The following is a 144,179-nucleotide window of genomic DNA, read 5'->3' as shown; positions in this document are numbered from 1 at the left end:
TGATTAAGATGCCTTTGGGATATGAGGCCCTAACTCTTCACCATACCAATCCGTCCTGTTGGAAATTAAGTTTGGGGCTGTTTTCGCTGTAAAACTGAGAATACCAGCGGCGGTGTTTCTGGATGGCAGAGTCTTCCTTCACCAGAAGAGGCTTGGAGATGTATTTCTTGTTGTTCCAGATCATCACGTCCCGCTCAAACTGAAACAGACACGACAGGAGTTAGTCACAAGGGTAGTCCTAGAATAGAAGCCGCTGGGGGAAATCTCTACCTATCCAGTCCAGTATAAGGAGTCTGTAGGATGCCAGTACCACTCTGCATGGGACGTCACACGTCACCTACCTGGATGCACTCTGCCTTCAGAATAAACTTGGGGACAATGGCAGGAAAGTTCCTCTGATAGTAGATACTGTGGGATACTTTCTGCAGCAGAGGCTCGATGGGCGTAACGCAGTGAAGAATCATCCCTTTGCCCAGGAAGGCGTGCGAGAAGTGCAGGAACACGACACCGGGGCCGACCTGTGGAGACAAAGCACAGGCTGTCAGTGAGGTGAAACGAGTCCACTAGGGGGCACTGTGGAGACAAAGCACAGGCTGTCAGAGAGGTAGAAACAAGACCACCAGGGGGCACTGTGGAGACAAACTGTTCATTTGTACCTGATATGGAAAATGTATGGAGTACAAGCTGTGTCATAGAAGAGAAGTGCATAACGTAACCACCATCACCCCAGCACATTCTAAGAATGGTAAGTGACACGGTAGGTCTCCAAGATTGTGGTAGGTCTCAAGAAGCAGTTTGGAGGAAGCTTTTCTGTAGAGAGTTTGCACAAAGCCTGTGACATGCATGCTGCTGCACAAGGCGCAGTCTGCCACCTCTCCTGTTCCAGAGACAACCATCCATAGCTCTCCAGTATGATGTATACAACTACAGATACAACCACCTTTGTGATGCCCAGGCATCATGGCACATGTAGCTTCCAGAGCCAGGTTTTGGGTAAAGTCCGGTAACGTGCACTTGGCTACTGTTTAAAAAGTGCAATCAGTTCTCCAGATTTTGCTGTAACCCTGCGACAAGGAAAAGGATGTGGTTGGGAGCAGAACCGCGCAGAGAGGTTGGGTAATGTGGAGGAATGTGCAGATACCAACAGGATGGGGCTCATGTCTTTAGGACCCCCGTCCCATGCTGGGTTTTTGATATTTGGCGCCACTGGCTGATCTGGAAACTCTTCCTCTTAAAAGCCTGTGGAAAGGGTCACGTTCTCTGAATGTTCCTGGAAGGTCCATTTGGCACCAGTTTCTTGGGGCACCTTCCGCATTTACAGGATAGCTTTCGCCATCAGTATTCTTTAAGGTTGGAGCAGTCGCTCGGGAAGATGAGAGAAGAGGAATTCTGCCGCATGGGGTTGTCCTTCCTTCTTCTGTGTCAACAATGCAGGATTACAGGCTGAGCTTGATGGCCTCGGCATGGACTGGAGTAGGGCTGGAACATGTAGTAATTAGGGTAGGAAAACTGGCAAGTGGCCATACAAATTAGGGAAGTGTGGCAGCACGACTACCCCAACATCTGCTGTGCCAAACCAAGGATCTGCCGATCCAAGTCCATATTCTGACCTTAGCTGTAGGTATTATCTGGCAGCAGCTTATCTCCTGGCAGTAAACGCACATGATCAGCAGATCCAAAAGTACACGGAGTACAGCCAAGCTACTGACGCCCAGAGCAACAAGCAGAATTTTACATGCAGCTTTGGATGTGAACGCAGTAAGTAATATCTGCACCGTTCCTCCTGCTTCCCATCTGGTCCTTTGCTGCTCATCTTTAAAAAACAGCCTCATCCAACCAACCACGAGAGCCAGTCTGAAACACTGCTGATCTCCAGTTACATCAAGTCTATGGTCTTACCTGACGAGCGACGACGTCCACATCAAGCAGGGAGAACTGCTTCCCGAAGAGCAGGGAGGAATGCTGCACAAACATCTGAGAGCAGTGCTTGTTGGGGGCTGGTTCTGGCTCCCACCGGACCTGAAATCAAACACATGGAGTTACTATTGGTGACTGGGCAAACACGTTCTGGACATCAGTCTGTACACTCCGGCTCCCATCTAGCATCTGCCGTTCTGTGGATCATAACCATCATCATCCATGTCAGCAGCGGGAGACTGGAGCACATGGTGGGTGGTGTCACCATTACAATTCTAGCAGAGCCCGGAAGTGATCTCTCAGCCCAGTGCTCCCAACAACCCAGAAGATTCTTACCTTCCAAATGTGCCTGAAAAAGTCCCAAATCCTTGACTTTGTGTATCGGAGGTCAACCCCACTCAGTAGGCCGGGTTCATGTAGGCAAGCAAGGTGAGCGATGTCTGCGGCGTTCTCCGGGATCTCCTGAAATCAGAATACGAGGGATGTAATCTGGAGGGCAGATCATACAAGCGCCTACATGGGGGCCACTGCCACCTCAAAAGAATCAAATGGAGAGCAAGGGGCCTGCATACAGTTTTTGCCCAACCCCTTACTGAAGATGCACAATATAAAGTAGTGATCTTTATTATTAATTATTAAAGCACCATTCATTCCATAGCACTGTACATATGAGAAGAGGTATACATAACATAATACAGACAATTGCACTAATCATAAACAAGACGAGTTACAGACTGGTACAGAAGGAGAGAGGGCCCTGCCCGCGAGGGCTTACAATCTACATGGTATGGGAGAAGGACACAGTAGGTGCGGGTGAAGCTGGTCGTGGCGGTATAGAGGCAGCAGGGTCACTGGTTGGAGGCTTGTCTGAAGAGATGGGTTTTCAGGTTTCTTTTGAAGGATTCCACTGTAGGTGAGAGTCTGATATGTTGGGGCAGCGAGTTCCAGAGTATGGGGGATGCACGGGAGAAATCTTGGAGGCGATTGTGGGAAGAGGCGATAAGAGGAGAGGAGAGAAGAACGTCTTGTGAGGATCGGAGAGTGCGTGTGGGGATGTATCGGGAAAGTAGCTCAGAGATGTAGGGAGGGGACAGGTTGTGGACGGCCTTGTATGTGTTTGTTAGTACTTTGAACTGAATTTGTTGGGCAATGGGGAGCCAGTGAAGGGATTGGCAGAGGGGAGAGGCAGAGGAGTAACAGGGGAGAGGTGGAGTAGTCGGGCAGCAGACTAGAGGATAGATTGGAGGGGTGCAGACTTAGTTGACCGGGGAGAGAATGCAGCCATTGATAGTGATAGATAGGTCTGTTGGGGGGGTTGAGCAAGATGGGGGAAAGATGATGAATTCTGTCTTATCCATGTTAAGTTTTAGAAAGCGAGAGGAGAAGGATGATCTAGAAGATAGACATTGTGGGATTCTGGATAGTAAGGTGGTGATGTCTGGACCAGAGAGGTAGATTTGTGTGTCGTCAGCATCGCCTCCAAGATTTCTCCAGTGCATCCCCCACACTCTGGAACTCGCTGCCCCAACATATCAGACTCTCACCGACAGTGGAATCCTTCAAAAGAAACCTGAAAACCCATCTCTTCAGACAAGCCTACAACCAGTGACCCTGCTGCCTCTATACCGCCACGACCAGCTTCACCCGCACCTACTGTGTCCTTCTCCCATACATGTAGATTGTAAGACCTCGCGGGCAGAGCCCTCTCCTTCTGTACCAGTCTGTAACTAGTCTTGTTTATGATTAGTGCAATTGTCTGTATTATGTATGTGCACCGCTTATCATATTTACAGCGCCATGGGACTCTGAGATGTCCCAGGCCGAAAGTGTAGATAGAGAAGAGCAGGGGTCCTAGGACAGAGCCTTGTGGGACATCAACAGAGGGAATGAGATGAGGAGGTGGTGCGAGAGTGTGAGACGCTAAACGTCCGGTCTGTGAGACATTATGTGATCCAGGAGAGGGCCAGGTCAGTGATGCCAAGAGATGAGAGAGTTTGTAACAGAAGGAAGTGGTCAACAGTGTCGAAGGCAGAGGACAGGTCAAGGAGAAGGAGGACAGAGTATTGTTTCTTGGTTTTGGCCAGTGGCGTAACAACCGGGGAAGCAGGCGGGGCCCAGCGTCCCCGCAGCGTGTATGACAGTTTATTTTAAAGTTCGTTAAATATCGATGTCTTACTGTTCAGGGCCCCTTCACAGCAGCTGACTAGGCCCCCCTCGCTAATGTGATCTAATCTTACTGTCTCCTAAAGTCTTCTGATGTGTCTGGGATTCGAACCCACAACCTCCAATGTCTGAGTGTATCAGAGGCAAAGCATTTACCCTCACAACCATAAAGGCTGCATTACAACTGATTGAAAAAAAAATGAGACTTCTACTGTTATAGCTGGCTAAGTGTACATCTATACACATGACAGCTGCCCCAACACACCCAACACTGCTATATCTCTATATGACAGCTGTCCCAGCACACTCAGCTCTGCTATATCTCTATATATGAGCAGCTGTCATGTGTATAGAGGTACACTTAGCCAGCTATAACAGTAGAAGTCTCATGTTTTTTCAGTCAACAGCAAGGCATCTCTTATGGTCTTGTGGTTAGATGCTTTGCCTCTGATACAGAAGGTTGTGGGTTCGAATCCCAGCAGAAACTTTTTCTGAAATACAAGCACCGACTCCATATATGGACATACAGGGCGGGACACAATACAGGGCGGGACACAGGAAGAGGCTGCATCGCATCGCTGACATGGAGATAAGTAGAAGTGTTTATTATTATTTTTTTAATACCCGACTGTTACTGCCATGGGGGGAGCGGGGGGCACTTGATACTGGCACATGGGGGGGAGGCACCTGATACTGGCACCTGGGGGGGGGGGGAGGGGGGGTAGGCACCTGATACTGCCACCTGGGGGGGGGGGGGGGGAGGGGGGGTTGGCACCTGATACTGGCACCTGGGGGGGGGGGGGGAGGGGTTGGCACCCGATACTGGCACCTGGGGGGGGGAGGGGGGGTTGGCACCCGATACTGGCACCGGGGGGGGGGGGGGAGGGGGGAGGGGCACCCGATACTGGCACCTGGGGGGGGAGGGGTTGGCACCTGATACTGGCACCTGGGGGGGGAGGGGGGGTTGGCACCTGATACTGGCACCGGGGGGGGGGGGGGGGGGGAGGGGGGGGTTGGCACCTGATACTGGCACCTGGGGGGGGGGGGGAGGGGCACCCGATACTGGCACCTGGGAGGGAGGGGGGGGAGAAGAGGCACCCGATACTGGCACATGGGGGGGGGAGAAGAGGCACCCGATACTGGCACATGGGGGGGGGGGGGAGAGAAGAGGCACCCGATACTGGCACATGGGGGGGGGGGGAGGCACTTGATACTGGCACATGATGGGGGGGCATTATGGGGGACACTAGGCCGGCAGCCTATCAGAGGCCGGACACTGAGGGGCATCTACTGGGGCACTATATATGGGGCATTTTATACTGGTACATTATGGGGGGCACTAGCAGGAAGGGGGGAGAGGAGCACTATGGAGGCATTTACTGGGGGCACTATATAGGGGTATTTTATACTGGGACATTATGGGGGCACTATGGGGACATTAGCTCAACTGGGGGCATTACAAAGGGGAATTTTTGCACTGTCACATTATAAGGAGAATTATTACTACTGGGGGGGGGCATTATGGTGGGCTTTATTACTCCCCCATGGTATGACCCCCTAGTAGCAGCACCAGCCTCTCCCTGCTCTGCTATCCCTCTGCCCCTTCTCCAAATCCTTATTATGAAATCTTTCTCATTAGGATAAAGCACAACATCAGCTCCGCCGAGCCCCCGGCCAAGTGTTGAAGTGGTGTCCGAGATCCCCAAGGGTCAAGTAACTAAGTTTTCATGTGAAATATGTTTATGTTATACACATATAGCCTACACTGTGCCCCACAATATACCAGTATACCGCTACACTGTGCCAAAGGAGTGGGGTTTACACAGGAGGAGGGAGGTGCGAAGCGCCCTGGGGGGGGCCCTTACAAATATTTGCTGTGGGGCCCAGTCACTTCTAGTTACGCCCCTGGTTTTGGCTGTTAGTAGGTCATTGGTGACTTTGGTAAGGGCAGTCTCAGTCGAGTGGTGGGGTCGGAAGCCAGATTGTAGACGGTCAAAGAGGGAGCAGGAGGAGAGATGAGAGGACAGTTCAGAATGGACATGTTGTTCAAGTAGTTTTGAGGCAAATGGAAGAAGTGATATGGGGCGATAACTGGACAAAGATTGGTCAAGTGAAGGCTTTTTGAGGATGGTGTAATGGAGGCATGTTTAAAACCAGAGGGGAAGACACCAGAGGTTAGTGATAGGTTGGAGTGATGAGTTAGGGCTCGGATAAACACTGTGGTGAGGTTAGGGATGAGGTGGGATGGGATTGGGTCAAGTGCACAGGTGGTCAGATGTGATCTGGGGAGTAGAGTGGAGAGTTCTTCTGTAATGGTGGAGAAGTGGGAAGAGGTCCGAGCAGTTGTGTGGAGGGTCTGTGGGGACTGTGCACTGAAGTTTTCTCTGATGTTGACGATTATTTGTTTGAAGTATGTGGCAAAGTCCTCAGCTGGGAAGATAGGAGAGGGGGGGGGGGGCGCTGGGGGACGGAGAAGTTGTTTAGGGCTGTGGGACAGGGAAGATATGAGAGATAAGTCGCCTGTTTTGCGTCAGCGAGTGAGGACTTGAATATGAGGGGGGATTGCTTGTATGCGGTGAAGAGATCCTTAGAATGGGATTTCGTCCATCGCCGCTCAGCAGCCCTGGAAGCTTGTCTGAGTTTTTTGGTCAGGTTGGTGTGCCCGGGTTGTTTGTTGTGTGTGAGGGGGGCAACAGTGTCCAGAGCTGTACTTATTGTGGTGTTATACAGGGTGGTGGCAGTATCTGGGTCTTGGAGGGAACAGATGGTAGAGAGTGGCAGAAGAGAATCAGAAATCAAGCGAAAGTCGAGATGTTTAAGGTACCTGCGGGGGTGTGCTGGTGTGTGGACCGGGAGAGCAGCAGAAGAGACCAGTGAGGAGAAGGTGAGTAGGTTGTGGTCAGATAGGGGGAGAGGCGAATTAGAAAGGTTAGATAGGGAGCAGAGGCGGGTAAAGATAAGATCCAGAGTGTGACCATCTCTGTGGGTGGGAGCTGAAGACCACTGTGAGAGGCCGAAGGAGGAAGAGAGCGATAGGAGTTTAGAGGCGGCCGGGTGGCAGGTGTCAATAGGGATGTTGAAGTCACCCATGATGATCGTGGGGATGTCGGCAGAAAGAAAGTGTAGTAGCCAGGTGTTAGTGGTCAAGAAAGATGGTGGCTGGGCCTGGGGGGCGGTAAATGACGGCTACTTGAAGGTTTGAGGGAGAGTAGATGCGAACAGAGTGTACTTCAAATGAAATGAGTGTAACGGAGGGTGGCAGTGGAGTTGGGCTGTAGGAGCAGGTGTCTGATAGGAGAAGACCAACTCCTCCACCATGTTTGCAGCCGGGGCGGGGGATGTGAGTGAAATGAAATCCGCTATAGGAGAGTGCAGCAGGGGAAGAGGTGTCAGCCATGTTTCTGTGAGAGTTTGAGAGCTGAAAAGATCATGAATGTAGGACAGTTTGTTACAGACAGAGCGTGCATTCCATAATGCTTCTGCAAGAGGAACCAAGGGAGCAGGGGTCAAAGGTATGGTTATTAGGTTTAAGGGGTTGCAAAAATTTGTAGAAGGAGATTTGTACTGGGACATGGAGGTGATAGTGGGGATTTGCTGAGGGGGGGGGGGCTGGATTTGGAGAGATATCACCAGCAGAGGGCAGGAGGTATCTGTGTGTGTTTGGGAAGGAAGTGTTTTACGTTGCCAAACAGGTTTGTGCAAGCGTCAGATGAGAAGGTAAGATGGAGGGAGAGATTAATAGTTCCTTGCTGGGTGAATGAATGTTGGGGTATTTCAGGAGGTTGTGGAAAAGTGAGAAGAGTAAGATGAAAAAGTGAAACATTGTTTCTAGTAACTGTCTGTAATTATCTGTGGTCCAATTCTGGTATAATTCAGTATGTACACTTGAAAGACGTTGCATTTGAAAAGACCAAGGTCTGGAGGACCTAGGAACTTAGATTTAAACCACTCAGTTCAATCAGGTGTGACCAAAAGGGGAGGGGGCTACATATGGCCAAATCAAGGGGGGACCAGATACAGGGGTGATATAGTCAATGTAAACAAATACTCAAATCTTTAAAGGGCATCTGTCAGCAGTTTTGTCCCTATGACACTGGCTGACCTGTTACAGGTGCATTTGGCAGCTGAAGGCATCTGTGTTGGTCCCATATTCATACGTGCCCTCAGTGCTGAGAAAAATTATGTTTTAATATATGCAAATGAGCCTCTAGGTGCAACTGGGGTGTTGCTATTACACCTAGAGGCTCTGCTCTCTCTGCAGCTGCATGCCCTCTGCACTTTGACAGGACCAGGTGAGACGACGTTTTCAATACCTGGTCCTGTCAAAGTGCAGAGGGAGCAGCAGTTTCAGAGAGAGCAGAGCCTAGAAGACTGCTCCCTCCCCTCTCCATATACTGCTGGGTGCCTCCTCACCTCTATATGAGAATTGACGTAATGCTCGGTGCGCCCCCTGTAGATCCACTTCTTGCTGGTGATCTCTTCCTGCTCGGGGATGTTCCACGTCGGCTCGATCTGGTCGCAGTGATACCAGATGAACACCATCCCATTGATTTCGCAGCACGGCCACGTCTTAAGCTTGGCGAACTCTGGAACTGCATGTAAGAGAGGAGATCTCGTCAGCGCTTCACCTTATCCAGAAACAGCGCCACCCCTGTCCTTTGTCTGGTATTGCAGGGCTGGACACGCGTCGCACCGATTCTGAAACAGAAAGCCATGCTTTCCTAATCTTAGACAATCCCTTTAAGACACAGCGCCTCCGCAGGAGGCATAACCTACACTCTGCACCGCTGCAGAGTGTGGATTAGGTCCCGTCTTGTTGCTCCCCCATGTATTCTGCAGGCCGTCTCTAGTTCAGGTTGGTCAGCAGCCTCTCAGCTTCCTGTCTGGGTGACCACCTCTTGGGCTCATGTGCTGAAGTGGTCACAAGACGGTTGGGTGCAGGGAATTCCCTACCTTTTTCAGCATAGGGTATCCTGGTACATTTGCCATCCTCGCCGCGAAACTGCCATCCGTGGAAAGGACATTCGATGCAGTCGCCGACCACTCTACCGCCCACGGCAAGATTTGCACCGAGGTGAGGGCAGTAGGCATCTACAGCGTACACTTTACCATCCATGGTACGGTACACGGCGAACTGTTCACCTGCGAGACAAAGAAAACGCCATGAAATCCACCACCTGCGGGGACTACTCAGAACACGTGTGGCCCCCGGGGGCTGCTTGACCACCACGTGAGGGTATATGATGGCCACTGCCGCCAGCGCCATGCGAGGGAAAGTCTTTAAGGCTCCCATTAATGCAGCCAAATTTTCTATCACACGAATCCTAATTATTCCCAGAAACCATCAGCTTATGCTGATTACTGATCCCGGAGCCAAGTATAGTCAAGGTGCAGAGCGGAGGAGTTACATAACCGAGGAGATAAGATCTGTGGCGCACTCCACAAGCCCCGACATCTTCACATCCATCTCCTCATCTGCCTGGTAAGTAGATCACGGGGAGCGCTGCTCATACAGGAACCGCCACTGCCTGGAAACCGTCAGCAAGCAGGATGGATCCCGTTTACAGATCTGTCTTACGGTTTTTAGCATATGGTCCAAGATACTGCAGGTAGAGTGAAATCTGCAGGGTACCCCCCCCCCCCCACCCAAAAAAAAAAAAAAAAAAAAAAGTGGAATCCCCGTCAAGAACGGACAGGACACCGTTTCTACAGTGCAGTGAAATCAATGCACGCGCCCAAAATGCTGCAGGTGAACCTAGCCTTAAAGCCACAACAGTCAGGTCTGAACTCTTCACACTGGTCACCAGTAAACACTATAAACCAGTATGAACGACACAAGCACAAATGGCGAACTCAAAGAAAGGCGCGGAATGTGAAGCCCTCAGGATGGCGGCCAGATTCGGCAGGGCGTGCGTTCTCAGCGAGGAGTGGACTGTTGTCAGACAAAGGAGATAAGTCTCTGCCAGGCTGGAGAGGTCAAAGGATTGGGCATATTGAAAATCCAACATGCCTGATCCTTCAATGCACATGCCAGGTGTGACAGACTCAGGTACATGCGGGGGTCCACAGACTACAGGCAGTGTAACACAGGTAATGGGGGACCACAATAAACTACTGGGGTATGTGAACATGGAGGGAGTCATGCCCCCCACAAGCCCACTCACCAGCTGAGGGGTGTATGGCCAGTGCAGACAGTGCCCACTAAATGCAGAGACACTGGGCAAGACTGGTGCACTCCAGTCTACTGCCGGCCGGGTACATAACCCACCAGGGGGCGCAGCCAAGGCATCTGTTGATCGTGTCCAGTACAGGAGGTGCCAGCTCACACATTGCACGTGTAGCACAGCCGATGGCCAGGTGCACGGGCATGAGATATTACAGCAGACATTGGGAAGGGGGGGGGGTGCTAAAGTTCACTTTGCATCACTGTGGATTTTATCGTGTGAGACGGCAAACTGGCAGAGCGCCCGCCGCGTGAAGGAGTCAGTCATGAACACTTCAAGGTTTACAGTTTTCTCCCATGATGCATCATTTCTGCCGGGCAGAGTCTAGTGCGCCGGCCGATGGCGGGAACAAAGAGCCCCAAAATCTCCTGGAGCTAGCAAACCCCACTCTGCTGCACTGCGCCCACCTCCCCACACCCTGCAAACCCCACTCTGCTGCACTGCACCCACCCAATCCCCACTCTGCTGCACTGCACCCACCTCCCCACACCCTGCAAACCCCACTCTGCTGCACTGCACCCACCCAATCCCCACTCTGCTGCACTGCGCCCACCTCCCCACACCCTGCAAACCCCACTCTGCTGCACTGCACCCACCCAATCCCCTCAAACCCCACTCTGCTGCACTGGGCCCACCTCCCCACACCCTGCAAACCCCACTCTGCTGCACTGCGCCCACCTCCCCACACCCTGCAAAGCCCACTCTGCTGCACTGCGCCCACCTCCCCACACCCTGCAAAGCCCACTCTGCTGCACTGCGCCCACCTCCCCACACCCTGCAAAGCCCACTCTGCTGCACTGCGCCCACCTCCCCACACCCTGCAAAGCCCACTCTGCTGCACTGCGCCCACCTCCCCACACCCTGCAAAGCCCACTCTGCTGCACTGCGCCCACCTCCCCACACCCTGCAAAGCCCACTCTGCTGCACTGCGCCCACCTCCCCACACCCTGCAAAGCCCACTCTGCTGCACTGCGCCCACCTCCCCACACCCTGCAAACCCCACTCTGCTGCACTGCGCCCACCTCCCCACACCCTGCAAACCCCACTCTGCTGCACTGCGCCCACCTCCCCACACCCTGCAAACCCCACTCTGCTGCACTGCGCCCACCTCCCCACACCCTGCAAACCCCACTCTGCTGCACTGCGCCCACCTCCCCACACCCTGCAAACCCCACTCTGCTGCACTGCGCCCACCTCCCCACACCCTGCAAACCCCACTCTGCTGCACTGCGCCCACCTCCCCACACCCTGCAAACCCCACTCTGCTGCACTGCACCCACCTCCCCACACCCTGCAAACCACACTCTGCTGCACTGCACCCACCCAATCCCTGCAAACCCCACTCTGCTGCACTGCTCCCACCTCCCCACACCCTGCAAACCCCACTCTGCTGCACTGCGCCCACCTCCCCACACCCTGCAAACCCCACTCTGCTGCACTGCGCCCACCTCCCCACACCCTGCAAAGCCCACTCTGCTGCACTGCGCCCACCTCCCCACACCCTGCAAAGCCCACTCTGCTGCACTGCGCCCACCTCCCCACACCCTGCAAACCCCACTCTGCTGCACTGCGCCCACCTCCCCACACCCTGCAAACCCCACTCTGCTGCACTGTGCCCACCTCCCCACACCCTGCAAACCCCACTCTGCTGCACTGTGCCCACCTCCCCACACCCTGCAAACCCCACTCTGCTGCACTGCGCCCACCTCCAAGACAGGAACAAGGCCTCGGTGCCCACTTTGCTGGAGGTAAATCTTAATAAAGATGGCTCTACACTCGTTGTATTCCTCCTAGCCCTCCATACACATGCACACTGGGCTCAGCTGAGGATGCATGTGTTCTTAATGAGGACCGAGGCTCATCTCCCTGAGGATGGGTCATAATGAAATTCACCCCCCCCCCCCTCCCCAACAATTGCTGCAGCAGGAGAGTTCGGTCCCCCCCATGCATATTAGACCTGACCACCCTCACACCTCCATGGTTAGGACTGCCCCCTACTGTAGGGTCCACGGGCCAAGGCAGCTGCGATTTTTCTTTAGTCTTAAAGGGGTCGTCTATTTCAGGAGGAAACCTGACAAGGGGAACCCGCCTGCAATAAAGTGATCATTACTTCCCTGGCAGTTCCTGGCTGCAGAGGTGACAACATGTGATGACTGCAGCCAATCGCCGGCCTCAGCGCTGCACCGGACAGGCCAGTGATGTCACTGCTGCAGCCAGGTTGGAAAACTGGGATCTGTCAGGCAAGTACTGATGGATGCCCTGCGCTGTTGGCTCTGCTGCATGCAGAGGGGAAATGAGAGGCAAGTACTTCCAGTGCCCACTCTCCAAAAGGTACAAACTGGTTCCTCTAGAGCGGCGATGTGATTGCGGCACCGATCCCACATTCCCGGCCACGGGGAACTGGTTCTACAAGAAGAACCAAGAACAAAGGTTACTATAGTGTGGCATTACACAGGAACTATCACCACCATCATCTCCCAGCATGGGCCAGGAAGATGGGAGAGGGCACCTGTCCCAGATACGGCACCGCACCTACATTACATAACATTCCACGTCCCGACCTAATCAATGACAGCCAGGCACTGCAAGCCGAGCGCAGAACTCTGTCACTGCTCCACCGCGCTGCGCAGAGAGGTCCAGGCGCGATCCAGAAGTAGTTCTGGACATTTATCCAAGGAGTGTGCAAGTTAGAGGGGCACTCCGGACAAGTCTGGAGTTCCCCTTTAAATGAATATTTCCTGGAGCTCACAGCGCTCAGGTGCCTGACACCCAGGACGCTTGTCACCCTGCTACACCCCAGGTTACAAATCCATCCTCACTGGTTTCACAGATGTAGCAGTAATGTCAGTACTGGGCCCAGTTACTTAAAGAATAACTCTGCAAACAGCTGCACAATGATCGCTGGAGTTAGCAAACTCCACTCAGCTGCACCATGCCCACTATGGAGTTTGGTAAGGTGGGCACAGTGCAGCAGAGTGACATTTACTGGGTTTGGCACTCAACTGCACCATGCCCACCTCCCTAAGCTTCACCCAGCTACATGTTGCCCACCTTCTCAAACCCTGCAAGTTCCACCTCCACAAACCCTACACAGCTGCATCATACCCAGCTTCAGAAACTCCACTCTGCTGCACCGTGCCCGCCACTCAAACTCCACTCTGCTGCACCGTGCCCGCCACTCAAACTCCACTCTGCTGCACCGTGCCCGCCACTCAAACTCCACTCTGCTGCACCGTGCCCGCCACTCAAACTCCACTCTGCTGCACCGTGCCCGCCACTCAAACTCCACTCTGCTGCACCGTGCCCGCCACTCAAACTCCACTCTGCTGCACCGTGCCCGCCACTCAAACTCCACTCTGCTGCACCGTGCCCGCCACTCAAACTCCACTCTGCTGCACCGTGCCCGCCACTCAAACTCCACTCTGCTGCACCGTGCCCGCCACTCAAACTCCACTCTGCTGCACCGTGCCCGCCACTCAAACTCCACTCTGCTGCACCGTGCCCGCCACTCAAACTCCACTCTGCTGCACCGTGCCCGCCACTCAAACTCCACTCTGCTGCACCGTGCCCGCCACTCAAACTCCACTCTGCTGCACCGTGCCCGCCACTCAAACTCCACTCTGCTGCACCGTGCCCGCCACTCAAACTCCACTCTGCTGCACCGTGCCCGCCACTCAAACTCCACTCTGCTGCACCGTGCCCGCCACTCAAACGCCACTCTGCTGCACCGTGCCCGCCACTCAAACGCCACTCTGCTGCACCGTGCCCGCCACTCAAACTCCACTCTGCTGCACCGTGCCCGCCACTCAAACTCCACTCTGCTGCACCGCAGTGCTATTCCAGACATGCCCAGGACCCTCACCAATGTGCCCATGTCACTGATGGATGCCAGTGTGCCGACCCCTCAGCTGTGAGCACTTACCGCAGACGGTGAGGTTGTGCACGGCCCCGGGCTCCAGCAGGTGCGAGTCCAGCACCTGGAACCAGCCATTGGGATAGACCGGGGGCAGGTCTCCCTTCTTCCGCCTCCTCCGGACCAGGTTGGCGGTCTGGGCCCGGCTCCGGCCCCGCTCCGGGATGTAGCCCACATCGTCCGGGCCCCGCAGCAGCTCCAGCGGGCGGCTCAGCACCCTCCAGCCCCACAAGCCGAGCGGCAGAAGGAGCAGCAGGGAGCCGGCCAGCAGTGGGCTCCGGGCGGGGACGCTGGCGGCGGAGGAGCGGGGCAGGTCCGGCAGCAGGTGGGCGCTGAGGAGCAGGCTCCCGGCACTGGCCAGCAGCACAGCGCCCAGGACACACAGGACGGAGAGCCACAGCAGCGACCGCGGGACCGACTCCATCACACCTGTGTGACAGCCCCGCCCCCGCTCCGCCCTCTTATACCTGCCGTCTCCATGCAACCAGCGCGACGCCGTCTCCATGGCCGCGGCCCGGTCACATGACCCACGCACCTGAGCTACGTGACTGTTGGGGCGCACAGATCACGTGATCACAGAGGCAACTTCACAACTAGCGATTTCCAGAAAACAGGACAAGCCCTCCATTTCAGGATCGGACATAGGGTTCATGCTGCGGTTTTGGAAAATCGCAGCAAAAACTGTAATGTGTGAATAAACCTTTAGAGGGATCTAGCGGATGTGGGCTTTATTTTTAATTGGGGCGCAATTTACTTCCCAGTGTTTCCATTCAGTGGTTTCATGGTCCCCCTGTAGTACAGATAATGGAGATAAGCGGCAGATCTACAGCTGCAGTAATAGTCTAACATGGGACATAGAGATAAGCGGCAGATCTACAGCTGCAGTAATGGTCTAACATGGAGATAAGCGGCAGATCTACAGCTGCAGTAATGGTCTAACATGGTGCATGGAGATAAGCGGCAGATCTACAGCTGCATTAATGGTCTAACATGAGGAATGGAGATAAGCGGCAGATCTACAGCTGCAGTAATGGTCTAACATGGGGCATGGAGATAAGCGGCAGATCTACAGCTGCAGTAATGTTCTAACATGGGGCATAGAGATAAGCGGCAAATTTACACCTGCAGTAATGGTCTAACATGGGGCATAGAGATAAGCGGCAGATCTACAGCTGCAGTAATGGTCTAACATGGGGCATAGAGATAAGCGGCAGATCTACAGCTGCAGTAATGCTCTAACATGGAACATGGAGATAAGCGGCAGATCTACACCTGCAGTAATGGTCTAACATGGGGCATGGAGATAAGCGGCAGATCTACAGCTGCAGTAATGGTCTAACATGGGGCATGGAGATAAGCGGCAGATCTACAGCTGCAGTAATGGTCTAACATGGAACATGGAGATAAGCGGCAGATCTACAGCTGCAGTAATGGTCTAACATGGAACATGGAGATAAGCGGCAGATCTACAGCTGTGCTAATGCTCTAACGTCTATGAGGTATGGAGATAAGCGGCACTACAAACTCTGGAATCTAACTTTCCCAGGATCCCCCATGGCTAATCTTTCTCCCTGAGAAGTGACGTGCTCCAGGAAAGCTGGGTGGGTCACCGCCCCTGTGGGATCAGCGGCACCAGATATGATTTTATATCACCTCATTTCCTGCCGCTTTGTAAAGTAGTCGGCGACTAGGTGAGAGGTGCCGCCCCTCCCTGTACACGAGGCCTTCACCTGTGAGATACAAGTAATAGGTCAAGAGTGAAGACGTGAACTGTCGGTGTAGCAGAGCTGAGTTTGTCCTTGAACTGGTTCTTCTTTGCTCCATGATAGTCCTCTCTGATAAGTCTGCAGATAATCAGGTTTACCATCCGTCCTAAGGAAAACAAGATCACCCTTAGTGTTTTTGGGAGTCGTGCCGAGTGACAAACTCAGCTCTGCTACATCGCTGTATACCGGCAGAGCTTCCCTTGGGTTTGTTGATTGCTGTTTTGCAGGGGAGATTGCCGCTACTTCCCTACGTTATGACTAGTGGAGGTCTGACCCCCATTGATCCTACACATCGGCTTTCGCCACATAGCGCCACCCGCAGGGGAACTGCAGCAAGCTCTATTCAAGTGAACGGCACGGACGCCGCTGAGCAGGGGGAAAAGGGAAGAGGCCACGGCTGTGAATCAATGGGACGCCCCCTTCATTCTCCGGATCAGTGGCGGTCCCAGAGGTCGGACCCCCACCTTTCAATAGCCCTTTCACATGCACTTTATTTCCCCCACATCGAGAGATGTAGCAGAGCTGTGTATGTCATTGAACCATCTAGCACACAGGGATCAGCACCCTCCTGCACTCCAGTTCTTCTGAAACTACAACTCCCAGAAATCCTCTTTTCTATGGGAGTTAAAGCCGAGCCAGTGTGCATGCTGGGAGTTGTAGTTTCACAGCAACCTGCATGCTGGAGGTTGCTGATCCGCAGAGAGCGATCACAATGCATACATCAGCTGGTCTAATTGCAAATTCAGCTCTACTACATCTGCACGCTATACTTGTGACCATGTTCCCCAAATCATCTGCTATGCATAAAATATCTAGAACTGGGTCAGAACGGCTCAATTTAGGAGAAATTCATCTTTTCGTAGCTAATGGGTACCAGTCCATCAAATGATGCGGTTGCTACGGAGATGGGGCTGGTTGCTAGGAAACAAGATGGAGCAGATACAAAGCCTCGGTGGAAACAATCATGATTTTTGATGAGAAAAGATAATAATGCAGGACGCGGGCGGCCATATTGTGAGAGGGTGATGCCCTGTCCTAGGAGGCACACGAGACCTCGTGCCTCGGTGATGTGATCGGGCACGCCCTCTGCTTCAGGTGATATTACCGCTCTGTGCCGGACTATCAGGCTTACTGAGAGATATAGCAGAGCTGAGTTTGTCATGGCACAGATAACAGTATATATGTAGACGCTTCCCCTTTAGTATCGCAAGGACGCGGCGCAGCGCCTGACATCGCGTGCCACTGTGTACACAAGGCTCGGAGCGGCCGGCACCCCGCGCTCGACAACCACCGCCCAGCGGGAGTCTTTACGAGAGCAGAGAAGAGCTCAGCGGCTGCATTCATTGTGCAGGGAGGGGGAGCGGCGCTCGGCGCTTCTGTAGACGAGCTCTTCACAATGAGGAGAAATCTCGTGCGGTCGGCTATTGTGTCACTGCAGCCAAACTGGGGGCCCCCCACCTGGGCAGATCAGCACCATGGGGGCCCCTGACAAGATGTGACTGCGCGGGGGAGGAGAGCCGGTTGCAAGGGGGGAAAGAAGGCAGAATCTAGTGAACTCAGTAATCCGCCTGGCTGATAGAGGGGGTGTGCAACTATTTGTAAAGGGGTCCTCTAGCCCTACAACCCTTGCACGAAACAATCATATCTGTAGAAAGTGAAAACCTGACGGGCGACGGCCGCCCCTAGGGCATGAAAATACAGGTGTAGAGTAAAGTAAAGCCTCTGTCAGATGTGGTGGTGACATCATCAGGGTCACGCCCTACAATCTTGACTTTAGACCTGTAAATAGAGAAGCTGCTTCAACTTCTGCAAGCACTGGCTGACACTGTCAGGAGCTGCCGCTAGTCAGGTTACTCGAGTTCAGCGACACGGACTACTCTTCACAGCATCCACAAGTCGCTTAGGTAACACGTTGTAGAGTAAGTGCCGCTAGTAAAACCTGCCATAGAGACCGAGTCATCAGGACACACAGCACCCCATATCCTTGTCATCAGGACACACAGCACCCCATATCCTTGTCATCAGGACACACAGCACCCCATATCCTTGTCATCAGGACACGTGGCCGGATTAACACAAGGATTCCAAAATGACAGAATTGCAGATGCAAGTGTGATGCACAGGAGAGGCGAAAGAGCGTACTCCGTGCAGCAGCACGCAGCATGTCATGGGCAGAGGGGAAAAACTTCAGGGAGGAGAGGCAAAAATGATCGGCTGGCCTTATATCATCTCCGGCTGTGCCGGTGGTGCAACACTTGTTTAAATCTCATCCACTTCGCTTAAAGGGGTTATCCAACCCCTATAATGCCCCCCAAAATGCCTGGGCCCCTTACATAGGTTATACTTACCTTGCTCCCCGGCACCAGCGTCGCTCCTGATGCACACACGGCCGCCGCTACATCTCCCCCTCGAGTGGATTAAAGCATCTGGCAACAGGGGGGGTCAGCTGGTCAGCCAATAGCAGGCCGTGACGGTAACGGGGACTCCCAGGTGACGCTAGGGAGGCTCGTTCCTGCCCCCACGCCATATGTTTTATATAACCTGTGTGAAGGGCCCGGGCATTTTAGGGGGCATGATCGGGGTTAGATAACCCCTTTAAAGGCTATGGACACCTTTGGGGCAATTTATTTTTAGGACTGCATTTTACTCATTTTGGGCAAAAAAAATATATTTTTTTATTGATCTCTTTTAACAATTTTCAGCCGTTTCTGAGGTACAGGGGTTAAAAATCACTCTGTCTGCAAGCTGTCACTTTCTGTTTTCTTTGAATCTCGTCATCTGACGGCTCATGTGTAGCTCTGATCTCCTGACCTCACTATAATCCTATTTTTATCAAACTGATAAGAATATAGCTTAAATAAGTGTTTATGGGGTCAGGAGATCAGAGATAAGAGAAAGTGACAGCCTCCAAATAGACTGATTTTTAACCCCTATAATTCAGAAAGGGCTGAACATTTTTACAAAAGACCAAATGACAAAAAAAATTAATTAAGCCAAAAATGAGTAAAATGCAATTATTAAAAAAAAACTGCCCCGAAGGTGTCATACCCTTTAAGTGTGATAGGACATGCCAGCATTAGCGGTACATTAAAGGGCTGGATACATTATAAATAATGCCCATCACCCAATATAATCTATAATTTCCTTCTATGAGAAGACGGCGCGCTTGTATTGTTCTAAGCCAGTTTCCATGACAACTGACTTTGAGCTGAGAAAAAGTGCGCGTCTGTCTAGAGAGGGCGGCATTACATGTAGGCCCTGATAGCAGCGCCATTCTGATGTGGCGGCGTATGATCTCGGGGGCCCCTTGTGAACCCGGGAGGAAGGGGAAGCACTTAGCCTAAGGCACATCTACCTCATACTGAAGAGCGCAGCCGCCTCCAAGCTGATCAGAAACCTCAGAATATAGAAGACCGTGAGGAAGGGAGAGGCAGCTGCAGTAGCTTTCCTCATGCTGAGACATCTGATTGGTCAGAGCACATAGCACTGCCCATGAGGAGCCCGCCCACTCAGCGCTGCACTGCGCATCATTACAAGGGGATGCAGTGTACCCAATGCGACTCCTGGACTCCACGTAGCCAGTGTGAGATGTGCTACAGTCACCCGCTGGACATGACTATAGGGGGTCACTATGGAGGTTGCAGATGTACAATGTTCCGGTACCCATAGAGGTCAAAAAGCCCCTCTGCCCCGCAAGAGGACATACTGGATAGACACAAATCCATTTTACCTTCTAAAAATAAAGGTCCCTGTGTCCATCGGGCCGGTCTCCCTGTCCTCCCCCACATGGTTACCATCAAACCAACCCAGTACAACACCCGGGGAAGATATCAGCAAGTCTCCGATCTCTCAGCGTAAAGCTCCACCTGCAAAGTGACCTGCAGCTCCTGCTTCTGGCTCTAGAGGGGGCAGCGCCCTCCACATTGTGTGACTGGAATCTAGCTGGGGATCCACAGTGCCGCCATAACAGTGACATCCACAGTGTCCCCATAAGAGTGACATCCACAGTGCCGCCATAACAGTGACATCCACAGTGCCGCCATAACAGTGACATCCACAGTGCCGCCATAACAGTGACATCCACAGTGCCGCCATAACAGTGACATCCACAGTGCCGCCATAACAGTGACATCCACAGTGCCCCCATAACAGTGACATCCACAGTGCCGCCATAACAGTGACATCCACAGTGTCCCCATAACAGTGACATCCACAGTGCCGCCATAACAGTGACATCCACAACGTGCCCATAACAGTGACATCCACAATGCCTCCATGACAGTGACATCCACAGTGCCCCCATAACAGGGACATCCACAGTGCCCCCATAACAATGACATCCACAATGCCCCCATAACATTGACATCCACAGTGCCCCCATAACAGTGACATCCACAGTGCCCCCATAACAGTGACATCCACAGTGCCCCCATAACAGTGACATCCACAGTGCCCCCATAACAGTGACATCCACAGTGCCCCCATAACAGTGACATCCACAGTGCCCCCATAACAGTGACATCCACAGTGCCCCCATAACAGTGACATCCACAGTGCCCCCATAACAATGACATCCACAGTGCCCCCATAACAATGACATCCACAGTGCCCCCATAACATTGACATCCACAGTGCCCCCATAACAGTGACATCCACAGTGCCCCCATAACAGTGACATCCACAGTGCCTCTATAGCAGTGACATCCACAGTGCCCCCATAACAGTGACATCCACAGTGCCCCCATAACAGTGACATCCACAGTGCCCCCATAACAGTGATATCCACAGTGCCCCCATAACAGTGCCATCCACAGTGCCCCCATAACAGTGCCATCCACAGTGCCCCCATAACAGTGACATCCACAGTGCCCCCATAACAGTGACATCCACAGTGCCCCCATAACAGTGACATCCACAGTGCCCCCATAACAGTGACATCCACAGTGCCCCCATAACAATGACATCCACAGTGCCCCCATAACAATGACATCCACAGTGCCCCCATAACAATGACATCCACAGTGCCCCCATAACATTGACACCCACAGTGCCCCCATACCAGTGACAGCCACAGAGCCTCCATAACAGTGACATCCACAGTGCCCCCATAACAGTGACATCCACAGTGCCCCCATAACAGTGACATCCACAGTGCCCCCATAACAGTGACATCCACAGTGCCCCCATAACAGTGACATCCACAGTGCCCCCATAACAGTGACATCCACAGTGCCCCCATAACAGTGACATCCACAGTGCCCCCATAACAATGACATCCACAGTGCCCCCATAACAATGACATCCACAGTGCCCCCATAACATTGACATCCACAGTGCCCCCATAACAGTGACATCCACAGTGCCCCCATAACAGTGACATCCACAGTGCCTCTATAGCAGTGACATCCACAGTGCCCCCATAACAGTGACATCCACAGTGCCCCCATAACAGTGACATCCACAGTGCCCCCATAACAGTGATATCCACAGTGCCCCCATAACAGTGCCATCCACAGTGCCCCCATAACAGTGCCATCCACAGTGCCCCCATAACAGTGACATCCACAGTGCCCCCATAACAGTGACATCCACAGTGCCCCCATAACAGTGACATCCACAGTGCCCCCATAACAGTGACATCCACAGTGCCCCCATAACAGTGACATCCACAGTGCCCCCATAACAGTGATATCCACAGTGCCCCCATAACAGTGCCATCCACAGTGCCACCATAACAGTGACATTCACAGTGCCTCCATAACAGTGACATCCACAGTGCCCCCATAACAGTGACATCCACAGTGCCCCCATAACAGTGACATCCACAGCGCCCCCATAACAGTGACATCCACCGTGCCTCTATATCAGTGACATCCACAGTGCCCCCATAACAGTGACATCCACAGTGCCCCCATAACAGTGACATCCACAGTGCCCCCATAACAGTGACATCCACAGTGCCCCCATAACAGTGACATCCACAGTGCCCCCATAACAGTGATATCCACAGTGCCCCCATAACAGTGACATCCACAGTGCCTCCATAACAGTGACATCCACAGTGCCTCCATAACAGTGACATCCACAGTGCTCCCCATAACAGTGACATCCACCGTGCCTCTATATCAGTGACATCCACAGTGCCCCCATAACAGTGACATCCACAGTGCCTCCATAACAGTGACATCCACAGTGCCCCCATAACAGTGACATCCACAGTGCCCCCCATAACAGTGACATCTACAGTGCCCCCATAACAGTGACATCCACAGTGCCTCCATAACAGTGACATGCACAGTGCCCCCATAACAGTGACATCCACAGTGCCCCCATAATAGTGACATTTACAGCACCTCCATAACAGTGACATCCAGAGTGCCCCATAACAGTGATATCCACAGTGCCTCTATATCAGTGACATCCACAGTGCCTCTATATCAGTGACATCCACAGATCCCCCATAACAGTGACATCCACAGTGCCCCCCATAACAGTGACATCTACAGTGCCCCCATAACAGTGACATCCACAGTGCCTCCATAACAGTGACATCCACAGTGCCCCCATAACAGTGACATCCACAGTGCCCCCATAACAGTGACATCCACAGTGCCCCCATAACAGTGACATCCACAGTGCCCCCATAACAGTGACATCCACAGTGCCTCATAACAGTGACATCCACAGTGCCTCATAACAGTGACATCCACAGTGCCCCTATAACCATGACATCCACAGTGCCCCCATAACAGTGACATCCACAGTGCCCCCATAACAGTGACATCCACAGTGCCCCCATAACAATGACATCCACAGTGCCCCCATAGCAGTGACATCCACAGTGCCTCATAACAGTGACATCCACAGTGCCTCATAACAGTGACATCCACAGTGCCCCTATAACCATGACATCCACAGTGCCCCTATAACCATGACATCCACAGTGCCCCTATAACCATGACATCCACAGTGCCCCTATAACCATGACATCCACAGTGCCCCTATAACCGTGACATCCACAGTGCCCCTATAACCATGACATCCACAGTGCCCCTATAACCATGACATCCACAGTGCCCCTATAACCGTGACATCCACAGTGCCCCTATAACCGTGACATCCACAGTGCCCCTATAACCGTGACATCCACAGTGCCCCTATAACCATGACATCCACAGTGCCCCTATAACCGTGACATCCACAGTGCCCCTATAACCGTGACATCCACAGTGCCCCTATAACCGTGACATCCACAGTGCCCCTATAACCGTGACATCCACAGTGCCCCTATAACCGTGACATCCACAGTGCCCCCATAACAGTGTCACCCACAGGTCCCCCATAACAGTGTGTCCTCCACAGATCCCCCATAACACCCACAAAGGACACACCAGGCTCTGCCTACATCAGTAACAAGGACAGTCCTTTCTAAGGACTGTCAGGAAATCACTGGCTTGTGGTCTAAGCCCTGAGACCTCCACTGGTGGCTGTAAAAGAAGGACCCCCCTTTAGTACCAAATTCCCTTGTCTATAGGGATAATATACTCTGTGCTGCACACATGTTCTTCAGACCCACCACCAGTGATGCAGCCCAGGGCTTCCTCTACCACAGAAGTGGGTAGGTGGCTGTCCTCAGGACTGTACCCACCCGCAGCCCCCCATTAAAGACTCTTGTATCTGACAACGTCCATCTTTACCTCACGGTGTAGCCCCTACACCCATGTACTCCTCTGTACACACTGCGATCCAACACTGAGCATGGCAAGGGTTAACCAGGCGAGATTGGGCAGATAGGTCTGCGTCCCCTCCGGCCTGGATGCCGGGGGTCAATATGATGCAATATAACACGGTGCTCCATTGAATTAAAACCAGCCCTGCTTTGGAGGTGAAAGGAGAAGATGAGAATCACAAACACTTGTTCCAATTACCCATTGACCCGAATATTCTCCACCGTTTAAGACAATGGAGAGGAACGCAATGACAGCTGGCGCAGAAGGGGTTAATGTAGCAGCGGGTCTGTGGGTGGGTTTGTTATTTGGGAGAGAGACCCCCCTCCTCTCCATTGGTGGAGACTGTGTCATTGCAGAGGAGAGGGAATCAGCCGCAGCTCTCATTTCAGCACCAAGGACAGCAGCCGTCGGCAGCCCCCTCCATAGGATGAAGGCTCTGGAGGCAGAAGGACAGAGGTCTTCTCCACCAACCCTGGTGTGACCATCCCTCATAGCACCCCAGCATTTTGTCCCTGCCACCGTCACCCCTAATATCATCTCCACACCCCATCAAACTCCTCACAACGTCACCTGTCCATGCCAACCATCTGTAGACCTCACCACTGACATCTCACATCACCTCCTTGGAGACACCTGAGATCTGGATGAGGAGTAACCAAGACTAATCATCAGTAAGGAAGATCTCCACATAGCGAGAACATTTATGCATGGTCTCCTCTCCTGTGGATGATCAGGACCTCGGCTCATCATTTCCTACCATTCCTCCACCCACAGCCCACCCCTCCATCTTGCAGAAAACCAAGGTTTCTCCCAGACTGTGGCATCTCAGCTTCACCCTGTTTGGAGCTGGGGAGCCCCCCAAATTCAGGACGTTGGCTCAACCGGGGTGTGCAAAATCCATGGACAGAATGCGCCTCTTCCTTTTGGCCGTTCTATTCTTGTTCTCGTTTGCCAGAGCCGGATGTGACCCCAAAATTGTGAATATTGGGGCGGTTCTGAGCACCAAAAAACATGAACAGATATTTAGAGAGGCAGTGAACCAGGCCAACAAGAGACATGGCACTTGGAAGATCCAGCTCAACGCCACCTCAGTCACCCACAGACCCAACGCCATCCAGATGGCACTGTCTGTATGTGAGGATCTCATCTCCAGCCAGGTAAGGGTGGGCAGGGAATGGGCATTGGGTGGAAGTCCAGACAATAGTGGTTATGTAGGTAACCAAATCACTGGAGGCTAATGACTATGTATATATCAGGTCTATGGACTATCCTGAATATACACCACATTAGATATATGTGTATGAGGACTATAGCTATCCTCAGTATACACCACATTAGATATATGTGTATGAGGACTATGGACTATCCTCAGTATACACCACATTAGATATATGTGTATGAGGACTATAGACTATCCTCAGTATACACCACATTAGATATATGTGTATGAGGACTATGGACTATCCTCAGTATACACCACATTAGATATATGTGTATGAGGACTATGGACTATCCTCAGTATACACCACATTAGATATATGTGTATGAGGACTATGGACTATCCCCAGTATACACCACATTAGATATATGTGTATGAGGACTATGAACTATCCTCAGTATACACCACATTAGATATATGTTTATGAGGACTATGGACTATCCTCAGTATACACCACATTAGATATATGTGTATGAGGACTATGGACTATCCTCAGTATACACCACATTAGATATATGTGTATGAGGACTATGGACTATCCTCAGTATACACCACATTAGATATATGTGTATGAGGACTATGAACTATCCTCAGTATACACCACATTAGATATATGTGTATGAGGACTATGGACTATCCTCAGTATACACCACATTAGATATATGTGTATGAGGACTATGAACTATCCTCAGTATACACCACATTAGATATATGTTTATGAGGACTATGGACTATCCTGAATATACATCACATTAGATATATGTGTATGAGGACTTTGGACTATCCTCAGTATACACCACATTAGATATATGTGTATGAGGACTATGGACTATCCTCAGTATACACCACATTAGATATATGTGTATGAGGACTATAGACTATCCTCAGTATACACCACATTAGATATATGTGTATGAGGACTATGGACTATCCTCAGTATACACCACATTAGATATATGTGTATGAGGACTATGAACTATCCTCAGTATACACCACATTAGATATATGTGTATGAGGACTATGGACTATCCCCAGTATACACCACATTAGATATATGTGTATGAGGACTATGAACTATCCTCAGTATACACCACATTAGATATATGTTTATGAGGACTATGGACTATCCTCAGTATACACCACATTAGATATATGTGTATGAGGACTATGGACTATCCTCAGTATACACCACATTAGATATATGTGTATGAGGACTATGGACTATCCTCAGTATACACCACATTAGATATATGTGTATGAGGACTATGAACTATCCTCAGTATACACCACATTAGATATATGTGTATGAGGACTATGGACTATCCTCAGTATACACCACATTAGATATATGTGTATGAGGACTATGAACTATCCTCAGTATACACCACATTAGATATATGTTTATGAGGACTATGGACTATCCTGAATATACATCACATTAGATATATGTGTATGAGGACTTTGGACTATCCTCAGTATACACCACATTAGATATATGTGTATGAGGACTATGGACTATCCTCAGTATACACCACATTAGATATATGTGTATGAGGACTATGGACTATCCTCAGTATACACCACATTATTTATATGTGTATGAGGACTATGGACTATCCTCAGTATACACCACATTAGATATATGTGTATGAGGACTATGGACTATCCTCAGTATACACCACATTAGATAAATGTGTATGAGGACTATGGACTATCCTCAGTATACACCACATTAGATATATGTGTATGAGGACTATGGACTATCCTCAGTATACACCACATTAGATATATGTGTATGAGGACTATGGACTATCCTCAGTATACACCACATTAGATATATGTGTATGCGGACTATGAACTATCCTCAGTATACACCACATTAGATATATGTGTATGAGGACTATGGACTATCCTGAATATACATCACATTAGATATATGTGTATGAGGACTGTGGACTATCCTCAGTATACACCACATTAGATATATGTGTATGAGGACTATGGACTATCCTCAGTATACACCACATTATATATATGTGTATGAGGACTATGGACTATCCTCAGTATACACCACATTAGATATATGTGTATGAGGACTATGGACTATCCTGAATATACACCACATTAGATATATGTGTATAAGGACTATGGACTATCCTCAATATACACCACATTATATATATGTGTATGAGGACTATGGACTATCCTCAATATATACCACATTAGATATATGTGTATGAGGACTATGGACTATCCTCAGTATACACCACATTAGATATATGTGTATGAGGACTATGGACTATCCTCAGTATACACCACATTAGATATATGTGTATGAGGACTATGGACTATCCTCAGTATACACCACATTAGATATATGTGTATGAGGACTATGGACTATCCTCAGTATACACCACATTAGATATATGTGTATGAGGACTATGGACTATCCTCAGTATACACCACATTAGATATATGTGTATGAGGACTATGGACTATCCTCAGTATACACCACATTAGATATATGTGTATGAGGACTATGGACTATCCTCAGTATTTCAGATTAGGGCCGAGTCCACACTTCAGTCGGTGGAGCACAGAGATCAGTATAATGGAGAGATCTGCACCTCTTCTGTGTTTTTGACCTGCACCTGGTTTCGGCTCACAATAACTGATGGAAATAACTGACCAAATACCTGAAGTGTGAACTCAGCCTAACATGCAGCATGTCTATGTGTGTGTGACTGCCCCCTCCCCATTGTCTGGTGTTTCAGACCACCAGCCCCGCAGTGTCTGGAGGGTTAATTCCACCATATACATGGCTATACATCCCCTCCCTTCAATCCTGGAGGCGCCTGAAGCTTCTCATCCTGATTCTTGTTGGTTTTACTGTTGGTTTTACTTGGTGTATTACTGGATGGCAGCCTGTGGTGGAACTACAACCCTCAGCATACCCTGCCAGCCAAAGTCATGCTGGGGAATGTAGTCTACCTGTAGGATCTGGCCCCTGCACGGTGTAGCACCTGTATGGAAGGCTGTATCACACTCCTCCTCCGCTCTCCTCACTGAATCCCAATGACTCTCCTTCCTCCGCATTGCAGCCGGATCCCTGCACAGCAGAGCTGAGTGTGTCTCCTGTGCTAGGGGAGCGGCAACACCCGCGGAGAATGTCGCATCAGGTCCCTGCTCACCCCATAGGAAGCTCTGAATGCGATGTTCATATCACTGGATGGGGAAAGGGTGCGACTTCTCCAAAAATGAATGACTGGACCCCAGAGCCTGTACAGTGTATGGCAGGGGCCCTGCGACATCTGTGTGCGACAAGTGGATGGAGAGTGCGCCACACCACAGAAAGAGACACGGCTGTGTACATCTGTCTGTCTATCTATCTCCTATCAATTATCTATCTGAGCAGGGTCACTCAGCAGCACAGAGTATTACAGGAGAGGGGAGAGCTTCATTGGTGGAGTTCAGTGTCATTATATTAGGAGGAGAAAGAAGATGTGTGGGAACTGACATTCTGACAGCAGTATGAGCGGGGGTCCTCCCAGCAGCACAGAGTACTTCAGGATGCTCATGTGAGGGGCAGTGACCTGTCCTCCTGTGATGTCAGTATGAGCGAGGGTCCTCCCAGCAGCACAGAGTACTTCAGGATGCTCATGTGAGGGGCAGTGACCTGTCCTCCTGTGATGTCAGTATGAGCGGGGGTCCTCCCAGCAGCACAGAGTACTTCAGGATGCTAATGTGAGGGGCAGTGACCTGTCCTCCTGTGATGTCAGTATGAGCGGGGGTCCTCCCAGCAGCACAGAGTACTTCAGGATGCTCATGTGAGGGGCAGTGACCTGTCCTCCTGTGATGTCAGTATGAGCGGGGTCCTCCCTGCAGCACAGAGTACTTCAGGATGCTCATGTGAGGGGCAGTGACCTGTCCTCTTGTGATGTCAGTATGAGCGGGGTCCTCCCTGCAGCACAGAGTACTTCAGGATGCTCATGTGAGGGGCAGTGACCTGTCCTCTTGTGATGTCAGTATGAGCGGGGTCCTCCCTGCAGCACAGAGTACTTCAGGATGCTCATGTGAGGGGCAGTGACCTGTCGTCCTGTGACAACCCCAGCACATGGTGATGAGAGGAGTCAGACTGATTGGTAAAAATGTCCTTTGATCTTATCGTCAGTAAATTTCCTGACATCTGGTAATGCTTCCTAATGAAATCCACTCAATTGTCTTCCCGGCTCCCCAGGCGTCCATTACAGTCTCCTCAGAAGGGAATTCCTTCCATTGAGTGTGCGGTGAATGAAATGCTATAACGTGGTATCAATGTCTGACACTGCCGAGATGAATGCCACCCATGGGGCGCGCCAGGGTGCGCGGGGCAAAGGGCACATCCAGTAACGATCCGTGCCTCCTGTCTGTGGCTGGTTTAGGATTGGCCTACATGGATTTCTAGAAAGATCCGAATCAGACTTACATTAAAGGGGTTTTCCAAGATATTTATTCTGATGACCTCCCCTCAGGATAGGTCATCAGTATCTGATCAGTGGGGGGCCGACACCCGGGACCCCCGCCGCTGTTTGAGAAGGCATTGGCGCTCCCGTGAGTGCCACGGCCTTCTCCCTGCTTTTTCTAGGCCAGTGGCGTCACACTCATCGGTCACGTGGCCTAGGAGAAGCTCAGCCCCATAGAAGTGAATGAGACTGAGCTGCAATACCAAGCACGGCCACTATACAATGTACGGCGCTGTGCTTGGTGAGCAGAGAGAAGGCATGCTGGGGTCCCGGGTGTCGGACCACCACCGATCAGATATTGACGACTTATCCGGAGGGCAGGGGCAGTGATAGGAGGGCACACCCTTTCTTCTCTCAGGGCACACCCTGATGTTGGGCTCCTGCCTGATGGTAGTTGAGGTTGGACCTTGGTGTGGTGTACAAGTCAGGAGATGTTGGGTGCAGTGGCCGGCGAATGGTGCTGAAGTCAGAACCCAGGCCAGATGTAGGAAATAAACGTCTCTCTTTACTAGAGTGCAGAATAGGAGTTGTAGTACATCCAACAGTGTCAAAACACAGTTTCTAACAATTCCTAGTGCAAATCCTCCCAGATAGCGATCTATGGATATAAGCCAGGATGGGGGTTGTAGTACTCCTTCCTTCTATCTCTCCAAAGTCTTTTTCTGCAGAATCTATGCAGACAGTAAGGTTCTTGCAAACGTGACTATAATTCCCAGCTGAGGGCTACAGGACTGAGATATGGTGGACCAGACTGTGACTTGTCTTAGCAATGTCCCTCGCGCTGCAGTAAAGTCTCCGTCGGCCTTAAAGGGGTTTTCCAGGCTTTTAATATTGATGGCCTATCCTCAATCAGATCGGCGGGGGTCCTGGACAACTGTAGAGATGGTTTTCTGGATGCACGCCAAGCAGTGAGCTCCTCTCACTTCCTCAGGAAACACTGGAGTGAACTAGGAGTGGACCTAAGTCCATCATCTAGCTTCCTACAAGGGCAGAGTCGAGATTGTTAACCCCGACTGATCCATACAAAGCTATGCAGGTGCAATACGATACATCAGAACATCATATAACACAAAACAATTTATCAGTACCCTCTTCTGGGATTGCAGTGTTTCCAGCTGCAGGATCGGCTGATAGGTTATCAGTATCTGACACCCGGGACCCCCACTGATCAGCTGTTTGAGAAGGCACCGTATATTGTATAGTGGCCATGCTTTGTATTGCACCCAGCCCCATTCACTTCTATGGGGCCATGTGACAGATGAACGTGACGTCACTCGGCCTAGAAAAAGCTGCAGAAGGCTGCCGCACTCACAGGAGCGCTGCTACCTTCTCTAACAGCTGATCGGTGTGGGTCCCGGGTGTCGGACCCCCACTGATCAGATACTGGGGCCTATCCTTAGGATAGGTCATTAGCATTGAAGTCTCAGAAAACCGCTTAGTGTATTGGAACGACTCCGTTATTCGAGATCCTGCCCATATCCCGATAATTAACAGCTTTATGTGGCAGGACATAGTCCTAAAACATGAAACGATGAACATGAGAACTTTTTAAAAATTCATCTATTAATAAATTCATATCTGGGATGCAGAAATTTAGGAAAGTATTCCATCGGGAGGGTAATTAGTGGCCTCAGTTTATTCGGGCAATCATAACCTGAGGTTTGTTCCATGGGACCTGAAAATTGACTGGTAAAATCCAGGGGTGGCAGTGGTGGCCCCTGAGAGCGGGCTGGTGTCTTATTGTGACCAAGAACATCTGTGGGGTCCATGTCAGACAATAAAATTAGTCTGTGAGCAGTGGCGTACCTCCGCAGCTGCTTTGGGGCCCATGGTGGAAGGGGGCCCGGCCCTGCAGGAAAGCCCTGCCCCCAATTACACTTACATAGCTAGCTGTGCAGAAGGACCTGTGATGATGTCATCAGCATGGGATCAGGGCAGCCATATAGAGTTAGTAGTTTTACAGCTGAAGGACCTGTGATTGTGTCATCATGTGACCAGGGCAGTCGTACAGAGTGAATTGTTTTACAGCTGAAGGACCTGCAGTGATGTCATTAGCCTGCAGTCAGGGCAGCCGTACAGAGTCAGTAGTTTTACAGCTGAAGGACCTGTAATGATGTCATCATCATGTGATCAGGGCAAGGAGATGGAGCTCAGTGGTGGAGAGGAAAATGTAGTGAAACTAGGTGGGGAGGAACTATTGTGTGTGCCTGGAGGAGAGGTGAGCGGTGTCCTGGGATTGGCCATAACATCCTAATACTGGGAGTTGTAGTTTTGTCCTACTGTATCCCTCTCCACGTAATGTTTACTGATGCCCTACAATAACAGTCTGTGCATGCTGGAAGTTGTAGTTCTCTCCTCTTATGATATCCACTGATGCTGTGTAATAACAGTCTGTGCATGATGGGAGTTGTAGTTTTCTCCTCTTATACCCTCTACCTGTAATGTCAACTTGTGTTTCATAATAACATCCTGGACATGCTGGGAGTTGTAGTCCACTCCTCTTTTACCCCTCCATGTCTTGCCCACTAATTTTCACCTGTTTTACACTGACAGCAGTAGTTCCAGCAAACTGTTATGGGGGCTCTGTGGATGACACTGTTATTATGCCTCTCATTAGCCCTCATTATGCCTCTCATTAGCCCATATCAGCCCCCATGCCTCTCATTAGCCCCCATATCAGCCCTTATGCCTTATTAGCCCCATTGTAAGCCATTATGCCTCTTATTAGCCCCCATTATACCACTTATTAGCCCCATATAAGCCCATATGCCTCATTAGCCCCCATTATGCCTCTCATCACCCCCATATGCCTCATTAGCCCCCATTATGCCTCTCATCACCCCCATATGCCTCATTAGCCCCCATATAAGCCCATATGCCTCATTAGCCCCCATTATAAGCTCTTATGCCTCATTAGCCCCCATAATGCCTCTTATTAGCCCCCATTATGCCTCTTATTAGCCCCCATTATCAGCCCATATGCCTCATTAGCCCCCATTATGCCTCTAATAGTCTAATTAGCCCTCATTATGCCTCTCACTAGCCACCATTATGCCTCTCATCACCCCCATATGCCTCATTAGCCCCCATTATAAGCTCTTATGCCTCATTAGCCCCCATTATGCCTCTTATTAGCCCCCATTATACCACTTATTAGCCCCCATATAAGCCCATATGCCTCATTAGCCCCATATGCCTCATTAGCCCCCATTATGCCTCTCATCACCCCCATATGCCTCATTAGCCCCATTATAAGCTCTTATGCCTCTTATTAGCCCCCATTATGCCTCTTATTAGCCCCCATTATCAGCCCATATGCCTCATTAGCCCTCATTATGCCTCTCATTAGCCACCATTATGCCCCCAGCAGCCTCATTTTTATAAAATAAAAAAACACTTACCTCTCCTGCTCCTGGACGCCACCCGCAATTTTCTTCCTCCTCCGTCGGCTGTGCTCTGAACTGGAGCGCACAGCGTGAGGTCACAGAGCGCCCTCACAGCTGACAGCCGAGGACCAGGAAGCAGTAAGTACAGAGCGTCCACCGCTTCCTGGTCCTTCGGTACTAATGAGCGCTTCCATAATGGAAGCGCTCATTAGTATTCGCCGGCCATTGGGGCTCAAGAGGCAGCACAGCTGCCTTGGGGAATCAGCGGGGGGGGCACCCTGGGGGGGCAAGGAATAACCTAGGGGGGGCAATTGCCCACCCTTGCGCCCCTGTAGCGACGCCACTGCTGACAGAGAACAACCTGCTGGAGCCCTCTGGATCCAGCTTTACTAGAGGTTATCGGAGTGCTCGCTGGACCCATTGTACCCAGAGAGCTTGCTGGAACCAGGCTAGGACTGGCCCACCGGGGATGTGGGGGATTCCTCGGTAGGCCCCCAGTCTCCTGCACCTGGAAATAGGATGGAGGAGTAATTATTTCTCTTGTTTCCCAGGAGAAATAATTATTGTAACCACTAGGTGGCAGTATCGCACTGGTGTACAGGAGGCCCTGCAGTATCTTCTAAACTTCTGGGGCTGCTGGCTGTGAAGGAGGAGTGAACATGTCTGGCCATCCTCCTGCCCTCCCTGCTGTCAGGAAACTGTGGCTGCTGGAGAGAAGGACTCCTCTGCGGTGCTGGGCTGATGTCTCAGGTGTGTGACTGTAGTGAGCTGTAGGAGACTGTAAGGGGGAAACAGGGGATTTGTTTATAACAGACACAGATCTATGAATGTGTGCTGCTCTCTGCAGAGTTCAGAGTGGCATTGGGGGACTCTGTTCTAGGTCCCCCCAATGCTTCTGCTTTAGGTGCACCCCTATTAGTGCCACAGCTTCAGATGACCCCACTCTCCCCACTAAATGCACCCCTAATATTGCCTCTTCTCCAGTTGCCCCCCTAATACCCCTGCTCCAGGATCCCCACTATTACCCTGCCTCAGGCGACCCTAATGCCTCTGCTTTAGGTGCACCCTCATAAGTGCCCCAACTCCAGATGCCCCCAATGCCTCCCTCTAAATGCACCCCTAATATTGCATCTTTTCCAGTTGACCCCCTAATTGCCTCTGCTTTAGGTGCACCCTCATAAATGCCCCAGCTCCAGATGCCCCCACTCTAAATGCACCACTAATATTAACTCTTCTCCAGTTACCTCTGCTCTAGGATCCCCACTATTCCCCTGCCTCAGGTGACCCTGATGCCTCTGTTTCAGTTATGACCCTCGGTTTGTGCCCTTTGCTCACGTTGCTCCGCTAGCTCCTTTGCTTGGGCTTTGTTAAAGGTTGTGACCTGCAAAGGGGGTCGGACTTATGCCCAAAAAGTTCTTTACAGTGCGTCACATTCTCCAGTATTGATACATATGGTTTACATGGCGGCAGCGATAATATTCCGTATTTACATGCATCACTGCTGCCATGTAAAGAGATACTGGTGGTGGAGGATTTAAAGGGGTTGTGCAGGTTTTCAAGTTATCCTCTCCACACCATAGGGCATAACTATATGAATAGTGGGGTTCGATTCTGCGACCCCCACTGATCCCAGGAACGGGTCCTGTTCCCCCTTTTTGATGGTGTGGCAGGCCACACATACGCCCGCTGCTCCATTCATTCTCTTTGGGACCACTGCAAATAGCCAGCGCTGTACTCCGCCATCTCCAGTGACCCCATAGAGCAGGGGTACTCAACTAGTTTTATTAAAGGTCCAAATACCTGGGTCTGCAGTCAGGTGAAGGTCCGAGCTGAATGCCAACAGTAAAGATGAACCCCCCATTAGTGCCCCCAGTAATAATAATGCCCCCATTAGTGCCCCAAGTAAGAATAACACCCCCTTTAGTGCCCCCAGTAAGAATAATGCCCCCATTAGTGCCCCCAGCAAGAATAATGCCTCCATTAGTGCCCCAAGTAAGAATAACGCCCCCATTAGTGCCCCCAGTAAGAATAATGCCTCCATTAGTGCCCCCAGTAAGAATAATGCCCCCATTAGTTCCCCAAGTAAGAATAATGCCCCCATTAGTGCCCCCAGCAAGAATAATGACCCCATTAGTGCCCCCAATAAGAATAATGCCCCCATTAGTGCCCCCAGTAAGAATAATGCCTCCATTAGTGCCCCCAGTAAGAATAATGCCCCTATTAGTGCCCCCAGTAAGAATAATGCCCCCATTAGTGCCCCCAATAAGAATAACACCCTGATTAGTGCCCCCAATAAGAATAACACCCTGATTAGTGCCCCCAATAAGAATAACACCCTGATTAGTGCCCCCAGTAAGAATAATGCCCCCATTAGTGCCCCCAATAAGAATAATGCCCCCATTAGTGCCCCCAGTAAGAATATTGCCCCGATTAGTGCCCCTAATAAGAATAATGCCCCCATTAGTGCCCCCAGTAAGAATAATGCCTCCATTAGTGCCCCCAGTAAGAATAATGCCCCCATTAGTGCCCCCAGTAAGAATAATGCCCCCATTTGATGGCGCTGCAGTGAACACTCTCTGTTGACTGGAAGCTGAGGACGGGACCTGCGCTCCAGTGTGATGACGTCTCGGAGCTCCTGTCCTGAGCTTCCAGTTGGTGCGTTCCCTTCTACGTGAGCAAATGGAGGCGGTAAGTTCTTTTTTCTTTTTTTTTTATTAACACAAGTGGCAGTGGAGGTAAAGGCTGTACTAATGAGTGCTCTGCAATGGAAGCACTCATTAGTAACAGTCCATACAGAAAAATTGCGGGTATAAAGAAATTACCTGCACTGGCAGGGCCACTAAAATATCGGCCTTGCCGGTGAGATACTGGCCGGGTGGCAACCCTAGCCGCAGAACAGACATATGTATTTTTTTTCCACATCCAACTTCCATTATTGGTGGATTGGCTGCGGACCCCTTCATTTCAATGGGGCCACAAAAGATTCAGACAGTACACAGTGTGCTGTCTACATCTTTTGCGGCCCCACTGAAATAAAGGGGTCCGCAGTCAATCCACCAATAATGGGGATTGGATGTGGAACAAAAATACCATGGTGTGAATGGAGCCTTATCTTTATTTAACCATTACAGAGAGAGGCACAGGCAACATGGGAACAGGACACTGACACTGTGGAGTCCTTTCCTGCAGTCAGTGATGTGTTCCCGCTTGTCTGTACCCCTCAGTCCCCTCCCTCCCCCCCAAAATGTGGACTTTATTCCATTGGTGGCAGTGGTGATGTCCAGCATCTTCTCCAGCAGCACGTACGTGTCCTTTGAAGCTTGAAGCTAGGGGGGAAAAAAACGAATATATCCCTAACTAATGCCTCAACCCACAGGAACACCCTGATGGTGGGTGGCCTGTGGTCCCGTGCCTGCCCTATCTCACCCTCGCAATGCCCTAAATATTCCCAATGCGTTTCCCCAGTAGCTGGTTCATCAGGGGAAAAAATGGGGCAAAAAGTGAAAAGTACTAAACAAATTGGTCCACAAAAAACTACACAGTAACAAACTGATAATCAAACCATAAAAAGCTAACGATACAAACATCATCATCAGGGGGGTCATGTTTTAGGCTTTGGATAACCCCTTTAACATACGACGCTATAAGCGGGTTGGGCGTGAATGCTCAATAGGGGATGTGGTGACCCAGTGGAGGTGTGTGGAGTTAACACACCCCTATAATCCAATTAGAGCGCCACCCCAGTGGTCACGCCCGAAAAAGGAGTGGCTAACCCTATAAATAATACCGACGTGCTGGTGGCCGTTCACAGTCACACTAGCGCCAGAGAAACTTCTACCACATATAAAAATGTTTGGTGAGCAGGTCAGGCGGGGGCGTCAGCTAGCGGCATAGCAGTGATCATGCAGCCGGAAACATTGCATCCACATGTGCAGTAACCCAGAAGAGGGTACTTGCAAATTGCTTCGTCTTGTATGATGTTCTGATGTATGGTATTGCACCTGCATAGTTTTGTATGGGTCAGTCAGGGTTAACAATCTTGCAGGAAGCTGAGGAAGTGAGAGCAGCTACATGTGCTCATTCCTTGAAGAAAACCATCTCTATTTACAGTTCTCCAGGGAGAGAGGGAAAGAATTAAAAGGTCCAAAATCTGCATTGGAGTCAGTCAGTAAGGTGTTTGCTGTTTAAGGCAGAAGGTGACTTTACTGCAGCGCAGGGACATTGCTAATACACCCTTACACACTTTGATGCGGTCCTGGCCCGCCATATCTTAATCCTGTACCCCTCAGCTGTGAATTATAGACAATATTGCAAGAACCTTATAGCTTTAGATCCTGCAGAGAGATACTGAAAATATAGAGATGAGGAGTACTACCACCCCCAACCTTGCTTAAAGCCATACATCGCTATCTGGGAAGATTTACACTATGAATAGTTAGCAACTCCTGTTCTTCACTTTAGTAAAAAGAGACTTATTTATTTTGTACATCTGGCCTGGTTATTGACTCCAGCACCATTCGCCGGCCACTGCACCTACATTTCCTGACTTGCACCTGTACAACACTATAACTAGCATCAGACAGGAGCCCCAACATCAGGGTGTGTCCTGAGGGAAGAAGGGGTGTACTCTCCTATCACTTCCCTCCCACTAGGGAGCATATTGTGAGGATTGCCACTGGGAATAACTGTTGCAGCCAGAGCCACTACCACTCCTATCCTCCGCTCCTCTCCTCTGGGGCTGGCAGCACATGAAACATTTATGCAAAAATAAGGTGGAAAATCTTCAGACCCTTTTAATTTTTTCACATTTTGTTATGTTGCTCCTTGTGCTAAAAAAAATATATAAAAAAAATAATCGAATTTTCCCCATCAATCTGCACTCAAATTTATTACAAAATGAAAAACTAAAATTTGGTCTGGACGCAAGTCCAGACCCTTTGTTATAACACTTGACATTTTGCTGTGGGGCCTCCCATTTCTCTGGATCATCTCTAAGATGTTTCTCCACCTTGATTGGAGTCATCTGTGGTAAATTCAGCAGATAGGAAATGATTTGGAAACACACAGCCCTGTCCTATATAAGATCTCACATCTGACAATGCAGATCAGAGCAGAAACCGAGCCATGAGGAGGAGAGAAGTGCCTGTAGAGCTCAGAGACAGGATTTTGTGGAGGCACAGACCTGGAGAAGGGGGCAAAAAATGTCTGCGGCACTGAAGGTTCCCAGGAGCACAGGGACCTCCATAATTCTTACATGGAAGAAGTTGGGAACAACCAGGACTCTTCCTAGAGCTGGCCGCCCACCAAACTAATTAATCGGGAGAAGAACCATGGTAAGAAAGGTGACCAAGAACCCAATGGTCATTCTGGCTGAGCTCCAAAGATCCTGTGTGTAGATGGGAGAAACTTCCAGAAGGTCGACCATCACTGCAGCCCCCACCAATCTGGGCTTTATGGCAGAGCGGCCGGAAAGAAGCCTCTCCTCAGTAAAAGAGACAGGAAAGCCGCCTGGTGTTTACAAAAAAGCAGCTAAAGTACCCTCAGACAGTGAGTAACAAGACTCTCTGGTCTGATGAAAACAAGATTAAGCTTCCCTTTGCAGGTTTAGCAGAATTGGGGGGGGGGGGGGGTGGATCAAAACCACCACACACCCATTCTTGCACAACCCCTTTAACCCTAACAGGCTATTTAAGGTCTGAGACCTCGGTCAAAGTATTCTAAGTGCTGAAATCTCCTTGGGTTCCCATACTTTTGCAAGGTACTTCCTTTTTTCACCCTAAAATTGTAGAAAACCAAAATAATACCCTGACATTGCATAAAATGTTGAAAAGTGTGTTTCATCTTTAACTTTATGCCATTTCGAAATCAATTCATCTTCAACTTGCTTAACGGTAATTTTGACCAGGGGTCACTAAAAGAGGACCGGGAAGCGGTGAATGCAAGCGCATCCTGGGCTCACCGCTTCCTGGTCTTCCACGGCCACTCACTGTGCTGTGTCCTGTGCACAGCATAAGGACGTTGGCGCACTATGGGACCTCCCGCAGTGCAGCCTCGGGGCACAGCGCAGCAGGAACACCAGGAAGATAGCTGGATGTTAGCAGTGGCATCTGGAGCAGGAGAAGCAAGCTAGATTATTTTGTTTTTCTCTGATCTGAGGTCTGATTAATATGGGGGTCTTTTTAATATGGAGGTCTGATCTGAGGTCTGCTTCACATGGGGAATTATTGACATGGAGGTCAGATCTGAGGTCTACTTCACATGGGGGTCTTATAAATATGGAGGTCTGATCTGAGGTCTGCTTCACAATGGGGGCTTATTGACATGGAGGTCTGATCTGAGGTCTGATTGGGGGACTTATTTACATGGAGGCCTGATCTGAGGTCTGCTTCACATGGGGGTTTACTAACATGGAGGTCTGATATGAGGTCTGATTGGGGTTCTTATAAAAATTGGGAATCTGAGGTCTGATTGGGGGTCTTAATAGGGGCCTTATTAACACTGGGGGTCTAATCTGAGGTCTGATTGGGGGGGTCTTATTAAACATTGGGGGTCTGAGCTGAGCTGTGATGAAAAATATATTTTTCTTATTTTTTTCATCTAAAAACCTAGGTGAGTCTTATGGGCAGGTGCGTCTTATAGGGTGAAAAATACGGTATATACACACACACATGGTTTAAAAGGCATATAAAACCATATGGCCAGTGCAGTGGGTGCTCTAGTACAACATTTATTCCGGAGAATGTCACCTTTGTAAGTGAATCTCCAGGAACATCGCTCAGTCAATATAGATGAATGTCATCGGATACTGCACTCATGTTCAGGACAAGAGCGCCACTGCCCGCAGACATCACCCTCGACGCGTCTCGTCTACTATTTCAGTAGTTTCATCGTGAGGCGAAAAAGGCCCAATAAGTAATGAACATGATGTAGAGGAAGGAGATAATCTACATCTCTGTCCAACCAAATACCCAAATGCGGCATATCTGGGGGGGGGGGGGGGGGCTATATATCATGACATCACAGTCCTACGATCTCCACTATATTACTGCACATAATGAACAAGCAGCTGCACCATATTATGGCATCCGTCATTACAGCCGTGTCCCATTAGGACAGAGTATGCCAGGCCCACTGACACAGTACTAGTTCTACTCCCCATTGACACGCTGCACTATTCTTGCCGCAAATTTTGGCAGATTTTGTGGGGAGTCTCTAATGCAAATGTGAACATAGCCTTATAGATCTCCCCATAATCACACTGAAGCAACTGCATTGTATACTGCACTGTGCACTGTATTATATCATATACAGGACATGGGAGGAGACACTATAATGAAAATTTACTTACCGAAATTTTCATTTCCTGTAGTCCGTAGGCAGCTCAAGCACAAATGGGTTAAAGCCCCCTGGATACAACTAGACAGACACTTTAAAAACAGGAATGATTAGTCAATTAATCAATCACCATGAACCCAATAAAGCTGAGTAGGAGGAAGGAGCCAGTGTATTTTTATAAATTTATTGAAGGGAGGGTTGTGCAGCCTACGGACTACAGGAAATGACGATTTTGGTAAGTAAATTTTCATTTTCCTGAACATCCTACAGCAGCACAAGCATGAATGGGGCCTAACAAGCAGTGTTCAAGAGGGTGGGATAGAAGATGGCATTTTAAGGGCCCTCTGAAGTGGCAATGTCTAGCCTGTGATTCTTCATTAAGGGTGAAGATGTTGACCATGTGGCAGCATTGCCAATTTGTTCTAGTGGATTATGCCCCAGTTCAGTCCAGGAGGTAGCGGTGGAGCAGGTGGAGTGCGCTCTTACATGAAAAAGCTTGTAGGAACTTCATAGTAGTTCCCCTGATCCACCAAGCTAGTGGTATTACTTGCTCTCTGGCTCTTCTTGAGCCCTTGATGTTGAAGAAGCAGGGCCTCAGATTTTCTGAAGGTATCGGTCTTTTGGATATATGTTAAGACTTTTCCTCTGACAGTGCTATTCTTCCTGCTCCTGATCCTGTGGACCTGGAAACAAAAATAGGACAATCTACAGCGTAATGCACTTAGTTTATGGACTTTAGGGAAAAAACCAATGACAATCTTGTACCTCACTAATACGCCTTACAGAGGTATCCTGAAGAGTCTTCCCATAGATTAAACTGATGTTTCATCAGCACAGCTAACACTGTGGACAAGACACAAGAAGGTTCAGGACAATGGATGCTGGACTGAGATTTTTTTTAAGGCCGTGACAGCATAAAAACCTTGCTTTGGAACTTTGCGTTGATGGTGGTGAACTGCACCTTTCAATTATTATTGAATCGATTGCGTAAAAATGTTGTAGTCTTTCAGGCAACTAACATAGTGCTAAGAACCTCAGTGGAAATCCTAAGTTTAACAGGTTGTCCTTTCCAGCTTCAAAGAAGAAACCCTTTTTGGAAGAGAAAGTCCAGAATGCCTGGAAGTCCGATCCAGTCCCTGGAAATGCCCATCAAGAGTAACCCGAGGAGCAATAACCAGGCCATGTGAGGGACAGAATGGGAGAATGGCTATGACTTCTGCCCGCATCTCTAGAGTCTTCTTGGTCACTCTCAGCAGATGCTGGGTTTTCGGCACCTACTTCAGCTCTTGGCGAGTTGATGGATACACCCAACAAACCCTTGTCTAGGCTCTTGTGACTTGTCCCCTTCAGGATTGCATCTCTCCTCTCTGATGACATTTTTATAGCTAGCCGATGAGAGTTTATAATCGAAGTTGAGTTGCACCTAGCTGTGACTCCTTGAAATTGATCTGGAAGTCATGATCGTGTAACAGCTGCATGGTTGTGAGAAGATCCATTTGAATCTGTTGTTTGGAGGATGCCTTTACCCTCCAGTTGTCGAGGTATGGGATGACAGTAACACCTTGCATCATTAGGGACCTGTTAGAATTACTGTGATCTTGGTAAAAACTCTGGGAGCAGATGAAATCCCTAAACACAGGCAAGAGAATTACAGATCAAGAAATGCCCGAGTTTGTGTGTACTGTGATTCTGAGAAATTTCCTGTGGCTGTAAAATATGGGAATGGGCAGGTAGATATCTGTGAGATGTAGATGTTTTTCTCCAAAACACCATGAATGAGCGAATAGTCTTCATTTAGAATTTTTTCTTCATCAAGAACCTTTCTCTGAAGATGGTACTTCTAATATTACCTTTTTCAAAAACTCTTGGAGAAGATGAAGAACAATTGGATTCTTGCTTGTGTTGGGAGAAAAAGGCATCTATTGGGAACTTTCTGAACTTGAGTGTATACATTTTTCTTATTGTTGAGGAGACCCACGTTTTTGATGGAGCCCTGTGCAGAGAAGATAGGAGTGATAGCAGCAGGAATGGAGGTCGCCATACTCACTCACTCTGTCGCTCGCCTGGACTGGGCAGTGATGGGAAAGGTGAACCTTTCTTCCCTTCAAGACACACTCTAGTTCTGAGGTTCTCCTGCCTGATGACGGTTGAGGTGCCCTTGGCATTGACAAGTTTTGAGGCACAGTGCCGGGTGCCGGTTCATAACAGCACAAAATTTTGTAGTGTAACGGTGCAGGAAGCAGTGATGAGGCAGTTGTGCAGCACAACAGTTCTTTACTGGAGAATTAAAATTCAAACGAATCAGGACAGTTCTTAGCATGCAGTGGACTGGCAGTTGGTACATAAAATGCACTTTCCACAGATGTTACAGGTTTCACGGCTGCACAGGTAGTTGATAGACTGAAGTGTCTCTTTAAAGCAGTCTTCCTCCTTTGTCACGCTGCACTTCTCTAGCTTGTAGTTAAACATCCAGGCATGGGGTGTAATACTTTGTGCAAAGCGAAGCAACCTACAGAGTGGAAAGTAAATGTCAGAAAGTAATTCCCATCCATTTAACATATACAAAAAATGTATACGTTAAACAGATGCCCCAGACTGATGCCATACAGCAGGGATGGCCAACCTGCGGCCCTCCAGCTGTTGTAAAACTACAACTCCCTCCATGCCCTGCTGTAGGCTGATAGTTGTAGGCAGTGTGGGCATGCTGGGAGTTGTAGTTTTGCAACATCTGGAGAGCCTCAGGTTGGCCAGCCCTGCCATACAGTGTAGAGCTCCATTGTAAAAAAAAAAACATACTTTTTTTACAGGACTCTGTAGGATACAAAAGCGTGGTGTACTATGCTTTTGTATCCTTTTTTCCAAAGTATACATCGAACGGATGGGAAAAACGTGATGCAAAACTACCCTTAGTTCTGATCCTGCAAAATCACACTTTAAGTAAGCGATGTGGGCAGTGTACTCACACAGCTGGCCAAGGCACCAGAAGAATACTCCTCAACACAAAGCAATGGATATTTGGTGGTCCTCTTAGGACAGCAGTTCTCCAATGACTGACTCTATACTCCCTCTTTTCATCTGGCCTGCTTCTCCAGTAGATAAAGTCTATTTTTTGGCCTTGCCCTGGCTGGTACCTAGGTCCAGGACAGACTGAACGTCAGCTCTCACATTTTACATCTGTCCTCACTTGTGTCTCAGACTAGACTGACCAGGCTCTAGTATGTTCTTCCTTGCCCTGGATGGTACCGAGGTCCAGGACAGGCTTAACTATAAGCTCTCACGGGGGGCGGAGCCTAGCCACTGTTCAAGATGGAGGCTTGAGAAAGAGCTCTCTCCGTAGGTACCCGTGCTTCATCGCTTAGCACGTGATGGCTGATAGCTCCAAGATGGGAAAAATCGGTAGGGACAGATCCAGGGATGCTCCTGAAACTTCCAGGACCGAAGAAAAGTCAGGCAGACATGGATAGATTCTTGAATAAGAGAACGGTATCGTCCCCTGCCCGCGTGTCCAAGATGGCGCCCGCAGTTACATTGCGGGATTCAGAGGAGGAGGATGTAGGAGACGCTGAATACATAGAAACACTGAAGCACTCACAAAAGCCTTCTTCTAAGAAATGCTGTCACAAGCCCTGGCTCCGCTGATACAGGAGGTACGGTACGTAATTTAAGGCAACATATGCGTGCCCTGGGCAATCGGGTGGAGCAGCTAGAAGCCCGGCAGAGACAAGTGATCACACACAGCACAGCCATGATAAATGTAATGGGCGCACAGATAGACTCCCTGAATAATGCTTTCCTCATGATTGAGGATCAAGAAAATAGAAGTAGGCGGAAAAATGTCAGATTTAAAGGGCTTTGCTGAGTCAGTAGCTCCAGAAGAGCTAGAACAGGCCGCCAAGGCAATGTTTGCGGATCTACTGGGAGAGGAGAGGGCTGCAGGTATTGTCATTGAGAGAATACATCGCTCCCTGCGCCCCACTTCCAGAAATAAGGAACCCCCCAGAGATGTAATATGTGGCCTCCTAAGCTACAAAGACACAGCAGCCATTTTGCAAGCATCCCGCAAGAAAGCGGAAATCAAATATGGCGTCTCACAGGTCCTAATGTTCCAGGACTTAGCCTCCTCTACCCTGGCCAAACGCAGGATTTTAAGACCACTAACAGACTACCTGAGAAATCATAAGCTACTATATAAGTGGCTCTATCCTTTTGGGATCACTTTTGCCAACAACAGACGTCGCTGTACTGTCCGTTCACCGCGAGATCTGCCTGCAGCGTGGAAAGTCCTAGACATATCTCCAATCTTGTTGAACTCCTGGTTGCCAGTGGATATTACAGTCGCAAGATTACCACAACTTCCTGCTCCAGACGCTTGGGAGCAAGTTACCGAACGTAAACCCTTCACCAGTAGAAAAGCAACTGGGAGGAAAGACAGCTCCTGAACTCATTAGACTGCAACACACTCCGGGCCTCATGTTACTCAAGATTACTACATCTTGGAACCAGTTAAAGAAGTGACTCACCACTTTCCCTTATTAAGGTCTACTGGTTTCTGAGGCAGTAACTTACTACAGTGAGACAATTAGGAATAGGTGACTGTGCACATTTAAGTATCCATGCAGCGGGCTGTAGAGCTGGAGTGGTGAAAGTTGCGTTTTACTTTTGAAGACGTGCCATCTGTATGCTTCACACTAGCATATTTTGACTAGACAGGCATACAGATAACAGAAGCACGGGTGTGGAGAGCACGGGTTAGGATGTCTCTCTGAATCTATCATTACACAGGGGTATAGTACCAATGCCACCTGGGTACACTTTCTATGTTTTGTTGTTGCCCCAAAAAGGATCCCAAGTTGCCACACTTCTGAAAAAAATTGGAAGCGACATATGTTTCCTTCAGGAAGGGAAAAATCCCATTTATATCCAAAGCGCACTTCTCTGGTGGTTTCATAGCACATATAGCTCTGCCGCAAGAGGTGTTAGTATCGCAATCAGTAAAAAAAAGTACCATTTGTACCAGTGGTAGCTCAGCAAGACTCCGACGGCAGATTCATATTGGTGAAGGGCAAGATTGGCCGACTATTAGTAACGCTTGCCGGCCTATATGCCCCCAATACCAGACAGCATCGCTGACTCAAGTCGACTCTGGCCAAGTTTCAAGAGTTTGCTGAAGGGATAAAAATAATAGGAGGAGACATTAATGTGTTTCTAAATCCGAGCATTGACACGTCACTGGGAAGTTCCAGGAAGATTTCACAAAAAACGTTGGGAGGTATTCAGAGATTACTGGGAGAGGTGCCTTAATTGACACTTGGAGGACGTTGAATGCCGCGGTGAAAGATTACTCATGCTATTCAGCAATACAACGCTCGTATCAGCGGTTAGATTATAATTTCCTGTCTAGTCCTCATATAGAAATGCTAAAAAAGTCTTCCATAGGACCCATTACAATCTCTGACCACACCCCTGTAACAAATACAGCCCTTCTCAGAAGATGAGACCCTACACCCAACGCCCTCTTCACAGGTTTGGAGTTCCTGACTCGTTCATACGGGAGATCATGTCCTTGTATCAGGCCCCTAGCACTAGGGTGAGGGTCAATGGTGCCCTATCCAGACCGTTTAGCATCACTAACGGGACCCGGCAGGGGTTCCCCTTATCCCCGTCTCTGTTCATAATAGTGAGGGAGACATTGCGCCAGGCGTTCCGGGATAACCTACGGATCCAATGCCTATCAATAAACAAAATAGAACACAAATGCACGGCCTTTGTGGATGATTTAATGCTATTGATAACAAACCCCAAAAAAGCTTTCCCCGATGTCCTGGGCCTTTTTTCCAACTTTGGATCCCTATCCAACTTTAAAATCAATTACACTTAATCTGTGGCTATGGGCGTGGCGCTATCGTCCCACACGATGCACCTCCCTAAAACATCTTACCCCTTTAGATGGAGAATGGATTCCCTTACTTATCTGGGAATAGAACTTACAAACGATCCCGCCAACTTGTTCAATTCTAACTACTTACCCCTTCTGAAGAAGATCCAAGATCAGCTACAATTGCTGTCTCTCCCATGGGTGTCCTCGCTTGCATGGCGGATTTGGGTTACCAGATTTAAATCACTACTATAAAGCTATACAGTTGAAACGATGGTTACAATTATGCATCCCCGAATATTGGGCTCGGATATCGAGCTAGATATCTCACAAGAGAAACAATATGCTGGGCTTTGGGGCATTGGTACCCAAAACCTAACACCGACGGGATTATCCAAAGGGCTCTACTTGAACATCCACAACATTAAATCTGAAGTAAAGCTCTTCTCAGACCCACCAAATAACTTACCTGCAAAAGCAATCCCTTTCCAGAGTTGTCCCACATTTCACAATTTTGGAGCAAGGTGGACGGCGTCCTGCTATCCTCCATATTAGCGGAGTTGAAATCCACAGGTGATATCTCATCCCTCTGCTCCAGATTCATTAAAGACGGGAATTTCTTGGCAAAACAAAAATTACATAATGTAGGTCAGACAATAATCTCTAGATACGCCAATGCCTCTACCCCCACTTGGTTTGAACAACTTACATCTCATGATACAATTCCAAGACACAGTATCTCACTCCTTTTCAAATGGTTGCTTTCCAAGAAAGGTAAAAGTAACCCCAGCTTTTATAAGAGCTTGAGAAGAGGACCTGGATAGGTCCTTCACCCCACAAGAGGTAGATCAGATCTTTCTGAGATCCCATGGTTTTCCCAGATGTAATAAAACACAGGAACATTCTTTTAAAACCATGACTAGATGGTATGATGATTCCTTTTTAACTCTTCAAAATGGGAATTGCAAATAACGATCTGTGCTGGAGATGCAAATCGCAGAAAGGTACATTAGGTCATATCATGTGGTTTTGCCCACTGATCCGCCCCTTCTGGGACCAAGTAGAGCTCAAAATTCCACAATTGAGCTCTCTCCTCAATCTGTACTCTTGTGGCTTCCTTCAAAGAAATGGCAACCATCATTGGCTGATTTACCAACCCTGTTAGTACAGACGGCCAGGCTGCTAATTCCCCTTAACTGGTTAAAAACCACTCCTCCATCACTGGAGGATTGGTATGACAAAATTGATCAGATATATCTGATGGAAGAATTGGCAGGATGGGCAACTAGATCTCACGCCAAGTGTCTGAAAGTGTGGAGTCCATGGAGAACATTTAGAGACCCAAAGAAGAGGAATTAGATATTAACCTTCTTGAACTATCATACACCTAAGTTGTAACCTCTAGCATTTTACTCTAATTAGCATTCTAATCAGCAGTGACAGCTAGCTTTATTTATTTTCCTATACCTTTAACACCTTTGTAATGCAAGGTCTCACAGTACCATTGTTTTCAGTTTTGTAGGCTCATGCGGCCCAGTTTTAATGTATCATCTTGTATGATGTAGGACGGTGTTTCGTGTAAAAGTCGCATTTATGAAATGAAAACCAACTCATCGTGGGAACCAGTGACAGGTAAGTATAAACCAGCACGCGATGAGCTAAACAGCATTCAACAAAAACAAAACAATAACAAAAATTTCCTGAGTCTCATACAAAACTGGAAATGTCACAAATATGCTACAGAAGTCGCAAGTGTGGTCTGGCAGCGATGGCTGAAATGGCGCATTTTGGTTTAAAAAGTTGCATTTTAGTGCTTTTGGCATCAATATGTCGCAAATCAAGTGAAATAGGTTTATATTATAAAAAAGTCACATTTTAAAAGTGCCACACGCCTTGTGATATATGAGGTGAAACCAATGACTACTTTTGATTTGTAATGTTAGTATTTTTTGGGTTCAAATTACGCCATTATTGATGGGAGGAGACGCTGTATATTATATACAGGACATAGGTGAGCTTATATAGGACATATGTATGTATATAAGAAATGGGTAGACTTCAGAAGGTTACTGATCACTTAGTGACAGAGCAGGTTCATATATACCTATGTTATATAACTGCAAAAACAGGTGTGTTAGCAGCTCTCACCTGTGTTCCTTTGCAATGAGCACGGACGCAGCCCCTGGATAGTGGATCTATGTTATATAACTGTATATACTTCACTTATTCACACCGTATTTCTAATTCTTTTATGCCCAGGTCTATGCAATATTGGTCAGTCACCCTCCGGCACCAACTGATCACCTGACGCCAACACCAGTCTCATACACGGCCGGATTCTACCGGATCCCGGTGATCGGTCTGACAACCAGGATGTCTATCTATTCTGATAAGGTATGCTATATGTACCACACGTGTAATGTATCAACGTAAGAAGGGTTACCATTGTGGATGACCCGTGTTCTTCTCCGTCCTCCACTCCAGAGCATACATCTGTCTTTCCTGCGCACGGTTCCTCCATACTCCCATCAGGCGCTTGTATGGTTTGAGATGATGCGTATTTTCGGCTGGAACCACGTCATCCTCATAGTGAGCGATGACCACGAAGGTCGGGCCGCCCAAAAGAAGCTGGAGACCCTGCTGGAAGAAAGGGAATCCAAGGTTAGTATGGGGACCTCCCGTTGATTTTTGTGATAACCCCGTTAACGTTCCTCAGACCTGTATGTAGATTTCTTTCTATACGTTAAGACATGTTTCTCTTCTCATTGTAACATGACAGCATTGTGCTTATACATCTAGAGTGTGTCACTAGCACAAACCGTTGTACTAGAATTCATCTCACGTGCTTTGCCATAGGCCAAATCTCCTACGATAAAGTCAATCAATACAAGGGAATAACCTGGAGCTTTGCAAATCTAACCACAACACACCACCACCACTACCAGCATACTGCAACTTGGCGTAACATGGCAGGAACACCTTCTCCAACACCTGTGGCCGGCAGCTGTGGGAATTGGCTAGAGAAGACAAAAATTATGATGGAACTTTTTGAGTTTACTTCCGCACAGTGCAGATTCTCAGGCGAGCTCTTGTTGTTACGTCATCGACATTTGCTCCACCATCTCCATCCGACATGCTGTCTACATAGCTTTTGCTGACATTGCCCATGCGATAGATTGGAAACCCCAGGCTGGCTGCCCAGCTCCCTGAGGAAATGCACTGTGCTCAATTTGGCATAGAGGACGGGAACCCAAAAATTATATAGATGTGTTACAGGCTTAGATTGCTGCTGAGGCCATGTGCCATTACATGACCTAACATACATGACAACAATACATGGCACATGTTTAAGAGCATGTATGCCCTAGAGTGGGGACACTCAACTGTCGGACCAAGGTCCAAAACTGGACCAGGGATGCCAAATGTCTGGACCCCTGCTTGCCCTCAGGATGCAGATACAGTTGACTACAATGGCCCTAGAGCAGGGATCAGCAACCTTGTGAAACTACAACTCCCAGCATGCTCCTTCCACTTGTGTAGGAGTTTAGAGAAAAGCCAAGCAAGTGTGCATGATGAGAGATGTAGCTTCCCAACACCTGGAGTGCCGGAGGTTGCTGACCCCTACCCTAGAGGTTTGCCCTAGTTTTTTCCACATCACCCTTCCCCATGGCTATTGTGGACCTTTCCCTTAGGCCCCAATAGCCATGTTGCCCAGGGAAGAGGCCCAATTTATATATCTGTTTTGGGCATCTTGACACTAAATTTTATATGAGGACAATAAGGAGCGACTGGTAAGAGGTTTCGGTCAATAAGAACATCACAGTAATTTAAAGAGTGCAGAGTATTTAAGCTGGACCAGCAACTTCTAAAATTGATGAAGTCAAGTTTCCAGACTAACCCAAAGTGGGGATATCAGGCTTTCTTAAATCAGAATTTTTGTTAGTTTTTAACAGTGTATACAGAAAGAGAAAAAAGACATACAACAAAAACGGGAACAAATCCAACACAAGGTAAACGCCCCAAGACCCACCTTGGGTCTACCGTTCTCACAAGAAACGTGGGCATTACTTTCTATGTTTTATTGGCATAATAGCAACAAGAGGAGAAGTTCACAAAGCATGTGAGTGAATACATAACGAACATAGGCCTCCAATATTAGTGGAGAACGTCGAACATAGTTCGAAGAGGCATAAAGTCAAAGAATAGAACATATGTAGAACAATAGGAACATAACCTACACTAGGAGTTGCCAAAATAATGAAAAGGGCTCTCCCGGACAGAAAATAAAAGGGGCAGGTGTATGGGAACTTAAAGTGGCCCTGGTAAAATTACTAAAAGTGGCCCCGTTTTGTAGACAGGTCCAAATTGATGGAGGGCAGGGCCAACACAAGTAGTTGGGGCCAGCAATACCATATTGTGACACATTATACCACCCCAACAGAGCCAAATACCACAGTCCATCACAAAATACTGCCACCAGAAGCATAAATTACATCCCCAAAAACTTCCACTGGCCGGCCGTGAGGAGGGCTCAGGCGGCCCCCTGGGCATCAGCCCACCAGTAAATTTTCCTGTAAGGTCTTAAGCTAATCCGCCCCGAAAAGGGGTAAGGGGGAGGGGTCCACCAGACATGGAGGGTGTTGCCAATTTCTTGGCAACCCCTAAAACATAAAATGGAAACCACTGGATAAATAAGAAGGCACCATATAAACTCAGGGAAGAATCTTTAGAGAGGTCTCTATTAAAGGGATACCCTATGTACCTAATGTACAAAAATGAAGATCAGACATCATATAGTACATGAAAATCTCTTTCTAACAAAGCTAGAACCAGCCCTGTACCTCACATGGGTCCAGAGATCTCCCCATTCATTGCTCTACCAGATTTATATTCAGCTGACAGCTCAAGGGGCATGTCTTTTCTGCTGCAGCTAAGGGGCGTGTCTCAGCTCTCCCTATCACAGCTCAGGAGGCGTGTCTCATCTCTCCCTATCACAGCTCAGGAGGCGTGTCTCAGCTATCCCTATCACAGCTCAGGAGGCGTGTCTCAGCTCTCCCTATCACAGCTCAGGAGGCGTGTCTCATCTCTCCCTATCACAGCTCAGGAGGCGTGTCTCATCTCTCCCTATCACAGCTCAGGAGGCGTGTCTCAGCTATCCCTATCACAGCTCAGGAGGCGTGTCTCAGCTCTCCCTATCACAGCTCAGGAGGCGTGTCTCATCTCTCCCTATCACATCTCAGGAGGCGTGTCTCAGCTCTCCCTATCACAGCTATCCCTATCACAGCACAGGAGGCGTGTCTCAGCTCTCCCCATCACAGCTCAGGAGGCGTGTCTCATCTCTCCCTATCACATCTCAGGAGGCGTGTCTCAGCTCTCCCTATCACAGCTCAGGTGGCAGTTGAAGGATGAAACTGAGCATGTGCGGCCTTCTCAGTGAGCAGGATAAACAAATAAGGAACAATTAAAGCAGCCGGTGGCGCTATACAGATACATTTTATTCAATAACTCAATAGCTATACTAACCCCAATTGCAAAATAATTCAGATCCAGGTGCTGGTTTGAAAACTGTACAATATTTTTTGGTGGGACAACCCCTTTAAGGTTACCCGCCAGCCCCCATGCCATTGCTCCAGTGTGAGGGTCTCTCTAAAATTCACCTCCCAACCATGCATAAAGGCCAGCTTGGTATCAGAAAGTGGTGAGTTTAAAACCGAATAAAGAAGGGTGAGAGTGCCCCTCTATAAAGCTCAAACATTGTGTACCCTGCTGAGCCATTCGCTGGGATCAGGTAGGATAAGAAGTGGAAGACTTGGGTAATTCTAAAGAGTTCGGTTGTTGGGGGTGAAAAGGTAGAAAGAAAGTATGGTCTGGACATGAGTTTAGAATTAAGCAAGAAGTCATTTGGCATGTTTCCACCAAACAAACGTCATTAGTGATAATCCAGGGGGTTTCTGAATATCAGAAGCATAGGTGAGATTGGGCTTTGTAATTGGTATTTAAAGCGGACTTTCCTCCATAGTTGTAACATAAGACAGGGGATTTTTGCCAAGGAGTCAACTACCCTTAAAGGGGTTATCCGGGAATTAAGAAAATGAAAATACTTAAATATTACTTTATTATAAGTATATTCTCAAATACTGTACTTTTCATTATTTATAATGGCTAGTTTTTTTTCTGGGGAGCAGTCATCAGGGGAAACAAAATGGCCACTGTCCCATCAGTTCACACAAAACCTGTCCTGATCACACATGAGGGCAAGTTACTTCACAACATTGAGGTAAAGAGCTGCCTCATCCTCATCCTCCTCTCTGCTTGTCAGGGATTATGATCCGGAATACAGATAAGAACTTTAGCTGAATCTCTGGGGAATTGAGTTCATGAGGAGACATGAAGTACAGAGAGGACGGACAGGACAGACTGTGGTAATGGAGACTGTAAACAAGTGCTGCTGCTCATTAGACACACCTCACCCTCCTCTCATGTCCCCTCATCATTTCCATTCCCACAGAGATTCACCTGTATTCAGGATCATGATTCCTGACAAGTAGAGCAGAAAGGAGGATGAGGCAGCTCTGTGGCTCATTGTGGTGAAGTAACTTGTCCTCCTGTGTGATTAGGACAGGTTTTGTGTGTACTGATAAGACGGCGGCCATTTTATTTGTCCTAATCATTGCTCCCTAGACAAAACAAGCCATTATAACTAATGAAAGGTATTTGTGAATATATTTATTATAAAATAATATTTAAGTATTCTCATTTTTTTTAATTCCTGGAGAACCCCTTTAAGGAAATATCAGGCAACTATATTAAAGGTAATGGGGACACTGGCCTCAATAAATCAGATTAAGGAGCGCATAATACTTATATTGAACATTGCAACTTCTCACACGATGGAAACGATATTTGCGACCACTTCTAAGTAGACGTCCTCCTCTAACTGTTAATATGGTACCTCCTTTTCATATCCACTGGTAAAAGGCACGATGCGGCACTGTCTAAGACAGTCAAAACTCTTAATGTGGTCCCCTTCGATAATATGAGTATAACTGTGTATATTCCCGCTCACATCTATAAGGGGAATTCTCCTAGTTTGGCAATTTCAGAGAAGTTAGTGTTATACCATAGGGCGACCACCCTTAGTGTGACCACCCTTACCTTTCAGAACCTAAACCTTATCCCAGACCCTAATTATAAGGTCCAAAGTAGGAGTCAATTCTGGTGGTGTACTCTGGGCCCCAAGTTCCAAAAGCTAAAGAGGAGGCCGCCCACCATCCATATACTCAGTTATTTCTTCTGTGATAAGATGGCTCCCCTCTACCCCATCCCTTCAGATGCTGAAACTGAGCTGCAAGAAGTAAAGCGTAGCGGATTCCTAAACCACCGTTCTCCTTATTGTGCTGTAAAGTCTCCAATCGGATTCTAGCATATTACCCTTTCCAAATCAAAGCTCTAAAAAGCTTTAAAAAATGTATCATTGGAATCCATATAGGAGAGTTATGTAAAATATAAAGAAACAGGGGCATTAAGACCATCCTTACCAGTCACCGATAGGGGCAATTAGCACCATGTATAACTTTATGGCGGCTGCGTTCAATTAGAGGGAGCAGGTTTAAATCAATATATTATAAAGGTCGGGGAGAAATATTTATTCCCAGGTATTTGAGTGATGTAACAACGGGAATAGATGGGGCAATTATAGAGGCAGAGCTAGGAATTGATCCCAATGGCATCAGCGCCAATAAGTCCTAATTTATAGTGAGTCCTGAAAAACTCACCAAACTCCCTTATTAGGGACATAACAACCGGAAGTGACCGGTCCAAGTTAGTAAAAAAAAAAAAAAAAAAAAAAAAGCAGATCATCGGCGTACAATACATTCCTTTTATCTAAGGAACCATATGGAAAGCCCGATATATCATGTGAATTGCGGATCAGAACAGCCAAAGGCTCAACGGCCGATGCAAAGAGTAAAAGGATGGGGGGGGGGCACCCTGCCTAGTACCTCTTTGTAATGTAAAGGAAGGGGACAGCTCGCCATTCGTCCGTATACGTGCAATAGGTGAACTCTACATGGACCCACACTTTAAACTGAGGGACAAAACCCATTTTCTTAAGCACTAACCACAAGTACGCCCACCAGGGGTGCACCACCAATGAGGCCAGGTGAGGCCTCAGGCAGCACCAGGTAGGGGCAAGAAGGGGGCAACCGAAGGGCTATGAGCAATAAGCGCTTTTTATTGTGGCAAAGGGGTTAGATTAAGAAATTGGCGTGGGGGGGGGGGGGGGTGCCGCTGGAGACCAGCTAGTGAGTGCATTTTCTGATCAGAGGGCTGGAAGGTGCCACGCATGCCCTTCCTCTGACCCACTCAACGTCAAGAAGGGGGTGCCTGGTATTACACAACTCAGTTCAATTCAGGTGGTCTCAAAGCTCCAGGTTTTACACAACCCCTTTAAGAACAGAGTAGGAATCAAGGGTATGGAGCTTACTTCTTTAGGATTTAATGGCACCCCCTAGCACCACATTCACAGGACTACAACGGCGCTGGTTGCAGATCTTCTGTTATATATAGTTACGTAAGTGTCCTCTGCCCCTCAGGCTGGTGTTGTTCTCTATAATGTGTCGACTTTGCACAAGAACAATGCCTTGATTGACTAGTATGGCGACTTTGTCTTGTGCTTAACCTGGAGCAATCCAGTGTGATAAAGAAAAAGCTTGATCTGGAGAAAGACTGACTATAAGTGACATGTAATCAAATATATAGCCGAAATAATGCGGGAAAACTAATGTGCGGCTCTAAGTCATACCAAGGGGTGCACCACCAATGAGGCCAGGTGAGGCGATTGTCTCAGGCAGCACCAGGTAGGAGCAAGAGGGGGGCAGCGGAAGGGCCATGGGCTGAAGGGAAGGGGTTAGGTTAAGAAATTGGCATTGGGGAGGGTGGGGCGCCGTTTCAGTTTTCGCCTCAGGCAGCAGAAAGTCTAGGTGCACCACTGGTCATGCCTACATATGGGGAACTACAAGATCAACATCTCAGCCTAAAGATGCATCAATATGATACCCGTGATTTCAGTTTCTTACTCCTAGAAGGTCCAGAATCTGTGCTGATTAGTTTCTTAATTGCACAGACATGGTGCTAATATTTGGGCTGCCTGTAGCCACCACTAGGGGGAGCTTACTGAAGACAGATCTATACAGTTTATATTGAACTCAATAATAAGCTGTATTCTGTCATCCCCCAACCTAAAATTACACCTCTGATTAACTTTATTTATAGAAAGCCAGAAAACCTGATAACATTTTTAATGTGTATTCAAGTTTCTTTGGTTGGTACCCCCGGCAGTCCCATATATTGAGCCACATAAATAGGTAATAGAAGAAAGGATCTAGGCGGTAGTAATCCTGCTGGAGGGATAGGCGTATGTACCATACACATGAGGACCATTGTCTGACATCTCCTGGTAACAGTTCTTTGTTTGGGAGTCGTTACAACTATGAAAACAACAGGATCCCTCTGTATAAACCCTGTACAACAGGATAGACAAGTGACGCTAATTCATATGTCAAATGTCACATACACATACATGTATCATACACACAGCACACACTGCATCGTAATAAAGTTCATTACATTAAAAAAAACTGAATAAAAAAAAAATGTTCAATATAAATCGGGGACAAAAACTGAATATCTCAAGTGATCTTTGGAACCATATTATATTCTATAAATAAAAAAGTAGTCATTTTAATATTTTAGAAATTTTTTATTTTTTGCTATAGGAATTGTATTTTTTATTATACAAATGTTTTTCATATTTTTATTTTAGATTTTTTAAATTTATTAATTTAAGCTTGATTATAGATTTTCTTAATTTTTTTTTATAAATTTGTGTTTTATTATGGAAATGTTTTTTACATTTTTATCTTAGATTTGTATTAATTTATAAATTCATGCTTTATTGTAGATTTATTAAAAGATTTCATTAATTTATAAATTCGTGTGTTATGGAATTGTTTTTTACATTTTTATTTTAGATTTGTATTAATTTATAAATTTCTGCTTTACTATAGACTTTTTATTTTTTTAAAAACTTCTTTAATTTATAAATTCATCTTCTTCTATTACAGAATTTTAAAAACTTTTATGGTAGATTTTTTATTTATAAACTCATGCTCTATTATACAATGCATTGCATTTTTATTTCCAATTTTTTATTTATAAATTTATTTTACATTATTGTTTAAAAGATGTCTAATTTCTAAATTCATCTTCTATTACAGAATTTTAAATTTTTTTATTGTAGATTTTTTTTACTTATAAACTCCTGCTCTACAATACAATACAATGTATTGCATTTTTATTTCCATTTTTTTTATTTATAAAATAATATAAAATAATAATAATATTATATTATTTTAAAATAATATAATTATTTATTATTTATATATTATTTATTATTTATAAATAATATAATTATTTATAATTTATTTATGAATTCATGTTTTACTAAGGATTTTTAAAAAAAATTGAGATTTTTTTTATGCATTTTTTTTAGAAAGTTGTATACTTTTTATTCTAGACTTCTTTTCTACTTTGGAATTCATGGGTATAGAGAAGCAAATGAATCATATTCAACACAAATTTTGTAAAAAAATTTTGGTAATTCAATTCAGGTGAATTAAGAGATTGAGAGAGAACATATAAGTCCTAGGAGACCTGCCATACACAAATTTTCAGGCTGATTGGAGGAATTTCAATTTGAATTAAAATTCATTCAGAACTGAATTTTTTGACTGATTCAGCCAAATTGAACCCAAATTGAATCTCTGTTCATCGGTTTTAATTAGCAATTTTTTAAATAAAAAAATGCATTTTCTGTTTTTTAGATTTTTTTATCTTTGAAAATCAGATGGACATAAATGCAAAAATAAACAGTGCAATAAAAAAAATTGATGCAGTAAACATGTGTGAAGTACATTGAGTAGCTAATATGAGACGCACAGGAGTGAGTGAAACCACAGAGGGAGGTGCTCTCAGTAATAAAGGATTCGCCCTTCCTTTAACAAATGAACAATACAAAACAATATACTGGGCACTCGCACTAAACGTGGAAACATACGACAATATAGTAGTTTAAACAGTTTATTAATAAGCTTGATGTGAATAATATAAAATAAAATAAAATAATACACAATATACTACACTGGGCTTATTTAAAAGTCAAAAAATGAATACATTAGGTATAAAAACCGTGAAGTAACGTTAGACTAAAATTGATACAATAAATACAAGGAATTAATAGTACAGTTGAAATAAAAGATAGCAGCGATGATGTTTCATAAGTAATGTCTCATTCCAATTTGGGAATAGATAGTAGGTTGGGAAAAAGTCTCCGATTATTTCAAAGGACAAAGAAAGCAGTAATCTGTTGTAGTGAGTATTTGGTTGCGGCGTCCCGCTTTTACTCACTGTTCAGTAGTTACTGATGTTAAAGTCACTGCTGGGGTTCTGGTTCTCTGTGTCTCCGACTGCTCGCCTTCTGGTTATCTCTGCCTCCGGTCTATGTGGCTCTAGGCACCGCTCCGTGCGTTTTCAAGAGCCGATGTCCTCCAAGCCTTTATTTGCCTGCTTCCACACTGGTATGACTCTGCAGAAAAAAGAGCTTGTTCTCTGGATATGAGAACTACAGGCTCCTCGTGAGTCAGTGTGCCAGGTCCTCTTTGCTTGAGAAGCGTGCCGGATTTATAGCGCCAACCTAGTGATAAACTGAGGAAGGGGCAACGTGAAGCCCCGAAACGCGTTTGATGCAAGACCCCCAGCTTACCTACAAACGAACTCCTGTGTACCCATTGCCGCAGTCATTCTAGGTTGGCGCTATAAATCCGGCACGCTTCTCAAGCAAAGAGGACCTGGCACACTGACTCACGAGGAGCCTGTAGTTCTCATATCCAGAGAACAAGCTCTTTTTTCTGCAGAGTCATACCAGTGTGGAAGCAGGCAAATAAAGGCTTGGAGGACATCGGCTCTTGAAAACGCACGGAGCGGTGCCTAGAGCCACATAGACCGGAGGCAGAGATAACCAGAAGGCGAGCAGTCGGAGACACAGAGAACCAGAACCCCAGCAGTGACTTTAACATCAGTAACTACTGAACAGTGAGTAAAAGCGGGACGCCGCAACCAAATACTCACTACAACAGATTACTGCTTTCTTTGTCCTTTGAAATAATCGGAGACTTTTTCCCAACCTACTATCTATTCCCAAATTGGAATGAGACATTACTTATGAAACATCATCGCTGCTATCTTTTATTTCAACTGTACTATTAATTCCTTGTATTTATTGTATCAATTTTAGTCTAACGTTACTTCACGGTTTTTATACCTAATGTATTCATTTTTTGACTTTTAAATAAGCCCAGTGTAGTATATTGTGTATTATTTTATTTTATTTTATATTATTCACATCAAGCTTATTAATAAACTGTTTAAACTACTATATTGTCGTATGTTTCCACGTTTAGTGCGAGTGCCCAGTATATTGTTTTGTATGTGTGAAGTACAATCAGTGCAACGCGTCAGACAAATATTTACTCTTCATAATCTCCAGTCAATATCTATGATATTATTTTTCAGATAACAGATCATATAACACTTCAACCTTCAGTATGAGCTTATTAAAAAATAATTTTGCGTCCCTAGGGTGAAAAATGATCCAATTATATCTTTTAACCTGCCTGACGTATGTACATATGGGTTCGTATTAGCTTAATCATGCCTTTTAACTGTGTGCAAAAGTGAAGACACTAAAATATGTGCCAAAAAATTACCGTAAATAAAAAATAATTAACAAATACTTAAAAAAAAAAATATTAATATCACAATAAAAAAAAAACTCCTAGCCAGTCATTTAAATATTAAAAGTGCATTCCCACTGAATCCTGGATACAGGGTGGCCCAGGAAAAAGTAGCCCGCCTCCAGCGATAGTATGACAAGATGAACGAGCAAGTGGATTGTTTTTTTGTTTTTTTTTATCACCTACAAGTCATAGAAGATGCTGAAAGTGGTCCCCGTCCAGGTCTCTGCATCTCTGGAAAGGTCAGATTATGCTGGTAGATACTGCATACACTTCTTTGTGGGCCACCCTGTATAATTGTATGAATGAAGGACACTTTTTTCTTCTTCTCTGTTTCTTACATATAGGTCAAATCACAGTAACCAAAAAAACTGCGTAATATATTTTAAGATATCCATAAAAAAAAATGTCTTGCATTACTTCAACTGATATATTGATACATAGGGGAACTGGAGAAATTACTGGCAAATATATGCAAAAAATTGCATTTTTTTACAATTATTTTATTTCAATTATTTTTTTAATGGTCAATGCTATTCACGTCACCTGGTTTCAGTGTTATGGCTGATGGGCATATATGATATTTATCATGATATTTTACATTCACACAAGTATTAAAAATATGGGTAAAATTTCTTGTGATTTTTTTTTTATATTTGAAAAAATTAAATATTTTGGAAAATCATCTATATTCACAAAATGGACACTATTCTATGAATTTTTGCTCCATATCTATGGTGAGGATGTTGGCAGGATTATTATTGCATATCCATAGGGGATGAAGAGGCAAGCTATTATAATCTGGCTTCCATTTTCTTGACCCTCCCCCCATTACACACATTCTGCATTTTGACCATCAGTAAAGATAATTCATAGATTTTTTTTAAACATCCCAGATGTACAAAGGGGCCCTGGGCACAGCATAGCCTTCATCCGGGGCAAATGTTAAATTAAAGGCTAGGTACACCTTCTGAGGCAATTTTTTTTATGATTGTATGTTACTCATTTTTGGCTAAAAATCTTTTTTTCAATTGGCCTTTATTAAAAAATATTGAGCCGTTCTGTCACAAAGGTTTAACTATTTTTCGAGCTGTGTGACTGGTACTTTCACTTTTTCACTCTGTGCCAGTCATCTAATAAACCTTATCTCTAAAGTACTGAGAGGTCATAAACACTTACAGTTGCAAGAAAAAGTATGTGAACCCTTTGGAATGATATGGATTTCTGCACAAATTGGTCATAAAATGTGATCTGATCTTCATCTAAGTTACAACAATAGACAATCACAGTCGGCTTAAACTAATAACACACAGAGAATTAAATGTTACCATGTTTTTATTGAACACACCATGTAAACATTCACAGTGCAGGTGGAAAAAGTATGTGAACCTTTGGATTTAATAACTGGTTGAACCTCCTTTGGCAGCAATAACTTCCACCAAACGTTTCCTGTAGTTGCAGATCAGACGTGCACAACGGTCAGGAGTAATTCTTGACCATTCCTCTTTACAGAACTGTTTTAGTTCAGCAATATTCTTGGGATGTCTGGTGTGAATCGCTTTCTTGAGGTCATGCCACAGCATCTCCATCGGGTTGAGGTCAGGACTCTGACTGGGCCACTCCAGAAGGCGTATTTTCTTCTATTTAAGCAATTCTGTTGTTGATTTACTTCTATGCTTTGGCTCGTTGTCCTGTTGCAACACCCATCTTCTATTGAGCTTCAGATGGTCTTAAGTTCTCCTGCAAAATGTCTTGATAAACTTGGGAATTAATTTTTCCTTCAATGATAGCAATCCGTCCAGGCCCTGACGCAGCAAAGCAGCCATAAACCATGATGCCCCCACCACCATACTTTACAGTTGGGATGAGGTTTTGAGGTTGGTGTGCTGTGCCTCTTTTTCTCCACACATAGTGTTGTGTGTTTCTTCCAAACAACTCCACTTTGGTCTCATCTGTCCACAGAATATTTTGCCAGTACTGCTGTGGAACATCCGGGTGCTCTTGCGCAAACTGTAAACTTGCAGCAATGTGTTTTTTGGACAGCAGTGGCTTCCTCTGTGGTATCCTCTCATGAAATCCATTCTTGTTTAGTGTTTGACATATCGTAGATTCGCTAACAGGGATGTTAGCATATGCCAGAGACTTTTGTAAGTCTTTAGCTGACACTGTAGGATTCTTCTTCACCTCAGTGAGCAGTCTGCGCTGTGCTCTTGCAGTCATCTTTACAGGACGGCCACTCCTAGGGAGAGTAGCAGCAGTGCTGAACTTTCTCCATTTATAGACAATTTGTCTTACCGTGGACTGATGAACAGCAAGGCTTTTGGAGATACTTTTATAACTCTTTACAGCTTTATGCAAGTCAACAATTCTTAATCGTAGATCTTCTGAGAGCTCTTTTGTGCGAGGCATCATTCACATCAGGCAATGCTTCTTGTGAAAAGCAAACCCAGAACTGGTGTTTTTTTTTTTATAGGGTAGGGCAGCTGTAACCAACACCTCCAATCTCATCTCATTGATTGGACTCCAGTTGGCTGACACCTCACTCCAATTAGCTCTTGGAGATGTCATTAGTCTACGGGTTCACATACTTTTTCCACCTGCACTGTGAATGTTTACATGGTGTGTTCAATAAAAACATGGTAACATTTAACTCTTTGTGTGTTATTAGTTTAAGCAGACTGTGATTGTCTATTGTTGTGACTTAGATGAAGATCAGATCACATTTTTGACCAATTTGTGCAGAAATCCATATCATTCCAAAGGGTTCACATACTTTTTCTTGCAACTGTATATAATCCATATCAGTCAGATAAGAATTGAGCTACAATGAGTGTTTATAAGCTCAGAGAGCAGAGATAAGGAGCCTGTCAGCTTCTGGTCTGACCGAAAAGACAGAAAATCCAAAGGCTGCTACTAGAGCATCTCAGCTCTGTACAGAAAAAAATACATATTGTTTAATTATTTTAGTTCAAAATGAGTATAGTGCAATAATTTTAAAAAAATTGCTCCCAAAGGTGTCCATAGCCATTAAGGCTCCATTCACATATCAGCATTAAAATCCAACATGGCAGAAATCTAAGGCTGACCCTCAGATTTTGAATGTGGGTTTGCATTGGATTTGCTCTATGATTAGCACCACTGTTCTCCTTGGCATTTCTGCCTAAAATAAGTAGCATACTAGTTATTTCCACCAAACATTGGCCCGGAAACTTTCTGTTGTAGAAACCCCATTCACATGCGTGGGATTGTCTTCGGATTTGATGCGGATATTTGTGCGGAATACATCTGACATGTGTGAATGGTATCTTACGATCTTAGCCCTGTGTCCTAATACCTTCTCACAGTATCATCCAGTGGCCAATGCCCTCGTAGCTCCCCCCCCCCCCCCCCCCCCCCCCCCGGCTATGGTCTTGCAATATAGAAACAAAAAAATAAATTAATATTTCTATCTCTGACCTCTGAAGCTTAAAAGCTCAGAAATGAATGTAGAGCTGTTACATAATACCTCCATTTTGTTTTGTTTTTTTAAAGTTTTTCATTAAATGGAACTAGTCACGTTAAAAATGCACTCCAATCTGTGGGCGGCATGTTATAGAGTAGGAAGAGCTGAGAAGATTGATATATATATTTGTGGGAAAAGATTCAGTAGAACCTGTCATGAAGCTTCTAATCATTCTGGGCTTAAGAGTCCAGTGGGTGGTACCACTCCCTGCCCCCTGGACTCTTAAGAATGGGCAGAGGTTTAAATTAATATATTACAGGTTCTACTGAATCTTTTCCTACAAATATATATATCAATTTGTTCAGCTCATCCTGCTCTATAACATGCTGCCGCAGATCGGACTGCATTTTTAACGCAAACGGTTTCACTAGCCTCGGCCCTCTGTGTACAGTAGCAACACTGCCTATGCGGTCTACATTCACTGACATACATCACATGTTTTTTTTGCAAGCTCCAGTGTTATTGTGACCCTTTAGCAGAGGTGGAGAAATGAGGTGGATGTTGGTTTGCTTTTCTACACACCATATTCAACTGTTTATAATATTCTTCTGTGTCTACATATTTTCTCTGTGCACATTATTCATCAGAGTAAAAAAAGGAACTATGAAAACCTCGAACAACTTTCCTATGACAACAAGCGTGGACCCAAGGTATATATGCATGGAAAATGCACGTAGCCCACCGGTTCTAACTAAGTCACAGACACCCCAAAACCAAAAACGATACTATCTAAATTCCTCCTCCTGCCCCCCACCTAACTTAGGTGGTCCGTGACTGTCTGCTATTTTTGTGCAATCCGGTAATGGATTGGACAAGACAATGGGAAATGTAAGTGCTGAGCCTGCCCCCTACAGTGAACTCTGTTTATCCTTTGATGCTGGAGGGGCTAGCAAAAAAGAAAATAAAAAAATATAAAAAAAAAATTATGTGAAAAAATTAATTGTGGGCACCTCCAGCAGTTAAAGTTTGTTAGGAATGCATGTGAACCAATGAATTAACCTGCAAGTTTTTTTTTTATCATTATTTTTCAAAAAAAAATAAGGAAGATTTTATTCTACAGTATAAAATATTCACTTTTATTCTTCAAAGGTAAAAAAAACATTTTTTCTCTTTTTTTATTTGTGATATATTCTTTTTGGTTTTTTGATTTTGGGAAGAGGACACTTCATTGGATTTTCTTTTTCTTTTCTTTTTTATGCATTTCCAGCCCTTTTTTTAACCTAATATCTTATAAAATGCACGTCTTTTTTTTTTTCTTTTTGGGTCTTGGCGAACTTCAGTTTGCATGCAGAGTGCAAAATGAAAGCAAGGAAAAAATATAAAGAAAAAAAAGAAAAGGAAAAAATTATGAAAGAAAATATTGGACATAGATTTTAAAAAATGTTCTCTTGACTTGTGAGAAGAGTGTGTAACCTTCTTTCTCTAGATAGCATGGCTCTCTCTCAGAAAGGTATGTATTACCCGTGCTAATTCCATTTGCTCACACTAATCACAGGCAGAAAAAGTTCTTCACTTTGAACCTGGGACCAAAAATGTGACGGCTCTTCTGACAGAAGCGAAAGGACTGGAAGCCAGAGTGATCATCCTCTCTGCTAGGTAAGTTGGCGACCAGGACACCCTGGCCTCTGTACTGTCTGACATTTGTTTTCTATACACAGGAAATGCCCTGGGGTCAAGTCCAGCCAGGCATACATGCAGAGATCTCCCCCGATGAACTTTTTGAATATTTTTTTTTTATTTTCAGATTATTCCCTGATTGAAATATATTCTAATAATGGAATAACAGCATTAATCTACAGAGAGCGCCAAGTTTATTGTTGGCTAGAATGATATGCCTTATGGTGTTTATCCTCTTCTTTTTTTATCTAAGCACATCCTAAATATTGTAATAGGTTTCCCATTGGTTGTAAAATTTTTCTCATATTTATATTGTCTATCTATCTATCTATCTATCTATCTATCTACGATATTCAAAAAACAAATGATGAGGCAGCACTCCAAAGTAGGTGAAGGGTGTTAGACCCGTTTATTCCCCAGTAGCAACGTTTCAGCCCAGCTCAATGAGGCCTTTGTCAGGCACCCTTCACCTAATTTGGAGTGCTGCCTCATCATTCATTCTTTGAATATTGTATATGGATTCTTTGCCTGGAATCCGGGAGGAATTGCACCCTTACACCTGGACTGTGCTGCTGTTTCTTTTTGCATATTCTATCTATCAGGGGCGTAGCTAAAGGCTCATGGGCCCGGGTGCAAGAGTTCAGCTTGGGCCCCCCTTCCCGTCAGCCTTCATGCTGCCTAACGGCACCCACCACCCCGATGCCAAATTCTTTACCTAACCCCTTCCCTCCAGCCAGAGGTGTAAATTGACCAGCATGCACTTTCTATAATACCAGTGTCTTATGTGGCACAAGGGTCTTTGGGCCCCCTCAGGCTCCTGGGCCCGGTAGCGACTGCTACCTCTGCACCCCCTATAACTACGCCCCTGCTATCTATCTATCTAACTATCCATCAGTTATCTCATCTCTCTCTTCATCTATCTAGGCATGGGATTCTGCCAGTTCCCTCCAGTTCTACGGTTGTTAAAATTACAACTGGATCGGAGAACCATGTTACCGGCTGAGTCCCGATCCAGTGCTTTGGTGACATAAGGGCAGCTGGAGATGTTCACTTCCATTGCTTCACGCGCTGCTGATAGTTTAGCTCATTAGGCTACTTTCACACTAGCATTTTTGCTGGATCCGGCAGGGTTCAGCAAAAACGCTTCCGTTACTGATAATACAACCGTCTGCCTCCGTTATGAACGGATCCGGTTGTATTATCTTTAACATTGCCAAGACGGATCCGTCATGAACTCCACTGAAAGTCAATGGGGGACCGATCCGTTTTCTATTGTGTCTGAAAAGACGGACCCGTCCTTATTGACTTGCATTGGGGGTCATGCCGGATCCGTCTTGCTCCGCATCCCAGGACGGAAAGAAAACTACAACATGTTGCGGTTTGCTCTCCGGTATGGGAGCGCAACTAAATGGAACGGAATGCATTTTGGAGCGCTCCGTTCTGTTCAGTTCAGTTTTGTCCCCATTGACAATGAATGGGCACAAAACGGAAGCGTTTTTTTTCCGGTATTGCTAGTGTGAAAGTAGCCTATGTGTGTAGTGTATATATGGTGTATTTATGTATGTATACCATGTATATGGTGTATGTATATGTAAACATGTTGTGATGACGCGTGTCCGCTGTTGAGTAGGGAACCTGTTGTTAAAAAATTTAATCCCACCCCTGTATCTATCTATCTATCTTTCTATCTATCTATAATATAGTATGAAAGGCACCGCACGTCCAAAAAAGCAGAAGGGTGCCAGCGGATGTTGAAGTGATCCAATCTCCAAAAATGCAGAAATAAAAATATTTTACGGCACTCCACTATCTATCTCATATCTCTATCTCTCTAATCTCTTTATCGATCTATCTATTCTTTATCTATCCACCCTATAGCTATCTCATATCTCTCTATTGTAATTTCATATCTCTCACCATCTCTCTCTAATTCTGTCTATCTCTCCATTCTCTATCTGTTCTATATCTATCCATCTCTCTTTGTCTCTATCTATCATCTATTTGTCACGGTGGGGAGTCGGGGAAACCCCCCACCATATAATAAAAGGAATACAGGAAGTAACCAGGCCTGTAAGCAAGGATATGGAAGATGGAAACCTCCAATACAACCCTCATCCTAGCCCTGATCTCCTGACCGTATGAGCGCCCCCCTAATGGTGGGAGGACTCATACACTGGAACCTGGGCCCTACTGACCCTAACGATCCCTAGCATAGGGGTCAGGAAAAGGAGACTACCGGTTCCTCAAGGACTGGGCAGGTTCACCCAAGAAAGGAGCAGAGCTCCATCACCAAACGAGGCTGGAGTACAACTGACTCCAGCCTGGAAGCCACAGGTAAAATAAACCTCGTGGCCACACCCAGGACACAGCTAAATCCCCACCAGCTAGATAATTAACCCTCCGGCACCAGACAGGGAAGGCCTAAGGAGAAAGGAGGAGGCACCTACATGCTGTAACCACAACAGGTTGCCGCTGGCAACAGCATGCACGGCAACCGTGTCATGGCGCACACCAAAGGCCGTGACACTATTTGTCTATCTATCTCATATTTATCTATCTAATCTATCCGTCCTCTTTATGTGACAGCTTAATCTGTACTGGCTCAATATATTCCTGGGTGGCACCATACCCACTATTAACCAGTGAAATCCATGACTATTGCAACTGGTCTGGTTGGCAGCTCACAAACTGTCTGTCTATTCACACAGATCCAAATGACATCAATATTAAACCTTTTGGAGGTACTGCCGATACATGTTCCTGAGTAACATGGCAACTACTCCTGGCACATCTCCATGTTCACTCCTCTGATGTAAACCATATGGTAACTCTACCCTAACTGTGCCCTGTTTACCCACTTTGTTATCTCTTGCACTCATTTGTATAGAATGTAAATATTCCTTTGGTTCATGTCGAGACTTGTAGCACAACAACTCCCACTCAACGAACGAGTCCAGTGCCATGGCAGAAGTGATAAGGGAGCTGGCGGTCAATGCCACCTAGGGCGGCGGGCCTCTGATGGCTTGATATTGTGATATTATCTTTGTGTCACTTTCCTTTCAGCGAGGATGATGCCAGCACGGTATACAAAACAGCGGCGGTTCTGGAAATGACCGGCCCCGGCTATGTCTGGTTGGTGGGAGAACGGGAGATCTCAGGAAGTGCCTTGCGATATGCTCCAGACGGTAATGTAATGCAGCGAACAAGATTTTGTTAGTTTTTAAATGCATTTTAGGCAATGGCTGTAATGGGAAGGTCGGAAACGACAGTATCATTGGGTGCCTCCTAATCATGATTTCACTCTTCTTCCCCCAGGAGTCATAGGTCTCCAGCTAATTAACGGGAAAAACGAGTCTGCGCATATCAGTGACGCAGTCGCGGTCGCGGCTCAGGCGATTCATGAACTTTTTGAGAAGGAAAATATTACTGACCCTCCAAGAGGTTGTGTTGGGAATACCAACATATGGAAAACAGGGCCGCTCTTTAAGAGGTGCTTATATGTCTACCGTGGTTGAAGGATCTGCTCCCTACACGACAGTCCCTTCTGTAACTTACTAGACCTGAGCGGTGTCAGGCAGGGGTGCACCTAGCCTTTCTGCTGCCTGAGGCAATAACTGAAATGGCGCCCCAAACCACCAATGCCAATTTCTTAACCTAACCCCTTCCCTCCAGCCTTACTGTTAAATACATACTTGGAAAACATTACATACAGAGCCACAAAACATACAGGGTAATACACCGCCACATACTGTGCTTCCCAATACTATACTACATAAACAGATAATACCCCATCTTGCCTGAGGCAAACGCCTCACCTCGCCTCATTGATGGTGCACCCCTGGTGTCAGGTTATTCATGCTTCCTGTGATAACACTTCCGCTCTGTGGATCCAAAAACCATGCATCTCAAGGGTCACATATTTCAAAAACCACCTTATTAGGACACAAGGACCTCATAGAAGGAGTCCTATGAACCAGAGCTGGTTACAATCAGCTCCTATGCCGTATTTTGAATGGCCCCATGTAATGTTACATTTCCTCTGCAAGTTCCCGATGCACAATGGGTGGTCTACATGAGACAACCTTTATAACTACCACAATTTAGGCAAGTTGCTATGGGGACATTCATGTGGATGTTGACATATCCATATCAGATCCTTATGGCAAAGCCTAGGAAGGAAGTGTTGTCATGAGGACATAAGAGTAAGGATGGCTTACATACACTCCTCAACACTGAAACTGTAACACTAAGAAGGAAAAGTCATGTAATTCTGGATATCACAGGATGGATAGACATGTTAATGATATGCAAATGATAAATCTAAATGAAATGAAAACAAAATACTCAAAACATCTTGATTTATCCACTATGGAGTATGAGCACCACGTGCAGAAATCCACGTGCTTCTATCAGTGACATTACTTATGGTTTCTGAGAAATGTTCTGCCGCGCTGAATGCAATTGGGCACGGAAATCATCAAGATCCGCTGCTTACAATTGCCAATCAATGATGTCCTAGATGTGCTTGTGGGAGACAAGTCTGGAGATGCTGTAGGCCATGGTAGCACGTTTAGACAATGCAGGCTGCTCACAGTAGTACGAGCAACATGAAGCCTTGCATTATCCTGTTTATAAACAGATCCTGGGACACTTTGGAGAAATGGCCGTACCACTGGTTCCACGACCAAATCAATGTAACGCCGAGCTGTTAGTACCTGAAAGGTGTACATTATGTCACCCCACACCATAGGGAGTAGGACCGGTGTGGCATTCCCTTGTGACGGCCACCTTATGCCATTGCTCAAATGGTCTCCAGACCAATTTCATTGCGTCGAGACAAAAGCGAGACTCATCACTGAAGATGACAGATCTCCATTCCAGCCTCCATTGCCATCTTGCTTTGCACCATCATAGCCTTGGGAGTAGTGGCGTGAGGTCAGTGGATCACCTGTAGCTGGACCTCTGGCTCGTAGCCCAATGTTGTGCAGACGCCTTCTGATGGTTTGTGTACATGCTGTTTGCTGCCCTAGGCTTGGGATATGATGTCCAATTTAATTTGCAGAACAGAATGGATCACTAGGCCTCATTCTTCTAATCAGATGATCCGTCCGAGTAGAGGTTCTACTCTCTGCACCTCTTGCTGTCATTCTAGTCCGTTGTTGTTCTCCCAACCACTGGGACACGCAGCGCTGACATATCAGCCTAGGCACATAGCGATCTGCTGGAGTGATAAACCAAGGGCTCTCAGCTCAAGGATTCAGTCCCTCTCAGTTTGTGATAGGTGGTGATCACTGTCATGTCGATGAACAGGAGTCATCACACAATCATCTCACATGATTTGATCTGACTTATGTGGCCAAAAAACTTTGCTTTCAATCTGCTTTTTATGCCCCTCCCACATGTCACAGATTGGAGCTAGGTGCTTGAAAATGTTGTCATCTGCAGATATTAGGACACCTGCTATTTTCTCGATTTGCATAACCTTGTCTTTCTTGGTGTTGCAATTTCCATATTGCGGAGTGCATAAAGTTCAAGTATAAAAATTGTCCTGGGGAAATATCTGGTTACTACAAAAATGACCATGTTGAACTTTTTGTGAATTGACCAGGCCTAACACACAGCAAACCGGGAAAACCTTCCATGATTTCCAATCTATACTTTGTCGCTATAGGGTGCTCATGTCTTCCAAGTATCCTGAGGGAGTAACAGGACGAGTGGAGTTTAATGAGGACGGAGACAGGAAATTTGCTAATTATAGCATCATGAATCTGCAAAATCGGAAACTCGTTCAAGTCGGCATCTTCAACGGGAGTCACGTGAGTCGGAAATCTGGCATGGGGTTATGCAACTACAATATAGAAGAATACTGAAATCAAAGGGGATCTGGGGATCTATAACCTCCCCTGCACATTTGGGTTTAAAGCTAGATTTTTTAATACTATATTTTTGCATTTTTCTTCTTTTTCTATTTATTTATTACATATATTTTTTGTATTTTTTTTTATAATTCATCATCTCTTGTGAAGTGTCTTTGTCTTAGATATATTCTTTTTTTTTTTTTGTTTTTTTACTCTTAACTCTTATTTTTCCTGCTCTGCCCTTCCATCTTCCCTAGGCCGATGGAGGTCGATGATGTGATTTATTATTTTTTCCCCCAGATTTTACAAAATGAAAGAAAAATCATTTGGCCGGGTGGTGAAACGGAGAAACCGCAAGGTTACAAAATGTCAACCAATTTAAAGGTAAAGGTTGAAGTTTTCCGTCAGCAATAACACGTTATGCTGTAGTTTCCCTGAGAATTCCGCTTTTTACATTAACACTAATATATTATGATAAAAAAATTCACTTCAGTTAATAATCTCCACTGAGTTTTCCAAATGCATCGCTGCAGGAAACATTTTCTGACTTGTGCAAGATTATCCAAATAGAAAAAAAAAGTTTCAAATTATTTTATTCAAAAACATAAAAAAATAGCATGATGAACACTTCAGATAAAATTGATTCACTGTCCAGGGCATAAAGGGGTGGAGCATGACACAGGGAATCCAAGAAACACTTAGTGTCATGCTCCACCCCCTTTGACCCGCACTAGGCATAACAGAGAATCAGCTTTGCCAGGACTGTCCTTTTCAATTGTTCCTCACTGTTTCACCCACAGATAGTCACCATTCATCAGGAACCCTTTGTGTATGTGAAATCAGCTCTGCCGGACGGCTCCTGCAGGGAGGAATATGCCATAACCGGGGACCTCATAAAAAAGGTCCCATGTTCAGGACCCAATGATACCATTCCAGGTAGAGGCTTCCCTCGGTGACTCAGATCTGTAATTGATAGTATTATCCTTATGCCACATTCTGACCTCCATCGCTCTGTTATCAGGTCGCCCCACCGTACCCCAGTGCTGTTACGGTTTCTGCATCGACTTATTGCTGAAACTTGCCAAAGAGATGAATTTCAATTACGAGTTTCACCTAGTGGCTGATGGGAAGTTTGGCACCCAGGAGCGGGTGAGTTTCTTACATTATTTGCGTCCATTATTTTGTACATTTTACATATTCACTAAATAACGCAACTGCCCCTTTTTCACTGGATGGTACCGCAGGGGAGGACCTTATGCAAATATGACCAAAAGTGGGCGTTTTTGGAAACAAATGATACATGCTACCCAAATACAATTTAATGATCTAAACCAAGGGGCACATTTATTAAAACAGGGTTTTAGACGCCGGTCTTAATAAGCCCTATACCTGGCGGTGGATCCGCCGGAGTTATGAGGAGGCGCTGTCCTCTTTATAACTTCGGCGGATCCACCGCCACTTCTAAATGTAAGTAATAAAAGCATTGCTGCACAACATTTCAAATGCAAACAATAGAACTAAGAAATGGGGATCATTCTATATTAAAGTGGTATTATACCTACTATAAATGAAAAAAATAGAAGCTCTTTGCTGTCTTACATTTAGACCATTTTGTACGCCTAAAACAGGTGCTGGCCCATCCCCTTCCCCGCCCATGCCACGCCCACATTTTTTTAGACCTGGCGTGAGCGGTGACCTTTGCACCACAATCTGCGCCAGAAGTACGCTTAATTTAGGCATATTTCTGTTTAATAAATGACTGCCTGGTCATTAGTAAGAGCCTCATGATTTTTAATGGCCAGTCCACGATCGGTTCCTCCCTGCCGTGGATGGACCCTCTAATCCGATTTGCGCTGGCTGAAGCAAAGTGTGCAATCTAAGGGATTCGCTGGTAGTTAACCTTTAATCCCCAGGTTGCGACACTTGGAGTAGTCTCAGATTGGAGACAATAGTGTATCGGAAGAGTAGTCATCGGGCTGCATCCTGAGGCCGGAACTAAGTTAAAAAAGGCCAGTGGGGATGTCAATTTCTGGGTACATTGGTTGAGAAAAGCAGCCTGGATGGGGCTTCTGGGAATGAAAAGAGGTAGGGGTTGCTTGTTGTCTACCAACCAAACACCTAGATGCAGGAAGAGTCAGGTTCTCCAGGTTACCTAGCATCTGCACGTCTACTATGGCCAGGATCGGGGAAAGCTCCTCATAGGGGCGGCCCAAGGTAAGGTATTGGACCCTGTTTATACCCTACCCCGGGGGTGCAACCAGGTGATGTCACCAAATATATACCATGTGCACATTTGGGCCTATATCCATGTATACTTGTGAAGAACAGCTGCGTGCGGGCATTTGGCTCAATGAAGTGTCTGAGCCCTCAGGCCGAGCGGGACAGCATGCCTCTGGCTCATCCACTTGTCAGATTACATGCAGCTGCTGGCGGATTAATCTGGGATAATACCTGACAAATTCACTTTGCCTCTTCTTTTCTGTCAGATGTTTCTAATGGTATAAACTTGCCCTTGTAATCATCTTAGATTAATCTGATAAGAGCGTTCGCCCGGGGAATGGGAGTAAAACGCGTGAGTCGTCTTGTTTCAGGTTAATAACAGTAATAAGAAAGAATGGAACGGGATGATGGGCGAGCTACTGAGCGGACAAGCCGACATGATCGTCGCCCCGCTGACCATCAACAACGAGCGCGCTCAGTACATCGAATTCTCCAAGCCCTTCAAGTACCAGGGGCTGACCATCCTTGTGAAAAAGGTACGTGGAGTAGGAAATAGCAGGGGTGGACATAGAGGACATAGAGGAGAGTGGGTCCCCAGAACGAGAGCAATATGTGGTCCTCTCCTGGTGCTCATAAAGATAACGGTCTGGGGCACGCTAATCGTCCTACAATTTCGCTCGCCATTGACTTATTTACCATGTGCAGGTTTACACTACCCATAGACCAAATGGACTTGGTCCCCCTTTCTTCTTTGGCCCCATAGAAGCTGCCTTGTCGGGTTCTGTATTATACAGGCCCTTGGGCTTTAGAATCTTTGAAACCAGTAGAGTCCACTTTATGGAAGTCACGGTGGGGCCCCAGTAGTGATGATCGGCCAGGAGAGAACGGAGGCATTGTACATATTTATGGCATGTACCGCAATGTAGCCTGTCGGGAGGTATTAGGGCATCTGAAGTTTTAAAGGGGTTGTGTCACTTCAGCATATATCAAGTGGAGAAAATTAAAGGGGTGGTGACACTTCAGCAAGTGGCATTTATCACGTAGAGAAAGCTAATACAAGGCACTTACTAATGTATTGTGATTCTCCATATTGCTTCCTTTGCTGGCTGGATTCATTTTTCTACCACATTATACACTGCTCGTTTCCATGGTTACGACCACCCTGCAATCCATCAGCAGTGGCCGTGCTTGCACACTATAGGAAAAAGTGCCGGCCGTGGCGGGGACCGTGAGAGCCGGTGCTTTTTCCTATAGTGTGCAAGCATGACCACCGCTGACGGATCGCAGGGTGGTCGTAACCATGAAAACAAGCAGTGCATAATGTGATAGAAAAATGAATCAAGCCGGCAAAGGAGGCAATATGGACAATCATGAAAGATTAGTAAGTGCCTTGTATTAACTTTCTCTCCATAATAAATGCCATTTGCTGAAGTGAGACAACCCCTTTAAGTTCCCATTTATCAATTGTGTTGCATAGCAATAAGGCTTAAAGGGATAGGTGTGATCGGTGTGGATCGAACTTCTGGGACACCCACAGGACAAGCTGATAAGTATATGATTGGAAAGGGGAAGACCACTGAGACACCCACAATCATTAGAGTGGGACCACAATCCCTGTTTTTCTAGAGTGGTGGTCATGCATGATCTCTACTGCTCCATTCAAGATCTACTACACTGACCTACTTCTACAGGGGAATCAGTGCCAAGTGCACCAAACTTCGAATGAACCAATCCTTCCAATAACCCTTTGCTCCGGCTAATACAGTAGAGTCCTGAGTGGGGTTGCATCTTCTTCTATAATGTCCGTAGCCCAAGAGAATGTCTATTGGGGTTGGGGCAACCCACTGAAGGCCTTCTCCAGGACCAGCAAAGTGCAGTTTATACAATTTATATAGACTTCTTTGTGTGTGTAACTACCAGGTTAATATCTAGACAAAAACAACTCTAGGGTAAAAAGAGTAATGTAAAAAATGTTAAATATTAAGAGAAAAATGTCAAAAATCTAAACATTCAGCTTTCAGGTATTTTACTAAAATCACTCCATGGGGTGCATACTTAACTTTCCGAGATTTTTTTAAACTTTTGTCCTGTCTGACCTGTCCATCTGATCGGTTGGGGTCCAACACCTGGGACCTCCTCCTATCAGCTGTTTGAGAAGCCACAGACAAATAAGGTTTATTTTCTTCATAAACTCCATAGAGCACCCAAGTTCATCATTCAGCACAAAAGTAATACATAAACAATATGGGGGTTCAGAACAAGAGGGGGTTCAGGCTTTACGCAGCCACCACAATTCATGCAGTCTCCATGCTCTGACCAGGAATGAGCTTTTGAGGCTTGTATGCTTTTTTTTCACAGTAATGAGCCCAGCAGCTACACCTGGGTTCTTCTCAGGCTGGGTGAATATCTTTTACTGGAGTGTGGGGGGAATGGCATGTCCCACTACCAACCTGCATGCCATTCTATTACAATCCGGTCCATAAAATACTGTAAAATAAAAATTCCTCAGAAAGCTACAATTTGCTGAAACAACACAACTTTCTTGATTCTTTTTACCTCACCCATCTGAGCATTCTTAGTGAGATATACACCACCTCCAGTACGGACTATGCTGGTATAACCTATGCATCTCCTTTATAGTAATATAGATAATGAGTATATTTTCTTGGGTCCTTACAGGAAATCCCCAGGAGTACACTGGATTCATTTATGCAGCCTTTCCAGAGTACTCTATGGCTCTTGGTCGGACTCTCTGTACATGTGGTGGCCGTTATGTTGTATCTACTGGATCGGTTCAGGTCAGTCCTACAAGATGATTTCTGTTCTCTGGCAATCTGTTCACTGTACTTGTAGGAAGCGCTGGTGACATAACTTCATAGTTTTGACCTAACGGTCATTGATCCCTGTTATCATTTCACCTTGGACTCTAGAGGTAGTGATAAATGTGATAATGTGGCCTTAGAAGCTGAGCATCAACAGATCACACCATTCCTGGTTGGGTTTGGTCTGGAGTTGTTTGTATCCTCTATGACCTTAGTAAAGCGATTAATAGCATAATATTTTCTTTATGAACGTGCTTTGCATACCCTGACTTACCCAATGCATTACCTTTCCTCCCAGTCCTTTTGGCCGTTTTAAAGTGAACACTGAGGAGGAAGAGGAGGATGCCCTCACACTGTCTTCTGCTATGTGGTTCTCCTGGGGTGTCCTGCTGAACTCTGGAATTGGAGAAGGTGACTTCAACGTAGACCTGTGTGATAGATGTAAAAGTATTCATCATTAGTGGTGACTTGGGATGGACCACATTTTTCCCCGGGTATATTCTAGTGCTCATTATCGCCCCCCCCCCCCCCCCCCCCAGGGGCACTACTCAGATCTTTTTTGTGAGATTTAAATATTGATGACCAATCTTCAGGATAAGATCAGATCGGTAGGGATCTGACACCTGGCACCCCCCCCACCGGTCAGCTGTTTGAGGATGATGCGCATGATGTGAGGAGGCTCCAATGCCTCTTCACATCATGCGCCTTACACTGTATAGTGGCTATACCTGGTATTGCAGCTCAGTCCTATTCTCTTGAATGGGATTGAGCTGCCACTAGGCCACATGATCGATGAATGTGACGTCACTGGCCTAGGAAGAGGCCACGGTGCTCACGGAGCCTCTTCAAACAGCTGATCGTTGGGGATGCTGGGAGTTGTCTCGGAACAGCCCCTTAAAGGATCATGGGTGTAGGCCTTTAGACATACAGTAAGTGCACTAGTGCCCACATTTTTGCCCCACAATGTATACCATCCCCACCCAGTAAAATTTCCTGGTTTTTGCCCCACGTTAATATTGCCCTCCTTTGTGCTCCCGCACATTAATACCAACTTTTCCCCTCCACAGTCATAGTTGCCCTCTTTGTGCCCTACACAGTAAAAATCTCTCTTTGAGTCCCCCTGAAAAAAAAAATGAAAAAAACACTCGCCCAACACCATGGAGCATAGCGGCTTTTGTCCTGGACATGACACAGGCAGCACGATGGCGTCAGTATATTGTGCCAACTGCGTCAGTGTCTGGTAGGCCACAGGTCTAAGCTGGAGTGAACAGTGAGGCTCGTTAAATCCAGGCCACCAGGCCAACATCTGGGCCATGAAGCCACCATAAAAGTCTCTGAATTAATAAAGTGTAATCTGCGTTATATCACCATATGCACGGTCAGCTAACCCCAAGATGGATCAATATCAGTTACATGGCAGTGACTACTGGTCTCTTCTTCCACAGGGGCACCAAGAAGCTTCTCGGCTCGGATCCTGGGCATGGTGTGGGCTGGATTTGCTATGATCATTGTAGCCTCCTACACTGCTAACCTGGCTGCCTTCCTGGTGCTGGACAGACCTGAGGAAAGGATAACAGGGATAAATGACCCCCGGGTGAGTAGCTTCATGTAGGACAGCAGAATAAGACTGCAGGGCATACGGTGGGGAACACCTTGAGCTCCGTCCACTTTTTTGGAACCGATGTAGACAGCCTTCCATAGGATTGAATGGAGAGGTGGACCGACATTTTCTCTACCGCTCCATTCAGACGGGGCTCAGGGAGCCCTTGTTCTCGGGATCGCTGGGGAGATCAATGCTGTTCATGGGATAACCCCATTAAAACAGCTAATAAAAGCTGCGTTATCTTGGTCTCCAACATGGATAACTGTCATGGCAGCCACTGCACATACATGGGGTGACATAAAAATCTGCATTGGTGTGTACACTTCCATCCCCATTGGTTCCTTTTTCTGGATGCTCTTCTCTGTGTAAGTCTCCTTCTGTCACTGGAGTAAGGGGATGTCCAGCACCCAGCTTTCCAATGGTGCAATATACCACAGGGGTCCGTCCCAGCATCTCTGTGCACCAAACATGGCTATGGACATGTGCCCTGAATTTCCCCAGGCAGTGAGCTGTTTCTTTTTTGCTTGCTACATATTCTATTCATGAACCAGGAGGTACAGGATGAACACAGCTATGGATCTTATCCAAATAGGAAAGCACCGTGCATGAAATTATGGCCGCAGTGCTGCATCTGTGGCCTCCTGAACATCTGAGAACGTGACGGGCGATGTCTGCAGTTAGGCTGTATACAGAGACCTTGTCACTGCCTGATACAGAATGTCAGGAAGGTGTGGAGGCATTATTGAACACTATTCTATACTACAATATGACTGCGGATCAGATAAACCTCACATATTATCTCCTCATGCGGATTTATTTCACACTGAAGCATGAACTCTATAGGAAACATTGGACTTGAGATGTGCCCAGCCCATCCTATCTTCAGTATGTCATCCTGTACGTTGGAGCCAAATTTGTTACTGACTTAGATGTATTTTGGGCTACAAAAATGTTTGTATAATAGGCTTTTTCTTAAAATTGTTGGTTCCTTCGGCTTCTGCAGCCTCCGCGTTTCACAGTACATTGCAGAAATGCTGTGAGGGAATTGGTGTTCTGAACCTGAGTACGGCGTCCCGTACTGTCTTGAGTTCAGAATTCACTTACCCACCACACGGCGTCCCGTACTGTCTTGGGTTCAGAATTCACTTACCCACCACACGGCGTCCCGTACTGTCTTGAGTTCAGAATTCACTTACCCACCACACGGCGTCCAGTACTGTCTTGAGTTCAGAATTCACTTACCCACCACACGGCGTCCCGTACTGTCTTGGGTTCAGAATTCACTTACCCACCACGCGGTGATGTCCTCCGTCAGTTTTCCGGGCGGGTGCTTCTTGCAGCTCGGCTCTCCGACTGACGGCGTCCCACGTGGGGTCCAAGCGCGCGCGTCTGTTGTGTGACGTAATAGGTGCACGGGACCTTGTGTTGGACCCCACGTGGGACGCCGTCAGTCGGAGAGCCGAGCTGCAAGAAGCACCCGCCCGAAACACTGATGGAGGACATCACCGCGTGGTGGGTAAGTGAATTCTGAACCCAAGACAGTACGGGACGCCGTACAATTCCCCCACAGCATTTCTTCCTCTATATTTAGCAAAGACCTGCATGATCTTGTACTTGACTGTATACATATACACATTATATATACTTTCAAGCAAAGGAATATTCCATTATTATCAACCACTGGGAAGGGAGAATACTCCACTGTACCCCAACGAAAAGGACTATATATCGCTTGGCAGCACTAACATTCGTCCGGCTTACCATTCATCAATTTTTACCACATTTTTATCCTTTTCAATTTTAATGTTTTCACTTTTAACCATCAATATATGGACTTGAATCATACATTTTTTCACCGAAGCCTGGTACCAGCCACGTGTCACATATTTTCCTATCCGGCACACACAATCAGTGCCCAGAGCCTTCACTCACTTATTTCACATTTAGGAATAACCTCATATATATAATTTTAATCAAGAATTAAAATGAAGCTATTTTATCTAATCCCATCTATGAGTGTGCCTGCTACTTTCCTACCATATATTGCTCCTTCTACCTCTTCCTACCTCTGCCATTCAACTGAGCAGTTGAGCCGCCTTATTTCACTCCTTTTTTGCTAATTTAAACTGATTTATGATCAAATTAGAGCACAAGCCGAATTATGCAAATTTTTTTAAAAATATTACAAAAACATACTTTGTCCCAAAAATAAATAGAAAAAATGGTTCCAAAGAAAAGGAGTCTGTCACTAGGAAATTTGCAGTCACACCAGACAAAATGTCTTGTAGGACTAGCTGAGATGAATGTAATGATCCCTTGTATCATTCTTGAAAAAATGGACTTTACATCCATATGCAAATGAGCAGTTAGGTGCACCGAGGGCGGGCCCAAAACACTGTCCACCCTTGCTCAGCCCTTTCCTCTTTTTGATGGACAGGGCCAGGTTCCTGCATAGTCCGCTTATTTGGCCCTGTCAATCAGGAAGGAGAGGGAGGGGCTGGCAGAGGAAGCCGGAGGGGCAAGAGTGCACAGAGTGGCTTGGTGCACTTAACCGCTTATTTATATATAGATTAAAAGTACTCTTTCTCCATAAGGAAGCAACTGATTGCTAGATGAAAGGTATCATTACATTCAGCTGAGCTAGCCCCACAAGGCATTGTGACCAGTGGAACAGTGAATATCCTGGTTGTTTAATATTGATGGCCTATCCTCAGGATAGGTCATAAATACCTGGCCAGTGGGGGTCCAACTCCCTGTTTGAAGAGGTCACAGCGCTGCGGCCTCTTCCTGGGCCAGTGACATCACGTTCGTCGGTCACGTGGCCTAGGAGTCAGGATTCAGTCCCATTCAAGTGAATGGAGCTGAGCTGCAATACCAAGTACAGCCACTATACAATGTACGGCGCTGTGCTTGGGAAGCTGCAGCTCTCACTGTAGCACCACATCCTCTTGAAACAGCTGATCGGCGGGGGTGCAAGGAGTCGGAAACCCAGGGAAAGCAGACAAAAGAGATGCCCATCCAAATACAACTGGACAGTCTTGTCCAGATTAGCTGAGCCTCCCAGCGTGGAGTCTCTGCATATCTCCAAGGTGTGTCTTCAGTATCTCAGTGCACTAACACTGCAAGAAAAACTGACACCACTTGGTAACCATTTGGCCTCTCTCCCAGTGGATGTGAGGATTGGTAAACTCGTGCTTTTTGCTGCCACCTTGGCCTCTAAGTCTCCTTTTGTGTATCCATGGGATAAAAAGGAAAATGGTTTGGAATAATTAGGGAGACCCAATCCTGGTGGAGATATAATACAGCCTTTAACGTGATTAATAGCTGCCACTTCTTCTGGGGTTGGGGAAAATGGTTGTCTGCTTTGAGCATCATACAGTGGTTGCCTAAATGTTGATGCTGAAGGTATCCACTCTCTGCAATGTGTAACCAGACCCAAAAATGTTCGGAGTTGCTTGGCATTTTTTGGTAAGGGTGCCTCTATGATTGATGATTGTTTCCTTTGATAAATGTTTAATTCCATGTGACATTTGGCCCCCCCAGGGCCGATCGTGTCCCAGGTTGATAGGAATGCCGAGTGGTGTGGTGCGGTCTTAATAGTCTCTATGTATCACGGTGCTCCTACCTAGATACCGTATCTCCCCAGGGTTGCTCCGAAGCAATAAAGGGGATGAGTAATGGTGGAGAATAAGTCGAGTCCAGGCCTTGATAAAGTTCAACAGCTTTACTTGGGTAAACTTGCATCCAAACAATATTTAGGCTCTCTCTTGGCTGCAGCAGGCTTTGGCATAAACTGGCAGGCACACTTGATAAGTTTGCTTTCTCTCTCTGCTGTGCTAAACTCAGCTTGGGTCTGGTTACTGGACTTTTGGTCGGTTCTGGTATCCCTGGATGGGGGTGCCTTTAGCTGTTGTTCCACTCCTGACACTCAGTAAGTAAATTAGCAAGGAGTCAAGGGGCTCTATGAGCTATTTCCTTTGGAGAAACTTCTGCTGTAGCCGGAGAACATTTTCCCCTTGCTGCTACATCTTTCATGTCCTCTCAGCTCCACTATCGAGTCTAAACTGCAACCCGCCCCCTCTGGTAGGAAGCAGGACGGGGCCACTTCTGTCCAAAGTGGGGAAAATAGAATGTTGAGTTCCATTCTGTCTAAGTATCTGTCTCTCTCTCTGCCTTATACGCTGCCATCTGCTGGTGAACCAGGTGTATTAATGAACAAAACTGTTTCAAGATAGTAAGGTAAATGCACACTTGTGAAGGACCTTGAAATAATTACACAGATGACATAGGTGTTAGGGTACTTTCACACTAGCGTTATTCTTTTCCGGTATTGAAATCCGGTAAAGGGTCTCAATACCGGAAAAAAACGCTTCCGTTTTATCCAAATGCATTCTGACAGGAAAGCAATTCGTTCAGTATGCATCAGAATGTCTTCCGTTCCGTCCCTTGTACGGTATTTGACTGGACAAAATACCGGAACACTACCGCACTTGCCAAAACTTGAAATGTATTAATGCCGGATCCGGTACCAAGTGTTCCAGAAATTTCCGCATCGCCGGATCCGGTTTTCCGGTCTGCGCATGAGCAGTTCTTTCTAGCTTTGAAAAAATTAAATACCGGATCTGTTATTCCGGATGATACCGGAAAGACGGATCCGGTATTTAATGAATAAGTCTACTGGATCCGGAAAAAAAAAGATATCCATTTGCATACGGATTTCCGGATCTGACAGGCAGTTTGGGCAACGGAAAATTTAACTTTTCTTTGGAAGCCTTACAACTAGTGATGAGCGAGCATGCTCGGCCGAACTGCTGTTCGGCTTGAGCATTGCTATGCTCGGCAGATCCGAGTGCTCGGCCGAATACGAATATTACGAATATTCTAAAAAACAAATATAGAGCAATATAGCGAATATTATGTAATAATTATGTAGTAAGTCAGTGATATCATCTGACACTGGAAAAGCTGGGTAATAACTCAGTGTAGTTCGCGAGTTATTACCCAGCTTTCCCAGTGTCAGATTTTATCACTGAGTTATTACCCAGCTTTACCAGTGTCAGATATCAACCTAGTGTAGATTGCGAATATTCTAATCGCGAATTTTTATTGCGAATTTTCCATGCAAAAGGCTACACTAATAAGCTTGTTATAAGACTTAGTCTAATATTATTGTCAGAAGACTATGAAACCAATAGATGGCGCTATTGAGTTATGAACAGCGCCCTCTATTGGTTTCATAGTCTTCTGACAAGAATATTTGTCTTGTCATAAGACTGTGAAACCAATAGAGGGCGCTGTTCATAACTCAATAGCGCAATCTATTGTTTGTTTTTTTATAGTCTTATGACAGTTGAAAAACAAGGCAGATTCTGCTCATTTGCATGTCTTTCCCATATGCCCATGTTCATGCAAATGAGTTTTTACATGACAAAACTGTATAGAAAGGTTATTGAATATTATGTTTGGACAATCGGAAAACTTTTTGTCGCCCTAATGATATTGATCTAGGTGCGCAGGTCCACCCAAGCCATCCAACAGATGTGAAGTAACTTTGAGGCTTTCTGGCTCTCAGTCAGATGAGAGCTGGTTTGGAATGTCTCATAGTGCACAAGGCTGCCATTGTAAGGCATGCTGGCTGCTATCTGTCTCATGGATAGATGGACGGCTTGTACATACCTGGCTTTTGGCATATACAGCTTTTGTGTGGTTGTCTATTGTATGTCGTACATAATAGGAGTCTAAGACGCATCCAGCTATCCCCTAATGCTGTTGCCAAATCATTTTGATGGGGTTTCCATCAATTTTTAACCTTTTTTCATGAACCAGACACCCTCTTTTCTTCCAAGCAGGGGGTGCCTGGGGTCCTCCCATTGACTTCCATTGTATTCGAGCACCCGAATTATTCGGCCGAGCACTAGGATCTGCCGAGCATAGCGATGCTCGAGCTGAACAGCAGTTCGGCCGAGCATGCTCGCTCAACACTAGTTATATTGATTTGGTGAATTCTTTGCTCCTTGTGGAAGACAAGTCCAGCAATACTGCCGCCTGTCATGTGTAAATGCAAACAGCACCTGGCTGCCCTCCTCCAAGGGATGTTGTGAGTGGCCCACAGTGAGAGAGTGTGGGGAAATATCCTTATAAAATATAACCTTTATATAATATACATTAAAATATACACCTGAAGATGCATCACAATACAAAACATATAGTCAAGGGGTTTCTAGGGTGGATACCCCACTGCTGGTAGAGAAAAAAGACAAAACTTAGCACTGATGCGCCTGTGTGAACGCTAACAGTGTTACCCAGCCAACACAAATATACAACATGTATTGGGGTTCTATGACGGATACCCCACTTCTGGTGGAACAAGGATAAGTAATGTAACTGCTGCGCCTGTGTGGACGCGAGCAGTCTTACCTGACCGACCAGGTGACTAGGATCAGCGTGGCAGGGGATTCAGGCCTGATGGAAGGGAGTGTAGACAAGGAATGCAGTCATGAGAGTATAGATGCTGTGCCCTATATCACCCTATATACTTGGTAGGACTGGGGCCTACTCCCATGCTGCCTGTCTACACAGAGCACTCGCCCTGAAAAGAGCGACCCCGTCCGGATACCTGTCCCTAGTTATGGACCTGAACCCTAGTGTAATAAACAAAAAATAAAGTGACTATAGGCCTCCCGACGTGGCACGTTTCTGTCGTGTCGACTCCTCAGGGGGATTCAGTACATGTAGAAACAAAACACAAAAAATACCGTGTATGACCGCAGGTAGCAGTTAAACATATGCTGCAGCTGGACGGTTGCATTAAAGACTAGACCCAAAAATCAAAGTCAAAGTCTAGGGGCAGGCATCCATGGTGCAGGATTGCCATGCTACAGAGGAATAGATGCTTCTCTGCTCCTTGGTGTGTGAGGATCTGGTGGTCCTCGCTAAAGGTAATATCCCTATTCGTTAAGGGGGTTCCTCAACCTATACCAGCCTCCTCCAAGGGAACAAAAAAAAAGAAAGCTTTAGCCAAATCAAGAACTGTGAACCATTCTGAAGAATTTGGGATCTGTGATAATAACAGAGTATAAGGATTTGGCACCACAGGTGTTTCTATTTATGGCACGCAAATCATGGACCATTCTGTATCTTGCTGGTTTTCCCTTTTCTGTCTATTTCCTAATAGCAAATAAGGGGGTATTGTAGGGGGGATACACATTCCCTAATCACACCAGTCTCCAAGTACTCTTTAATCTGTGTCTCTATACCCTGGATTTTAGAAATACTTAAAGGGTTTCTACCATCAGAATTTGTGTTATGTAGCTGATTGACATTAGCAATGTGCTAATGTCAGCACTACATAACTGTGTGTTTTTTATATTTCTCCCTGCAGCCGTTCTGCTAAAATACACACGTTTACAATATGCTATTGAGCCTCTAGGTGCTATGTCAGCGTAGATTCAGCACCTAGAGGCCCGAAAAACTAACCATGTATCCTGCCCAGGTCCTCCGTTCTGCCCGCCCCACTCCTCTTGATTGAGGTCCAAGTTCCATGCATCGTTGAGGAAATCCCGCGACTGCGCCGTTCACTTCTGTATTCGGCGCAGGCGCAGTGAGTGAAGGCTACGCTCCTGGTGCCGGCTTCCTCACTGCGCCTGCGCCGACCAAGTCACAGTGAGGAAGCCGGCAGCAGGAGCACGGCCTTCACTCACTGCGCCTGCGCCGAATACAGAAGTGAACATACATCGACATCGTTCAAATTGATTAACAGGACAGCTATCAGACTCCAAAAATGTAGTAAGAATTCCCGGTGTATCTTTTAATCTTAGGCCTCATGCACACGACCGTTGTTTTGGTTCGCAGTTTTTGCGGCTTGGATGCGGACCCTTTCACTTCAATGGGGCTGCAAAAGATGCGGACAGCACTCCGTGTGCTGTCCGCATCCGCTGCTCCGTTCCGTGGTCCGCCAAAAAAATATAACCTGTCCTATTCTTGTCTGTTTTGCGGACAAAAATAGGCAGTTATATTAATGGCTATCCGTGCCGTTCCGCAAATTGCGGAACGCACACAGACACCATCCGTCAATGGTCATGTGCATGAGGCCTTACTCTCATATTCTTGGTTTCGTGCAGAGGACATGTGGCTTGATGGCACTATCCCAGATGTTAGAACGGCTTGCCCCTGTATCCACTAGTGCTTCTATACTAGCCTTCTAATCTTTATTGCTGTATGTTACGTTCCAGTACATGCATGCTTAGGTGTTACAGATGCCTCCTATGTCCTTATTCCAGGACATGTCACAATTCACCATAATGCATTTTAATTAAAGACAAGTAAATAATAACAGCATCACATTAATGGGTCACCAGTCATATATAATAGTACCTTTGCTAGCTCTCCTGACCTGCACCATACATATACAGGTATGTCCTGAATGTGTCTGGCAGCAGCTCGTCCCCTCTGAGAATAGTACGCAATTAGCTATTTCCAAAAAGAAAAACATAGCTGAGCTACCATGGCTCGAGATGTAAGGTAGCTATCCTATAAATTAATGTTCAACCTTTTAATCCGCCCTTGAGACACACAGTAATTTAGGATTTTAGCTAAGCCAGAACCTGGTCTGCAGATAGAAGTTTCTGGGTGATTGCTCCTCATCAGTGCAGAACAGAGGGAGCTGGCCTAACAGCTCTTCGTCAGGATCCAAGTGGTTGGCTCATCTCACACTTTTGGTGGCATATCGCTAGGAGGTGTGGGTCCCTCCTCTGGAACCTGCCTCTATCTCTAGAACGGGGCCCCGAAAGTGAAGGAGTGCACATCGCGCAAGCGTGGCACACCTCCAATTACTTTTATGGGAATGCGGAAATCCCGGCTCGGCTATTTACAGAATTCCCATAGAGGTGAATGGATTGGTGGCTGCGCTTGCGCTGTGCGTTCACTTCTATGGGAGTTGCGAAAATAGATGAGCGCGCTCGCTCGTTCTTTTTGGAACTCACATAGAAGTGAATGGAGAGGTGGGTGCGTTTGCGCAGTGCATTCTCTATTCTCTTCTATGGGAGTTCAGAAAATAGCCGAGCGGACTCACTGGTTTTTTTTTTGGGACTCCCATAGAAGGGTATGCACGGTGCACTCTCCTTCACTTTGGGGGCTCCGTTCTAGAGATAGATGTGGATCCCAAAGGTGGTACCTGCACCTATCAGACATTAGTAGCATATCCTAGCAAAAAGTGCGAGATGAGCCAACCCCTTTAAGCCAGTTCCCTCTGCTCTGAACTGATGAGTGGCAGTCACTCAGAAACAGCTGTCTGCAGATGAGGTGTTGGTTTAGCTATAATTCTAAGTTATGTCTCAAGGCCTGTTTAAAAAGTTGAACATTGATTTACAGGATACATCTGATGGCATTAGAGGCTCAGATATCTTTTTTATTTTTGAAAAGAGAGGTAATTTCGGGGAGAGATTCCTAAATATTATTAAATCTCTGTATAGACACCCTACAGCTAAGTTGAGTCTTAATGGGAGCCTCACTATCAGTTTTGAACTAAAGAGAGGTTCCCGCCAGGGTTGCCCATTATCTCCCCTTCTATTCGATATTTATATTGAGCCCCTGGCGTTGGCCATTAGGCAAGATGCTCAAATCAAAGGGTTTGGAACATTAAGAGAGGAAGACCGTATTTCCCTATATGCGGACGATGTCCTTTTTTTTATAGATGATACAGAAATAAATGTTCCAAGAATTATTCGTTTGGTTAAACTATTTGGTGAGGTATCAGGCCTAGATATAAATTGGTTAAAGACAACCCTGATGCCAATAGATCCTCTGCCGCAAAAAGAGCCCCTTCTAACTCAGCTAGACGTTGTCGACACCTTTCAATATCTGGGCATGACGATATCCCCCAAGGTCGAAAACCTTGTAGAACTCAATCTGATTCCATTGATAACGAAAACCAGGGCAAAAGTAGGGATCTGATTGAGACTCCCTCTATCTAGAGCTGATCGAGTCTCGCTGGTTAAGATGGCAATTCTACCTCAATTTCTCTATGTTCTTAGAAATATACCGATTTGGATAGAGGACAAATATTTTAAACTTTTGGAAAGAATAATTAATGACTTAGTCTGGGGAAGAAAACGAGTGAGACTCAAACTAGAATATCTATATAAGCCTTTGGAGTGTGGGGGCCTAAACCTCCCATACTTCAAAGGCTACTTTATGGCAGCTCAGTTATGGACATGCAATGAATGGCCAAATAGTACATCTCTGAGCGGCCTAGTAAGAGCCTCCACGCACAACAATATATTTACGTTGTTAGAATCCGGGCTAATGATTAATAAGTTGGGCTATAAAGAGACTATCACTAGGAAGGAAGATTTCAAATATATACAAACTACTAATTAAGTCACGTTTTTCCGAGACACAATCACCAGGACAAAGGGCCTGGGAGATGGACTCTCCAAATATAAAGCTGGTGGGGTGGGGGGGTATCTTTACTAATCCAGATGTACTCTCTCACAATTTTAATCACGTTCTAACACAGTTCTAACACAGTTTAATATTTACCAATATTTACCATAGACTGTACGTTACTCCCACTTGGTTAAACAAATGTGGATTAAGAGATACCTCCAAGTGCCCTCGCTGTGATAATGGAGGAGCGGACTATCTGCACATGATGTGGCTATGCCCAGGTCTTGTAGCATATTGGAATGGTATTAAAAATCTCCTTACCCACAGATTAAAAATACGTATATCTCTTGACCCACAATTGTATTTACTGAATGATTTGTCCACATTAACTATCCATAAATACCAAAAGATTCTACTGGGTAGAATACTACTACTGGCCAGGTTACTGATCAGTCGAAGTTGGTTTGCACGCCATGCTCCAGAAGTAAATAACTGGATAAATCTGGTTAATAAGATCAAAAACTATGAACGGATTCTGTACAAGCACAGAGGCGGATTAAAAAAATGGAATAAGATATGGGAAGGTTGGAAGTTCTGATAGGCTCTTATGCTGAATTTAAAGAGGACCTTTCACTAGAATAAAACATCTAAACTAACTATACAGACGTGTAGAGCGGCGCCCAGGGATCCCCCTGCACTTACTGTTATCCCCGGGCGCCGCTCCGTTCTCCGGTTATAGCCTCCGGTATCTTCATAGTTAGGCTCCACCCAGGGGAACCTGCCGGCGTCTCATTCTCCCATGCTGTAGCGCTGGCCAATCGCAGCGCTCAGCTCATAGCCTGAGAGAGAAAAAAGCCTCTCAGGCTATGAACTGAGCGCTGCGATTGGCCAGCGCTACAGCATGGGAGAATAAAAAGCCGGCAGGTTCCCCTGGGTGGAGCCTAACTATGAAGATACCGGAGGCGACACTGATGAGAATAACTAGTAGGCTCACGTAGCGGCATGACGTAGGTGTGCCGCGCTCCTCCTCCGGCTGCCTTCTCCTCTCTCTCCCCGCCTCGCCGAGCTCTTCGATGCGACCTGGATCTTAAGGAATGCCGCCCCCTGCCAGGCCTGGCTAGCCGATCCCAGATGCATTAGATGGGAGTTAGAACTTTCTTACCCTGCCGCCTGCTGCCTGTGGTGATCCTCCGTACGCCGTCTGTTCCGACCTGCTATCTGCTGCCGGCCGCCTGCTGTGACTTGCTGTGACCAGCTCTAAGGTGTTCCGTTGCCTCGGAGGTGCTGGGTGCTGGAGCTGGTAAGCTATGCGGTACACTCCGGTGCTTGCTTTACCCTGCCACTTGTCGCTTGCTGCTCGATGCTACCAGCGGCCTGATCTATACTGTTTGCTCTGGCCCGTCCGACTCCTCACTGGATGCCCGCTCCTTGCTGTGATCAGCGGTATGTTCTCTGGCTGCCTGTGAGGTGCTGGGTGTCGGAGCTGGTAAGATACCAGATAAATTGGGCTCCGGCCACTGTGGGTGAAGTAGGGGGTTCGGTGCCAGATGCCTTGTGGATGAATTGGGTGTCCCACCCCGATATCGAATTTGCTGACCCCCGGTGCGGTTGGGAGGCGGTAGTGGGGTGGTGTCCCCGGCCTGCTGTGCCATTATCGGGTTTGGTTTGCAGTTAGCTGCGAGACCTGGGGCTATCATCTGTGGGAGCTGCTGTGTCGCTGGAATCTGAGGTTGCGGTCTCAGGTGAACTGCCCCCCTTTTTGTGCAAACTATAGAGGAACAAATACGTTCAATAAAGGCCCTCTTCGTTTTACAGTCTTCTGGACTCTGTCTATTTTCTTTTTGGATGGACTGGCCCTCCGGATAACTTCAGTTGCCAGTTGGAAAATTCATGGGCCATCTCGATATCATTTCTGTGCGGCTGAAAAACCAAACCCTGGTGTCCGCAGATTGAACTCTAGTGGGTGCGCCTACGGAGTACCCTGCTTTTTTTTGCACTTGCTTTTGGGACACAGACTTTAAATTCGAGTTTCTTTAATTTGTTAAGAGTCCAATTGGGTTTTGCTCCATTTATATCTATATGGTCGTTACACAATTGCTGGCCACTATATTCTATCTTGCTTTCTGGGGGGAGTAACCAGGTAGTTCGCATTTACCTCGGGTTTCTGGACTATATATACACTGACTCAGCGTTTTCTTTTTTGTATGTTGTGTATATCCACTAGTACCTGTCTCCTCTTTCTATCGGGTCCCGTTAATATTGATGGGTGGTGTTCTGTATTTATTTATATGAGATATTGCTGTGTGGGAATTTTGTATGTAGATGCAATATATTGACTTATATAAAAATGCCGCCAAAATATCGTAAATCAGGTGGTCTGACCTCTCCAAAAGGTGGATCAGGGGGGAGCCCACAGGCTCGACTTGATACATTTTTGAAGTCACCGCCACCCAAAACTAGAGGGGGGGTACAGAGATCTGCGCCTCAGGCTGAGTCAGGTTCAGATAATACGGACCGGTCAGAGCAGGGTTTATTAAAGACCAGTTCCTCCCATAGTGAAGGCTTTGAGAGCATTAATAATAAACTGCAGGATATTCTGGGAGTGGTAAATGCCACTAGTACCTCGGTTGCAGAGTTGGCTTCTTCTCTCGCAGTAGTACAAGGGGACGTTACCATAATAAGAGATGAAGTGACGAAGCTGAGATTAAAGGTTAAGGAATTGGAGACTGCAGTTAAATCTGTCACTGTAGAGAACGGTGTATTAAAGAACAGACTGGAAGAAGTAGATGAAGATCGAACTTGGTTAAGAAGGAAAGTGGTAGAGTTGGAGGATAGATCTCGTAGATATAATCTGCGATTAGTAGGTTTCCCAGAAGGGGTAGAACAGGATAACCCATCGAAATTTATTCAGAAGTGGTTGGTAGAAAGTTTGGGGCCAGATTACGACGTATCCTCCTTCTGTGTGGAAAGGGCCCACAGAATTCCTTTTAAAAAACCTCCTCCAGGTGCCCCCCCCTAGGGCAATTCTAGCAAAATTTGTCTGTTCAAAGGACCGGGATTGGGTTCTTAGACGCAAAAGAGAAGTATCAGAAATATATTTTGATGGTAACCTGATATCAATATTCCCTGACTTCTCCCGAGAGACTCAAAACAAAAGAAGATCTTTTTTTGATGTTAAAAAAAGATTGATTTCAGCCAAGATTAAGTACTCAATGTTATATCCTGCTAAATTAAGAATGGTACACAACGATTCTGTTTGCTTTTTCCCCACACAGGCGGAGGCGGCGCAATGGTTGGATTCCAGGGGTTTATGAAATAGTATGGGGAGGTGGCGGGGGGGAGGTTTGGTGGAAGAAGAGAGGTTGATGGGTATTGTAAAATGCCCTGTCAACCATGCAGGGGGGTTTTTGGGGGTGGGTTTAAGGGAGGGATTGGCTGCCGTTCTCTGTTTCGTGGCTGTGCGTGCCTCTCCGCTGAGATTGGGGATATCTCTATTCATATGATATGTCATGTAACATTTTATGTTGGAATGTGAGAGGGTTGGGAGACAGAGTGAAGAGGACGGTGGTATTTGATCTTGTGGTCCGTCATCTGCCTGCGATTGTGGCACTACTAGAGACCCATGCAACAGAAGATAGGATTTATACATTGAAAAGGAAATGGGCTTCTCTGGAGTACCACGCGTGTTATTCTTCTTATGCAAGAGGGGTTAGTGTATATATTCATCGAGGGATGGAGTTCCAACCGTTAGATAGTACCATTGATAAAGAAGGGCGATATGTATTTCTTCACGGGTACTGGAAAGGGCAGGAGGTGGTATTGGCGTTTATTTATGTCCCCCCTCCATTTAAATCAACATTTTTTTCTCATTTAGCCCAATATATATATATACTAAAAATCAATGTGCCTTATTGGTGGCAGGTGATTTTAATGCGGTACCAGACCCTGAGTTGGACCGGTTCTTTTCAGTTTCTGGGCGCGGTCGCAGTGGGTCTCCCTTGATTGCTGTGTGCCAAGAGCTGGCGCTGGTGGATATCTGGCTCCACCTCTATGGCAATAAAAAAATCTTTTCCTGCTTTAGCCAGTCATACGGGTCTATGTCCCGTATTGATTTGGCCTTTGCAAGTCGGGATCTGTGCGGTCGCGTCCTGAGGATGAAGTATGAACCTCACGGAATATCGGATCACTCCCCAGTTCTGATTGTGTTTGCGGAGGCTCCATCCTCAGGAAGAACTTTTAAATTGAACCCGCATTGGTTTGAGGTGATAGGGGAGCAATCCCGAGTTGACCAGGATATTCAGGAATTTTGGGGCTTCAACGTTGGTTCGACACACATACATTATGTGTGGGACGCGTTGAAGGCCCATATTAGGGGCTTGTACTTTAATAAAATCCATAGATTTAGAAAGGAATTACAACGAAGGGAAAAAGAACTGACAGACTCAATAAGGAGTTTGCGTGCCGCATTGACTGGTTGTCACAAGGAGCAATTTATCACCCAAATAAAGGAGGCTAATTTTCAGCTTAAGACACTTTTATATAAAAAAGCACAACACAAGCTTCTATTTCAGGGCCAGAATCGTTTCTGCGAGTCCGGTAAAACGGGCAGGTTTTTGGCTCGTTTGGTGGCCAACCAGAGAGAGGATACCAGTATAAAAGAAATTAGGAATTCACAGGGAACTGGAGTGAGATCAGCAGAGGAGATTAGAGAGGAATTTGAGAAATATTATTCTTATTATTATTATTATAAATATTATATTTATCCTTTATAAATCTGAGTCTATGGTTAGTTGTAGTGACATGGATCAATATCTTCAACAACTGGCGCTCCCCCAGTTATCTACTCAAGCCAGAAAAATGTTGGATTCCCCCATTCTTTTGGAGGAACTTCAGGCGATTCTCCCGTCCCTAAAGTATAGTTCATCTCCCGGCTTAGATGGTTTGCCATTTGAAATCTATAGGTACCATGCTAAATCACTCCTGCCGATCCTTCTTCAGGTTTTTAATGAATCCTGCGCACTCGGTTCTTTACCACCATCATTTAGAGAGGCAGTGATTGTTTTGGTCTTGAAGAAGGATAAGGACCCATGCGATTTGGGGTCATATAGACCTATATTTCTCCTAAATACCGACTATAAGATTTTCGCAAAAATTCTGGCTAGTCGCTTGAAGAGGGTTATAGCTGGTCTGGTACACCCTGACCAGACGGGCTTTATCCCGGGCCGCCAAATACATACGAGTATATATAGGGTCTATCTGAATTTGTCTGTTGGGGGCAGTGTGGACCACTCCATCCTGTCATTAGACGCCGCAAAGGCGTTTGACAGGATGGAGTGGTCTTTTTTGTGGGCTACAATGTCTTATTTTGGTTTTGGGAAACTTTTTTTGGGAATGACTCAAATGCTATATGAACAGCCGGTTGCATATATTAATATCAATGGTACTAGTACTTCTCCTGTTATGATGCGGAGAGGGATGAGACAGGGTTGTCCCTTGTCTCCTCTCCTCTTCGCTCTTTTTATAGAACCGCTGGCTTGTCAGATTCGTCTAGATAATTGTATAGATGGCTTTGGGGTCGCGGGAGTGAGCGATAAAATAAGCCTATATGCAGACGACGTGATTCTGTTTCTGGATCAGGGTTGTAAAATTCTTCCGTATGTTATAGAGGTAATAGAATACTATGGTAAACTATCAGGCTATATGATCAACTGGATAAAGTCATCGCTCCTCCTGTTGAACCGGAAAGGTGTAGATGTAGGGACCCGAGTCCGTGTTTTGGCCCCTGACGATACCGTAGACTACTTGGGGGTTAAGATCGGGATTCCTATAAGTAGGTTTTATGAGCTCAATCTGGCCCCAGTTCTGGATAAAGTTAGGACCAAAGTTGGTACTTGGCGCAAATTGATACTGGCACAGACGGATCGAATCGCACTGATCAGGATGATTATTTTGCCTATGGTTTTGTTCCCGTTGTGTGCTTCTCCTATTTGGATTGATGATATCTTCTTTTATAGATTAGAGACCTTGATTAATGACCTAATTTGGGGCAGGAAGAGGGTGCGTATAAAGCAGAGATATCTATGGTTGTCGGAGGAAGATGGTGGGCTCTCATTACCTTGTTTTCAGGGTTATTTTTTTTTGTGCACAGATTCAGCGGTGTTGTAATTGGAAAGAGAGTTTAATCACACGATATTTGAATAAAGTTATTAATAAGCCAATAGAGAACATTTTTGCATGTTTGGAAACAGGGTTTATGGGAATGAGGAAGTCCTTGTTGATCCCTTTCTCAATACAGAGGGTGTGGAATAGGCTGAAGGAGTTTCTTAAAGTCCCCGGCCCGTTTGTTTTCACCCCTCTGTGGGGGAATGGGGGGTTGGAGGAATTTTTCAAAATTACAGATTTTGGTTATTGGTCACGTAATGGCATCAATAGGGTGTCTCACCTATTTCACTTAGGTCGTTTTAAATCACTTTCGGAATTTGGTTTAACCGATACTTCACCACTAGATTTATTTATGTACGCACGTTTGAAACATATATTTGAAGCCTCTAGGAATAGGGGCCGTATTTTCCCACAAGAGAATATATTCTTTGATTTTTGTGACGCTCAGAAGGACGAGAGGGTGAAATTATCTAGTTTATACGCTAAGCTTCGTAGGGCACTGGCAACTGTTACACCTTTTAAAAGCCCAAGTAAATGGGAGCAAGAGCTGAACTGCCCTCCTTTACAGTGGCCCACTATCTATAGGAACGTGAGAAAGGCGACAGTCTCCAGTGCTCATAGATTAATTCAATTTAAGATCCTCCATAGACTGTATTACACGCCCAAAACCCAAGGAAAATTCCCCCAAAATAGGGATCGGGACTGTTGTTGCCCTAAATGTGGATATGTGAATGCGAATTATGTCCATTTGCTTTGGAGCTGTAGCAAAATAAGAAAATTTTGGGATGAGGTCTTTTTTGCTTTGCAAAAGGAATCCTCAATGAATTATAACCCGGGGATCTTGATAGTGATCTTTGGAGATTATGGTTCAGAAACAGAAGTTCCCCCCCAGGTTAGACGGATCTGGGTGAGAGGATTGATGGTAGCAAAAGCTATACTGGTCAAGGGAGTGGGGTCTATACTTTCAGCAAATTAAAATATATGAGGATATTGAAAGGAATCGGAGAGTTGCACGCAGAGCCATGTAGAAATAATTAATATATTTGTTTTATGCTTTTCTTGATTGAACTGAGGGGAACGACAGCCAATGGGGGGGGTTATAGGGATGTTTATGAGTCCTATATTATATACATGGTTGTGATGGATATGTGATATACTTGTATATATTATACACTAATGTGATTAATATTGGTTTATGTATTAATTTTATGTTTTTTTCTAAAATAAAAATAAAGATAAATAAAAAATAAAATAAAAAGATACCGGAGGCTATACCAGGAGAACGGAGCGACGCCCGGGGATGACAGTAAGTGCAGGGGGATCCCTGGGCGCCGCTCTACACGTCTGTATAGTTAGTTTAGATGGTTTTTTCTAGTGAAAGCTCCTCTTTAACAATGTGCTACTTTTTTTTTTTCTCTTTTCGTTCCTCCTACTCTTCTCTCATCCCTTCCCCCTACTCTGTTTGAGGGGGGGGGGGGGGGGGGGGAGAGGACAGTAGACGCATCACATGTGGGGGGGGTAAAAATGGGATTGGGGGAGAAAATGGAGTAAGCTAACTATACTAAATGCTAATTCTGATTTGTGTATTTTTACTCCTCTGTATACTAATAAAGTTGTTAAATTAAAAAAAAAAAGAAAAGAGAGGTAATTTGCATATATTTTTCTCAGAGGAGCATGGCCTGGCCTATAAGGTTCCTTACGCCTACTAGGGGTTCTCCATAAGTAGAAGTAGTATAATCACGGAGTACAGAAGAATCCGGCATGTGTATGGGCAGTATATAGCTAGCCATATACTACAGACAGTTGAACGCTTGTCCGTTCCTCCTGACTTCTCCATACACCCGTCTCGCCCTGTACACATGTCCACCTCCCTGAAGTCCCATAAAGTTAAATGGAGCAGCTGCATGTTTTTTTTGTTTTTTGTTTAGTATACGGCAGCCATTTTGGCTTTTTATAATAATTATTATTATTTCTGCAGCTTCGGAACCCCAGTGACAAGTTCATCTATGCCACGGTCAAGCAGAGCTCTGTGGACATTTACTTCAGGAGGCAGGTGGAGCTGAGCACAATGTATCGGCACATGGAGAAACATAACTACGAGAGTGCGGCCGAAGCCATACAGGCCGTGCGGGATAAGTAAGTAGCCCTCTCTGGGGAAAAAAACACCTGCTGCGCAGACAAACTGCAGCCACTCCGGAGGAATGTAACCTAACTGCATTGCTCGCTAAGGGTTATAACAGGGCGCTTACAGAAATGTTAGAAATTACGTGATGAAATGACATTGTGGTAATGTCTATGTGTGTCCTCCAGTGGGCGCAGTGCTCCAGGATTCCCGTTTAGTGCCCTTGAAACGCCACTCCACCCACTGAGATGTTTATCTCGTTGACAATTCTTGATGAAATTGCGATTTAATGTCATGGGATGTTATATAATTAGGCGTATGTTGGATTTTGATAATCTAAAGCAAATTTTCACCCCTGGTAAGATTATATGAAGAAATACATACCCTGCGGAATATTATTGAATATCTCGAGTCTATAAGGCCAAAATACTCTGCTATCCAGTGGCCTAGCCGTCACACCCAGCCCAAAGGCCCCTCTACCACATAGACACCAGTATTATGAATGGTACTTGGTGGGGAGGGGATGCATTTTTCATCGGGGTCTAAAATTTTTACTTCAGTCTCTGTTGTTATTCCTTTTTACTTATGTCTTCATTTCATCGGCTTAGTCCAGTCCCAGCATGCACAAATGGTCCTCACAACTATTTATGGGGACCTCTAAAAAAAATAAATATGGGGTACCAAGATGTTTTGCCTGGAGTTATCCTTGAACGTCATCCTTCTTATCTCTCTCAGTAAGCTCCATGCTTTCATCTGGGATTCCGCCGTGCTGGAATTTGAGGCTTCTCAGAAGTGCGATCTCGTCACTACCGGAGAACTGTTCTTCCGTTCTGGTTTTGGTATCGGCATGAGGAAGGACAGTCCTTGGAAGCAGAACGTGTCCCTCAATATTCTCAAGTATGTTCCAGACTGGATTTTATTTTTTAAAATTGGGGCGTTTCAGGTGTGATGTTGTGTTTACAATACACGACACTTGAATTTGGGGCAGCCTGTATGGATGCTATGGTGTCACCTTTATTATTGAATATTGTGAATTTTTGAAGGACACCCCTCTCCATAGACCTTGCAGTGTTATCGAATAATGGTGTGGGGATGAGGGAATTGCCATAAAATGGGTCCCCATTTTAATCCCTGCTTAATCTCATTTGCACACATTAAAGCCCCACACCCCAGATGCCGATGGGTTCACAACTATGAGCTTCTCCAATGAGAGCTTTCAACCAGTCACACTCTTGAGGGGGGGTCTAGTCTCGTTAGAGACAGCCCATGTAACAGATTGACTGCAGGACAATGGGATAGTAAAACCATTTTAGATCAGTCGCCTTTAATTAATCATAGGATGTCAATGTCCATATCAAAATTCAGAGAGATGTTAATACTTCTAAGACTGGACAACTCATTTACACTGAGGTGACAGACCTCTGCCTAGAGCCCCCTCTACATTTTCAATTTGCAGCAGATCTGTGAAGTGAAAATTCTATTGATTTTAATAGGTGTACTGGAATGGAAGAATAGGGGGCACTGAATGAACAAGGGAGGGGACAGTATTTTAATTTTCTAGGAATTGAAATAGATTCCTTAAAACCAGTCAAGCAAGTTCTGCATTATATGATTTGTTCAAAACAGGTTTGTCTACCCTTGTTCGCCTAAATGTCACTTATCATCACTGTTCCTCAGCAAGAAGCATATTTATCTATTTCTATATACAAGAATATAACTACTACAGGGAGTGCAGAATTATTAGGCAAGTTGTATTTTTGAGGATTAATTTTATTATTAAACAACAACCATGTTCTCAATGAACCCAAAAAACTCATTAATATCAAAGCTGAATATTTTTGGAAGTAGTTTTTAGTTTGTTTTTAGTTTTAGCTATTTTAGGGGGATATCTGTGTGTGCAGGTGACTATTACTGTGCATAATTATTAGGCAACTTAACAAAAAACAAATATATACCCATTTCAATTATTTATTTTTACCAGTGAAACCAATATAACATCTCAACATTCACAAATATACATTTCTGACATTCAAAAACAAAACAAAAACAAATCAGTGACCAATATAGCCACCTTTCTTTGCAAGGACACTCAAAAGCCTGCCATCCATGGATTCTGTCAGTGTTTTGATCTGTTCACCATCAACATTGCGTGCAGCAGCAACCACAGCCTCCCAGACACTGTTCAGAGAGGTGTACTGTTTTCCCTCCTTGTAAATCTCACATTTGATGATGGACCACAGGTTCTCAATGGGGTTCAGATCAGGTGAACAAGGAGGCCATGTCATTAGATTTTCTTCTTTTATACCCTTTCTTGCCAGCCACGCTGTGGAGTACTTGGACGCGTGTGATGGAGCATTGTCCTGCATGAAAATCATGTTTTTCTTGAAGGATGCAGACTTCTTCCTGTACCACTGCTTGAAGAAGGTGTCTTCCAGAAACTGGCAGTAGGACTGGGAGTTGAGCTTGACTCCATCCTCAACCCGAAAAGGCCCCACAAGCTCCTCTTTGATGATACCAGCCCAAACCAGTACTCCACCTCCACCTTGCTGGCGTCTGAGTCGGACTGGAGCTCTCTGCCCTTTACCAATCCAGCCACGGGCCCATCCATCTGGCCCATCAAGACTCACTCTCATTTCATCAGTCCATAAAACCTTAGAAAAATCAGTCTTGAGATATTTCTTGGCCCAGTCTTGACGTTTCAGCTTGTGTGTCTTGTTCAGTGGTGGTCGTCTTTCAGCCTTTCTTACCTTGGCCATGTCTCTGAGTATTGCACACCTTGTGCTCTTGGGCACTCCAGTGATGTTGCAGCTCTGAAATATGGCCAAACTGGTGGCAAGTGGCATCTTGGCAGCTGCACGCTTGACTTTTCTCAGTTCATGGGCAGTTATTTTGCGCCTTGGTTTTTCCACACGCTTCTTGCGACCCTGTTGACTATTTTGAATGAAACGCTTGATTGTTCGATGATCACGCTTCAGAAGCTTTGCAATTTTAAGAGTGCTGCATCCCTCTGCAAGATATCTTACTATTTTTGACTTTTCTGAGCCTGTCAAGTCCTTCTTTTGACCCATTTTGCCAAAGGAAAGGAAGTTGCCTAATAATTATGCACACCTGATATAGGGTGTTGATGTCATTAGACCACACCCCTTCTCATTACAGAGATGCACATCACCTAATATGCTTAATTGGTAGTAGGCTTTCGAGCCTATACAGCTTGGAGTAAGACAACATGCATAAAGAGGATGATGTGATCAAAATACTCATTTGCCTAATAATTCTGCACGTAGTGTATAATACTGCTCCTATGTACAAGAATATAACTACTATAATACTGCTCCTATATACAAGAATATAACTACTATAATACTGCCTCCTATGTACAGGAATATAACTACTATAATACTGCTCCTATGTACAAGTATATAACTACTATAATACTGCTCCTATGTACAAGAATATAACTACTATAATACTGCTCCTATATACAAGAATATAACTACTATAATACTGCCTCCTATGTACAGGAATATAACTACTATAATACTGCTCCTATGTACAAGAATATAACTACTATAATACTGCTCTTATGTACAGGAATATAACTACTATAATACTGCCTCCTATGTACAGGAATATAACTACTATAATACTGCCCTCTATGTACAAGAATATAACTACTATAATACTGCCTCCTATGTACAAGAATATAACTACTATAATACTGCTCCTATGTACAAGAATATAACTACTATAATACTGCCTCCTATGTACAAGAATATAACTACTATAATACTGCCTCCTATGTACAGAAATATAACTACTATAATACTGCTCCTATGTACAAGAATATAACTACTATAATACTGCCTCCTATGTACAAGAATATAACTACTATAATACTGCCTCCTATGTACAGGAATATAACTACTATAATACTGCTCCTATGTACAAGAATATAACTACTATAATACTGCCTCCTATGTACAAGAATATAACTACTATAATACTGCTCCTATGTACAAGAATATAACTACTATAATACTGCTCCTATGTACAAGAATATAACTACTATAATACTGCCTCCTATGTACAGGAATATAACTACTATAATACTGCTCCTATATACAAGAATATAACTACTATAATACTGCCTCCTATGTACAAGAATATAACTACTATAATACTGCTCCTATGTACAAGAATATAACTACTATAATACTGCTCCTATGTACAAGAATATAACTACTATATTACTACCTTCTATCTACAAGAATATAACTACTATAATACTGCTTCCTATGTACAAGAATATAACTACTATAATACTGCTCCTATATACAAGAATATAACTACTATAATACTGCTCCTATATACAAGAATATAACTACTATAATACTGCTCTTATGTACAGGAATATAACTACTATAATACTGCCTCCTATGTACAGGAATATAACTACTATAATACTGCCTCCTATATACAAGAATATAACTACTATAATACTGCTCCTATGTACAAGAATATAACTACTATAATACTGCTCCTATATACAAGAATATAACTACTATAATACTGCTCCTATGTACAAGAATATAACTACTATAATACTGCTCTTATGTACAGGAATATAACTACTATAATACTGCCTCCTATGTACAGGAATATAACTACTATAATACTGCCCTCTATGTACAAGAATATAACTACTATAATACTGCTCCTATGTACAAGAATATAACTACTATAATACTGCTCTTATGTACAGGAATATAACTACTATAATACTGCCTCCTATGTACAGGAATATAACTACTATAATACTGCCCTCTATGTACAAGAATATAACTACTATAATACTGCTCCTATGTACAAGAATATAACTACTATAATACTGCCTGCTATATACAACTACTGCTATACTACTATACTATAAAGTACTATAATTACTGTAATACCGTATACCACGCAGAACCTGACATTGTACAATTTTCTTACTGTGATATGTGTTGCATTTTAATATTTAGTTGGACCAAATAACATTTTAGGGATTTCTTTCACAGGTCTTTATGCATCCAGTACAGATAATATGGCAGCACTATGTGGTTTGTCATCTACTAGTAATAAATGGTAGCGGTTTCTCACTGTCTATTAATTTCCTTTTCTAGATCACATGAGAATGGATTTATGGAAGATCTTGATAAGACATGGGTCAGGTATCAGGAATGTGACTCTCGCAGCAATGCCCCAGCTACACTCACCTTTGAGAACATGGCAGGCAAGTGATATACTGGGGGGAGAATAACCATAAGGCAGAGTCCTAGCTAGGTTTTCGGTCAACCGGACAGACAAGGAGCAGGAAGGTTTTGCAGTACAGCAGGAATAAAAAAATAAATAAAGGCTCAGATCCCCCTCCACTCTTGTTCTGATGCTTCTTGGGTCCCTTACTCGTCTCTACTTTTTGGTCCCTCCTGATACAGGATATGAGACTACCGGACAATCACTGGCTGAAGCGATGACCCTCCTATGACAGTGATTGGCTGAGCCATCCCATTTCCGTGTCAATAGGGACCAGCAGTTAGTAAAGACTAAAGCGGGACCCTGGAAGCATCAGAACGGGAGCAACAAGGATGTAAAAAATAATTAATTGGATTATTTATAAAACTGGTGTAAAGTAGAACTGGCTTAGTTGCTCACTGTTAGCCCAGCGGCCTGTGCCGGCGCCGCTGCCCCTATCAGCAGGCACAGGCGCCGGACTCCCTCTTTTTCCCCCTGCCGCCCAGCTGACAAATACGGGCAGCAACTAACTTAACTCTGCTACATATGTTCCATGCCAGAGTTTCCTTCCATGCCAGAGTTTCCTTCCTGCTGAAGACTTGCATTAGTGTTGAAGCTTGCATGGGTGTGTCTCTCTTCACCTAAGAGCCAACACACACACGCCCTCTGTCTCAGCAGCCTATGGCTGGATTGCAGCAGGTATTTAAAGGCACTTCCTACTACAGGAAGTTGCCTGAGCAGCCTCAGTGTCTAGCCTGTCTAGTCCATGTGCAAAGGTGTTTATCTTGTCTGCCTTCCTGTGTACCGAATCCTGCTATTGTACTCCTGGACTTTGCTTTCTGCCTCCTGCCTCTGACCTCGGACTTCGTTTATGGACTTTGCCTGTTTGCCGCCTGCCCCTGACCTCGGATCTTGTTTGCTGACTTCGCTTGATTGCCGCCTGTCCTGACCCGTACCTCTAGGCCTCGTACTTCCCCTTGGCGCTTACACCGAGCACTTTGACCCCCTGGTCAGCTGCCACTGACTTGGGGACTACTCTGGAGTGGCACTTGGCAGCTACCCTACGGCCCAAGCCTATCCCCACCATCAGGGGCTCTAGTGAATACCAGGTAGCTGCTTAGTTACGCCCCTCCGGAGTATACCCAGTCAGTGGCGCAGTGGGTCCACACCCACTTGCATAACAGTTTGCTCAGGCCATGGACCCTGCTGATCCAATCCCTCCCAGTAGCATTGAGATACACCAGGAGTTGGCCCAGCAGCGTGAGCGTCAGGATCAAATATTGTCCTACCTACGGAATGTGAATATGCGTCTAAATGACCTGACATCTGCTAAACCAGAGTCATCAAGCTTCTCTGCCCAGGTTAATTTGGCTCGTGCTCCGTCCTCTTCCTACGTACCCGGATCTAGACCTCGTCTCTCTGCTCCTCCACGTTTCAACGGTGACCCTAAGCAGTGTCGGGGGTTTATAAATCAATGCACCCTTCATTTTGAACTTTTGCCTCATCAATTTGCCTCGGACCTATCCAAAGTGGCTTTTCTTATGTCACACCTTACTGGGGAGGCACTGGCCTGGATCAATCTCCTCTGGGAAAGGAACGACCCAGTCATAATGAATCTACAGGCCTTCCTAGAGGCCTTCCGCAAGGTGTTCGACGAGCCCGGACGCACCTCCTCCACCACATCCTCCCTACTGCGGTTGCGTCAAGGGAACCAATCTGTGGGTCGGTATGCAGTCCAGTTCCGTACGCTAGCCTCTGAACTCGGCTGGAATAATGAGGCACTTGTCGCCACCTTTTGGGAGGGCCTCTGTGGGAGAATTAAAGATGAATTGGCCGGACGGGATGTTCCTTCCACCGTGGATGACCTCATCTCCCTGGCTACTCAAATTGATTTACGGTTCCAAGAACGTGCCAGAGAAGTGGCATGTGAGAAGAAGCCTTGTCATCTGGCATCTTCCCTTCTGCAAGCCTCTAACCCTCTGCCTTCCATGTTGTCTGCAGTTCCTGAACCCATGCAGGTCGACCGAGTTAGGCTATCTGAACAGGAACGTGATCACCGCCGTGCCAAAGGACTTTGTTTCTATTGTGGTGGTTCTGATTATGTGCTCCGTGCTTGTCCCCTGAAGCCGTGAAACTCCCGAACCTAGGGTCTGTTGGAGAGGTGGCTCTAGGTGAAGATAATTCCTCTCCACCCCTGACTCTGCCGGCAAACTTGTCGTTTGGAGATAATCGGTTCACGAAGACGGCTCTTCTGGATTCTGGATCAGCAAGAAACTTCCTGCAGCAAGCCATAGTGGATCAATATCGTATTCCAGTGCGACGCCTGCAGAGACCATTGATGGTGTCATCAGTCAATGGAAGGGCTCTATCGGAGTCCGTACAATTTTGTACTGAACCTGTAAGACTACAGGTGGGAGCTCTTCATACAGATTTCGTTCCTGGTTCTTCTAAGTCTTTCTCACCCTCTCCTTTTGGGGCTTCCATGGTTCCGTACCCATGAACCTGTTCTTGATTGGAAGTCTGGAGAGGTGCTTTGTTGGGGAGAGTACTGCCTTGGAAAGTGTCTTTCTCCTGTTCGGCCTTCTCGGTTACCCCGAGCCTGCAGCATACCATGCCTATGCCATCTTTGATAAGAAGGAGGCTGAGACGTTACCTCCACACAGGCCTTATGATTGTCCAATTGATCTGATTCCTGGTTCTTCATCTCCCCGTGGTCGCATTTATCCTCTGTCACCAGCCGAGACACAAGCCATGTCTGAGTACATCAAAGAAAATCTTGACAGAGGATTTATCCGGGAATCATCTTCTCCGGCTGGCGCTGGCTTCTTCTTTGTAAAGAAAAAAGATGGTTCTCTCCGCCCATGCATCGATTATAGGGGCCTAAATAAAATCAGTATCAAGAAAAAATACCCCCTTCCCCTTATTCCAGAGTTGTTTGACCGCCTCAGAGGAGCTAAAATCTTCTCCAAATTAGATCTGCGTGGGGCCTACAACTTGATCCGAATTCGTCAAGGGGACGAGTGGAAGACTGCCTTCACCTTCAACACCCGTGACGGTCACTATGAATACCTGGTGATGCAGTTTGGACTAAGCAATGCTCCTGCAGTGTTCCAAGAATTTGTTAATGATATTTTCAGAGACTTGCTATGTTCTTGTGTTGTGGTTTATCTAGATGATATCCTTGTCTTTTCTCCAGATTTGGCTACTCACCAGAGTCGGGTTCGCCTGGTCCTTCAAAGGCTAAAAAAGAATCATCTGTATGCCAAGTTTGAAAAATGTCTCTTTGAACAAACCTCGCTTCCATTTTTGGGGTGCATAATATCTGATACTGGCCTACAGATGGATCCCGAAAAGCTGTCTGCGATTTTGAAGTGGCCCCGTCCTTCTGGTTTAAAGGCTATTCAACGCTTCCTGGGGTTCGCCAACTACTACTGCCAGTTCGTGCCACACTTCTCTTCTTTGACAGCCCCCATCTCAGCCTTGACACGTAAAGGGGCGAATCCCAAAAATTGGACTGCTGAGGCTGAATCAGCCTTCCAAGCCTTGAAACAGGCCTTCTCTGCGGCTCCAGTACTCCATCGTCCTGATGCCAGTAAGCAATTTTTCTTGGAGGTGGATGCATCGTCTATTGGAGCTGGGGCGGTTCTTTCACAAAGATCTCTCTCAGGTAAGATGACATCATGTGGCTTCTTCTCAAGGGCCTTCTCCACTCCAGAGCGCAACTACTCGATCGGGGACAGAGAGTTGTTGGCCATAAAAATGGCATTAGAGGAATGGCGATACCTTCTGGAGGGACCCAGTCATCCGGTAGTGATCTATACGGACCACAAGAATCTTACCTACCTACAGTCTGCACAGAGACTTAATCCACGTCAAGCTCGATGGTCCCTCTTCTTTGCTTGTTTTGATTTTGTTCTTTACTTTCGTGCTGCAGATAAGAACATCAAAGCAGATGCTCTTTCAAGATCCTTTGATTCCACTGACTAGGAGGAGGAGCCCCAATTCATCATTGACCCCACTTAAATCTCGGCCTGTCCAGTCAAGCTATCCGAAATTCCTCCTGGAAAAACCTTTGTTGCAGAATCTCTCAGAGAGCGAATCTTACTATGGGGTCATTCATCTAAAGTGGCGGGTCATGCTGGTCAGAGGAAGACCTTCAGGTTCATTGCACAGCGGTACTGGTGGCCAACCATGCGACAAGACATCCTAGAATTTGTAGCTGCTTGTCCATCCTGTGCGCAAAATAAAACTTCCAAACAGCGTCCAGCCGGCCTTCTGCTCCCCCTTCCAGTTCCTGAGGTTCCCTGGCAACAAATAGCCATGGACTTTATCACAGATCTACCCACGTCCTTCGGTTGTTCTGTAATTTGGGTAGTGGTTGACCGCTTCTCCAAAATGGCACATTTCGTTCCTCTGCCTGGTCTTCCTTCTGCTCCCCAACTGGCCAAGAAATTTATCGAACACATTTTTCATCTCCATGGCTTTCCACTCCGTATTGTGTCCAATAGAGGCGTACAGTTCACATCTAAATTCTGGAGAGCTCTCTGCAAGCTATTAAATGTATCTCTGGACTTCTCGTCATCATATCATCCTCAGTCCAACGGTCAGGTGGAGCGTGTTAACCAAATTCTGACAAAATTCTTGCGCCACTTCACTAACAGTCATCACGACAACTGGGTCGAACTATTGCCTTGGGCTGAGTTCTCATACAACAATCATGTCAGCGAGTCTTCCAAGAAATCTCAATTTTTTGTTGTTTATGGCCAACAACCAAATATCCCACTCCCGGTATCTCCTTTGTAACGGTCACGTCCACACACACACAGGGGGAAGGGTAGTGACCACTGCGCTCCACCCTCACCCCTGGCCCTGCCTACTTGCCTCACGAGTCCTGATGACAGGGGACAACTGGACGGCAGTCCCTAACTTAGGATATGTGCAGGGAAGACAGACAAGACAAAATACGGAAGATGAACGGACCGGGTCAGAACCAAGAGAGCTACGCAGTACAACGGATTAAGCAAAGAATGGTCAGGAGAAGCCGGGGTCAAATACCAGGAGAGTAGCGAAGTACAAGAGGAGTCCTAAGAGAGTAGTCAGGTGGGAGCCGAGGTCACAATACCAGGATGTATGCGCAGTACAGGAGGAGCAGGCAGAGGATCGTCAGGGAACAGGATCAGGTAAATATTCAGTAGTCCAACAAATAGCCAGGAACCTAGAAATTAACAGGCAACCTGTGGCCAGCAGGCTGCCTGTATTTATAGTGGGGAGTGAGGGTCATGTGACGTGGCCAGCGTCACATGACCGACAGGCCAACCAGTCGAGCACCGAGTGATCAGCTCGGCACTCAAGGCAGACTAGGAGCAGGGAGCCACCCAGTCAGCAAAGCCGCCCTGGGAATGAGGTCAAGCACAAATCCTCATTCCTAAAGCTAAGCAACAGGTCTGCGGGCGATGGGGGACCGAGTGCACCTTCGGAACCCCGTGACATCCTTCTTCCGGTATCCCTGCTGCCGACGCTACCTCAAGAGAGTTCTCTAAAATCTGGGAGGAGAATAGGGGAGCTCTGAAAGAGGTTTCTGTGCGCATGAAAGAGTCCGCGGATAAAAAACGTAGAAATTCTCCAAAATTCCATCCTGGTGATAAAGTCTGGCTCGCTTCCAAATACATCCGGCTCAAAATACCCTCCTACAAATTGGGTCCTCGCTTCATTAGTCCATTTGAAATTCTTGAACAAATCAATGATGTTTCCTATAAGCTTAAGCTACCAGCCTCCCTACGGATACTGAATTCCTTCCATGTCTCCCTGCTGAAGCCCGTCATCCTGAATCGTTTTTTCAAGAAACCGGTCTCTGCTCCTGTTGCGGTCAGTGATGAGAACGTCTATGAAATAAAGGCCATTCTGGGGATGAAGAAGAGTAGAGGGAAAACACTGTTTCTGGTGGATTGGAAGGGGTTTGGCCCTGAGGAGAGATCTTGGGAACCCAGGGAGAACATCAATTCCCCTCTTCTGCTGAAAAAATGGGGGGGGGGGGTACTGCTATCCCAGCGGCCTGTGCCGGCGGCGCTGCTTTTTCCTCCTGCCACCCCGCTGACAAACACGGGCAGCTGCCACTGACTTGGGGACTACTCTGGAGTGGCACCTGGCAGCTACCCTACGGCCCAAGTCTATCCCCACCATCAGGGGCTCTAGTGAATACCAGGTAGCTGCTTAGTTACGCCCCTCCGGAGCATACCCAGTCAGTGGCGCAGTGGGTCCACACCCGCTTGCATAACACTCATAGCAACCAGATTCCAACTTTAATTTTCCAAAGAAGCTGTCAAAAATGAAAGTTGGAATCTGATTGGTTGCTTTGGGCAACTAAACCAGTTATACTATACACCAATTTGATAAATGACCCTATAAAAGTTTACCGGTCAGACAATTCTTATCCACCCTCAAAAAGCGGACTAAATATGAAAATTACTAAGAAAATGAGTGTAAAAATTTGTAACAATTCGTAATTTATCCTAGAACTAACAAAAAATAGCTGAATACCAGAAAGTTCTAAGAAATTAAAAAAAAAAAAAAAGTTAATTAGTAATACTTTTGGATTTTATTTAGAACATTATTATTTTTAATTTTTTACATTTTATAAAATAATTTTTCCCTTATCTGTGACCCCCCCAGGTGTCTTCATGCTTGTTGCTGGCGGTATTGTTGCCGGGATCTTCCTGATATTTATTGAGATTGCCTACAAACGACACAAGGATGCTCGGAGGAAGCAGATGCAGCTCGCTTTTGCCGCCGTTAACGTTTGGCGAAAAAACCTGCAGGTATGACAAAACGTTTTAGAGAACTTAACCAACAGGTGCGTTTGCCGTTTCGTTGTCAGAGAGCAGATTCTTCACCATAGTCCACGTCTCGTCCAGTCTACATTAAATCTTCTCCATCTCACTGTGGATTCTCAGGTGTGACCATTCTTCTATGTCTTGGTTCTCTCGCCATAGTTTGTGTGTGGGATGACCGGGTCAGTGTCAGAAGATGGCTGACAATCGAATCTTCTTAACACTGAGCGGGTCATTCTTGTCGTCCATTTCTTCTGTTATGAAATGGCATTTGTTGACCATTGTGTAAAAAAGATACTAAAACTGCAGTGGGTTTTGTGAGTCAGACTGGTTGCTATGGACCTACTGCCGAACAACAACAATATTTTATATGAAGTTGCCAAGCAGCTGTTCCCTAACAACCAGACTGTCTTATATTACGCCCTACATTTTTTAATTGCTCTAATCTTTGACATAAATCAAAAACTTCCCAAACCTTGAGAAGAGGATCTCTTCACCTAAATACATTTAGGCTGAAAGAGTAAAGGCCCCATACAAATTTGTGTATTGTCAGCCGAACCCCCCCAAAGAACGGCAGGTTTGTCTGACAATATAATTGGAGCTCTGTTGTTGCTGGGCAGTAGATCCATAGCAACAAGTTTGTCAGCTGAAAGTTGGTTTGTTCCCATTCTGCTAATGAATGGAGGGAATGGAAAGAGCTTGGAAAATGTAGGTGGAAACATCTTGACACAATCTCTTTAGTACCATCCTCACTGTTGCCAAAATTTGAATTGCAAAAATCAAGACATTAAAAGGCTATGTATACCTTCAGAGGCAATATTTATGTATGATTGCATTTTTTTCATTTTTGGATAAAAATCATATTTACAATTGGCCTTTATTAAAAATATTGAGCCATTCTGTCACAAAGATTTAACAGTTTTTCTAGCTGTGTGGCTGGTACTTTCCAATTGTGCCGATCATCTAATAAACCTTATCTCTAAACTACTAAGAGGTCATAAACACTTATTTAAGCCACATTCTTATCAGTAAGATACGAACTGAGCTAAAATGAGTGTTTATAATCTCAGAGAGCAGTGATAAGGAGCCTGTCGGCTCCCCAAATGACGAAAAAGACACAGGCTGCTACTAGAGCATCTCAGCTCTGTACACAAAAAATAATTCCATATTTTAATAAAGACCAATTGAAAAAAATATTTTTTTGCTCAAAATAAGTACAATGCAATAATAATAAAAAAAATTGCCCCCAAAAGGTGTACATAGCCTTTAAACCCAGCTTGGGAAAGCCCACTTTTGGGTGTAATTTACATAAGCCACTCCAAGTTTGTGGCTTGGTTTCCAAGGTAGTCCTAGCAAAAGCAGGATTCTTGGCATGTATGCATCCATTCCCGCCAAGAAACCCCATAAATTGGGGCACCCTGATCGCCATCTGTTTTTGCATATTGAATATAGGGCGATGTATAAAAAGTTACATCGCAGGGGGACACAATTTCTGAGGGGCTTGGATGGAAGTCATGATTATCAGAGACCCTGTTAGATTTACTAAAGGCAACCTTTGGATTATCTTATAATATTACATGTATGGCAAAAAGCCAAAAATATTCAATAAAAAAAAAAAATTGTTAAAATGCAATACTGCAGTTTTAGTTTTTGTCTTTTGTAGCAGCAGGAAATACTATTTCTATATGTGTGCGTATACAGGAAGTCATATTCTGTTGAATGTGATGTTGGACTAACCCTTCCCTTTCAGCCGGGGCAACAAAGAAACGTGACCAAGTGAATCCATTTCATTGATGTTATATTGGACTGCACTTTCCTGATGGTCTACAGCATCCACATGGGTTCTTTACTATTTCATACAACTTCATATATTTTCCATACAACCTCCATGTTCCACACTGAAACACAAGCCCCATGGCTATCACATAACCATGTGTCTGAGTCACCAAGATATTGAGGCTCGTCAAACACCAACAGACCGCGCAGTCCACCAGTACCTCCCCATATGTTGGTGACAAATGGATAACGAACCCATGTCTGTCCTGTAGCATGATACATGACGATTAGTTGCCATGTTGCTGTTAATCTACTGGTAAAAAAATTTGAAGACAGATGCTGGTTATTTAAAAAAAAAAGTTCATATGAATGAATAAACAAAACAGGTTTGTGAAAAAAACATAAAGAAATACAATAAAAAACTAAAGTGCAGTTGCAATCTACATAATCAAGATGAATTCATATAAATTATTGTGGTGCATGTGCTCTTTCTGTGAGGTCCTGCAGACCTGGGAGACCTAGACAATGATTTAGAGGTGGGAGGGGGTTATAACAACTGGGTAAATATTTAGAAAAAACATAGTATTGTCTGAGAAAACAATTGGGGGACAGTCATAAAAATGTCAGCTTGCCATACACATTAGATGTATGTTGGCTGGATCTGCTGATTTCAGCAGGACCAACCAACCATCTCATGTATATGAGGTCCTCCTGACATACGCTGTCGAGGGAGACAAGGATCAGATAGTTGGATTTTAACATGCCTGATCCTTTTATCCTCAGGGGGGAGCCGCCATCAAAACAAATGGTTCTCTCTAGTTTCCATGCTTTACTAAAGAACGCACCCCTGTGACATCTGGATGGAGGTTCACAACCTGAGGGTCAGGACTCCGTATGTGAAATTCCAGAATTTTTGTAATTTTATTTTTTATTTTTATTTTTTAGCCTTTGCTTGTTAGATATAGAATATATTGCTTTCAGAACAGAGTAGGATCCCAGAGAAATGGCATTCAAGTTGATAGAAATCTAGCAAGATAAAAAAAAAAATTCCCATTGGATCCTGTATGAAGGAGCCTTGCCCTTAAAATACAGACGAAGAGAAAATTAATTAGTGCCGTAGATCCTTTATAATGTCTTAATCAATCTTGTAAGTTGTACAAGAAACACGAGCTATATTTTCCCAGAAACTTGGGGGTCAGATCATGGTGAAAAATCCAAAAACAGCAAAAACAATATAGATTTATAGGTGTACATGTTATTTTTGGATCCCGATACGTAACGTTTCTCAGATTCTTTTTTTTTTTCAATTTTGTTGCACCCCTCCCCCCAAAAAATTTCAGCTTGCTAAATACAGATGGTAAGAGCTTAATTTCTGGTGTCTGGTCTCTCGGGAACTCTCTCCCTTTCGTGTTCGTTCGGGGAGAAGTCTGCCAGCCAGGGGCACTAGACTGTCACGAGCACCACAATTTTCACTTGCCAACCTTCTAGAAATCCCCTGCGCCCCGTGTCAACGTAGGGGAAATTTTTTTTTTGTACATGTTACGTGTGCATGTCACTCTGTGGGGACTGTGAAAAAATAAAATAAAAACAATCTTACAATCTGAGACCTTTCCACAGGTGGGAACTTCAGAAAACAAAAGTCTGTCACGTTACTAGAAGGAAGGCAAGTGGAAAAAATCTATTTGTTTAAGCAAAAATTTGGATTTGGGATAATACATGGAGCAAAATATAGTCATTCCATGCCATCCATCCCGCTTAAACCCCATTTGTGCATGCCTATCGAAAAGGAAAACAACAAATCCCAAAATTTATCCCATTGATGGTGCCCGGGCACCTATGGAATAAATTTTTGTTATACTCAGTGTTGGTATAACAGAACAAGCCTCATCTTTTTCTTTTCTCTCCCACCTTTTATGATTTCACAACATTTTCTTATGCAATGTCAAAAATAGCTAATGCTTCTCTTATTTCATTTGCTATTTTTATTTTTTATTTTTTTTTAGAAAGTATTATTTTCATTTTTTTCTTTTTATTTATTTTTGCTTTTGGACAAAAAAACAACAAACAAAAACGCTTTGCGCCAATGCACCATTAAAATTTTTGACTACATTTTTTACAGAAATCTCATACAATGGCTGCTTTCTAATGCCGTCTTCTATCTTTCTTGTGACATTGCCTCCAGCTTAAAGAGCCTAACCTTCTCTAGACACCCACACAGTCCTTATACCCTCAAATAGATGCACTTAGAGTCCACTGCCACTGTCCATGGTCACCGTAACTTAAATTGGCATTTAAGTATGGCCCATAGAGCATTATGTATGTAATTCAAGAATTTTTTTCCCTAATTAACAAAGCCCATGTTTATACAAAGTAGATGTAGATACACAACTCCTTCTTTGACTCCAAGTTCTGTAGAAGACATTAGTGGATCTTACCCAGTACAACTAGTAAACCTTCTACTATATAACTGGTGACCATTTTGTTGACATGTTCTCCTTGACCATGAATCCACCGTAGCTAGGTGACATTAATCCTTAGACCATAGTCCATACAGAGTCTTGAGAGATAGGCCAACCTCTTGTCACCTTGGACTATATTCGGTATAGAGGTAGTTGAAAGAGAGGCACATTAGGTATCTAATGGCTTATACATATTCATTTTAGGATAGAAAAAGTGGTAGAGCAGAACCTGACCCTAAAAAGAAAGCCTCTTTTAGGTCCATCACCTCAACCCTGGCCTCCAGCTTCAAGAGACGTAGGTCCTGCAAAGACACGGTAAGGAAGAAGAATTCAGCTCTCTTTCTTTCTCTCTCTCACTCTGACTTACTCTCTGGCTCTTACTCTCTCTCTCTTGCTTGCACTCTCAGAGGGAGTGCTTTGCTTTCTCTTACTTTCTGTCTCTTGCTTGCTCTCTTTTCTGTATGGCTCAACCTCTTCATCTTCTCTTCTAATTCTTCGTCTTTGTCTCTGGCTCTCTCTCTATCTCTCTGTTTCTTAATTCCTTCTACCATTTCATTGGTTGCCAAATGCCCATCCAGAAGCTGCGCATTGTACATGCAAGTACATTCCAGCCCCATGTTTTTGTCAAGAGTCAGTCATCGAAATCTAAGGAAATTTTAATTTTCTGGGCTCCATCATCAAACATGGAGCCGGTCTATAAATTTTTGGTCAGTCTTAAGACACCGCTAATGGCATAATTTTTTTAATTCTTAAAAAAAAAATAAAAAAAAAATTGGAAGAAATTCTTTGCGTTTATTGGTGCCGATCTTAAACCGAGACTTTTTGGTGTTTACTTTTATTTTTATGATTTTTTTACGTGTTCCTTCCTGTTCGTTGTTGTAAGCTTTCTGGACACACACTATATTTTTGTTATTTTGGCAAAGTTTCACATCACTAAGGGTCATGTTTGTGTCACAAGTTTGTGTACTCTTTTTGTTTGTGATGACAGCATCTTGCTGAAGAGACCCCCCCCCCCCACCCACACACTGAAAAATCGACCCCCCCCTTTAACTCTCAACCCCTTCCAGATGTGTTCCATTAATTCCAAATGCAACAATTTGCTTGATTAAGAAAACTATTTTTATAGGGTAATTAATACCAACACAAAAATACTGTACAAAATCAGAATTGTCAAACTGTATGTTACTGGTTTTTACTGTGTTTTTATAAATGTCAGTTCGTTAGGGTAAATTTGTTTCTAAAACCAATGTGAATTTTTTTTGTGTGGATGTACCATGTGCTAGGTTTGTATACCTTGTATATCGTCACAGTTTAATCAATTTGTATACCTCATATACATGCACACACTATGACATACTGTCTAAACCTACCTTCCATAAAAATCACCTTAGGCAATGGGTAACCAGGCGCTGAGGTAGGCTGCACCATTAGGACATAATTTTGCAAAACGTTCCAACATATTCTACAGTTACATCTATTACTGATATCTCACGTAAAATTTTTTCCCATCCTCCATTGGATACAATAGACTGTAGACATCGACTGTTCTAATTAATAGGTGGATATTGAGAGAGGGTAGTGGAGGTCTCATCTCACCCTAAAGTCATGTAGATATCTGGCCACCGATGAGTGACTTATTATTACAGGAAGACTTGGGCAAAAAGTTATATATTATACCTAGTACAAGTTCTGCAGGGGCGGGGCATGAGACCAGGATTCTCCCTTTTGTGGTTCTACAGGGGCGGAGCATGAGACCAGGATTCTCCCTTTTGTGGTTCTACAGGGGCGGAGCATGAGACCAGGATTTTCCTTTTTGTGCTCCACTCCCTTAGGCCCGGAACAAGGCTTACAACAGACATCAACTGTCCAGGACTGTTCTTCTAAATAATTCCATTTCATTTGTATGGGGATGTGCTGATTCACCCTGACAGATGATGTTGGAGGACAGAAGGATCAGGCATGTGGAATTTCAGCTTCCAATCATTTGTTCTCAAGAGATAGATAAGCCGCCACTGCCAGAGTTGTCAGTTGTACTATCTTTCCCCATTGAGAATACATGCATGTTTTGCTGAGCCCATGGTGTATCTGGGAGTCAGGAAGAATGGCTATTGGCTGAGTGGCAGCTATTGACGGGCATATGGGCACCTTCACGGGAATCACACCTTTTCAAGGTGGCCATATACATGAGATGTTGAAGGTGTAGAGGCATCAATGGTTTTTCAACCATCAACATAGTTCTATCTAATATGTATGGCCACGTTAATGATTTCTGATGTCCTGGAAGAGTTTAGAATATCTAGATAAAAAGAACTGACATGTCATGTATATATGGCTTATCTAAAGATTCCCAGTTTTAAGGCTAAAGATAAATCAGCGCAGTAAATGAATCTACTATTTTATCTCGTGGTTCAGCGGTTCAAGGATTTTTATTCTCCGATAAGTACAAAAACAACAAACAGTGCATTCGGAAAGTTTTCAGACTCTCACTTTTTTCACATTTTGTTATGATTTGGCCTTGTGTTAAAATATATATTTTTTTCCAGTTTTCCACCTTCATTCTGCACCCGATTCCTCATAATGAGAAGGTGATAAAATGTTCAAAATCTTTGTTCATTTATTGAAACAAAAAAAATCCTTTACTGGGGACATAAGTATTCAGCCTCAGCCCCCTTACTGAGGACATAAGTATTCAGCCCCCTTACTGAGGACATAAGTATTCAGCCCCCTTACTGAGGACATAAGTATTCAGCCCCCTACTGAGGACATAAGTATTCAGCCCCCTTACTGAGGACATAAGTATTCAGCCCCCTTACTGAGGACATAAGTATTCAGACCTCTTACCCGGGACTTAGGTGAAGCCCCTTTGGCAGTAATTCCAGCCTCCAGTCTTCTTGGAGATGATGCCACAAGGTTTCCACACCTAGATTTGGAGATATCTGCTGTTCTTCTCTGCAGATCCTCTCCAGCACTGTCAGGTTGGATGGAGAGCCATCGGTGGACAACTATTTTTAGGTCTCTCCAGAGAGTCTCTTCTGTGTTGTCTTGGCTGTGTGCTTAGGATCATTGTCTTGTTGGAAGTTGAACCTTCGGCCCAGTCTGAGGTCCAGAGCTCTGGATCAGGTTTTTATTAAGAATATCTCTGTACTTTGCTCCTTTCAGATTTCCCTCCACCCTGACCAGTCTCCCTGTCCACCCAGCATGATCCTGCCACCACCATGCTTTACTGTAGGGATGGTATTGGGCAGGTGATGAGCAGTTCCAGGTTTCCTCAAGACATGATGCTTAGAATTGAGGTCAAAAAGCCAAATCTTGGTTTCATCCCATCAGAGAATCTTTTTTCTCACCGTCTGAGAGTCCTTTAGGTGATTTCTTTTCTTTTTTATTTTGCAAACGTTCATGTGTTTTTTACTAAGGAGAGGCTTCTTTCTGGCCGCTGTGTCATAAAGCCCAGATTGGTGGAGGCTGCAGTGATTGTCGACCTTCTGGAAGTTTCTCCAATCTGCACACAGAATCTTTGTAGCTAAGCCAGTGACCATTGGGTTCCTGGCCACCTCTCTTACCAAGGCCCTTCTCCTCTGATTACTTAGTTTGGTGGGGCTGCCAGCTCTAGGAAGAATCCTGGTTGTTCCAAACTTCTTCCATTTAAGAATTATGAAGGCCAGGGATGGACTGAGAACTTAAAAGGGACCCTGGAAAAAAAAAACTAAAGTAGCCTAATGTTGTAGGTGGGTCCAAACTGAAAGAAGTTGGAGCAATGCAAGTAGGAAAGGACAACAGAAGTAGATGAGGCCAGCAATATTGCAGTGCAGCAAAAAATACTGCCCCAACAGAAACAAATACCATAGTGCAGCACAAAATACTGCCACCCCGCTGCAGTATTCAACTGTATCATTGTGCTGAGTACTTGAATTCAGGAGGGCGTCCGATGCTCCTAGCATTAATGAATGTACCTGGTCGGCAGCGTAAGCATCAGCCCACTGGGAAATTTCCCTGTACAGTCTATGGGCGGTTGTGTCCTGATGAAGGCCACTGTGCTCTTGGGAACTTTCAGTGCAGCAGAAATGCTTTCATCCCATTCCCCAGATGTGTACCTCCAGAAGATCATGTCTCTGAGCTCTGCAGGCAGTTCTTTCCTCCTCATGGCTTGATTTTTGCTGTGAGACCTTATATAGACAGTGCTGTGTCTTTCCAAATCATGTCCAATCCAATGAATTTACCACAGGTGACTCCAATCAAGGTGGAGAAACATCTCAAAGATGATCCAGAGAAATGGGAGGCCCCAGAGCTAAATGTCAAGAGTCAGAGCAAAAGGTCTGAATACTTATGTCCAGGCGAAATTAGAGTTTTTCCTTTTTAACAAATTTACAAAAAAATTCTAACATTCTCTTTTTCACCTTCTTATTATGGGACATTGAGTGCAGAATGATGGGGGAAACTTGATTTATTTTTTACATTTTAGCACAAGGAGCAACATTACAAAATGTGAAAAAAGTGAAAGGGTCTGAAGACTTTCCGAATGCATTGTAAAATGGGTCATATGAATAACACTGTGCATGTCATGGTTGGACACCCTTGCAACTTGTGGTAAAAAAAATATCCCAAGAAGAGATAGGGGTCACTTCCGATGGTCAACTACACATTGAAATCTTCCACCATATTGGAAAAACCTTAGTCCAATCAATATGATCCTTCCTTTGGCTCCAACCTGTGGCTGTTCCACTGTGGTGAAACTCTTTGACATAGTATGTTGGGAGTTGTAGAGAACCACCCACAGGTTGGAGACCACTGCCTTATATCATAGATTATTTCTCTTTCACTCTCATTTTGTGCAAGATATAGGAGGCCTTGCAGCAATATGTAGGACACCTGAGGAAGGGTAGATGTTTCACTCAACATATGTCCACCATAATGCAGCTCAATACCACATAGAAATGGCAGAGCATTAGGGCCGTTGAGCTTGGTGAGAACCGCATAATCAAGAAACGGGGGGAGGGGCTGGCAGAAAAAGCAGGGGGAGCAAGTTTGCACAGAGTGGCTTGGTCCCACCCTCGGTGCACTGAACTGCTCATTTGCATATTGATTAAAACCACTTTTCGCTAAGTGGTGACAGACTCCCTTTAATCCTGATTCCATATCTACAAACCGGATTCCAAAAAAGTTGGGACGCTAAACAAATTGTGAATAAAAACTGAATGCAATGATGTGGAGATGGCAAATGTCAATATTTTATTTGTAATAGAATGTAGATGACAGATCAAACGTTTAATCCGAGTAAATGTATCATTTTAAAGGAAAAATACGTTGATTCAAAATTTCACGGTGTCAACAAATCCCCAAAAAGTTGGGACAAGTAGCAATAAGAGGCTGGAAAAAGTAAATTTGAGCATAACGAAGAGCTGGAAGACCAATTAACACTAATTAGGTCAATTGGCGACATGATTGGGTATAAAAAGAGCTTCTCAGAGTGGCAGTGTCTCTCAGAAGCCAAGATGGGTAGAGGATCACCAATTCCCACAATGTTGCACAGAAAGATAGTGGAGCAATATCAGAAAGGTGTTACCCAGCGAAACATTGCAAAGACTTTGCATCTATCATCATCAACTGTGCATAACATCATCCGAAGATTCAGAGAATCTGGAACAATCTCTGTGCGTAAGGGTCAAGGCCGTAAAACCATACTGGATGCCCGTGATCTCCGGGCCCTTAAACGACACTGCACCACAAACAGGAATGCTACTGTAAAGGAATACTTCCAGAAACCATTGTCAGTGAACACAATCCACCGTGCCATTCGCCGTTGCCAGCCGAAACTCTACAGTGCAAAGAAGAAGCCATTTCTAAGCAAGATCCACAAGCTCAGGCGTTTTCACTGGGCCAGGGATCATTTAAAATGGAGTGTGGCAAAATGGAAGACTGTTCTGTGGTCAGACGAGTCACGATTCGAAGTTCTTTTTGGAAATCTGGGACGCCATGTGATCCGGCCCAAAGAGGACAAGGACAACCCAAGTTGTTATCAACGCTCAGTTCAGAAGCCTGCATCTCTGATGGTATGGGGTTGCATGAGTGCGTGTGGCATGGGCAGCTTGCATGTCTGGAAAGGCACCATCAATGCAGAAAAATATATTCAGGTTCTAGAACAACATCTGCTCCCATCCAGACGTCATCTCCTTCAGGGAAGACCCTGCATTTTTCAACAAGATAATGCCAGACCACATTCTGCATCAATCACAGCATCATGGCTGCGTAGGAGAAGGATCCGGGTACTGAAATGGCCAGTCTGCAGTCCAGATCTTTCACCTATTGAGAACATTTGGCGCATCATAAAGAGGAAGGTGCAACAAAGAAGGCCCAAGACGATTGAACAGTTAGAGGCCTGTATTAGACAAGAATGGGAGAGCATTCCTATTTCTAAACTTGAGAAACTGATCTCCTCGGTCCCCAGACGTCTGTTGAGTGTTGTAAGAAGAAGGGGAGATGCCACACAGTGGTGAAAATGGCCTTGTCCCAACTTTTTGGGGATTTGTTGACACCATGAAATTCTGATTCAACATATTTTTCCCTTAAAATGGTACATTTTCTCAGTTTAAACTTTTGTTCCGTGATTTATGTTCTATTCTGAATAAAATATTAGAAGTTGGCACCTCCACATCATTGCATTCAGTTTTTATTCACGATTTGTATAGTGTCCCAACTTTTTTGGAATCCGGTTTGTATTACTGCCAGGTCAGTGTCACCTTGTAGTTCTTACAAATAGTCAGGCAGCAACACAACCACATACCGAGCGTGTGCTTTGAGGGCCGCAGAGAGTACACGGCACACACCGTGCACAGATCAGACCGGCACACAATGGCGTTTTATCTTCTAACACATTGCAGCTTTTTTCACGCCTTGCGCTGAGATGGCAGGACAAAGCCTCCCCTGCCGAGGCGGCACAATGAAGGACGGTTGTATTTTTAACCTTCTATTTTCGATAGAAATAAGAAAAGAACTTGGAAGGCAGATGCTGAATATCCAAGTCTCCCTGTAACTTCTACCACACAGAGACCTCACAAATAGCCCTAAGTCCATCATAATTTATAAAATAGAAAAATTAATCAAAGTGCATTCCTCAACATATAGCATTTCTGTTAAATCTGCGTACACACCTCGGGAAAATGCTGCTCTATTCACCTTCAAAGCTGCATTCGACCTTCTTCTGCATCCACACTTGGATGTGACATAATATATAACAGGCCATGTGTATTTCTTGATTGTTTCAAGCTATTTAAAATAACATTTCAAAAACTCTGAAAATCATCGGAATTAAAAATCTACCGTGTTGACATGGTTACAGACTACAAACAAACCCGGTGTAGTCTGATCTCCTCGTGAAAAGCTCAGACAGTAAATGAGGAGGCAGGTGGAAGGAGGTGACACAAGACTGCAATATCAGACTGCACAGTGTTTGTAGTCTGTTACTATGGAGAGAAATGCGTCTGTAAACGAACTGTAGACATTAATGAATAAGACTATGCAAAAAAGTTACTTTACCTTTTAAGATACATCGGGGCAATGTCGATGGTTGCATTCAAGCGCACACCCTTGTTTAAATGGTCACCTGAGCTTCCATACCTTGTACTGTACAAAACCCAGCAGAATTAGGAATGCTGCTCTGGAGGTAAATGGAGTATTAAAAAAAACACGGTAAAACACAAGATAACAAGCAGGGGAGCAAAATAAAAAATAGATATCCTATTACTATAAAAGCGTACAATAGACAGGAATCAAAATCTACCTGTCAAACGAGCATCAATGGTAGATTTTAGGAGACCCCTTATTCATATCAAGATTTGCCTGGAGCTGCTCAAGAGCAATGGACTTTGACATCCATTATATAAACCCTTCCAGGAAGATGCACCTTGAAAACACATTTACAGTGCCTCCACTGTACCTTCTAGACTGCCCAATATTTGGGCATATTATCGGGAACGATCGTACCTACGAACGCTCGTTGCCAACAATCTGTTCGTCTAAATGTGCCGCAGAAACGCCGGTTCGTGGGTGATCCCGTCGTTCGTGCAGACACATCAATCATCGTGCGGTCTAAACAGCGATCCGCTGACCAGAAACAATGCAGCTGTAGGAGGACGAGGGGTATCAATAGTGACTGCTCGTCCTCATACTGTGAAGGAGATCACCGCATGTAAATACAGCGATCACCTCCACTGAACGAGCAGCCGACTGTCAGGAAGGAATTGGCTTTAACATCAGGACGTGTAAATCTGCCTTTAAGTCAGTCTTTGTTAACACTTCAAGGCACAAAGGAAACAGGTCCTCCTTCTATCCTGTCAATTGGAAGATAACCCAATAGAGATTCAGAGTGCTAATTACCATCATCAGTTTCTGCCGCCCCAAACAGTGACGCTCATCTACCTGACATCAGCAGTCAGAGAAGAGTCAGGAGGCCCCAATACACATTAGATGTTAGGAAAACTCACCGAAATCAGAGAGTTTGGTCGACATAGATCTAGTGTGTATAGACATCTTATCTATCACTCTGAGGAACCATTCAACAAGTATGTCACACATTACACACTTCATCTTATGGAAATGTAGTTATATTCTTGTACATAGGAGGCAGTATTATAGTAGTTATATTCTTGTACATAGGAAGCAGTATTATAGTAGTTATAATCTTGTACATAGGAGCAGTATTATAGTAGTTATATTCTTGTACATAGGAGGCAGTATTATAGTAGTTATATTCTTGTACATAGGAGGCAGTATTATAGTAGTTATATTCTTGTACATAGGAGGCAGTATTATAGTAGTTATATTCTTGTACATAGAGGCAGTATTATAGTAGTTATATTCTTGTACATAGGAGCAGTATTATAGTAGTTATATTCTTGTACATAGGAGGCAGTATTATAGTAGTTATATTCTTGTACATAGGAGCAGTATTATAGTAGTTATATTCTTGTACATAGGAGCAGTATTATAGTAGTTATATTCTTGTACATAGGAGGCAGTATTATAGTAGTTATAATCTTGTACATAGGAGCAGTATTATAGTAGTTATATTCTTGTACATAGGAGGCAGTATTATAGTAGTTATATTCTTGTACATAGGAGGCAGTATTATAGTAGTTATATTCTTGTACATAGGAGCAGTATTATAGTAGTTATATTCTTGTACATAGGAAGCAGTATTATAGTAGTTATAATCTTGTACATAGGAGCAGTATTATAGTAGTTATATTCTTGTACATAGGAGGCAGTATTATAGTAGTTATATTCTTGTACATAGGGGCAGTATTATAGTAGTTATATTCTTGTACATAGGAGCAGTATTATAGTAGTTATATTCTTGTACATAGGAGGCAGTATTATAGTAGTTATATTCTTGTACATAGGAGCAGTATTATAGTAGTTATATTCTTGTACATAGGAGCAGTATTATAGTAGTTATATTCTTGTACATAGGAGGCAGTATTATAGTAGTTATAATCTTGTACATAGGAGCAGTATTATAGTAGTTATATTCTTGTACATAGGAGGCAGTATTATAGTAGTTATATTCTTGTACATAGGAGGCAGTATTATAGTAGTTATATTCTTGTACATAGGAGCAGTATTATAGTAGTTATATTCTTGTACATAGGAGCAGTATTATAGTAGTTATATTCTTGTACATAGGAGCAGTATTATAGTAGTTATATTCTTGTACATAGGAGCAGTATTATAGTAGTTATATTCTTGTACATAGGAGCAGTATTATAGTAGTTATATTCTTGTGCATAGGAGCAGTATTATAGTAGTTATATTCTTGTACATAGGAGCAGTATTATAGTAGTTATATTCTTGTACATAGGAGGTAGTATTATAGTAGTTATATTCTTGTACATAGGAGCAGTATTATAGTAGTTATATTCTTGTACATAGGAGGCGGTATTATAGTAGTTATATTCTTGTACATAGGAGGCAGTATTATAGTAGTTATATTCTTGTACATAGGAGCAGTATTATAGTAGTTATATTCTTGTACATAGGAGCAGTATTATAGTAGTTATATTCTTGTACATAGGAGCAGTATTATAGTAGTTATATTCTTGTACATAGAAGGCAGTATTATAGTAGTTATATTCTTGTACATAGGAGCAGTATTATAGTAGTTATATTCTTGTACATAGGAGCAGTATTATAGTAGTTATATTCTTGTACATAGGAGCAGTATTATAGTAGTTATATTCTTGTACATAGGAGGCAGTATTATAGTAGTTATATTCTTGTACATAGGAGGCAGTATTATAGTAGTTATATTCTTGTACATAGGAGCAGTATTATAGTAGTTATATTCTTGTACATAAGAGCAGTATTATAGTAGTTATATTCTTGTACATAGGAGCAGTATTATAGTAGTTATATTCTTGTACATAGGAGCAGTATTATAGTAGTTATATTCTTGTACATAGGAGCAGTATTATAGTAGTTATATTCTTGTACATAGGAGGCAGTATTATAGTAGTTATATTCTTGTACATAGGAGCAGTATTATAGTAGTTATATTCTTGTACATAAGAGCAGTATTATAGTAGTTATATTCTTGTATATAGGAGCAGTATTATAGTAGTTATATTCTTGTACATAGGAGCAGTATTATAGTAGTTATATTCTTGTACATAGGAGCAGTATTATAGTAGTTATATTCTTGTACATAGGAGGCAGTATTATAGTAGTTATATTCTTGTACATAGGAGCAGTATTATAGTAGTTATATTCTTGTACATAGGAGGCAGTATTATAGTAGTTATATCCTTGTACATAGGAGCAGTATTATAGTAGTTATATTCTTGTACATAGGAGCAGTATTATAGTAGTTATATTCTTGTACATAGAAGCAGTATTATAGTAGTTATATTCTTGTACATAGGAGCAGTATTATTGTAGTTATATTCTTGTACATAGGAGGCAGTATTATAGTAGTTATATTCTTGTACATAGGAGCAGTATTATAGTAGTTATATTCTTGTACATAGGAGGCAGTATTATAGTAGTTATATTCTTGTACATAGGAGCAGTATTATAGTAGTTATATTCTTGTACATAGGAGGCAGTATTATAGTAGTTATATTCTTGTACATAGGAACAGTATTATAGTAGTTATATTCTTGTACATAGGAGCAGTATTATAGTAGTTATATTCTTGTACATAGGAGTAGTATTATAGTAGTTATATTGTTGTTCATAGCAGTAGTATATTAGTAGTTATATTTGTGTTATTTTACAGCATTTATAGGCCATAAAGCACCCAATTATCTTATGAAAACCATACATTGAAGTGTTGTTGAGATTCCTGAATAATATATTTAAACTTCTAATTTATAAGGACTATTCTCAATGTTCTTGAACATTTGAGAAAGCATAATCTGTTTTTAGTATTCAGCTTTGGGATGGGGAGGAGTCGACATTTTAGGCAGTACCAGGGTTGGATACACTCTGTAAGGCTACTTTCCCACTAGCATTTTTTCTGGATCCGGCAGGGTTCAGCAAAAACGCTTTCGTTACTGATAATACAATCGTCTGCATTCGTTATGAACGGATCCGGTTGTATTATCTTTAACGGATCCGTCATAAACTCCATTGAAAGTCAATGGGGGATGGATCAGTTTCCTATTGTGTCCGAGAAAACGGATCCGTCCCCAGGACGGAAAGCAAATTACAACATGTTGCGGTTTGCTCTCCAGTATGGGAACGCAACTAAACGGAATGGAATGCATTTTGGAGCGCTCCGTTCAATTCAGTTTTGTCCCCATTGACAATGAATGGGGACAAAACTGAAGCATTTTTTCCCAGTATTGAGCCCCTATGACGGAACTCAATTCCGGAAAACTTAAACGCTACTGTAAAAGTACCCTAATTTCTATGACAACATCCTGCACCCTCCATACATTACTACACCTACATCTTCCAGCTGTAATACAGATCAAATATATGACCGTAAACTCCAATGTGTGTCCTGTATATCGTTATCAGTGTAACAAATGTTCTCAGCAGCCAGTAAGCCACCTGAATATATAACTGGCCCAACATATTGTCATTTTTACAGACATAAAACTCTGCAGAATGAAACAGAAGCTGCAACGGCAGAGTCCAGGCTTGGCCCAGGTTGATCCTCACCTTTCCTCTGTATATTTGTATTTTACAGCAATACCATCCAACTGACATCACGGGTCAGCTAAATCTGTCCGATCCCTCTGTTAGCACTGTGGTGTAGTACAAAGAAGAGAGACAGTGACTGTTCTGGCTTGTGGATGGTATATAATGGACCTAAGAGCAACGCAATTCACATTTGCATAACTGGTAAGAACGAGGCCACAACAAGACTTTGGGACTGCATGTTCTCCAAATATCCCACCCCCCTCTGCCCACTACACCTGGCTCGATGGTTGGATTTTACACTTCAAACATTTGCTGGAGAGAAATGAACTGATTCTCCCCCCCCCCCCCAAAACCTAATAAATTAACCCTTCTCTCTGCCCTTTTTCCTAATTATTTTTCTGTACATGAAAAATTGGACAGTTGAACAATATTCGAACATTTTTTTTTATTTTTTTATTTCCCTTTTGCTGCTAAATCTGTGTTATTATCGTACTGCTTATCATCATCTGCCTCCTTTTTTTATTCCATCAACAACAAAAATGTCTTCAATATGCATGGGATGTGTATTTCTGCACATGTATTATTCGAAATGTGAACGCTTTCTATTATCTTTTAGGTTTTTATTTTGCGTCTTAGCCTTTTTGGGTTCTCTGGAAGCAGCGCACATCATGTCCATGGGCTGTTTCTGGAAATGCAACTCAGTCCTATTTACTTGAATAGGGGCCTAGCTGCAATGCCAAACGTCACCCATGTATATGGTGGCACTGGTTCTAAAAAAAAACAACACACCCGTTTTTTTTATTATTTTTATTATGAACAATCCCTTTAATAGGGGTTGTACAGGATTAGAAAAACATGGCTGCATTATTCCAAAAAAACAGCCCCACACCAGGGTTATGCCTGGTATCGCAGCTCAGCTCCATTGAAGTGAATGGGGATGAGTTGTAATACTATACACAACCTGTGGACAGATGTGGCGCTGTTTTAGGACGAAAGCAGCCGTGTTTTTTTTGTCACCTTTATTTGCAAATAAATTTAAATCCAATTTGCAGGCGCCCACGCTGGTGGCAGCCATTTGTATTTATAGGTGTACGGGAAGGCTACTAATTGATTCACTTGTCTCACTCTCTGCATAAAGTATTAGTCCAGACTACAACATGGCGACCTCCATTGATTACCTGTAAACATGAGCTGAAATATTGCCATATTATAACAGAAATTTTTCCATTTCACTTAATATATCTTTTAATACATATTAGAGATGAGCAAATTTTTAAAAAATTTTAGTCGGCTGGTTTGCCGAATTTTTTGAAAAAATTTGGTTTGATCCGAATTTATTTGCGGCGAATCGCGTTAAAAACTGCTATTTCAGGGCTACAGAGAACCTCTATAGGCGTGTAGAACACTGTGCCTTGCAGTAACACGCATAGGGAGTCTGCTGTGGTAGTGAAATAATACTGTGAGTCCGTATGACATGTAGATGACAGGCGTCGCTCTTAGAATCACTGCACACTTAGTTGGGCAGTCACGGGGCCAAAACTGACCAAATAACTCAAGTGTGAACTCAGCCTTACAGGTCGATGTTAGCGTCAAGAAGAAGCGCACTCCCTTTACACCGTCGTCAGCTGATTCCACATAGATGTCCACAGACCCTGTTATATTAAACGCTTATACAAGTAGAGCCCCCGACAGAGTGGAGAGGGCGTCAGCAGGAAGTCTGTGTTGACGTCACTGATTATTTTGCCCTTCCTCTGATCCGTCAGAACAATAACCCACAAAAAATGGATCCTGTCTGTGGAGCATCCGCCTTCACTCGGTCAGCATTTGGTCAGTAATTCATCAGTATTGCTAATGCCCAAAAAATACAGGAGTGGATCCAAAACAGAGATGACACGTGAATGGAATATTTGCATGTCTTCTGTGTTATGTACCCACTCCTGCTTTTGGCTACCAAATCATAAACCAATTCTGATGGGACCATACAGGCCTTACAGCTGCTACACAGACAGGATCCGTTGTGCGTCTCATTTTTCCTTCCGACAGATCAGAAGAAAGGTCAAATAAATGATGATGTCAGCCAGGCCGAAAGGCAAAATAGTGGCCCAGTCATGAAGTGCGGAGGGTGGGAACAGCATGAGAAGTCCACAGAGTGGTCCTATGACATAGTGGGGAAGTGGAAGCAGCATGAGGAGGCCACAGAGTGGCACAATGTCAGTGTGGAGGTGGCGGCAGCATCAAGAGGCCACAGAGTGGCACAATGACAGTGTGGAGGTGGCAGCAGCTTCAGGAGACCACAGAGTGGCAAGGTGACATAATGTGGAGGTGGCAGCAGCATCAGGAGACCACAGAGTGACCCGGTGACATAGTGAGGAGGTGGCAGCAGCATCAGGAGACCACTCATTGACCCGGTGACAGAGTGGGGAGGTGGGTGGCAATACGAGTACCAGCTGAAGATGGTGGGTGAAAAAAGGAGCACTTGGCATCAGATGTGTGGCATCAGGCGGATGGCAGCATCAGAATAGTAGCTGAGGCAGGTAGCCAGAAGAAACCGGTCCCTTTTGTCAAAGTGTTGGTGTGGCACCATGGATGATCTAGTCTGATGCATCATGCATTGGTGGTTGGAAATCCTGGCTGATCCACGCCTGATTCATGTTGACAAAGGTCAGTCTCTCCACATTTTGGGTGGACAGGCAAGTTCTTCTTGGGGTAACTATGGCCCCCGCCGCACTAAACACCTGCTCTGATGCCACACTACTGGCCGGGCAGGGCAGCTTTTCCAGGGCAAACTCTGCTAGTTGCGGCCACAAATCCAGTTTGGCTGCCCAGTAGTCCAGCGGATCTTCAATGTGGGGCAGCAGGGTACTGTCCCAGTATGCCACCACCTGCTGGTTCAGGTCCTACTCCAGGTCTAGCTGTTGCTGCTGGTGAGTAGTTTCTTCACTAGGTGGGCGAAGAAAGCTGCTCATCAGCGACTCTACACTCAAGTTTCTGCTGATGGAGCTGGAACTGCTCCTACCCCCCCACCCTGCCACAGCAGCCATGGCAGAGGAACGTGAGCGCAGAGGGCCCCCCCGGTCAGATCTGCGAGAGGATGGACAATGGTGCAGATATGCAGCGGCCAACTCCCTACACAGGATGTCTCTATAGTAGTTCAGTTTGTCCTCCCTCTCAGCGGGTGTAAAAAAGGCCCCCATTTTGGACCGGTAGGGAGGGTCCAACAAGGTGGAGAGCCAGAAGTCATCCCTCGGCCGAATGGTGACAATTCGGCTGTCACTACGCAAGCAAGTGAGCATGCATTGGGCCATTTGTGCTAGTGACTCGGAGGGACTCGCTGCCTCCATCTCCACTGCATACTGCCACTGTGTGTCTAGGTCCTCTGCCTCGTCTTCATCATCGCCCTGTAGCTCCTCTGGCTGCTCCTCCTCTCCTGTCAGCTGAGTAGAAAAACCACCCATTTGGCTACACATTGCTTGTGCTCCAATGTCCTCTTCCTCCTCCTGTTCAGCCCCCACAGGGCTCATGTGGCCGTGAGATCTAGGCGCCACATCTCCATTCCCCTGACAAGCCAGATTTACCAGCATCTGTTCCAGGACATGAAGCAGTGGAATGATGTTGTTCATCCCGTAGTCCTGGTGACTGTCAAATAACGTGGCCCCCTTAAAGGGCCTGAGCAAACGGCAGGTGTCACCCATGAGCTGCCACTGGCTGACATCGAAGTTACACAGAGGAGTACTCCTGTCCGTTTGGATCATCAAGAAATCGTTTATGGCCTTTCTCTGTTCGTGTTATCGGTCCAACATATGGAGGGTGGAATTCCAACGGGTGGAAACGTGGTATGCTGGAGGAGCACTGTGACTTGTCCCTGCAGTGGAGACTGAGGACATGGTGGAGGATGAGGAGGCAGAGGCGGACATTGTCGCAGAACCAACGGTGTGACAACGTGGAGGCGGAAGTGGCATCACCTGGCCAAGTTGCTGGTGTGGCTGTGCAGGAACCACATTCACCCAGTGGGCCGTAAAGGACATGTATTGTCCCTGACCGTAGTTACAGCTCCACACGTCAGCGCTGCCGTGCACTTTGGCAGACACCGACAGGCTCAAGGACTGGCCCACTTTCTGTTCTACATGTGTGTGAAGGGCTGGTACTGCCTTTTTGGCAAAGAAATGATGGCTTGGGACTCTCCACCTCGGCTCGGCACAAGCCATCAGTTCTCTGAAAGGTGCAGAGTCCCCCACTTGGAAAGGGAGGGACTGCAGCACCAGCAACTTGAACAGGAGCAAATTCAGCTTCTGCGCCGTTGGATAAGTGCACACATACTGTTGTCTCTTGGCAATCGCTTCAGTGATCGATTGCTGACGGAATGACTGATGAGGAGGAGGAGGAGCAGGAGCTTCAGGACCAGCAGATGATGGGAAAGACAGACAGCTCCCTTCGGCTGAGGTGGTGAAGCCTTGACTGCCTGAAACCGGGTGCGTGCCACTGGGTGATGCAGCGGTTGCTGCGGCAGGCTGGACCACCACATCGGAGCCACGGTTCTCCCAGGCCACTTTATGGTGACGCTGCATATGTTGACGCAGGGCCATGGTGCCAACATTGGCACCCTGGCCACGCTTCACCTTCTGCCCACAGATTCCACATATGGCCATGTTCACCTCCTCCGGCGGCTTAACAAAAAACTGCCACACCACCAAGTAGGTGATTTTACCCCCAACACTACGCACTGACTGCCTGCTACCGCCACTGCTTCTGTGAACCCGTGCACCACTACTTTCCGGGCAGTTAGGCTCCTGTGAAGCAGGTGGTCTACCCCGAGCACGTCTGGCTACCAACCTCCCACTGCTGCCACCCTGCTGACTCCCGGCCATGCTAGCGACTTGCTGGCTCTGCAGCTGCCTCACGGGCAAGCTGCCACCCTCTTCTCCCGATGATGATGAAACCCCTAATATACCCAGCTCCCAAATGCGATCAGCTACATCCTCATCACCGAGTACTGTCTGATGTCCTCCTCAACGGTCTCTGGGTCAGGAGCCTCACCGCTCGCAACACCAGCTCCCACGCCACTCTCCTCATCACTACTTGCCTGCCTAGCGGAGGAAGCAGCGGATTTCTCCTCCACATCTTGGCTGGGTAGTAGCTGCTGACTGTCCTCTAGTAGCTCGTCCTCTCTATATAGTGGAGCTGAGCCCACAGCATATAATACTTCTCTGGCTGAGGGAACAGAAAAGGACAGAGGAAGGTTGAGGACAGGTGAGGGCACAGGGCCCCCTACCGGGCCATGCCAACTAAGGCCTCTTTCACACTTGCGTTGTTGGGATCCGGCATGCACTTCCGTTGCCGGAGGTGCCTGCCGGATCCGGAAAAACGCAAGTGTACTGAAAGCATTTGAAGACGGAACCGTCTTCCAAATGCTTTCAGTGTTACTATGGCACCCAGGACGCTATTAAAGTCCTGGTTGCCATAGTAGGAGCGGGGGAGCGGTATACTTACAGTCCGTGCGGCTCCCGGGGCGCTCCAGAATGACGTCAGAGCGCCCCATGCGCATGGATGACGTGATCACATGGATCACGTGATCCATGCGCTTGGGGCGCCCTGACGTCACTCTGGAGCGCCCGGGGAGCCGCACGGACGGTAAGTACACTGCTCCCCCGCTCCCCGCTACACTTACCATGGCTGTCAGGACTTTAGCGTCCCGGCAGCCATGGTAACCACTCTGAAAAAGCTAAATGTCGGCTCCGGCAATGCGCCGAAACGACGTTTAGCTTAAGGCCGGATCCGGATCAATGCCTTCCAATGGGCATTAATTCCGGATCCGGCCTTGCGGCAAGTGTTCCGGATTTTTGGCCGGAGCAAAAAGCGCTGCATGCTGCGGTATTTTCTCCGGCCAACAAACGTTCCGTACCGGAACTGAAGACATCCTGATGCATCCTGAACGGATTTCTCTCCATTCAGAATGCATTAGGATAATCCTGATCAGGATTCTTCCGGCATAGAGCCCCGACGACGGAACTCTATGCCGGAAGACAATAACGCAGGTGTGAAAGAGCCCTAAGGGTTGTGTCTGACGAAATTCACACTAGGCAGATCACGCCAATACAGGTATGCGTCACCCTTAAATTAGTATTTCATTAAATGTAAATTGGGGATGTTAAAATGAAAACAAAAAAGTCTTTATTAAATGTCTCAAAAAAGGATTAAATTGTCTGACGAACCCACGACTTTTGGCTGGGAGTGTCTGATGTCACTTGGGACGAAGTGGATGACCAAGTCAACCATTCAAGAACCGCTGGGTTGCTGGTCAAGTCACGACCACTAGATGACACCAGGAGCTCAGGCCTCTCGCTGTGACTCCTGCTGCCACGCCCCCTTACTCTGCTGCGACCTATGCCTGCGCCAGAAAGATTTAGGCCTCTGCCACTCCCCTGGGCAGGGCCTGGCACTTCTCTGTCTGACATACTGTTAGATCAAATAAATAAATAAAAAGGAAATTAAAACACCCCAAAAAAGTCTCACTTTACCACACAACGGCTAAGAAGCCCTTTTTTTCCCACTAATACATGCCAAAAAGGGCTGTAATTTTCTCACTTCACCACACAACGGAAATACTTTTTTTTGTGCCATTAATAAACACAAAAAAGGCCTTTAGAACATATAACTGCACCGCTGAACGGCAAATATATATTTTTTTCTTTTTTCCACTTATACACGACAGAAAAGGCTTTAGAATATATAACTGCACCGCTGAACAGCAAATATATATTTCTTTTTTCCACTTATACACGACAGAAAAGGCTTTAGAACATATAACTGCACCGCTGAACGGCAAATATATTTTTTATTTTGCCACTAATACACCATACAAAAGGCTTTAGAACATATAACTGCACCGCTGAACGGCAAATAGGCCCTTATTTTTTTCCACTTATACACGACACAAAAGGCTTTAGAATATATAAATGCACCGCTGAACGGCAAATATATTTTTCTTTTTTTGACTTATACACTCCAAAAAGGCTTTAGAACATATAACTGCAAATCAAATTTTTCCTGAAATTCGGATCTAATTCCACCTCGTCAACTTCAATTCGCTCATCTCTAATACATATATATATGGGCTTAACAGCCATTCATAAAATTTGTGAAAAAATTGTAAAAATTAACGACTTTGTGTGGTTAACTTCAATATTGTGCATTTTGGGCTGGATTCGGCAAACCATGTCAGACCTAGCTCCACTGGTGAATATGAATCTATTGGCCAAGTCATGCTTTAACCAAAACGTTTGCTTGCCCGCAATGAATTACGCAAGACCCTCTGGGTCATATAATCCATAGGGACTAATAGGTTACTTCTTACGGGTCAGTTCCATTGTTATGTTTTAGGCTGGGTTCTTGTGTTGTGGCAAAAGGGGGTTTTAAATTGGTAAAGGGGTTGTGCCACAGGAGAGGGGGTAAGTGTCTGATTGCGGGGGCTCAACTGATCACGATGGTCGAGCATGCCCACTGCAGCTCCACTCAGTCTCTATGGGACTGACGGAGATAGCCAGAAGCGGAGATTAATTTGAAAATGGCTCTAATTTTTAGGTCAGCATGGTTTCTGCTGTGGTCACAACATAACAGCCCAGCCTTGATGGGGTTGTCTACTGCTGAACCCTCATTTTTGCCAGGGCCTTATTATATCAGAACTTTTTTGAGGTCCTTCAAGTCCGTTGGTGGGCCAGTGCAACCATGTGTAGTATCAAATAATATACATAGTCCCAAATTTGCCATGATTGTCACTAAATTCGGCCTGCCCCAGGCCTTTGTAAACCCAGGCCAGAAATGGGCATTCCAGGGCAGGTTTGAGCTTTTCTCAGGGGTGGGCCTTAAATGCCCCCAATTTACCAATGGAAATGTTGTTACAAATGGACTAGGGTTCCTTAGGCCCACCAGAGGACATGATTGAGCCATTTTCCATCACGTGCTCATTTGAATGACATCATAATCTTTGTTGTTATCATTACACACAGGACGTAGCAACCATAAGGTCCAAAAAGTTATTTACGAACCAACACGTCCGAATGGAAGGGAAGTGATTGGCTCCAAAGTCACCTCCAAATGAGGTTGCCTTTTGCTGGACTTTAAGGGCCCCCACTAGTGTGTCACTGGGGGATCGTCTTGTCCTTTAGTGGGCCATCTCCATTGAATTACATACTCCACAATTTTAATATAACCCAACCGTCGGGTTAGGCCATTATTATAGATGAGCGAATCGATTCTAACAAATTGATCTCTCTCTTTAGCCAAAGCTTTCCACCAGCTCTCCGACTGCGCATGCGCCACTAAACTTCTGGGCAGTCTCTGCTTTCGAAGCTAAATTTGAGCTTTGGTGCCTGTGTCGCTACTCTGAGCAGGACAGGGCCGAGCTACGTGTAAGGCCCAGTCAATCAACGGGCAGGTGGGTGCTTCTTCACCTTGGGGACAGGAGAAGAGCTCTTGCCAATGAGACAAATCGATTCGCTCATCCCTAGATCGTATGTCATTTTTTGGAAGGTGTTTGGACCCAAATATATTCTGATATAAAACCATCAATGGGCCTCATGTATCAAAAGGAGAAACTTGAACCAGATGGCATTTGGATTACATTGGAAAAATAAAATACTCATGGACTTTTTGCTTAGAGCCACTTTTTGGCTATTTTGATACATGACGTCCTCCATGTTTCGGTTCATCTCCACGCCTTTATAAGTTCAGGAATGCAATTCATAATTACATAGAACTTATCTCCATTGCACTGTAACAGAACATTATGACAATTTCAGGGACAGCCGGACTGTATGGATACATTTCCAGTGAAATATTTTTGCATCTGATTCTGATAGTCTGGCATCTAATAGTCCAATGCCAATGAAGTGTTTAATATTGGAGGGTTGGCCCACAAACATTTATCACTTATCTGATAAATCTTTAATCGCTGGGGGGTCTGACTGATTGGAAAGTCCCTGCACCCCTTAATACAGGCACCCTTAAACTGCGGCCCTCCAGCTGTTGCAAAACTACAACTCCAAGCATGCCCGAACAGCCTACAGGTATCAGCCTACAGCAGGGCATTGTGGCAGTTGTAGTTTTACAACAGCTGGAGGGCCGCAGTTTGAGGATGCCTGCCTCAATATATCGGTAGGGTGCTCATTCATGACCACTGCTCCATTCCCTATGCCGGAGATAGATGAGCACTGTACTCGGATGGTGTTTGCGGGCCAGCCCCTTTAATTTTATTTTTTATGTATATGATTTGTTAGAAGCCATTTTCAGTAACATTATGGTCATTTGATGTGAATATAACCTATACAAGTGCACGTCAACATGTCTGACTAATTATATTAATATTACTGTTATTATATAGATATGTTTTTAAAGGGTTTGTACAGAAATAGAAAAAAAAGATGTCTGCTTTCTTCCAGAAACAGCGCCTCACCTGTGTACAGGCCATGTCTGGTATTGCAGCTTAGCTCCATTTGAAGTGAACGGGGTTGAGCTGCAATACCACACACAGCCTGCGGGCGGACAGGAGTGGCGCTGTTGCAGGAAGACGGTCATGTATGTCTAACTTTTCACGACATAAGTGGTATAACTTGTACTCGCCCATTTCATGTCTTTATAACAGCTTTCATTTATCGGGAGGTTAAAAATGTGAATGAAGTTATTTCTCAGTCACTTCATCATCTGACCCAGTATTAGTATGCTCACCCTTCCATCTCCTGACTGGCTTTCTTGCATACCATAGTTCACAAAGCAGATAATGCCACAGGTGCATTTATTACATTATTCCTCCTCTAGATTTTGCATAAAAAGGGTCAAAAGTCGATACAACATTTTTAAAAATGTTCAATCTGGTAAACATAAAAAAAAATGCCAAAATTAAAAAAACATACAAAATAGATATATAGGACAGCTTTAATAGTTTCAAGTCTGTCCCTTTACTCCTAGGCAATTAGACATTGATGGAAAAGCTTTCCCCCTGAATATGGATCCTTTTCTTCACAGGGGTTTTCTGTGATTTTTATATTGATGGCCCATCAATGTCTGATTGGTGAGGGTCCGACTCATGACACCCCTGCCGATCAGCACTCTTCATTGAGCGCTGCTCCCTCCTCACAGCTCACCAAGCACAGCGCCGAACGTCGTATAGTGGCTGTGCTTGGTACTGCTGCTTAGTCCTATTCACTTGAATGGGACGAAACTGCACCTAGGTCATGTGACCTATGTAAGATGACGTCACGGACCTAGGAAGAGGCTGTAATGCTCACCGAGGGCCGCATTCTTATCAAACAGCTGTTTGGCAGGAGTGACAGCAGTCAGACCCCCACCGATCAGACATTGATTACCTATCCTGAGGATAAGCCATCAATATAAGAATCCCGGACAACTCCCTTACTCCTAATTTTTTTTTAAAGGGGTTGCCCAGAAACAGTGCCACGTCTGTCCATAGGCTAGGTCCGGTATTGCAACTTTTCCTCAATCAAGAGCAGATTACAGATTATTTTTCTAAACCGGGACAAAGTGCTCATCTTTTGGTCAGACTGTAATGTACATTAGGTAAATGGTAGTGATAAATTATGAATAAAGCACTCGGCAAGAAAATTAAAGGGAGGGTCTCCTACAAAGAGCACTTTCCCCCGGAGATCTCAGAACCCGAGGTCCCCATGAGAATGGAGTGGTAGTGTGCATGCTTCACCACCACCCCATTCACATCTATGGGACTGTGGCAGATCGAGCCGAGCACTGCTATATACCTGAAGTACAATACAATTGGTCCGAAAGATAACCATTATTCCTGGAGTGCTTCTTTAAGGCAGGTCCTTCCATTATGACAGTTTCTTTGTACTGGAGATTCGGACACAAATGTCCGGCCTGTTTAGACAATTTATTTAAGATATGATTCATTTACATGCAAATCTGGTTGACGGTGCAGTGAAAAAAATACTATATGTAGTCCAGAGGGTCGGACCAGGAGACTTCCTGCGCCGTGACCAGTTGTGTTTCAGTAAAAGGGGTTTACTGCTTTGGACAGACCCGTTTTGTTGGAAGGACTTAAAGGGGTATTACAGTTATATTAAGTTATCCCCTATCCACAGAATAGGAAATAACTATTAGTGGTAGGACCCTAGATAGGGAACGCTGTACCCCGTGGTGACCCACTGATCTAATAGTAGCTTAATATAACAAGAATGCCCCTTTAAGCCAATTACATGGCGTCCTGATTTTGAGACCTTCAGCTATCAGCTGTGATCTACAGGAGAACTGCCCACAAGTGCTCAATTTCCCTGCAGTGCCACCAGTGGTGAAATGAAGTATTGCACAGTTTTTAATGAAATCAATAAGCTGTCCATGTAATTCAGAGACGTGCCGTGTCCTCCAGAGCAAGAGACACTCTTTGTGGCCACTGACCGGTGCTTGGACTTCTAAATCCTACGTTCCTGTCATCAACCATAACGATACACGTACTGATCGCCGTATCGATATTATTGATGCATTTAGTCCCTTCTATTGTATTTATTGATTAAATACGTTATATTAGTTTTCTGATGTGTTTCTTAAGATATGCTAAGTTATTGCATTATTTATCTATACTATATTGTATGTGTTACCATCATATGCCTCATTTCCTCTATATAATTAACTATAGATTAGTCTGTGTGAAATATAATAAAGCCAAAAAAGCTCAAAATATTTTTATTTTTTTTTACCAGGAAATGACGTGATGATGCACTGAACTACATACAATATACATGTGTGCATGCGCAGTATTGTCATCTACCATATGTGTAATTACATACATTGCAGATACACTCTATGGATGGTTTAGGGGATGTAAATCTGTAAATGATGGGTCATTTTCCCTGAGGTGAGAAGATTTACACTAAATCGGGCTTCTTCAACCTCTGACTTGTCAGTTGTGGTAGAACCACAAGCCGCTGCCTGTCCTTGTGTGGAAGGACACGATGGGTCTTGTGGTTCCATAACTGCTGGCAAGTCACAGGTAGTAGTAGGCCATCAGTCCAGGCTTGAGTTTCTGGTAAGAGGGGTGATGTCAGATATACGTTTCTAAATATTTCAGATATAAATATATATATTGCTATAATTTGTTTTTACAAATTGATCTTCTTGAGTGCTCGGTCATTCGATTCTCTGGGTTAGCGTTTCTGTATAAGCCGCTCAGTGTGAAATTATTTAAAGGATATTTATAAATAAAGTTCTTGTAAAATATTATTTTTCATGTATTTATTTCCTGTACTGATTTCTTTTACATAAATGATATCTTAAACTATAGGGAAAATAAAATAATAAAAAAGGAATAGAAAAAAATTATAATGTTTCAAATTTTTGACACCCTAGTCAAGTTATGGCACTCCAGCTGTAGTGAGACTACGACTCCCAGTATGCTCCATTCATTTCTAAGGAGAACAGCCAAGCAAGTGTACATCTTGGGAGTTGTTCGGCATCACAGCCCTAGTCTATGCTGCCAAAGCTCAGGTTCCTCTTACACAAGCCGATGCCGGGTCCATAAGGAGCGGCGATCGGCGATATACAAGTTGATCAATGCTCATTTAAAGGGCCCTTCAGACAGTCTGGGACAACGATTCTAGGTGCTGCATGTAGGAGGCCTAGAAACGAGTGTGTGATTTTCAAGGCTGGAAAAAAAACATGCTTTTCTGTGTCTAGATGTAGCAGCATCATGGACCGCATGTGGTCCCCAATCTGCGCACTCCTGTTTTAAAAGAACTCTCCTAAAAGAAACAGGCTTCTTCCACCAACACCTACCTCCTTTCCTCCTCCTGGTCCCCCTCTGCCTTTGGCTAAGGCTGGCCATACACATAAGATACCTGCTGGTCTACAGCTATCTTACCCGACCACTCCATACACATGCACCGAGCACATATGGGGAGAGGGGTGTAAGATCAATTGCTCAGTGCCCATTTTGCTGACCGTACAGACCGAACAGCCGGTCCACAATATATACGGCACTGGCCGTGTGCACTCCGTATCACGGATGCGGACCCATTGACTTGAATGGGTTCGCATCTCCCAGATACAACTGAAGATAGGACTTCAACTATCTGATTGTGGTGCAGAGGTATGGATTGGAAGCCCATGGAAGCCCTGATCCGTGCCTCCACACCACAAAAAGATAGTTGAAGTCCTATCTTCGGTTGTATCTGGAGGATGCAGACCCATTTAATCTTCCGCAATGTCCACGGCACGGAAACTGATGTACACTTGAATGCATGAGCCCTAAGAAATGATGGTGGGCAGTTCTGACCCTTGATGATGCAGTCTAAAGCTGGCAAGACACATTAGAAGACTGTGGGTCAAACCCACCGATTTCCGTAGGACTGACCAACCATCTAATAAGATGTATGGGATCCTCCCGACTCCGATGGCATATGTCAGGGGAAGGGAGGATTGGGGTGCTGGATTTCCTTCCTCCCCCCCCCCCTCATCCACGGTAAGAACACATGCATTCTCCTTTGAGCCCAGCGTGCATGTGTATGGGAGAGGAAGTCGGATAGAATAGCTGGCAGCTCCCCATGGTGTATCGCGAGTGTAAGCAGTTTTTCTAAACTTTATGGTCTGCGTTCACTAGCATTGGAAGGAGAAAGAGCAAGGGGAGTAAAAATGTCTGTCTCCTGTAACACAAACAGAAGAATATAAAAACTTTTTTTTGCATTTTTCATCCTTTGGATTGTGATATTAGAAGGGTTATGTAAAGAGGAGTAGATCATGGCAAGTGTTCCTAATTTTTTTTTTATATATAACTCGTGTCCCTTTAAATTTTTCAGCAAGTGAAGGCACAGGCAGGTTTCGGTCACGACTTATATATGGCACACTGGTATGTGGTGGCCGTTGGTTATGCTCTCCCGTTTCTTCACTGTCCTTTTCTTATACACATGTGGCTTTCGTCGGGCTTTTAGTAACAACCGTTCGTAGAAAACAATGAGACCCCCCGTTACCATGCAGAGGATGATGCTGCTCAGGAAAAGCACCAGGCCAATCAGCAGGAAATAAAGGTATTCATGCAGGGTGAAGAAGTCCTGGCAGTGGTCGAACCAGCCCCTCTCGATTTCTAGGATAGGATATTGGTTCAGGTATTTTGGGACTCCACATAAAGTTCTTTCTTTCTCTACAAGACATAAAAAAATTAATTGGCAAAGATTTTCATTTTGTAGGAGGCATATGCTAGGGAAATAGCGCCCCCCCAGAGTGGCCCCATTCACTTCACAAAGACTAACCTGCAATCAGGGGCTGACTGAGAACTTAAAGTGGCCCTGTAAAAAACTAAAAATGGTGCCATGTTGTAGGCGGGTCCAAATTGATAGAAGGCAGAGCCTACAAGAGTAGGTGGGGCCGACACAAGTAGGCGGAGCCAGCAATGCCATATTTGTGGCACAAAATACCACCCCATCAGAGCCAAATACCACAGTGCAGCATAAAATACCTCCCCAGATGCCCCACTGTGGTGGACAGCACCACGTCCTTTCCTCCTATTCCAGTTGCCTCAGAATGGCAACACAGTTAAATTCAGAAGTTAGGCGGGCACCTGTAGCTTCCAGCTAGGTACATACTGTAGGTATTTGACGCTCCCAGCTCTGAGAGCATAAAATCATTACTTACTTGACTGGCTGCCATGAGGAGGGTGCAGACGGCCCCCATGGCATTGGCCAACTGGGAAGTTTCCCCATAGGGTCTATGGCCCCTGCTTACAATGCTAGATTTAGCCCATGGACAAGAGAGAAGCCCTTCTGGAAAAAAGAAGATACTACCCCTTTAAAACAAAAGGAACAGGGTAAAGAAGTCAACAGCCATGGTCAAATCCTAAGAGCTCATTCACACGACTATTTTCACGCAGACTCATTGATTTCTATAGGGCCGCAGAAGATGCAGACATGTAAATTCTAGAACATATCCTGCAGGATGCACACGGAAGGTATCCGCGGTTTGCGGACTGCAAAACGGATACGGCCATGTGAATGTAGCCTAATACTGTTTTACTCCCCTTTCCGCTTTTAGGACACATGCACACTTCTCTGAGCTGAGCAGGCCATGGGATCTGCAAGTAGTCTAGTGATGCAGATTTTGCTGCAGATTTTTACCATTTCAGTTTTTTTTTATAGCAGATCTCAATTGCAAATCCACATTACAAAGCGAATCTGCCCCAAAATCCGTACAATTCTGTGTGAATTTACCTTTGTACATTTTCCAGTGGATTGGCAGAGACAATCCACAGCAAATCTGATGCATGTGCACTTACCTAAAGTCTTCTATGAGGAACCACCCTAGACTAGACACATTCTTGGTATACCCAGATGCCCACCAAATTCTCCTAAAAATCCTAGAATCTTACCATAAATTTTCTGAGCATTGTCTATCATCCAAGACAACAGATACTGAATTTGACAAGTGCAAACCCAGGGGTTTCCATCCAATCTCAGATGCGTCAAGGACGGTAAATGATATAAAATGTCCACCCTCAGGCCGGTCAGGGCGTTGTTGTGTAAATACAGCGTGGTCAGATTTCTGAGGGGCTCCAGGATATCCCCGGGCAGCCTGGTAATCCAGTTGTTCCCCAAGTTTAATGTTTTTAGGCCCGTCAACGGCTCGAAAACCTTTGGTTTTAAGATTGTCAACTGGTTTCTGCTGAGATCCAAGTAGGTCAGATTCTGAAGGTTCTTGAAGGCCTGAGGGTCAATGTTGGAGATTAAATTGTTGTGCAACTCCAGATGACTAAGGTATGGGTATTTATAAAATGATAACGTCTTCAGGGCAGTAATTCTATTGTAGGCGAGGAGCATGGTGTGGGTGTCTTCATCCAGATCTTCTGGGATGAAATAGAGACCTCTTCCGTAGCAGTCTACGACTCCTGAAGAACATCTGCAGACATCTGGACACTTGGAGTTCTGTAGACTACTCGTACCTAAAAAGGTCATCCAGAAGACGACTTCCAGAAAACCCTTCATGTCAACGATCAATCTTCAGTCAATTAAGACAACACAGGTCAACTGCCAAAAACTTTTTCAGATGCTAAAAATATTCAGGAAAGCTTGACTTCCACCACTTCATGGCTGCATCTTGTTCTGCACAGATTTCTTAAAAATCGACTTACCAGTTCAATACCGGAAAAAAAAATGAAACTTCTTCTTGTCAAACTTGTGCTAATTTCTTAAGCTAAAGACGGGTCACATGAGCTGTGCAAATATTTACTGAGATTATTCTAAGGTTATGTGGCGGCTGTGTTTTCTTTCATTGTTCTCCTATTGACCGGGATATGTGAATCAACTCCACCCAACAGGATAAATAATTCTCACCCAGAAAGGGCAGACTGGAGATTAGTAAGGTGGGCAGTGCGTTATTTACACTGACGAGAGAAGCACCAAAAGTTTTATTCATTATTACTTGTCATTAGTGTAGCTGGGTGATCACAGAGTATTACGGGGTGCCTGCTCTCCCCTCTAAGCTGTAGGGTAGCATGGTCCAATGGCTGAAAAGCTGTCCCGCGCAGACACCCTGAGCTCTTCTATGAGTGATCAGGTAGAATGATTTGCTCTACCTGATCATAGAGAGAACTGGGTTTCTTTAGATATGAAGAGTCCACCTTGCTCTCATCTCTATGATCAGTGCATGGAAAGAGCAGGAAACTTAAAGGGGTTTTCCAGGATTTTGATATTGATGGCCTTTCCTCAGGATAGATCATCAGTGTCAGGTCGGTGGGGGTACGACTCTTGGCAACCCTGCCAATCAGCCGTTTGAAGAGACAGAGATGCTCCAGTGAGGCCCGCAGCCCCTTCCTAGGCCTGTGATGTCCCATTCATTGGTCATGTGGCCTAGGCGCGGCTCAGTGCCATTCAAGTGAATGGTCCTAGAACGCAATACCAAGTACAGCCACTATCTAATGGACGGCGCCGTGCTTGATACATAGGAGCGACGTGTAAAAGCAGGTTGTTTACAGTATAGACAGAAAAACAGGGAGAACCATAGGGTGGGAATTTGAAATAAACTCCAATTTAGGAGGCTCACCTTATAGGGTTGTGCAAATATAGGCACAACGCTACTGAAGACGTGTCGGAGATAAATTCAATCCCCAATGTAAAGGTAGGTATGCAGCCACGGATGCAGGTGTCCTCAGATGAGCGTGCCAAGGCCCACACAGAGGATTAGTATATAGTGAAAGAAAGGAGCATCCCTCGGCGCAAGGAACCAACCAGATGCGGATGATAGATCTTCAGAAATATTTATTGCAACCACACTACGCGTTTCGGGGAAAGAATCCCCTTCATCAGGTGAAGAATATTGCATAACAAATGAACAAACAGACTGGATATATATACACACACATATGGTCACATGCAAGTAAGGTCAGAGGGGAGGTGGGCGTCACCCCAAAATCTCCCCAAACTGGAATCATAAAAAACAAATATACAAACTAATAAATTAAGACATATACATATATTCACTGCCCCTTTGGGCTTACAGGCTATCCACATAAATGTATTTTGTTCACTAATATACATTATGATCGCTGTAAGACACTTTAGGGATCAGCCCATTGCTAGGGAGGAGGAACTGCGTCACCCAGGGTCACATGATCGCTGTTCCAATCATGTGACCTATGATGCAGACTTGTTGCTAGGCAACGTTACGCTTCCAGGCCGGCGTGAAGAGAGTCACGCCGCCTCCATGGGGCAGTCTGCAGTGCTGTGAAGAGGTGCCATTCATCACTCGGTCCACAGGGCAATGTATTATATTATTTGGAAGAAAGAAGGGGGAGAGACATATTCCCACATATATCAGACAGACTTCAAAATATATTAATAATACAAAAAATGAATGATATGAAAATACATAATAACCAGAATATATCATGTGTATAATTATAAATATACATATAATTGATTGCAAGAAATGCACATTAAAGGAAGCGTCACGTCGCCTAGCAACAAGTCTGCATCATAGGTCACATGATCGGAACAGCGATCATGTGACCTTGGGTGACGCAGTTCCTCCTCCCTAGCGATGGGCTGATCCCTAGTGTCTTAAAGCGATCATAATGTATATTAATGAACAAAATACATTTATGTGGATAGCCTGTAAGCCCAAAGGGGCAGTGAATATATTTATATGTCTTAATTTATTAGTTTGTATATTTGTTTTTATGATTCCAGTTTGGGGAGATTTTGGGGTGACGCCCACCTCCCCTCTGACCTTACTTGCATGTGACCATATGTGTGTGTATATGCAGTACAGACCAAAAGTTTGGACGCACCTTCTGATTCAAAGAGTTTTAGAGTTTTCTTTATTTTCATGACTATGAAAATTGTAGATTAACACTGAAGGCATCAAAACTATGAATTAACACATGTGGAATTATATACATAACAAACAAGTGTGAAACAACTGAAAATATGTCATATTCTAGGTTCTTCAAAGTAGCCACCTTTTGCTTTGATTACTGCTTTGCACACTCTTGGCATTCTCTTGATGAGCTTCAAGAGGTAGTCCCCTGAAATGGTTTTCACTTCACAGGTGTGCCCTGTCAGGTTTAATAAGTGGGATTTCTTGCCTTATAAATGGGGTTGGGACCATCAGTGGTGTTGAGGAGAAGTCAGGTGGATACACAGCTGATAGTCCTACTGAATAGACTGTTAGAATTTGTATTATGGCAAGAAAATAGCAGCTAAGTAAAGAAAAACGAGTGGCCATCATTACTTTAAGAAATGAAGGTCAGTCAGTCAGCCGAAAAATTGGGAAAACTTTGAAAGTAAGGGCTATTTGACCATGAAGGAGAGTGATGGGGTGCTGCGCCAGATGACCTGGCCTCCACAGTCACCGGACCTGAACCCAATCGAGATGGTTTGGGGTGAGCTGGACCGCAGAGTGAAGGCAAAAGGGCCAACAAGTGCTAAGCATCTCTGGGAACTCCTTCAAGACTGTTGGAAGACCATTTCAGGGGACTACCTCTTGAAGCTCATCAAGAGAATGCCAAGAGTGTGCAAAGCAGTAATCAAAGCAAAAGGTGGCTACTTTGAAGAACCTAGAATATGACATATTTTCAGTTGTTTCACACTTGTTTGTTATGTATATAATTCCACATGTGTTTATTCATAGTTTTGATGCCTTCATAGTCATGAAAATAAAGAAAACTCTTTGAATGAGAAGGTGTGTCCAAACTTTTGGTCTGTACTGTATATCCAGTCTGTTTGTTCATTTGTTTGCGATATTCTTCACCTGATGAAGGGGATTCTTTCCCCGAAATGCGTAGTGTGGTTGCAATAAATATTTCTGAAGATCCATCATCCGCATCTGGTCGGTTCTGCGCCGAGAGATGCTCCTTTCTTTCACTGATACATAGGAGCGACACAGTCTCTTCAAACAGCTGATCGACTCCGCCAGTCTAATAATGATGACATATTCTGGGGATAGTTAATCAATATCCTACCCCCAAAAAACTCTTCAATGATCAGTATTCAGCCCCTTGTTACAGAGAGGACAATACTATAGCCTAGAGCAGTGGTGGCGAACCTATATCACGCGTGCCAGAAGCGGCACTCAGAGCCCTCTCTGTGGGCATCAGCGCCCTGGAAAAAGTCTATGGTGTACCAATATGCCTTAGACTTCTCCTGCCATTCATCAGTGCAGGGCGCACTATGTACAGCACAGGCAGCGCACTGAATGTAGGGAGCATATATAGCTAAATGATAACGTACATAGAAGATATACTATACTGGACTTTAGTAAATTGCAGTGTTGGCACTTGGCAATAAATAAGTGGGTTTTGGGTTACAGTTTGGGCACTCGGTCTCTATCACTGGCCTAGAGTATCCAGTAACCCACCGGACCGCCGGTATGCAACATTAACTCTTCTTCTACCTATCACCTAAATTTTTAAATATAACCATTTCACTGGCCTAGACCACCAGAGATTTGTATACTAACCCATTCACTACCCTAGACCACCAGGGATTTGTATACTAACCCATTCACTACCCTAGACCACCAGGGATTTGTATATTAACCCACTCCGTACCCTAGACCACCAGGGATTTGTATACTAACCCATTCACTACCCCAGACCACCAGGGGTAATGTAAGTAAGCCTCTTATTGCCCTAGACCACCAGGTATACAGACATTAGCGCATACATTGTCCAGATGACCAGATTCCCAATAGTTACCAGTGACATTGTTATTAACCCCTCAGTTCCTTGAAACACTGGGGGTACTGATGTTAACCCCTTAATTGCTTGAGACCACAAGAGATTCTAACATAAACCCCCCTTCACTGCTCTAGACTACTATACGTACTCTAATTAACCTGTTCTCTTCCCTAAACCACCAGGAATCTGTGCATTAACCCCCTCACTGTCCAAGACAGAGACACTTGAATTAGCCTTCTGACCAAACCATCAGGTATACTGATATCACTTCATTTATTGCCCTAGACCCTCGCGGATACTAAGATTAACCAATTCATTTGACTGCTGTTTAATACTATTTGAATGCTATA

General features: G+C 45.1%; 3 protein-coding genes across 6 annotated transcripts in view; 1 reads left to right on the top strand and 2 right to left on the bottom strand.

The window, feature by feature from the left end:
- Positions 1-14,903, bottom strand: part of LOC120977408 (cholesterol 7-desaturase nvd-like) — a 15,223-nt gene extending 320 nt beyond the window's left edge. Inside the window, exons 1-7 of the mRNA XM_040405362.1 lie at positions 14,227-14,903; positions 9,034-9,222; positions 8,494-8,672; positions 2,254-2,379; positions 1,900-2,019; positions 342-518; positions 1-199 (exon numbers count right to left, since the gene is read on the bottom strand). The exon at positions 1-199 is cut by the window's left edge and continues 320 nt beyond it. Of these exons, the coding sequence (XP_040261296.1) occupies positions 38-199; positions 342-518; positions 1,900-2,019; positions 2,254-2,379; positions 8,494-8,672; positions 9,034-9,222; positions 14,227-14,722 (1,449 nt within the window). The 5' untranslated portion in view covers positions 14,723-14,903 and the 3' untranslated portion in view covers positions 1-37. The remainder of the gene's footprint in view (positions 200-341; positions 519-1,899; positions 2,020-2,253; positions 2,380-8,493; positions 8,673-9,033; positions 9,223-14,226) is intronic.
- A 9,709-nt stretch (positions 14,904-24,612) lies between these two features.
- Positions 24,613-123,762, top strand: GRIN1 (glutamate ionotropic receptor NMDA type subunit 1). 4 transcript variants are annotated; one of them, XM_040405358.1, is made up of 21 exons: positions 24,613-24,870; positions 48,290-48,424; positions 48,515-48,691; positions 62,971-63,033; positions 63,879-63,979; positions 67,064-67,185; positions 67,316-67,490; positions 69,672-69,816; positions 70,159-70,242; positions 70,659-70,800; positions 70,880-71,007; positions 72,450-72,614; positions 74,758-74,876; positions 75,199-75,311; positions 76,346-76,494; positions 95,030-95,187; positions 95,909-96,070; positions 100,336-100,445; positions 107,114-107,259; positions 111,711-111,821; positions 123,694-123,762. In XM_040405358.1, the coding sequence occupies exons 1-21, from the start codon at positions 24,613-24,615 to the stop codon at positions 123,760-123,762; spliced, it is 2,832 nt and encodes a 943-aa protein (XP_040261292.1). The 4 variants fall into 4 exon arrangements, with proteins under 4 accessions (XP_040261292.1, XP_040261293.1, XP_040261294.1 ...); XM_040405359.1 differs by lacking the exon at positions 62,971-63,033; XM_040405360.1 differs by lacking the exon at positions 111,711-111,821.
- A 13,577-nt stretch (positions 123,763-137,339) lies between these two features.
- LOC120977410 (leucine-rich repeat-containing protein 26-like) lies at positions 137,340-139,731 on the bottom strand. Its single transcript, XM_040405364.1, has 2 exons — positions 139,024-139,731; positions 137,340-137,802 (listed from the first exon to the last, which is right to left on the bottom strand). The coding sequence occupies exons 1-2, from the start codon at positions 139,634-139,636 to the stop codon at positions 137,495-137,497; spliced, it is 921 nt and encodes a 306-aa protein (XP_040261298.1). The 5' UTR covers positions 139,637-139,731; the 3' UTR covers positions 137,340-137,494.
- Between the last annotated feature and the right edge of the window lie 4,448 nt (positions 139,732-144,179).

The sequence above is a fragment of the Bufo bufo genome, chromosome 8 (genome assembly GCF_905171765.1).
Source record: "Bufo bufo chromosome 8, aBufBuf1.1, whole genome shotgun sequence".
Classification (NCBI taxonomy): Eukaryota; Metazoa; Chordata; class Amphibia; order Anura; family Bufonidae; genus Bufo; species Bufo bufo.
This window is presented reverse-complemented; position numbering and strand designations above follow the sequence as displayed.

Bases quoted from the DNA above. Each gene is read 5' to 3' on its own strand.
- GRIN1 (XM_040405358.1), top strand. From the start codon at position 24,613: ATGGACAGAATGCGCCTCTTCCTTTTGGCCGTTCTATTCTTGTTCTCG. The intron at 67,186-67,315 runs GTAATGTAATGC...TTCTTCCCCCAG, and splicing joins CTTGCGATATGCTCCAGACG to GAGTCATAGGTCTCCAGCTA. The intron at 70,243-70,658 runs GTAAAGGTTGAA...TTTCACCCACAG, and splicing joins AAATGTCAACCAATTTAAAG to ATAGTCACCATTCATCAGGA.
- LOC120977410 (XM_040405364.1), bottom strand. From the start codon at position 139,636: ATGAAGGGTTTTCTGGAAGTCGTCTTCTGGATGACCTTTTTAGGTACG. The intron at 137,803-139,023 runs GTAAGATTCTAG...TATGTCTTGTAG, and splicing joins CAATGCTCAGAAAATTTATG to AGAAAGAAAGAACTTTATGT.